The 123,890-nt window shown below is 40.7% G+C and overlaps 1 long non-coding RNA gene across 1 annotated transcript; it reads right to left on the reverse strand.

Annotated features, from left to right (window-relative positions):
- Positions 1–35,979: 35,979 nt before the first annotated feature.
- LOC111096911 lies at positions 35,980–106,014 on the reverse strand. Its single transcript, XR_005361715.1, has 4 exons — positions 105,769–106,014; positions 45,816–45,909; positions 39,628–39,744; positions 35,980–36,173 (listed from the first exon to the last, which is right to left on the reverse strand). It is a non-coding gene; the product is annotated as an uncharacterized LOC111096911 (long non-coding RNA).
- Between the last annotated feature and the right edge of the window lie 17,876 nt (positions 106,015–123,890).

Here is a 123,890-nt window from a genome sequence, read left to right on the forward strand (position 1 = left end):
ACCCCTCCAAGTCCATTTGTCTTGACCTTGATCAAAGTTTCCCTGCTGTGGATTGGGATATTGTGGTACAGTGTTTGATAGAAAGAATTTACTCTACAGAGAAAAATTCTAAGAGAGCCACCCAGAGGACACTGATTATAAAGTACTCATGTGACAGAGCCAGCAATCCGCACATCCAGATGTCAAAAGCTGGTTAATTAAGATTAAGACATATTTGCTTTAGCAAGTCCAGTCAACCCAATTGCAGTATAGTTCTTTTCCTATTGTTCATTTCTACAGAAATTTCTTTGTTTCTGTAGAGCAGCCACAGTGGCAGAAATATCCAGAATTTCACAACAGCATTTCTCAAGCAACAGGGGAGAATAGCTCATTTATTTGAAAAAAGGAAGGGGAAATTTTTAGGAAGGAATTCAATGGTTTAGCCTTCAAGCTATCATTTTTAACAGAAAGCACATCCACAACTTCAAATGGTGAAAAAGGAAAGCTAACTGTTTCAATTGACCATAGACACAATGGCAGAGGATGTGAGCTCAGGGCTGAGTCTCATTCACACTTCACCAGCTCCCTTGGGTAATATGCTCCATCTTGACTCAGAAGGAAAAGTTTCTCTACCAAGTCAGTCATAAATGCTGCTGCTGACATTTCTATTTCTCTATTTGCTTGACTATGGTACTAAGACCCTAAAACATGGCTTATACAATTTGCAAATTAAGATGATTTTTTGGCAGCCATAAACTTCAAACTGAAGAGGCTATTCAAAAAGCTGTGGTAAAGGAGGCAGTAACTGTTTTATCTTTTTCCATAAAACTCTAATGCGTTAGAGGGAAAATAAAGAAACCCCAGGTATAAACACTGCTATTGTAAGCTCAGTACACAACCTCTGTAATCCATCCACAACCAAGTTGAAGCTGTTGAATACAGTAATGATCAAATTCTAAACAGAACTCATGAGAGGAACCAAAACGATCTGAAAAAAGGAGTTTTTTAATGGGATTTATTAGCAAGGCCATCCTTGGGAATTATAGTGACATACATAGAAGAGTTTTGCAAAGGCAAATTACACTATGTTGGGCATTATTCTACCTCAATTTAAAGGTAAAAGGCAAAAAACCAAAGGTCATCAGCCCAAGAGTATATTAATTTATATCTAATGTAGGGTTTTTTCCACACATGAAGAAGTCCAAAGGGGAAAAAATTACAGCTCCCACAAGAAACTTTCGGCAATAATCTTACATAATTTACAACATAAAAGGACATCTCTGCGTCCAGGAATTGTGGCTCATCAGCATTGTAAAAATGGATCCGTGCAACTCATCTGATGCAAAAGTCATATTAAAATCTTTAGGCAGCTAGCTACTTTGCACAGCCCATTCCTCCCATTGCCCATCACACTCAAAACAGGTAATATTTATGGATGCTCTAGTGGAAAGACAAATACGTGACCTTTAGGGAAAAGAGGGCAAACTAAAAGGACATGCCCAATTCTTCAGAACCCGAAGAAGCATTGCTCAGTTGCCTGATGAGGCCCGTGCCAGCTGGATCCTCTATCTAGCCTAGCACAGGCTCAGGGAAGCCCTGAACGATTTCATTATCTCCTGTCTTCCAAAGGGAGAAAGAGCCGGCTTTCCTATTTCATGATAATTGGATGAAGAAATGTGGGTGGGAGCACAATTCATTTCAGAGTTTGATGAATTATTTACCAATTAAGAAGATGAGCAGAGGAAGGGGAGGGCTACATAACTTTGATATGAATGTTCCTTTTATTATATTATTTATACACATGAAATTGTTGCTTTTATTAACTAAGAGGTTAATCACTTGAATGGAATGCTTTGCATCCTTTACAATCCCGTACACAGGCAAATTGGCTAATTTTATGTTAGGAAAATAACCTGGCAATTTTTCTAGCACTTATCTGTGTGGTGCAGTTTAATAACATTTTATAGTATGAAAAATGAGTAAACCAGCTGGGCTGCTGGTGTTGCAAAGCCACTTTGTCTTAGTGGTGAGGGAAAGCAAAGAGTTCTTGTGATTCTAGTAGAGAACGGACTCCAAGAAAATTATCTTTCACTGCTTATCAGGTGGCAACAGGAAAGTGTATGCTACATGGAACCAAAGCTCAAACTACAGGGTCAGAAGACGTGGTCATAGACTCAGTCTCTGCCACTCACTATCCATGTACTTTGGGCAAGTCAAATGCTTTCTGAGTCTTGTCTTCACTTGTGAAATAAGGATAATCCACTCATTCATCTAAATATATTTCGAGAGCATTCTACATACCCCCATTATATAGGATACCGGGATTGAAGTGTTGAGTAAGACAAGATTCTTGTCTTGAAGCTTTCATTCTAGTGGGGAGAATAGTCCACATGTAAAAAACCAAACTAAACTTTTAAAAGTTGTGATAAGTGCTATTAAAGAAATATATAGTGATGTAATGGGACAGATGGCCCAATTTTTTTTTTTTTAGTTGACAAATTTCATTTACTTAATTTTTGTATCCACATGATTGTAAAAAAGCAAATAGTGCTAAATGGCTATTTTTTGGTAAAAACACACAGTGTTCAAACCTAAGGATTACATTCTTTGGACAGGTTTTATTCCCAAAATATCGAATGCCTTGGCCATAATAGCAGCTACTGCTTCACAAAGCAGCATACGCCACATGTTTACCTTCAACACTTGTCCAGTCTGTCGATCCTTCTCTACACAGTAGCAGCTATCATAGAATTCTGTGAAAGTAGTTGCCAGCTCATAGATATAATCACAGAGAGTGTGGAGAAGTAAGTCATCTAAAATCTTTTGGAGAATCTCAGGGAAACGTAAGGTACACCGGCCCAGTTTCCATTCCTTCTCATGGTCCAAAACGAACACAGCATGATGTATACACCTGTCACTAAGTTGTACACCTGAAACTAAGGTAACACTGTGTGTCAACTATACTCGAAAAAAAAGAAAAAGAAATACATAGGGATAATTGGAAGATAACAAAGATACCTATTCTTGCTAGGAGACTCTGAGAAGAATTCTTTAAAGAGGGATAGTTAAGTGAAAACCTAAGCAATAAGGAGCAATACACGATTTATAGAACCAACCAATGGAACAGTATTCTAGCAAAGGGAATAGCAAGAGCAAAGGCCCTGGTGCCTGAACAACTTGGTTGGTTCTGAATCAACTGAGAGATGATCAGTGTGTGAGCCATAGATGTACGAAATAAGGCTGATGAAATAAGAGAAGCCAGAACACATAGGACTTTGTAAGGAATTTGGATTTCTATTCTAAGTTTAATGGGAAGTCATTGAAGGGGATTATCATGATCTTGCATCCTTCTTTTAAAGATTTGTATATCCTGTGCAGAATCAATTGAAAGGACACAAAAGATACAGCATAGGGAATGTAGACAGTGGTGGTGTAATAGTGTTGTATGATGGCAGATGGTAGCTACACTTGTGGTGAGAATAACATAATGTGGAATCACTTTGTTGTACACCTAAAACTAATGTAACATGGTATGTCCACTATATTTCAATATAAAACACACACACACACAATAGGGAAGCCTGTGTGGCTCAGCAGTAGAGCATCTGCCTTTGGCTCAGGGCATGATCCTAGAGATCAAGTCCCACATCAGGCTCCCTACAAGGAGTCTGCTTCTCCCTCTGTCTGTGTCTCTGTCTCTCTGTGTGTATCTCTCATGAATAAATAAATAAAACCAAAAACACATACCCCCACACACACAATAGAGAGGGAGAGATTTTATATGGGGCCATTAAGGTAATTTAGATGTTAGATGTTGCTGGCCTTGACTAGAATGTTGGCCATGAGTATGGAGACAAGTGGGCAGAGACAGAGCTATTTTCTGGAGAATCATCCGGTCCTGGTGATGGGAAGATTATGTTCCATCATATTTCCGATAAGATAAAGAGAGAAGCTTCTAATGACAGTGACTTCAGTAACTGAGAACATGCTAGTGCTAAATGCTAATACAAGACTGGAGTCATCCAGGTTTGGCAAACATTTACAAGTTAAGTTTGCACATAATTTTGAGGCATCTTTTGAGACACCCAAGTGGATATGTCAGGTAGGGTAATTAGATACATATGTGCAAGCTCAGGAAAGAACCATAGGCTAGGAATATAAATTTGGGAGTCTTCAGATAAGCAATGGTATTTGAAAGCTGATCATAATATCTTCCTTACACATCTCAAAGGTTTTTTATTATCTTGCAAGCTACCTGTCTCACTTAGTTAAGCTAAATTATGTTACAGTAACAAAAACTTGAATATATCAGTGGCTAAAGACAGGAAAGGTTGATTTCTTGCTTATGCTACATGCCCGTAGCAGGTAGTCTGGGGCTTCGATCTCCGTCTTTGTTATCATCACTAGGCCCCAGGCTGTCAGAGCTGCCAAATCTAGAAAATTGTTGGTCATGGTAGCAAAGGGAATATCGAACTCTGAAGGGCCTCACACTGACATTAAGGTTGCAGCAAAGAAGTAAGTTATTTGTGCCTTCAACTCTTTGGCCAAAACTAGTCGCATGACCCCATCAACTACAAAGGAGCCAGGAAATACAATCATATCCTGTACCTGGAATGGGGAAATCATTTGGTAAATAGCACATTTGGTAACTAGCACCAATAACCACCACACTAAAGAAATTCCATCCCTTTGGGGTAGAAAGTGTCAATGGGAGCTAATGGTTCTCAGCTCTTCTAACTTCTGGGTCCCACTTTGTGTCTTCTGAAGCACTTTGCTCATGTGCTATAATATAGCAAATAAGGAAATAACACATGGAAAGTAAATGATAAGTCTTAGGGAAAAAAGTCTTTTTAAAGGTTAGTTCAAGGGCCCTACACTGAAATGTAATGGGGTAACTGTTGACACACAACACAAATCGTTAAGTATTTAGTAACCATTGGTTATCAGGGCCTTGGCTTGACATCCTCATTTTGGAGACAGTTGTACTCGCTTGTATTGATTGAGGTGGTGTGCACTAACAAAAGCTGGAACCTTCAGATTTAATGAAGGCAAAAAGCCATCCATGAGCAGAAAGCTGCTATCAAGCTGATTACAGTAGACAAGCCCAAGTTTGATTAATTCCATGGAGAATTGACCCCAAGAAGAAACTCACTATAGTTTACATGAGTCAACTCAATCAGGATCAGGGAAATCTGGTAAATTCCCAATGGCTGGTAGATAGAGTAAGTCCAGTAATAGGTATGCAATTAGACCCCAGATAATTACTAGATCAGATTGCCCCAAACCTCTCCTTGGTAGCAAGGTAAATGTTTAAGGAGGCCTACTTACTCTCTCATGTCATTTGGATAGTCTTGATACCTTCTCCTCTCTAAATCTCTTTACCTTGCCAGGTAAGGTTCTGAAAAGGCTGGTGCTCTCCTAGAGTCTATTCTGTTCTGAGTCAGATGCTACCCAAAGCTAAAGCTCAAAAACCACAGCTTTTGCTCTGAGAACTCTACAAGTTTAACATTGCAGATCACATTCTCTTTTCAATTACATATATTTAATTAGTTTGCTTATTGACCTTTTGTAAATAATCTAAGTTTTAACTTGAGTGTACAGGTAGTCTATACTACCTGCAGGTAGTACCAGGACCTGTTGTAGGTCCTAAAAAAGTAGGTCCTAAAAAAGTAAGAGTAACCTGTTCCAGGGGGCAAGGTGCACTAGCTAAGTAAGGATAGTTGACTGCTCAGCACGTAGACCCTGATTCTGGGGATACTGGTATATAGCTAAAGGACAGAGGCCCTAGGTGGAAGTAGGAGTGAGGGAAAGCAAGAGGTTCTGAATCACAGGGATGGAAGTGGTGTGAGAAAGGGAAGGTTGGAGAGGTGGGATGAGGCTGAGAGTAGAAGACTTTGAGTGCTACCATAAAGCCTGGAGACTCACTCCTCTGAGCAGAGCCAAGTCATTAAAGATATTTCTGGCTGAAGGGTGACTTGATATAAGCGGAATTTTTTTAAGAATGCAGAGAGAGGGTTGGGTTGGGTGGTAGAAAAAAATGAGATCTTCCTTGGAATGAAAGGAAGACCAATCATGAGAAGGACATCAGTTATGAAGCTATTAAAATGACCCACATAATCATCCTTTCAAACTACTGCTTCTAGCCACGTGCCCCAAATCTCCAGCGACAGATGACCTTCATCCACACACCATATCCTTCATTTTCTCCACAGATAAAGTTTCTTTTTCTGAGCACGAAGAGATTGAAAGGCCTATAATGAGTCAGCTCCTCCACACTTTTCTCCTGTTATGGACACCTCTTTCTAGAGCCAAAGGACTAGGAAACCAATCTTAGACTTTGTTATTGTTACCTGATTTTGCTCTACTCTGCCCAAGAAGAGCAGCTATTTCTTGGATTTATGCATTGAGCCCCCTTAAAATACCAGGCACTGTGCACAGAGCATACAAAGAAAATTCCTGAATCATGGCCTGTAGATGCTCAGAGGTAACTGTAGGGAAAACAAGCAGATTGTACCATCAAAGATAATAAGCAGGACTATGAAATGTGGGCTTCCTGGTCTCTTTCTCTGTCTAACACACAAAACTCCATGAAGTGAGGTGCCACACCAGGAGAAAATCATGTTCACATTGAGTCTGAGAGAAAGAAAAGAAGAAAAACTACAAAATATTCCTGGGTATTAGAAAAATTGATCTTTAAGAAAAAAGGAAGCTACTAAGTTCAAACGGCTAAATAAAGAGAAGTAAATTCAAATATGACACAGAAAGTTCTTGGGTGTGGAAAAGAGGCGAAGATTGAGGTATGTTATCAAGCAGAGGCTTTCTGGGTTAAAAGGAGCAAAGCAAAACACATTTTATAAAATTTTGCCTTCTGCCATGCACTCCACCTGTCTTATCTCATTTAATCCTTTGCAGGATACCATGAAACAGGTCCTATTATTATTATTATTCCCTTTTTTGCAGATGAAGAAACTGACACTTGTCCAAAGACACACAGCTAATAACTAGTTGGTTAAGAATTTCAACCCAGTTGAGCCCTAATGCCTATGGGCATCAACACCGCACGTATACTTATACTGCCTCCACAGTATTTAGTCTCTAAAGTCTGAGGATTAGATGCAGTAATCCATCTCTCCTTCAGAGTTACTACCTCTAAATGACATTTCCATGTACTTCATGAATATCTATGACATGGATATCCTATAAGTACTTTATTTTGAAGTGTCTAAAGAAATTTCACTCTCTTCCAGCACCCAATTTACTCCTCTTCCTGCTTCCTTTAGCTCATAAAGGTAACATCTTTCTCCCAGTTACTCAATTATCCTTGATTGAGATGATATCTCTCCAATACACAACCAGAATTAAATCTTTTTGGCCTTCTTTTGAGATATTTCACATGACTCTGAAGTCATTTCCTAACTGGCCTTTCTGTCCCCACTCTCTCCCTCCTGCCAACCACTGTCCAGCTGTCTCATCCTGCCGATGGGGCTAGTTTTTTTCAACACCAATGCTGGGAATCCTCAGTGATAAGTCAGGTAAGCCCACAGACTCAAGAATCAGATGGCCAGAGTTCAAATCCACTTTTCTTCACTTAACCAGCTATATGACTTGGGCCGTAACTGAAATTCTTTTAGTCTACGTTTTTAAATCTATTAAATTAGGATAATAATAATACCTATCTCTTAAGGTCATTGGGAAAATTAAATGAGATACCTCATCTTTGGTCACAGAGTAAGGACCCTGTGAAATATTATCAAGATCATTTACATTAATGATGGTGCCTCTTCCTTGATCAAAATCCTCTGTTGATTCCACGTTGCTTACAAAATGAAGTCTGGGCAATTTTTCGGTGTGGTATTCCAATTCCATCAGAAAATTGTCTTAACCTGCCTTTCTGGACTCCTTTCCTTTCACCCAGGCTCTCTTCTCTAGCTTGCTCTAAGCATGGAGTCCACTCATAACTCACCAGTGCTCCCGCCATTCTGCAATTCCCCCTTCTACACCTTTGCTGAACATGATCCTTGTGCCTGGACAGCTTATACTCATAGTGATCTATCAAAATCCATCCCAACTTCTCTTAACATCAACCTCCTCTCTGTGAGGTGTTCACACATCCCTTTTTTCCAGATAACCCCAGTGATCTTTTCTAGTGCTCTGTCTTACCTGGACTTATACATCCAGATTGCAGGTCACCTTAATAATGGCTCTTTCTCCCCTGTGATGATGTCATATTTTTTATGGAAAAAAAAAAACCTGTGACATCACAGGTTGAAGCACACATTCAACTCCTGTCCAACCACTCTTATTAGGGAACATCTTATTCTTTGCCCAGGAGCACACCCACAACTACAGTTTCTTCCATGAACAGGAGCACTGGGAATGACTCTTGAAATCCCTTCTCATGCCAAACATGTCAGTTACCTGATCAACAGTGACCCCTGTTTAAGAGGATGGCACAGCCAGTATGAACAAAAGATACCAATGAACTACACCAGCCCTAACCAAAACTAGGGTACCTTATAAGAGTTGATTTTCCCCCATTCACACAGTAAGTTCTTAAGAGATTAATATATGGCAGTGATTCTCAAAACTGTCTGTACACCAATATCAGTTGGGGAGCTATACTGTTTCCTGGGGCTGCCATAACAAAGACCTATAAACTCTGTGACTTCAAACAACAGAAATTTATTGTCTCACAGTTTTGAAGACCATATAGAAATTAAGGTATTGGCAAGACCACACTCCCTCGGAAACCTGTACAAGGGAATCCTTGCTTGCCTATTCCAGCTTCTGATGGTTTGCTGTCAATCTTTGGCATTCTTGGGCTTATAGATCGACAGCTTCAAGCTCATAGCATTCTCTCTGTGTGTCTCTGTCCTCACTAGCCCATTTTTTTAGACATGTTATTTATGTATTTATTTACTTATTTATTTATTTATTTATTTTTAAGCAAGAGAGCTTGCATATAATGGGGGCGGGGGGCAGCACACATAGGAGCAGAGAGGGAGGGAGAAGAAGAGGGAAAGAATCCCAAGCAGACTCTGCACTGAGCCCTGAGCCCAACAGAAGCTTGATCTCATGACCCTGAGAGCATGACCCCAGCTGAAACCAAGAGCCTCGGGATGCCCAGGTGGCTCAGCCGTTAAGCATCTGCCTTTGGCCCCGGACATGATCCCGGAGTCTCAGGATCGAGTCCTACATAGGGCTCCCTGCATGGAGCCTGCTTCTCCCTCTGCCTGTGTCTCTGCCTCTCTCATTCTCTCTCTCTGTCTCTCTCTCTCTCTGTGATGCTCATGAATAAATGAATAAAATCTTAAAAAACAAAAAAACACAAGAGCCTCACACTTAACTGACTGAGTCACCCAGGTGCCCCCAGATCTTCTTCTTAGAAGGACATCAATCATACTGGACACACCTTACTCCTATGTGGCTTCACTTTAACTTAAGTGATTACATCCCGAAATGACCCTGTGTCCAAATAAGATCACATTCCAAGGTAGCGGGGTGTAAGGCCTCAATATATCTGTTTTGGAAGATACAATTCAACTCATAAAGAGAAATAAAAGAATTTTTTAAAATACTCTCAGTAATGGCCCATACCCAGAGTCTGCAATCTAATTGATCTCGGATGTAGCCTGGGATTCTGAATTTTTAAAAAGTCCTTAAGCAATTCTAAAGTGCAAGCAAGTCTAAAATTCAAGCGTCAGGGGTTAAGATCAAGAGGCTTTGGAGTCAGGCTACCTGGGGTTGATTTATGCCTATATCAAACTGAGTGGCTTTCAGAAATTCATGTAAGGCCTCTGTGCCTCAGTTTCTCTAATTTAAGATGGAGATAACAATAGAACCTGCCCCACAGGGAGATTATAAAGATTAAATAAGGTTATCAAGGAAAGCCTCTAGAACCATGCCTCGAATCTTATTATCCTCATTATTATTATAGTTCTTTTTTAAAAAAAAAATTTATTTATTTGATAGAGAGCAAGAGAGCACAAACAGGGGGGAGCAGCAGATGGAGAAGCGGGCTCGATCAATGTGGGGCTCGATCCCAGCACCCTGGGATCATGACCTGAGCCCAAGGCAGACACCTAACCTACCGAACCACCCAGGCACACCTATTCTTATAGTTCTAATACACATGCATCCTAAGTTTTAAAGCCTTAATTGTAATGTTCAATGAAGAGTATTTAGTCTCTATTTTAGAGATGAAACAAAGGGAGTGGCATAGTTATTCAATAGTTTACTCAAAATTCAGTAGGAAAATCTAGAAAGAAATTTACATCTCCTCTGTACAGATCATAGCCCAGCACTTCAGGAAACCAGTGGCTTTTAATCTTGGTCTCAGGGGCCAATGTGATGGGGTGAAGGGATGTGAGGGAATGAAGCGGTACAGCTCATTTTTATCTGCTTCACATGTTAATTCCCCACAGGATTTTGCTTGAAAAGAAGAGGGAGTGAGGGTTTCCATGGTTGAAAAAAATTTGGAAAGCACTGTGTCAGATTATGTTACCATAAACCTCTTGACCAGCAAAAATTTACCCCAGCTTCTGCTTCCTCCCTTTTCCTCATGGAGCAGAAAAGCCCCAAAGAGTCTCAGGTGGTTGAAGACACTCTAAGGAGGGAGATGAGGGTAGTCTTCACAACTGGTAAAAAGAGATATGCAAAGTGGCCTCGCTGTAGCATTTCATAATGTCTACTCTCTGCTGGTTACTAAAATTTGTGTGAGGGAGGCTGAGAATTAAGACCTCCCAAGGCCCCAATCAGAGTCATCTCCGCTGAGAAATGCAGGGTGAAATGGACGGAGCACTCTCTTACCCTTATGCTTCTAATCACCGAGAAGCTCAGGAAATTGGAAATGCCCCAGAAACAACATGACATATCAAATACCAGAGCCTGGGCGATCCATCACCATCTTCATCACTGTGGTCATTACCATTCACTTCCACTCTGTGGACAGCCCGTAAATCAGCCTGTGGAGCTCTTTGGGATCACTGAGTGAAAGGCACTGAATAAATGTCAGCTGGGATCATTAGAGATACCTTTCACTTCAGACAGACAAATGTTAGTGAGTCCATGTTCAAGGAAGCACCAATCGGGACCCTGGATATTTCCAGGGGCCCCAAGATGCTAATAATGATTCACATAGTCAGAAAACTAAGATAGAAAAGGAGCGGGCTTTCTCATCTCACAATATTAAAAATACTCCACAAGCATAAAAATTCATTTACCACACTTGGCTTGTGCAGGGACATATTTGTGGCCCCATGTACTTTCTCCGAGATCTGAAAATAGGCAGAGAACCGAATAATTTTCAGTACTCCAAATCCTTTGGGGCAAACGTTTAGAACCCCGAAGGCACAAGCACCCAAAGACGTTTATAGGAAGATTTTGTTCCATTCTGCCACGCTGAGCCCTCTTGTATCTTTTCCCCAAATTTTGTCTTCAAAGGCAATGGCTTTCTACAGTGTGCCCACTCTTTAAAACTGGACTGGATCTCCTGCAACAGCTCTGGAAACTCAGATCAGGTCTAGAGATTATGATTGCTCTCATGAAAGATTTTTTCCAACACTTCCTAGCTTTGGGACATCGTGTTTTCCAGACCTAAGTCATCCCATCTCTCTTGCTCAGGAAGTAAAATCTTCACCTCCTGGCATATTCCCTTGTGTGTTTCGCATCTGTGGTGGTTTTCTATTGAATTGAGTACCAGGCCCAGATTCCCATGCACCAGGAGGAGGGGAGTAAGCCTTTTTAGTCGGTTTTCTATTGTTCATTGTTCGCCAAGTACTGAAAGCATTCTCAGTACAGTATTGGATGGATCCTCAAGGTCCCTTGAGGCAGAAAGTCCAAAATAAAGAGACAGAAGTAAGTGACTCATACAGAAAACTGCTCTGCTGGGAAGAAGAGCCAAGTTGTTCATGGTCTGTACATGAGCCAGGTGGGTGGGAGTATGTTTATGTTAGAACTTCCAAAGACCAACTTCCAATGAGGCCCTCTGGAGACATGAGGCTCTAGTCAACTCTGTCTTTGGGGAAAAACTTCTTCCTGCAAAATAGGAGGCAAGGCCACAGGAGGATTCTGGAATTTCCCGTTTAACAACTATGTGGATTATATTTGTCGCTGGAACACAAACACCTTTCTTCAGAGCTATATTTATTTAGTGCTTAGAAATGGGGTAGAATAAAAAGCCCAGAATGGAGAAGTCCAGAATTCAGGGGGAAAAAAATATGAGCATATTGGGTCCATTTCTGTTCTTCAGGGTTCCTCTTCAAAGGGATTGGGCTCTCAGCTTTCAGATCCTTTCTGGCTTCTAAACCACATTCTGAGAGTTCCTGTATAGCTGCCATGTAGAGCTAACTGGAACCCAAGCATCAGTGATGCAGGTGTTTATCCCCTGAAACTGGGCTGGGAAAACCTAGCAAATTATTGAAAAGTGCAGGTAATTCCATGACCTCACTATTTGCTCTTGACAGAAACATACTGCAGGCCAGCCTCCTCATGAGAGAGAGGATTGGGTCCTTCTTTTCTTATTTTTCTTCACTGTCACTCACACTATTTGCTGATAATAAGCCAGAACATGTTGGAGTATGGATAGGAAAGAAAGAATAAGAAAGCCATTACTGTACCTGAACTAGTACTGCCCTAAGATGGTGTCTTAGTCATCTTAGGCTGCTATGACATTACCGTACACTGAGTGGTTTAGAAACACAGAAATGTATTTCTCATTATTCTGGAGGCCGAGAAGTCTAAGATCAAGACACCAGCAAATCCAGTGTCGCATGAGAGCTTTCTACTTGGTCTGCAAAGGGCCTTCTTCACATGGCAGAGAGCAGAGAACAGGGACAAGTTCTCATGTCTCTTCTTATGAGGGCACTAATCCTGTCCATGAGGGTTCCATGCTCATGTCCAATTACCTGCCAAAGCCTCCACCTCCAAATACCATCACTGTGGGGGTTAAGATTCCAACATATGAATTTTGGGAGGACATAAACATTCAGTCCACAGCAGATGGCTTCTTGCTCTTTAGGCCAAGCAATCATTTGAGCGAATTCTTGGTCTCTCATGGGTATTTCTGTAGATTTACCTGAACTCCTTTGCTGGGATTCATCTAGCTGCAACTTCTATGATTCTACGTTTTTTCTTCTATTGCTCATTCCCATCCTTATCACCCTCCCTGGTTTTCTTGTATCCACTCTACACAGACCTTTTGCCATGGAAGTCACATTGTACCTTCCAAATGTACCTCAGTCATGAAAGACCAAAATCTTGGAGAGAAGGAAAATACATAAAGATAAGTACTACACTAGTTGCTACTTGTGTCCCTCTAGGCATTTGCCAATTTTCTTTACGGAACATAGCTGCTGAGCAAAGAGCATCAGCTAAGAGTTTATAAGTCTCACTGACAGGGGAATTGAAAATTAGTGTACAGGGCTACCAAGGCTGCTAGAACTTAAGAAGTCATGATCTGAGAGAAAATCAAACTGCAGAAATGTAAAGTGGATATTATATGTGCAATTTTTCCTTGTGGTATTTTTCAACTCCTAAGCTGCACATGTATGAGGCAAATTGCCAAGAAAACCAAGCAGAAAACAGCTGCTAAGAAGCTAAAAATCTAAGCAGACTTTTCAGTAGTCTCCCAGTCCTCAAAAGACAAAAATTGAAGTTCATAGCCTGCCAAGAAAGAGAATTTCTAATAATCATACCAGACTCATCCTTGAGATCCTTGAAGAGGGAAGCTCTAGAAATAAAGACAAAGCTGAAATAGAACAGATCTCACTAGCCCTCACATTGAGTCTGGACCCAAGTCCAGGGGATCATGATGATCTCCCTGTGGTCTATTTGCCTGTCAGAAGAAAATTAAGTCCTCTCTAAAGGAAGATGTCATGTACAGCATCTATAATTTTTCATACATAATGCTTGGCATTAGATCAAATTTACAAAGTAAGCCAAAATATAGGATCATATGACCAAAAACTAAGAGGAAAAGAAAACAGGCTTCATAAACAAGTTTGAAAGCAAATATTTGAATTATTGGGCCTGGAATTTTAAATAATTATAAATAACATAATCAAAATAAGAAAAAGATGGACATTTGCATCAGAGTACTAGAATCTGTTTTTTTTTTAAAAAAAATAGAAAATATAGAGGCCAGTATTACAACACTGAAATTAAAAATATAATAAATAGATTTAGTAACAGATTAGACATAACAGCAGAGAGGACAAGAGAACTGGAAGATAGATCAGAAGAAAATATTAGAATTTATATTTTCTTGGAGAAACAAAAAGAATTAAAACAGAAAAAGAGCTTACAAAACATGGGACATGATCAAAAGGACTTTTTATCAGTGTAATTGGAATCTTAAAAGGAAAGGAGAGAGATAATGCAACAGAAGAGGTACTTTTTTATTTTTTTGTTTTGCTTTCCAAAACAAGCAAAAATAGTAACACAATAAAGAAACACTACAAGTTTCAATCATGATAAATACAGATAAATATATATATCCATGAAACTACTTAAACCTAAAAATAAAGAGTATCTGATAAACATAGAAAATGGACACATGATTTTTTAGGGTAGCAACAATAGAATTATGATGAACTTTTCAACACAAACTATGATGCCAAAAGACAATAGAATAATAGTTTCAAAATGCTTAAGGAAAATTATTGCCAACCTAGAATTGCATACACAAGAAAAATAGCTTTCAAAAAAGTAAGGTTAAATGGTGGCATTTTCAAACAAACACAATGATACCATAACCAGGAGGGGCAAACTTTTAAAAACTAAGCACAAATTTTAAAAAACTAAGGTGAAAAGAGAATGATCCCAGATGGAAACATGTTACTGCAGGAAGGAACAAAGATAACCAGAAAGGTTAAGTATTCAGTAATTCCAAATGAATATTATCTCTTTGTAACAATAGTAATAATGGCTTTCACAATTTAACATGTATGTAGAGTCAAAATACCTAATAACAATACCACAAAACTAAGTAATGGATAAATGGAATTAAGGTATTATAAGACCTTGTCCATAAAGGTAAACCTACTGACTTAAGTTAGATATTCATCAGTCTAAAATGAATATTGGAGATACAAATAAAATAAATACAATAAAGAAAAAGTGTATAATTTTATGTGAATGGTGGAAAGAAGTAATTTTAAAAGTTTATATGATTAAAGCAAAAGAAGGCCAGAAATGGGGAAGAAACAGCCTATAAAACCCCAAAAAGCAAATAATAAGGTGATACATTTAAATCCAGGTATATCTCTAAGAACACTAAATAGAAAGAGAACAAGCACTTTGATTAAAAATAAATATGATTGCACTGGATAAAGCAAATAATATGTCCTTGTACATACATGTAAGAGATAGATACATACCTTAAAAGTTGAAAGCAAAGGGTTGGAAAATATATACCATGTACTACCTAGCCAAAACATGTCTGTTGTATCTATAATATCAGACAAAATTAACTTTAAGGCAATAAGTATTACTACGGATAAAGAGAGAGATTCCTAATGCTAAAATTGTCGATCTAAATAATATTTAATAACTCTAAAACTGTATGCAGCAATTTATACGGCCTCAAAATATTGAAACCAAAAGCTGGCTGAATTGAGTGGAGAGGATGATAAATCTGTGTACTTGTGAGTTTATAACTTTTCTAGCAATTAATTGAATAAGTAGACTAAGAAATTAGTAAATAAATGATAGGTGATTAGAATAACATAATCAATAAACTTAACTTATTTGACATAACAAACCACTACAACCAACAACTTCAGAATGCACATCCTTTTTAAGTGCACTTGGGAAAGCAATCACCATAGGCCATATGCATGGTCATAAAGCAAATTTCCAATAAATTTCAAAGTGATTTAAATCATACAGAATATATTCTCTGACCCCAATGAATTTAAACTAGAAATCTACAAATGCTTACAAATTAAGCAAAAACAGTTCTAAATAATCCAGGGACAAATTATATATATAACATATATAATTATATATATACACATATATATATTATACACACATATATCACAATAGAAATTAGGAAATGTTTTTAACTCAATGATAAGAACATAACATATGAAACTTGCCTGATGAAACAAAGAGTGCTCACATGAAATGTGTAGCCTTAGATGCATAAACTAGAAAGGGAAAAGATACTTAAAATCTACAGTGCAAGCATCTATATCAAGAAGTTAGTAAAAGACCTGCAAATCAAGCCAAAAGAAAACAGAAAGTACATAGGAGAAAAGATGAAGATGAATGCAGAAAACATTGAAATAGAAAACAAATATACGTTAGAGAAAATCATCGAGACAACAAAATACATCTTTAAAGATATTAATAAAATTAATAAATGCTTAGCAAGACTAATCCAGAAAAAAGAAAATAAAAACTACATCACCAATATTAAAAACATAAACAGGCTATCACTATAGATCCTATGTACATTTAAGACATTAGTAAGAGGTTACTATAAATAAAGTTGATTCTAAATTTGAAAATTTAGATGAAATGGACAAATTCCATGAAAAACAAGATTTATCAAAACTGACATAAGAGGGACACCTGGAAAAAATAAAATAAAAAGTAAAATAAAATTAAAAAAGAGGGATGCCTGGGTGGCTCAGTGGTTGAGCATCTGCCTTCGGCTCAGGGAGTGATCCTGGGGTCCTGGGATTGAGCCCTACATTGGGCTCCCCAAGGGGAGCCTGCTTCTTCCTCTGCCTATGTCTCTGCCCTTCTCTCTGTGTCTCTCACAAATAAATAAATAAAATCTTTTAAAAAATGACATAAGAATTAGAAAATCTAAACAGTCCTATATTTGCCTACAAAATTGAATCTAATTGTACCAGCTATCTCTCAGTTCCAAATCCACCCTTAATTATTTTATGTACTGGAATATTTCTCCTCTGCAGGCTGGCACAATGCTAAGCTGCCAGTTGGGGGTCCTGGATGTTTGGAGCAGGGAACACACTTTCTCCTGGTTCCAGTGTGTTCTTCCACATTTGTTCCATGTGCACATGGCCAGCAACATGCAGACACCTAGAGGAGCTTATCCACCGGCTTGCTAGCCCTGGCCTCTAGTTCCCTACCCATAAGCCTTTAGTTGGCCAGCATCCCAATAGGAGGTTCCCTCTTCAACTTTCCTATGTGCCAGTCTAGGCCAGCTAGCACTCCAGAAAGATGTTTTCAGTCTACAATTCCTGACCCATGATTCTGTGCCTGCAGCCTCAGCCCATTAGCTGTGGACCTCCCCATCCCTAGGGGAACCCAGAAAATTTCTTCTGTATCAGTAGGCTATGGTTATGACCCATTCCACAATATTTGAGTCCCAAATTGAGAGTGGACACCTTACTTCCAAGTTTGTTTCTGCCCTGGGTATCCTGCTTCAGCCCTAGCATAACTCTAGAGTTCTTTTATTCCCTTGTAATAACTAAAACACTGTAAATGGTTAATAATTTTTATATTACACTTCTGCTGTTCAAATTTCTGTGTGGTATCTATCTCCTGTCTGGACCCTGATTGACAAATAGTCAAATTTTAAAATAAATAAAAATAAAAACAAAAACAAAAGAAAACCAATCCTTCCCACAAAATAAGGACAAGGCCAGGTGATTTCACTGTGATTTATTCCAAAAATTGAAAGAATAATACTGACCTTACACAAACTCTTACAGAGAATAAAAATAGAGATAATCCTTCCCAAGTCATTGTGAGGTCATTATAATATTACCACAATTTAACAAGCAACTATACAAGAAAGAAAAATTAAAGGCAATGCCTCTCAAAAACATAGACCAAAACACCTAAATATAAACTTGGAAAATACAATCTACCAATATTTAAGAAGGATAATGCATCATGACCAAGTTGGAGTTATTCCTAAAATCCAGGATTGGCTGAACATTTAAAAAGCAATTTGCAGGGGCACCTGGGTGGCCAGTGGTTGAGCATCTGCCTTTGGCTCAGGCTGTGATCCCAGAGTCCTGGATCAAGTCCCACATCAGGCTCCTAGTAGAGAGCCTGCTTGTCTCTCTACCTATGTTTCTGCCTCTCTCTTTGTGTCTCTCATGAATAAATAAATAAATAAAATCTTTAAAAATAATAAAATGATAAAATAAAAGCAACCAGCAGAGTTTATTTTACAAAAATAAAGGACCGAATATTCATGTTCATTTTGATAAATTCAAAATATTAAGAAATATTAGAATTATTAAGTGAATTTAGCAAAGTTGTTGTAAATATATTTCTATATGTTAGTAACAAAATTATTAAAATACCACTTAAATTAACATAAAAATATCAAATATTGTGACAAATCTGACAAAAGATGTACAAAGCTATCTACACTATAAAATATTACTAATAGAGATTCAAGAAGAATAAATAAATGGAGGAATTTACATGTCATGAATTGGAAGACAACATTGTAAATATGGGTTTTCCCCCCATACTTATATTTAATTATATTTGATATTTGATTTTTAGTTTCAATGCAATTACAATAAAAATTCCAGGAATTCTTAGGGAAATTTAATTTACACAGAATGCAAAAGATTAAGAGTAGTAAAGATGATTTTGAAGAACAGTGTTGAAGGACTTAACGGGTATCAAGTTTTATTAGAAAGCTACAGTGATTAAAACAGAGTAGTATTGGTGCAAAGATTGACAAAGGGATGAAAGGGACAGAACAGAAAATCCAGAAACAGATCCACATTTACACAGTCACATGATTAATGGCAAAGGCCTTCTGCAATTCAGTGGGGAAGGGATTGTCTTTTCAATAAATGGTGCTGGGGTAATTGAATATCCATATGGGAATAAAATGAGCCCTGATCCATGCCTCAAACCAAACACAAAAATTAATTCCAGATGGATGATAGACCTAAAATGCAAAAGGAAAAGCAACATAGCTTCTAGAAAATAACACAAGAGAATAACTTCCCAATCTGGAGGTGAACAAAGGTTCCTTAATCTGGACACACAGAAGAACTCTAACCATACATGAAATAATTTCTGCATTGAACCATATAAATATGAAAACATTTTCTTATTAAAAGACACTATCTGGGATGCCTGGGTAGCTCAGTAGTTGAGTGTCTGCCTTCAGCTCAGGGCGTGGTCCCGGGGACCCAGGATCGAGTCCCACATCAGGCTCCACTGGAGGAGCCTGCTTCTCTCCCTCTGCCTATGTCTCTGCCTCTCTGTGTGTGTCTCTCATGAATAAATAAATAAAATCTTTAAAAATAAAATGAAAGACACTATGGTGTGTAAATAGGAATATTCATTTATAATACATATATCTGCCAAAGGATTCAAATAAATGACAAAGAAAAAGACAGACTCAATTTTTTAAATGGGCAAAGGACCTGAACAGGACTTCACAAAAGACAGTATCCAAATTCGCAGTGAACATATAAAAGATACTCAACTTCTCTAGCTATCAGGAACTTCAAATTAAAAATAACAGTAACACAAATCACAAATTAAAAAGACACCATAATACAGCCACCAGAATGATTAAAAAAAGAAAAGAAGAAGAACAGAAACAAGGACACTGACAGTACTGTGAATTGGCAAGGATGTGGAAGAAATGAAACTCCCATTCACTACTGATAGCAGTGCAAATGAGTACACCCAATTTGGAAAACTAGCAGTATCTACTAATTATAAGAAAAAGCATATTCTGGAGCACCTGGGTGGCTCAATCAGTTAGGCATCTGCCTTTGGCTTAGGTCATGATCTCAGGGTCCTGAGATGGAGCCTCATGTCAGGCTCCCTGGTAAGCAGGAAGCCTGCTTCTCCCTCTGCCTATTGCTCTTCCTGTTTGTGCTCTCTTTCTCTCTGTCAAATAAATAAGTCAAATATTTTTTAAAAAAAAAGAATAAGCAGATTCTATGACCTGGCAATTCCACTCCTAAGTAACCCAACAGAAAGATGTGAATATATTTACTGAGATGTATAAAAATATGTTCTATAACACTATTTCTAATGGCCCCAAAATGGAAACTACCCAAATTCTTTATTAGAACAGAACAGATATATAAATCAGGGTATGTTATTAAAATTTAATAATATTCATCCATGCAAAAAACAAACCACTGTTACACGCAATAAACAATACGAACCTCACATACATACAGGACACTTGAGATTCTTTTATATTTTCAGGGTTGGCCAGAGATTCCAGGTGAAATACCCAGGTCTGGAAAAGAGAACTTGGTATCTTAATTTGATATTTGCATCACCTATGGAATGTTGGTTTAGTAATTACCTGGAAATACATTTTAATAACTTGTGACATATTTAACACATTACCAAAAATTCAACTTGAAAAAAAATGCTCAGTTATGTTGTTTAACCTCTCATCAATTAAAAAAAAAAAAAAGCAGTGGGAGTGGGTATTCCCTCTGCAGATTTTTAACTTAATTTTATGTTTTTTGTTTCTTTTCTTTCTGTTTATTAGATAGGTACTATGTAGATTTTTTTTTTTTTTAATGCACATCACATTGCAATGTAGGAAGCTGGCACATGTGGGCCAGCTAGCACCCAGACAATTCACGAGAGTAGAATTCACCAAGATCCAGGATTTGATTGTCAGAAGTGTTGTTCAATGCCTAGAGAATGGATAAATGGTTCAGGGGCACACTCACATTAATAAGGCTTGTAGAGTCTGGATAGAAGAATGGAGAAATAGGTAGATCAGATAAGGATATTAATATACATTTATGTACATATACAATATACATATACATATATGTACATATACAATATACATATACAATATAAATGCACATTAACCAAACTCACAGAGAGATTTATTTATCACATAAGAGAAATATAACATAATATCAATTTATAAATCAGATGTTTATTGACAGTTTCCTGGACCTTCTTGAGTCATAACCAAAATAGATAGAAAACCAAGTTGTCTGGATGCAAATGGAAAGAGAATAAGAGGAATAGGTGATTTTTTTTTTAAGAAGTCTCTCCTAAATTCGGTGGTTTGCAGCACCACCCTACCAAATAGATATACACTGAAGCAAGAAAACCCTATTTAGGGGGTCTGCTTCATCAAAACATCCTCACCTCTGTGTCAGGCCATGCACAACACTTGCCTCTGTGATGCTTTTTTTAACTTTGTCCATGACTGTCCCAATACTCCTTCAGTAAGCAGAATAACGGCTCCCTAAAGATGCCCACATTCTAATCCCCGGAACCAATGAATAAATTATGTTACATGGCAAGTGGGAATTAGGTTGCAGATGGGATTAAGTTGCTAATCAGCTGACCTTAAAATAAGGAAATAAATTATTCTAGATCATTTGAGTGGTCCAATGTAATCACCATGGCCCTTAAATAGGGCTAAAGAATTAGAATCAGAGTGATGGCATCTCAAGAAAGAATAACTGGCCATCGCTGACATTGAAGATGAAAGGGAACCAGTATCCAAGAAATGTAGGTGGCCTCTAAAAACTGGAAAAGGCAAGAAAATAGATTCTCCCCTAAACTCTCCTAAAGGAATGCAATTCTGCCAACATCTTGATTTTAAGCTCTTGGGACCCATTTCAGATTAAAGACCTCCATAGCTATAAGACAGAAAATTTGCTTTATTTCAAGCTACTCCACTGTGGTAACTTGTTGCAGCAGCAATAGAAAACTAATACAACCCCATACATCCTCACTGAGCCTTGCAACTGTTCTTTAAATATGCTATATAAAAATCTTATAACAGTTCATCTTTGTTAGCCTAGAATTATTTTTCTCTTTACAAATTGACTTTGTATCACTCTTCCCAGTTCCACTGTGTATTGAATTTTTCTGGTTTCATTCACCAAGGATTTTCATATGCCCTTATTGCTAAGTTTGGAGGCAGGACCTCTATACCAATGAGAGATATATTCTCTAGAGTTTATCAAGAAGGATTAGCTCTCAGAAGAGAAATTTTTAGGAAAAGAATTCTTAACTTGATGAATAAAGAACTCTGATCATCAAATTACATTAGTTAAAATTTTGCTGCAGATACAAACTCATGGATGAAGAATGTGACATCCCAACTATTCATTCAGAAAAAGACTGAAGTTACTCTAATAGCAAATTGACTTTTAAGGGTAAAAACTGATCCCAGTAAAAACTGTTTAGACAGCAGGAGCACAACAGAGAAGAAAATGAAGCCAAAATAGGTCACCAATGTGGGTAACTAGGGCTCAATCCCACTGAGGATCTCTGGAAGCCAATATAGAACACAAACCTCAGAGTTATCCCATGTGAGGGTGTGGGAGCTGGGATATTTATACTCTTGGTCATTGATTGACAGCTGCTCCTGGAAGACATTAATTCCCCAGCATTTCCAGCTTATAGAGCAAGTGGCAAAGTAGGCTTTGGAAAGCAGAGAAAGACCTCAGGCAAAGAAATGCAGGTGCTGGCAGATGAAAGGCAAGCAAAGCTGGGACAACTGAAGTGATAAGGGATGTAGTAATGAGCAGGGCCCTTGCGGCATCTGCTACAGTCCCCATACTTTGAGGCACTGTTCACACCAAGTAAAAATGATGGCCATCAGATAGATAACATTTATAATACTGTTTTCTAGGATAATTTCATCAAAGCCTAATCTTTTAGAGTTGACATAGGAAAGCCAGCAAACATGGTATAAAATTTCTAAGTGTTGGGGCAGTCTGGATGGCTCAGCAGATAGCACCACCTTCAGCCTAGAGCGTGATCCTGGAGACCCGAGATTGAGTCCCACATCTGGCTCCCTGCATGAAGCCTGCTTCTCCTTCTGCCTGTGTCTCTGCCTCTCTCTCTCTCTCTCTCTCTCTGTCTCTCATGAATAAATAAATAAAATCTTTAAAAAATGTCTAAGTGTTCACATTGCTTGTTTTAACTGATGGTTGTCAGAGGGAAGGGGCAAGTGGGATGGGCAAATGGGTGAAGGGGAGTGGGAGATATGGGCTTCTTGTTTTTATGTCCACTATTTGCTCCTTATCCATTTATCCATTTGTGAATTCAGCAAACATTGGCCTGAGGATCCCCAATAAGGTCTGAGCTATTCTACATGCTGGAGGAATAAAACCAAATAGTATGTGGCCTGTGTCCACAAGGCCAGTCAGCAATTACAAAACAGATAGACATCTCTATAGATGCTGGAGCCACACAGACAGAAAGCAAGAAATAAGACAGGAGGGAATTTGAGAAGCTTTCCAGGAAGAGGAGTTTCTCTTTTTTTAAAGATTTACTTATTTGAGAGAAAGAGAGAACTGGGCAGGAGGGGAATGGGTGGAGGAAGAGGGAGAGAGAGAATCCTAATCAGACTCTATACTGAGTGTGGAGCCTGATACCAATGAGTCCCATGACTGAGATCATGACCCAAGTCAAAACCAAGAGAGAGGGCAGCCTGGGTGGCTTAGCTGTTTAGCACCGCCTTCGGCCCAGGGCATGATCCTGGAGACCTGGGATCGAGTCCCACATCGGGCTCCCTGCATGGAGCCTGCTTCTCCCTCTGCCTGTGTCTCTCTCTCTCTCTCTTTCTGTGTCTCTCATGAATAAATAAATAAGATCTTTAAAAAACAAACAAAACAAAACAAAAAACAAAAGAGAGATGCTTAACTGACTGAACCACACAGGTGCCCCAGGAAGAGGAGCTTCTTGAGTTTTGAAAGACAAGTAGGAGTTAGCAAAATTCATATGGAGAATAAAGCATTGCAGGTGAACAGAAGAGCATGTGCAAAAAACCAGGGACATCAGAATGTGAACTAGTTATGTTTATTTTTGGCAAAAGTACTATTTATGGCAAAGGAGATAAGGTGGCCAGATTTAAAAGAGAAAACATTTGTTGCAAGCCTTGTCTATTCTAGATGCCAGATGCAAAGATAACTTAGTTATAGTCATAGCCTTGAAGGAATCCACTGCCCTAACAGGATACACATGGTAAAGAAATAAGACAGAAAAAGAAGCTGTAATAGTGAAAGGTACAAAGTGTCATTTGAGTATGACTTCAGCATGGTTCTTCAGGCTTTGACTGATCCTTTCTCTTCCAGGTACTAGTAACTATGATTTATTATCTCTTTTTGAGCATATGGTTTCTCATGCATGTAAGTTGAGACCGGTATAGGAGTGTACTTTACTCTCTTCTTTACCTAGTTTTCACCCAGCCCCACTGACAGCACTTAAACAGAATAAAGTACCTCTGTCCCAGTAGGGGCTATTGCCAAGTGAATACAATGAGAATTTCAAGATTACTAAATTTACACCAAAAATCTTTCATATTAAAAAAAATCTTTCATATTTGTCTAAAAAGCGTGTAATTATAAAGAAAATACATACCTTGGGAATGAGTAATTGGATCATAAAATCCATCAAATGTCATTTTATTCATTTTGCCCAAGTGTCTCTTTGAAGCGACTCTAACCGGTGTGACGTCAATATCTATTGAATGCCAACATTATGCAGGGATGCATAAGCTAGCCTCCAAGAGAATTAATGGCACATAAATCTATCTCCATTAAATATGTTTCAAATTTACTTGTTATACATTCACTAAATGTATAGGCTTTTTAACGTTACAACTTTGGCCTTGTCTCTTTTAAAACCACAAGATTTTTCTTCTCTTTTGAAGATGTAGCGGAGCCCTGCACCAGGTCTGTCATATATGGTGATGATAGCAGGCAGCTCAGATTACCACAGCTACAACACCCAGACGAGCGCATAGAGAGACCAGCTTGTTCTAGGCTGCTATGAATTAAAGGCCTTGTTGTAAGTTCTCTGAGTATTTCTCTGGCAATTCTTTCATGCTGTGCTCTCTGTGGGTTGGTTCATCTGGAGTTGATGAAGGAAGAGCTATATCAGGACCAGAGTTTGCAGTTCTACACAGCCTTTCATAGATACCTGGGTGTCCAGGGCCCATGGTGGGTGGTTTTCCTCCTCAACCTGGAGAAAGCTGAGTTTAATTGCTGTCACCACATTATACCCCAGTCAGCCTTTCTCCCCTTTTGTTGTGGGGGAAACATGTTTTTCCACTTTTATTTGTTAAAATGATAATCATCATTTTTTTAAAAGAAGATTCCAAGAAGTTGTATTTTTAAAAATAATTAAGCAACTGTAAGAAGAGAAAGAAAGGAAACTGTCCTTGGTTAAGTACCTAATTCCTTCAGTCTTCACACAACACTCTGGTGAGGCAGGCATTGTTACTGGGTCTGAAGCGGAGAACAGCGCTCAAAACCATTGATACTGGAACAGACTGCATGGATTCAAGTCCCGGTTTTGGTGTTTACTAGCTGTATGATACTAGGCAAACAAAATAACATATCCATCACCCCTTTCCTCATTTATGAAATGGGGAAAAAATGTTTGTCTCTATTTTCCTAAGCTTATTGTAAAGATTAAATAAATAAAATGTTAAGAGCACTTACAATAGTACTTGGCATATAGTACACACTCAAACAGAAGTTACTGTAATTATGTCATTTTATACATGAAGAAACTGGATATTAGTCATTCCTAAAATTGCAAAAATGCAAAGAATAGAGTTAAGAGTTGAACCTAGATCCAGACTATTCACTCGTTCATTCATTAAATATGCTCTTTCTGTTGCCCAGTATTAGTTGTTATTGGAATACAATTCACCATGGGTCTCTTGTATTTCAGTTCATCTTATGAGCGGAGCACTAATTTCCCTTTGTTCTGAGCTATCTGCGTAAGGGCATCTATAAAGCAAATAGCCTTGGAAGATGGAGATAGTGTTTCCTTCTGGAGCAAATGGAAACGTGCTTTGGAAGCCTCTTCTGTAATATACCTACTGCATCCATCTAGGCCTATTGTCATGTTCCTCGTGGGACTTCGGGAACAAGGGTTCATGCCGCATGGATGCTGTGCCATGCTGTCTCCGACCCAGGAGCCTCATGTCTTCTATTCATATCCATGAAACTCTTATAAGCTAATGTCTTAGTCCATTCTGCCTGCCATGACAAATTACCACAGACCAGGTGGCTTATAAGCAACAGAAATTGCTTTCTCATGTTCTGGAGGCTGGAAAGTTTAAGATCAAGATGCCAGCATGATGACTTTTTGTGAGGGCCCACATTGGTCCATAACTGGCACCTTCTCGCTGTATCCTTACCTGGTGGAAGAGGTGAGGGATCTCTCTAGAGCCTCTTTTGGTAAGGCACTAATTCCATTCATGGTGGCTTCACCCTCAAGACCTAAGTACCTCCCAAAAGGCCCCTCCCCTCCTAATGCTATCATCTTTGGGGGTGGGATTTCAACATATGAATTTGGAACAGGGGACACGTTCAGGTAATATCAGCCAAGTTGTTAGCTTGCAGGTATAGGTATGGTAAAATCTCAGACTCTCTCAGTTCTTGGCAGTATTGGTGATGAGAAGGGGCTTTGCTTTCTAGAAGAGGAAAAGGGGACCTGCAGGGCATGTTTGAGAATGTGAGAAAACTCCCTGAGATCTAGTAGAATATTCTCTCCAAAGTGGTGGCCAGATGGGGAATAATAAATATTTCTGAACATTTAGAGGATAAGCAAAAAGAGGTAGGTTGAACAAGTACACAAATCGTGCCTTGATTTTTGAAGGGAGGGAAGAAGAAATGTTAACCACTACAGTAAAGCCCAAGGCTGCAGCCCCAGTCAAAAGGCAATATGGCTAGACTGTGGAGCAAGGAGTCTCAAAAGCTAAAATGAACGGTGTCAACAATGAGTTGACAGTAGACTGAAAACATTAGAAATTTGTTAGTTGAGCTGGGAACAAGTAGCCACTAGAAAGTGAAAGTGAATGCGAAGTCTTGTTTATTGACTTTACATGACCCCTATCCCCCACCCCCCCCTCTCTCTCTACCCTGACCACAGTTGCTTTAAAGGAAATAGATGATGAATGGTGGGGTTTATAGCCATATGTACCCATCCGAGTATACCAGGAACTTTGGGAAGGAGAAGGAACCTAACTGTATGGCACTGTTTGATATAGGTACTCATGTCACTGTCATATCTGGTCCCATGGGAGAAGAGAGGACCCAAATTCAACCAATGGGATTTAAGCAAGGTTCACAGTAAGCAACAGTAAAGTGACCATGAGTCTCTGTGGCTGATGATTTTGCCTATTGACAAAGGGAGATAGCTTCCTCTCAGATGTGCCCCTTGGGATTATGGACTTGTCACCTCCTTGGTATGAATAACAGGTACATCCTTTTGGGAAAGCAGCTATTAGCTTGCTAGAGGGCTCTTCTCAACACTAAATACCCAACCCATGGAGGCCTTACGACTCTCTGATATTCTTCTTTTAGTATAGGTCAACTAGAACTCAACAACTAACAAGGTACAAAGAATCCAACATATCCTACTTACCAAAAAAGAATGGAGCCTGCCTGGGCTCCAGAAGCATCTTGGTTTTATATGAGAAAGTGGTAACTACCCCTTGGGGAAATTTTATCCCTCATTTTACCACCTAAAGAAAAGCCATTGGCTTATGGGGGCCCTTAGTTCACAGAGACTTCCTTGATGGTGTCCATCGGGCTTTCTGGGCCTTTTCAACCTCCCTGCCAAGCTATACAGTGCTAGGATATCATTGCTTTGCTCAGTGGGCAGAACTCAAAGTCATTTTCATATCTCTGGCCAATAGTCCCTTTAATGAACTATATTATATTTTTCCTGTCTCTTGGGCTATTGCCAATGGCTTAACTATTTGGTCTGCCATTTGGAAAACTACAGACTGGCAGATTAAAGACACTCCTCTTAGGGGCTATGAAATGTGGAAACATATCATGGCTGCTAATCAAACCATCTGGGTCACTCCTGTAGATGCCCACTGTAAGAGCCTGTGCTCTGATGAGACCGCCTGGAATCAAGCTTTTGATTGGGTCTGTGATGTCCAGATTGCCACTGTTGTTGCCTGGATCCATCATCTTCCACAAATTGAAAGGGCCAACGCATTGCATATAACAACATGTCCACCATCATGGACTGGGCACAAAGAAAAGGACTCTATGTTTCTGATACATACCTCTGCACATCAGACTGTGACTCTTGCCAAAAGTTTAAGCCCTCATCTCCCAGTGAGGAAGGCCATAATGTAGCCCCTAAAGCTAAAATGTCATGTTTTTGGCTTTTGGACCAATTTCAGTCTGATGATGATGAACTTTTTACCATAAAAGCTACCCAATTATGGGCTAATGGTCAAGATATCCAATAGGACTTCCATGTTCCCTATCATCCACAAGTATGTGGAATTGTGGAGACTTGGAAAGGCCTTCATCACTTCCTCCTGGTCCATATACTTTCATAAAGCAATTTGGCCACTGAATGTGCCTGCCCCCAAAAAGGAATCATTTTCTCTTGGCTACTTCCTGGGTAATAATTAGGATGAAAATATAAGCCTATTTTGAAAATTCTGGATTCTACGTGTCCATTATTAGGAATGAAGCTCTTTTCTTTCTTCTAACAGAAACCCCAGACAGTCTAGTTGGTCCACCCTCTGGGTAGTAACACAGCCAGTAGGGAACCTAGGAATCAAATTTCTTCTAGTTCAGCCACCATGACTCTCCTGTTGAACTGACATGGTTACAGAGCATAAGGATGATGACCACTTGGTTGAGTACTATTCACTAGGTTCCCCTAGAGTGGTCCACACACACCAAGATGGGGGATGTGATAAGTTTTATTAAAATGCCTTTGTGCCTCTCACACTTGACCCCTCTGAATGAAATGTCTGGGTGTTAATAGGGGATGATCAAGAAAAAGGTGACATTATAGCTCCTAGAATGGGACACACCACTTTGGTGGCCATGGAAGGACTGTAACTCTGTTGGCTCTTGAGGATAGAATATCTCAGATTCCAGGAGAGATAGGAAATGATGGACACTAATGATATTTGTCCTTCATAAACTTGTGTGGGCATTTCTAAATGAAGGAAAACACCGTGGTGCCCACATTTCCAAACTCATGCAAGCACCTTAAATTCACTGACATCTAGGTCTGCTACCATCCACCAATGGCTCTAACAAGTCTAACAAAATAGCAGGGGATAGTGGGCCCCAGTACCTATACCTTCCATGCAAACACCTGTCAATACTTCTAAGTGTTTTCCTCACCGCTATTTCCAATCAGTAGCTGCCAGTCATTCCATGGGGGCATTCGGTGCTCCCCTCTGACAGCACAGACAACCAGGGCAGGCTGGGCTAATTGGGCTCAGGCCAGAAACAAGGAGCAGACTCATTTAAACTGAACTGTGAACTTTAAGGCTCACCGGTCAGTTGGGAGACCAAGTTGGAAGTATCGTTGGCCTCTGCCCTCCTATTGATACAGATTTCATCTGAGAGGGACAGAGGGCATCAAAATTAAATAATGCTTTCTAGGCAAGGGGACTACGGACACTCCTGGAACTGTACTCCTAGTGTGGAAGCCGGGTTCTACTTTGCACCTTAGAGGTAGTCATAGGAAACTTCAGGTCCAATATTTAAGGAAATGTCCCCAGCATATCACATAGCCCTCATATGACCATGGAACTCTCTCCAAAGTGAGGCTATCCTTGATTATTTGGGAGAACTTCCAGGAGGGATAACTGCCTCGTTATTTAAGCATGCCCCAAGGGCAGTTTTCCCTACAATAGGAATCATTAAATTAGGAAAGGGGGAAACTCTCCATGTGTCTGTAATGTTTTTGCACTTCTTGTGGGTAATATACTAAATGCCTTCTTCCCAGACTATTTTCCAGAGTGTTCGTGAAGCAGTCTTGGAAGATCGATAGGGTCTCCCTCCAGAACAAAAGGCAGATCCAAAATGTGTCTCTGACTTTAGCTGAAGGAATTAGCTATGCTTCTTTGGATCTTGAAGGCCTTGAAGTCAACCTCAACTCATTGGCCAGGATTGTTACTGATAAGGGAGTTGCCCTCAACCTGTTCTTTGTGGGCCTAGGCAAAGCCTGTCAATTACCAATATAGCTTCCCTGCCTGGATTAATTCCCCAGGCCAAGAGGAAAGTTAATTCAGAAACTTGAGGAGAAAGTCACCTGACTTTCCAAGTCAAATGCTGTAGGTTTTACAGGATTTGCTCAGCAGGTTGGATGCAAGACACTAGGGCCCTGGTTGAGGTAAATATTGCAGGCTGCTCTCATCCTGCTGCTTAAAACTGTCCTATTGATAATGGACTTAATACTGCATGGGACAAATTGATTGGAGCTGGTCCCTGCCTCTGTCAGATTAATCACAACAGCTGAAGGATTAGCATTACTCAGAGAAAGTTCACCAGAAGCTAAGATGGTGTAAAAAGGAGGGATGGATATTGTTAGAGGAAATTCTCCATAGATCTGTCATGTTTCTGCACTTTTTGTGAGCAATGCACTAAATGCCTTCCTCCCAGACTATTTTCCAGGGTGTTTGTGGAGCAAATAGCCTTGGAAGATAGAGACAGTGTCTCCCCACAGAACAAAAGGCAGATTTACTTACAGTCTTAAAAGATAAAGGTAGAATCTTCCTCTGGAGGAGAGGACGAGTATGTTTACTGTCCATTATAAAAGATTCAAGTTCCCTATGCTCAGGATCCTCTCTTGTAACATATCCCTCTGGGCCCACCCCCATCACCCTGTGGGACATGAACAGAAGGGAAACTGGTGCTTATGCTGCTTACTGTTCTGTGGATAATAAAGTCCATTGCCTCTGACCCAGAAGTCTCATGGCTTCTGCCAGAATCCATCAAACTATGACAGGCTAACTTGTTAGCTTGCAAGTAGGTAAAATCTCAGACTCCTCTTGCTCTTGACAGTCATGAAATATGATTTTGGATAAATATTCCCCCTTAAAATAAGAAAAAAAGGAGAAAAGAAAAAGATTAAAACTTGAGGAATTCTGTGAAAATCTAAATGTTTCTATGATATATCTACAAAGTCACTTTTGGTTTGTCTGAACTTTTCACTTTTCTTATTCATTCATTCATTTTCCAAATGTTTGCTGAACACTACTTGAAAGATGATAAAATAAAATACAAAACAGACCAGATTTCTACTAGCCAAAGGCTTGCAGTCTAGTGGGGAAAACAGACATTAGTTATATAGTAGGAGGATCATGGAATTTATTGTGTAATAAGTGTTAGAAAAGAAATTGGAAAGGTGCTAAGAGAAAGACTGTCAAAGGGGGAACGTCATATAGATCGGAAGGGCTATAGAAGAAATCACCGAGCAAAGGATGGTGAGCTGAGATGTGAAAGACATATAGCCTCAAAGTAACACAAGTGATGGGGTAGGAAAGGCCAACCGCCCACATGAAGACCCTGAGGAGAGAGGCTCCTGACACATCCCAGTGTGGTGGAGGCAGTGTGGGCTAGAAAGAGAGGTGCAAGAAGCTAGGGATTTGGGCAGAGGCCCAATCAGGCATCACTGTGTGATCAATCATTTTAAAGCTCATGACACTTATCCTAAGAACTGTGGGAGCCATTAAAATGTAAATCTCCTAAGGACAGAGAGTAGGGTCTTTGTCTCATTCACCATGATATTCCTATCACCTGGAACAGTGCCTGACACATAGTAGGAGGTCAGTAAGTATTTGTTCAGTTCATTGAAGTTGGAAAGATACAGTTTGCATTTTTGAAAAATCACTTTGGCTTCTATGAAGAGAATAGACTGAAGAAGGCAAAGCCAGAGCAGAAAGACAATGTAGAAGGCCATTGCTCATCCCATTGACAAATTCAGTAGCTTGGATTAGGGTAGTAGCAGGAGAGATGAAACATATGCCCCCCTGCCACTCTCTCTCTTTCTCTCTCTCTCACACACACACACACACTTTTTTTTTTTGTAATCATTTAGTAGACTTAAGGATATATTCAACTTGAAAGATCATGAAAGGCCATCAAATCCAATATGAAACAAAGATAATACGTTTAGTGATGGTTGGACTCTTTGGGGGAAATAGCTAGGTGTGTGTGGTTCCTGACCAGGGCCGGCAGAGAGGCTGAAAGAAGAAATTTGCTCATGAAGACAAAGAGAGTAATGGTAACTGAGAACATGTGCATTAAGACTCCCAGGCTCAGCAAAATAAACCCCAGAGTATTCCTTCCCTGAGACCACACCAAACCCTCTCTCCAGCCTGACTACCCCTTGCTCCCTTGCAGGATGTAGTGAGTTATTGCCTCACGTGCCATCGTGGGGAGCCCCTTCCCTCCTCTGAGGAAGATAGGCATTCGATGTGTGTGTGTTCAGTGTGTGTGCGTGTGCATCCCGGTATGGAAGCACTCCTTCCATGGGCCTGGAAGGCAGACTGTTAAGTGAGTGTGGGGGCAGGGCTGGAAGAGAGGGGGACTCCAGGTGAGAGAATAGGACGGTGCCTTTCCAGGTCACACGGTGTCCGCGCGCCCGGTGTCACATGCCGCGATGTTGGGCATGGCAATTCCTAAAGCAGAAGTTGCGGAAGAACTGGCCAAGGTTATTCTGGTGCCATGGTGGTCTCGGTCTCCCAGCCCAGATGGCCAGGAATGCTACGAGGCAGAGAACTCAGCTCCCGGTGGAGAGCTGCGCACTTGGCACTGCTTAAATCATGACCACTCACGCCCACTTGGACAGGTTGGCCTCCCCATCTGAAGGGCAGGGGGTAGGCGAGGGCCCTGGAGAGGGACTTCTCATTGAGAGACAGTGAAACGGCTGTGCTGGTTCTTTCTCAGCCCTGCTAGGAATGCCCACGGCCCAGGAGGGGGCTGAACAGGCAGGAACACCTGCAAAAAGCAAACGGGGCAAGGATTTCAAGATCTGATGCTCATGGAAATCAGCCACCAAGTGGGCATTCATTTTAAATGATTTTTATAAGAGGAGGAAAAAGCAACTGTCTATAGTTATATTTAAACAATAATCAAAAAGGAGAACTAAGCTAACAGATACTATTGTTCTTATGTTTCATGGGATAACAGCATTGTGTACATGGCGACTTCATTTCGAGGCTTTTGATGAAAAATAATTACTCTAGCTGCCATTCCCAGTCCCAGCTCATCCACAATGAATACAGACTGGGTTTACCTGTGCCCCTTAATTTCCCTTTCAGTGAAAATGGTTTCACCATTTTTAAGATATTGGACAAATATTCTGACTATAGTTCTCACTGTTTTTAAGGGCCCGAATGCTCTGCTTGGCTTCTTCTCATCCAGTCTTAAATACCTCCAACCCAAGGAGCCTTAGCCAGTATGGTTAGTGACATGTGTCCCCAAAGGGAAGCCTGTCACTTTTACCGGAATTTCCCTGGAAAAGTCCTGCGTGACGCTATTCCTGGGTTCCACTCCCAGATCCTGGGCAGACTCTCATGCCCAGTTAATTGTCCAGAGTCCCAGCAAGTAGACTATTACAGCCCTCACCGAGTGGACATCCTGATTTCACAGGTGTACATAGCCTTTCAGACCTACTCAGTAGCTCTTACGACATCAGAACTGAAGGTCCGCAGAGAACTTTGAGAAAGAAACAAACAAGTCCACTGAGTCAGTAAGTGTTTGGTTTGGTTTTTCCTGAGACCGGACCTGCCCAGCTTGAACCTTTTTCTCTCCAGCCCTCTCACTTCACACTAGATACCTGTCTGGTTGAGAGGCCTTCCTGACCAAGTGGTCTTGTCAGGGTTTTAGATAAATAAAATAGGAGATCTGCTTTCTACTCATCCAAGCTAAAAGGCTATTAGGTGTGTGTGATGGTTCAGTTTATGTGTCAACCCATGAGGTGCCCAGGTATTTGGTTAAATGTTATTTCTGAGTGAGTCTTGTGTCTGTCAGGATATTTTTGAATAAGACTAACATCTGAATCAGTAGAATGACTCCCAATGTGGGCAGGCTTCACAGACTCCACTGAAGGCCTGAATAGAATAAAAATCTATAAGCCCAAAAAAATTCTTTCTCTCTACCTGTCACCAAGCTGGGACATCAGTCTTTTCCTGTCTCTAGACTTGAACTTAGACTTAGACTTACACTCTCAGCTCTCCTGGGGCTGGAATTCTTGGCCTCTGTAGTCATGAGAACCAATTCTTTAAAATCTGTTTGTTTGATTGATGACTGATTGATTGATTGTTACACTCACATCCTGAAATACACTTTCCAAAGCTTCCTCTAGACAAGTAGTTCAAACAAATGCCTGTAGACAAACCCGGATGAGCGTAGCAACCAGAGAGGATGTCAAGTCTAGGGTTTCCACCCAATCTCCTCTCCCACTGACCTCTGCTATGTTGGATTGAGGGCACCATTGTTGCCAGATATTTCTATTTTTTAAGAGAAATAAAAAATCTGGATGTTCTTTTCAGTGTTGGCAACTACCTTGAAATATTTCAAAACCTTGCCTGAGCCAATCATCCCAATCTATGGGTGGATCCAGGCCCTGGCTGCTGGCATGCGGTCCTCAAGCAGGAGTGGGGAAATCTTTCTGAATTGAAGGAAGGGGAATGCTTAGAAATGTTTCCTCGGGCGCCTGGGTGGCTCAGTGGGTTAAGTGTCCCTCTCTTGATTTCAGCCGAGGTGATGATCTCAAGGTTGTAATATCATGCCCCATGTCAGGCTCAGTGCTGGGTGGGGAGCCTGCCTAAGATTCTCTCTCCTCTCTCCTCTCCCCGCTGCCCCCAAAAAAAAGAAAGAAAGAAAGAAAGAAAGAAAGAAAGAAAGAAAGAAAGAAAGAAAGAAAGAAAGAAAAAGAAATATTTCTCTATTTCTAAAATTGGAGCCACAGCTACAACTGCTGTAGGACCACCTTAATTCCTACATTGATTGTTTATCTCAGGCTTCTGTACAGAGCCGCTCGCCCGCATGTTGACATTATCCCACAAGACCCCTGAGAACAGGAAAGAGAACAAGCTTTATAATCTCCATTTCTATTTTTTAATGGACTTAAAGACTCCTCAGATGGAGTGCCCCATAGAAACATGATAGAAAAAGTTGCCCAATTTCAACTAAATTCCAGATCTCATACTCTCCCCCAAAATGTAAACATCACATTAATCATTCCCGATGCGTATGATTCCTTCTACTCTTCCCCCCACACCCTGACATTTGGTTTAAAATGCTATGAATGCTGGGTGAGCAACAGACATAAATATTAATTTCAGGAACACCCCCATGGATACTTAAAAACATTTTTCCCGTGACTTATTTGATCTTTTTTTTGTTTCTGTTTCTCGCTTTGGCCATTACACATTTTTCTTTTAAACTAAGTGGTGCTCTTTAAAGATATCTTCCCTATTCTTCGGCCCCCAAAGAATTTCCTCTCCCATTAAGCTGTGCCTCCTGGTGCCCCCAAGGAGCCGAGCAAGGTATAAAGGAAAACCCAGATGGCTCCAGAGATGTTTATTATAGGGCCCTCCATTGTATTCAAATTAATGGCACCACATTAGCATGGGCTGCCCTTTGGTGCTCATTTGTTCCTGCACTCCAGGGGTTAAAGGAGCCGCCTGCTCTCCAGATGTTCAGTAGCTCTTATAAATGAAAGATTAGCGATTTTTTGCTGCCGCTGCTACTTCCTCTCTTCCCTTTTAAAGCTGATATTTTCCTTAGGAACTTGCTTAGTGTCTGAGTCAGAAGAATCTCCTCCCTGAGGTATATCAATCAATAGCATGCACAAGAAGAAGGGCAAAATGTAGGGGAGGTAGACATGGTCTGTATTAATTTGTTGACTGCAACACCCTTCCAGTTACTGATGTATGCATCCTGTGGTTTTGCTCCACCCTTTGAAATGTGGATCAAAGGCATGTGACATTTTTCTCCACTAAAAATGAAAACAAAAACAAAAACAAAAAACTCTCTCTCTCCCGTCTCTCCCTCCCCCTCTGTGTTTGCGAGAACATCTTTTGTTAGTGCTATGACAGGAATATCAACTTCATTTTCAAATCTGGCCTATCTTCCCTCTAAGCAAGAGGCCTAAGTGTCTGAAATATGAGTGTATCTAACTCAAAGCTACCACCAGCAAGGTCTTCCCAGGAGAGAAATGAGAGAAGTATCCAACATGGATTCCAATAAATGAATGCCAGTTTAACATCTACCATGCTTGCCTTTTGTATCCAGAGACACTCCCAGGTTCCTGCTGTTCCAAGAGCTGTTCAAGCATTGAGTAAGTAGCGTTCCAATGAGACGAAAACTTCTGCCCGGCTGGTGTTTAACAAGCTGTTTTCTTGCTGCAACTCAGTCAGGATTTCTCCAACCTTAGCAGGATTACCGCATTTTGCATCTTCTCCTAACACGTTCCCAATGCTTCTTTCACCAAGTGGGAAAAAAAAGAGATTGTCCTGAATAGAAAGGGAAAGCCTGATGGAAAGCCACCTTTCTGACAATGGAGAAGAAAGTAACGGAGAAGCTGAGGGGGAGCGACTGGCCCTCAAGGGAAGGCATCTGTGATGGAATCATGGCCTAGAATATTCAACATGCCCCTCGTCCAAGGTGGAAAGTATGGAAGACACTTGGAGATGGCAGTAACCTCACGTCTTAGTATAAACATAGACCCATCTGCAGAATGAGAGCCTTAGTCATATACATATGAAAGACTGTTCTTGAATGGAGACTAGAGATAAAAATGATTTATAATACACACATAAGATCCACATCTTCAAAGGTGCCCGCTCGGAATGAATCTCTTGGGCCACCATAGGAAGGAAAATCTTTCTCCTTCTCCCCTCCTACTTTCAACAACTGGGACCTGAGAACCAAACTTTTAAAAGACAGATTCACAAGAGGAAATAATAGTTTAATTAGGCTAGACTCAAGGAAGCAGCCAGATGATTGAGATTTACACACCACCCCAGGCTAAACAAAGGACAAGGGAGGGGGGCCTCTGGTCCTAGCAGGTGGGTCATAAGCAGAGAAGGGGAGAAGATGTGTGGTAAATAAAGGTTGTCTGTTACAAAAATGTGAGTCCCTGGGTGGTAAGAGTTGTCTCCAAGGGGTAACTTTCTGAGATATCTTTATAAATGGAAATTTCCTTTATACCTATAAGTTTCCTTTACAAACAGGGAAATTTATACTTTATTTTTAGGTAGTTAGGGAAAGTGAAGAGTTTTTCTCTCACCAGACCTCTCAAAAACAGGATGGTTTTTAAGTGCCTTTAGCTCCAAATAATCCTCAGGCCATAGTGACATAATGTGGGGTGGCATATCCAGTACCCTTTACCCACATTGTCACTAGCGAGGTCATTACATTGCCCAGAGGGGAAGGTTTGTGCTTTCCTCTAAACACATTCCTGCCAGCCAGCAAGAGGCACAGCTGCAGTGCAGAAGTAGGTGGGAGGAAGATCAAGCCAGGGAGAGAAAGTGATGAAGGGAGGGGCAGGAGTCCAGGAGGAAGGACACCAAACCATGGGACAGGGAGCCTCTGCTTCTCCCTCACCTGAGAAGGTCCTCCAGGCAAGGTTCATCAGCAGAGGGCTCTCCCACCAGCCCCCTCTGGCATGGCTAGGCGTGGTGCATGTGCCTGGCTGGTGGGCATTCAGTTGATCGACCCAGTGAAGTGGGTCTTGGAGGTTAAGCTGACGGAGAAGACTTAAAGGAAGCCAAGAGGAAGTGATGTGATAGAAGCCAGAGAAAATGGTCCTATCAAGGACAGATAGGAAAGTCAAAAATAAAGGGCCCCCTACAAAGATCTCAGAAAGAAGATTGCCTTCAACTGAAGAAGAGTTGAAGAGTTCAACTGAAAAACAACCCATAAGAAGTTAGAACAGAGACAAATTCACTTAAAGAAACAGAATCGCATCCAGCAAGCACAGTGATTAAGTATATGAATATACCTACAGAAAGAGTGGAGAAAGCAAAAAGAGGTTGTTTGGCAAGAGAAATCTCAAAAGAAGTAACTCAGCCAAGAAAGGGATGCAAGTGTTTATAAGAGAACAAATGGGAATTCCAAGAAAGAAGAGACCCAAAACTGAGTCTGCCTGCTTCAGTAAGGAGGATGAGTGAAGGAGTCTTCACCTAGGAGATGTGAGAGGTCTGGCTCCCCTCCGGGCCCCTAGCACCCTTCACTCCCTTAACCTGCCTGCACTGGCACATGAACCCAGGGGCCCCCGGAAGTTTTTGTGGAGATGATGCCACCTTGTTCTGTGATTGCAGGTGTGGTGGCCCCTAGTCTATGTCCAAGGTGGAGAAAGTATAAAATGATGGTCAGGATTCAACGGTATCCCATTCGAACCCATTCCCTTACTGCCAGGGATGCTAGAGCATCTCATAGCAGCAGGCAAGGCCTAGTGTTCACCTCTCCATTTGACAGCCAAGCAGTTAATATTGCTAGCACCTGACAGGGTCATTTCCTTTCCAGCACTTCCAACCCTCTACCACCACCACACTCCCACACTCCAGTAGTGGGAATTAACCTGACCCTTACCACTTGCTTCCCGGGTAACCTAGTTATAAACAATTGGATAACCAGATTTTGTATTTTATTTTTGCTTTGGTCCTAGAATTCTTACAGCCTGTTCTTCCTAGCAGGAAGGAGATGCAAGTTTTATAACCAAACTTACAAGTTTGAGTGTAGATGTGCCAGTGGATTGATTTCCTTCCCTTCTCTGGTGCGAATAAAAAATAACAGATGGGGAAGGATGGAGAAATGTCATGAAATATCCAGTTCAGCCTGTAGAAGCACACTGCCTGAAGAGGCTTTGCTCTACCAGTGGTCCAGATTCCTAGCAGATACTCCAGAAAAGAGTGAATTCATTTAGTTCAAGCTACCAACACCTGCCTATATGGCTTTATCTACCTGCCAGACCCTAAATAGTCTCACTCCCAGGGTGCCCATTCTGTTCCAGGAAGAAGTACCATAGCTAAGAAACCAAGTGAAGCATATGTTTATTCCCTCCACAAAGTTACTCTGCCCACAGAAGGACTTCAGAAACGTCGGGCACAGAACTGCCCTCAATGGGACATGGAGAGTCTATGGACCCAGTTCAACTATTCAATAATACAGTGGCTGATTTTATAAAGACAATGTATACCAATCCTAATAGTACCTTCCAGACAAATGGATTCTTACACTTAATGATGAAGACAGACTGAATTTATAAAAACTGAAAAGATAGGATGAAGGAGAGCCCCTCCAACATGACAGCATGTAATCTTAGCTTCTCTGCCTTCCACATTCTCCCTCAGCCCAGGGGTAGGTCCTGTCGGCATAAAACAATTAGCACCTGTCATCCCCTATGTGTAGCAATTTAGCAATTACTTCAGGACAGGTATACAACTTAAGTTTATCTAGTTGATGCCTGGGATTTAGTTCCATGGTCTTGACATGCACACCCCCAAAATAAAAAAGAGAGAGAGAAGAAAAACCTCACTTGAGTGTACACCCATGCACAGTCTTGTCTCTTCCTAGGCCCACCGCTCTTTCTTTATGGACAGGGAGGAATATAGCCACTCCACTGGCATTGGGAGCCGTTTCTTGACCATGAGAGGAGCTGGTCTTAAAATGAAGTAGATAATTTTGTGGATGGAGCAGAAAGAAAGAAAGACGTGGGTCCTGATTTATACTACTGGGCCATTGGAGACACCTGAAGGCACCCTAACTTAGAGACTGTACAAATACAGGAGCCAAAAAGGTTCATTCGATGGTGAAACCATGAGAAATTGGAGTTTCTGTCCCTCAGGACCAAAAACATCCCTACTGATACCCAGGAGATAAGTTAGAACCCTGTATTTCAGCCTCATATGAGAGGGAAACACTTACATACCTTCTAATTTAGCTCCATATTTGGGGAGGAAGACAGGCAGCGAGAAGAGAAAATTGGCAAAGTCATAAGGGCCGTCCAGCCACCAGTTCCTCTTCAGCTTTCTTTCTTCTCATGAAACTGGGGAAACAGTAGTGTGGTGATGAGGAGGGGGAGGAGAGACTGGGAGGGAGGAGCCGGGGAAGGTGCCAACTGGATTGTGCTAGCATCATCTGTGGGCTGCCCTGGAGCTTTCCATATGGGCATAAACTGATTACATGAAGCACTTTCTGGAATCGCCTTCACTCTTCTGGGCCACATACTCAAAAGTGTAAATATTCGTGTCTAAAACTGGGTTTAACGTGCTTTCACAAATAAATTTGAAATGTAAGTAGCTTTGTTATTTGCACCATCAGAAACTTCAAGCACTTGTTTCCCAAAAGAGGTCTCTGTCCTGTCCAGGTCACGTGAGCAAGCTGGCCCATCTCAATATCTTCCCTGCCCAAGTGCAGAGGAACACGGAAGGGTAGTCAAAACCGTCGGCACTGCTGGCCCAGACTTCACACGAGCAGGATAATAAACCTCCATCCAAGCAAGAAAAACTTGGTTTGCTTTATTTCCCTGCCTCTTCGTCACCATGGTCAAATCTTCGAGCCACGACGCCTTTCAAATAAATACCCTCTAAGGGCTTCAACTTTGCTTCCCCCTCAGTGATCACGAGGGTAGTGATTTCATACTCTGTCTCAATTAGACACCGTGACATTATTTCCCCTTTATTATTATCGACACCTAAGTGAACCGATCTTCAAACAAATTGCTTTTCTTTTCCAGCCAGGACGTGGGAAATCCATCTGTCACTTAGCACAAGTAGAAACTGGAATGAAACAGGGTGGCTGCCCAAAGGCATAAAGAAATTTGTGAGAAAATTGGAAGGCGACAAGGTTTTTGAGACAAAGTGAGGAAACGGCATCTGCATGGGCCAAGAGTCACCCCCAAAGTCGGGAGATGCAAAGAAAGACAGAGGGAGAAGGAGCGAGAGGAGGAGGAGGAGAAACACAGGAAAGAGACAGAAAGTAGAGAGGTGGCAAATGAATCACTCCTGTCCCCACGATGGGCTGACGAGCTCGGACACAGATCCGAATAGCTGCGAGCCATCCTTTCATGTTCTCGGTCAAGTCACCTCTGGACTAAAACACGAGATTTTTGCCCTTTAGGAGGAAGCTTGGCCTTGCTCTTTTTTCTGCCACTAGACAGAAAGTCAGCAAAACCCTTATTGACACAGGAATTAAGTTATCATGATTTTGGAGAACTTTAAAATGGCCTAGGAGAATACTCAGTGCTGAACTCCGACTTTTTTCTAATCCTCTCCGTCTCCTTCCTGTATTGGCATTTTCTTGGCTTCCCTGTCCCTTGTTCCTTCCCTTTTGTTTCTTCTGTCCCCATCCAGAGTGTGGCAGCCACCTGCAGCCTCCCCCACATCTCACTCTACCCGGGCCAGTGCCTGCGCTGACCAGAGGACAGTGGGCAGGGAAGGCGTGTGTCACACACACACACACACACACACATATACATACACCATCACGTACACAAAGACATCTGACATGCACACACATCACGTACGCACATACCCCACACACCTATCACATACACACACGTACCACACATACACACATACCTACATACATACAAACCATACACACATGACCACATTACGCCATCATGTACACACACATCACACACACACACCACGGAGATACTCCCCACATACACATCACCATATACATACACACCACACATCATACACCACACATCACACACACACCATACCACATATGAGCAAAACATACGCACCACCCATACACATACACACACTACACACACACCACACATCATACCACATACACACACCACACACGCCACACACCACATATACATACCACACACGCCACACACACCACCACATACACATATACCACACCACATACATACATACATCAAACACACCACACACAAAAACCATACATACAAACCATACACACACTAGACCATACTACATACACACATACATATAGACCACACACACGACACATCCCACCCACCCAACTCCCCCTCATATCTCACTTTTCCCTGCCCTCAACCCAACCTGCTGCAGTAGACAAGGACAGAGATCTTCTGCCAACGTCAGAGAAGAGGGAACAGGGAGCCCTCCTACCAAGTTGCCTTCAAGCCAGAGCCCGCAGCTGTGCATGAAGCAATAAGAGTGGCAGCTCCCCTGTGTGGTGTGGATCCCAGGGCATACACACACTCTCCCCCTGCCTTGCATACTTCCCCACAACCCAGGCAGGGGATGCTTATTATTAACCCCTTCCCATGGTTGGGAAAAGCATGACTGCAAACAGTTAAGGAATTTACTCAAGGTCACAGAGCTAGTGAGTGGTGGGCTGAGATTAGAACCCAGGTCCATGTAACTCAAGAGCATAACTTCCTTTCTCAACTTCCACGCTTCCTTTGCCTTATTCCCTGAGCAGGGACCCTGGAGACACCTAGGAAAGAGCAGAGGTCAAGAGGTGTTTCAGGGGAGGCAGCCCCTTTCTGATGGATGGAAACCACAAGATGGTGGGCATCCCCATGGAGAATGAATTCCTTCAGCTCACACCCACCACCAGAGCTCTGAGGTTTCATACTTGCTGTTTGATCACACCCAAAGCCAGGTGCCAGCTGGGGTCTACCTGTATTTAACATTATGGGAGGTTACACATGCCAGACTTGGAACCACACGACTCCCAGGCCCCTGCGAGCAGAGCTATGCACTTGGCCACATACCCTGATTTCGTAAGAATGTTACAATAACTTAAGATCAGAGTTGTTTTCTTCCCCAGCCCTCTTCTCTCTTAAGTAAGGTCAAAATAAAGTTATTGCTTCCAAAACTTCAAAAAAAAAATGCAGCTAAATGTCAAGCAATTTAGACATTTTTAAGTAACAGATTATTCTGCATTAATCCTCTGGGATGTCTTATAAAGAAGCGAAGTGCTTCTCTCTCCTGTCACTATTTTCTCACTGTTCTCATGGTTATTATTATGGTTCACTCAACACTCAAATGGTAACATTTAAATTGATCAAGCATAAAAACGGACATAATTTCTGTCCCAAGAATCTCTCCCAGCTAAATCAGAGACAGCTGCGAGGTAGAGATGCCAAAAAGCCTGCGGTAGGAATCCTGCCCTTCCCTCTTTTGTGTATTGTCTGAAGAAGGAGCCAACCAAGGGCTCACCTTTCAGTGCAGACAAAATGGTCCTCTTTATCTATAAAGGAGCCACTTAGATCAACCAGACCGGCCACAGGATGTCACTGTTACTCCATACACACAATAGCGAGCGAGCCTTTCTGTCAGGGGTTGGATGTGGATGGGACCTGGGCTCCCCTTTGCCTCACCTCTCCCAGAATGGCTATCCCTTCAGGTGGCACTCTGCAAGCCAACAGCACGCTCCCTATAAAAGCCACTGCAAGCCTGTCCCATTGTCTCAGTCTTCCTATTGTTCTGTATCAAAGGAGGAAAGGAAGAGAAAGAGAAGTGAAAAGGATCAGCATGGGCTCTCACATCACAGGGTCCTTCAAGAGGTGGACTTGGAACATGTCTGACCTTGGATAAAACCAATGTCCTTATAATATATTTTGTAGTGTTTTATCAGGGTAAGAACATCTTTTGCTTACCTTTATTTTCTCAAATTTCTGGAAAGGATATGGAATATTTAAGCAATTTTTAAACCATCTTAACTCTTTGTAGGGATGCTTTGTATCCTACTAAAATGAGGCCAACCCTCACGAAACACCTTTCCTTTACCCCCACAAACCTGCCCCTACCCGCCTCCCATTCCACAAATGTCTCCTAGATCATAAGAAAGCCACAGTCCAGAGAAGGCCATGCACTTGGCAGCTGGTGAGCTACTGCCACTTTGATGTTGGCATGACAAAACTCTTACTGGGAACACACCAGTGGCTGCTGTTGGAGCAGGAGAATCACCCATTCCTGCTGAGGGCGGGTTTGCTATTCACTCCTTCTCCAGGTCTGGTTCCCCTGACACCTTCTACCCTTATCCTCAGCATATATTCCGCACAGAGGCTGGCAGGAAAAGGTTAGAAATAAAATCTTAGACTAACATAGCCTGTGGGAAGGAGTATCTTGGATAGTCAGGGAGATATTTAATAATGCAACATAAAAAGTAATCACAGAATAAAGGTATTTTAAGTCATAAAGAGAGGGGAGGACTTAAAGTGACTACTTCACAATGGAATAACCTGGAAGCAGCTTTGAATAGATGAAAGTCAGAGCAGTCAAAACCTCTCTGCCATGCATCAGACCATTCTAGCTCCACCATAGCAGCAGAAAGGATTCAAGCAAGTAAAGCAAGCAGTTTTTCATAGAGAAAGCATTTAAGAAAAGAAACTTGATATTACTCCTGCATTTACAAGGATCCATGCAGTAGCTAGGAGCCAGAACTAATAAAAACAGTAGATGGAGACTTTGTGAGTTTCCACACTGCATTAAGTATATCAATCTCAGCATAAGAGAGCCAAAACTCTGACTTGAAGTGTCTTGGACGTTGTGAGGAGTGGACTGGCATGAGACACAAGAGAAAATCAATAGGCTGAAGGGAACCAAGCAATGCACAAGAAGAATCTAGACCAAGACAACTGCCTTAGCTACAGTGCCTTAGGATTTTAACAACTCCCTAATGGTGATGGTTTAGAATTAAAGCTGGAATAAACTTGGCCTAATAATTGCAGTGTGTTGATCATTCGTGCAGTATTTTTTGAGTACCTACTTTGCGTTTACTGCAAAGAAAATGATGAACAAGGCAGCATATTCCCTGACCTCAAGAAGTTAATGAGAGAGATGGGTAAACATGCAGGCTGGAGACTGCGTGTAACAAAGAATTTGGCTGGCCTTCATCCCTGGTTCTGAGAGGTAACCTGTAAACCTTTGGGATTTCCCAGTGATTGGAATGTCTTTGCTCTTCCTATTGAGACCCTCCAACTGCACCGGATAGTTGACACAGACAGATGATTGAGAATGGGGATCACCCATGCCAGAAAGACCAGCCACATGATTAGAGGCTTGGGGCTTGAGCCACATGATATAAGCCTGACCTCTGGGGACGGATAGGGGCTGGAGCTTGAGTTCAGCCACGTGCCAGTGATCAATCAAGCATGCCTATGTAATGAAGCTTCAATGAAAACTGACACTGAAGCTTGGGAAGCTTCCCTGGTTGGCAATACTCGGCATATTGTCACACATGGATGTGCCAGGAAGATAACACATCCCTGAGGAAGACAGAACACTCCCAGACTTCTCCTTATGTGTCTCTTCTTTTGGCTGGTTAAGTATAGTGCTTTCCGTGAGATCTGCAAGTCTTTCTAATGAATTATTAAGCCCGAGGGAGCTGTGGGGATGCCCAGCCCATATTTGTACCCAGCTGGTCTAAAGTGAGGGCACCTCTGGGGACCCCCAAACTTGCAGCTGGAGTCAGAAATATCGGGCAGATTTGGCATTCTGGAGACCTGCACTCAACGTGTGAAGCCTGGCCTAACTCGGGTAGGCTGTAATGCAGGAAGAGCAGGGTGCTGTAGGCACACAGAAGAGGTACACTTGATCCAGACTGGGTGCGGGGAGTGTGCTCCGGCATCACTCTCCAGAAAAGTTATCCCTGGCACTTGAAAGCCAGTTAAGCCTTTGAGCTCAAGGCAAATCTTTAGCAAAGTAGAGTCAATTCCATAGAGGATACATAGTTCTCAGCAAACCATTGTCCTTGTTTTTTTAAAGTCCCAGGTTACAGAAGTACTCTGGTTTTGCTTAGGAAGTGTCCCTGAGCTGGATATACACAGCCAACAATTAAAACACAATTCCAGGCTTTCGGGGAGCACAGAACCAACGAATGGCCAATCACACCTCAAAGTGGTGCCATCATAGAGCAGGGGTTTGTTAGGATGGGCTATTGGTTATGGGCATAGATCAAGGTAAAGACTGGGGCTTGTCCAATCTTCCTGTGCACAATTCCTTTGATGGAACAAAGATCTCATTAAACTCCCTTTGCAGAGAGAAATACAAGGCACTGAGAATTCATAAGATTTATCTAAAGTAGAGAGTAAATTGGCTCTCAGTAGAGGAGGAGAGGCCATCAAAATATTATTTAGCATTGACTGCCCTCAATTACCTTTTGTTGAAGGCTCTTACTTAGGATGCACTTCGCAAGTATAAGATCTCTCTTCCAGGAACGCCGTCCACCAAAACATACACTTCTACAGAAACTGGTAAAAAAAAAAAAAAAAAAAAAAATCTCAGGTGAAAATGACTAAGGAGACCTAACTTGTTGACCCCAAATGGCATGTTTCAGCACTGACTTACCACTCTGTATTGAAATGATCTACTTATGGGTAAATTTCTCATAACTGTTCTACTCCACATGAGAACATGGACCATATTTGTACCCTCAGCACAGTGACATAGCAGTGACTCAATAAATATCTGTTCAATCAAGTGAAGTAAATAATAACTTGAAACAGAAAAATAAATCTCTAACAATAAAATTTCTTGCATCAGAACATAGCCCTGTTTTGAGTTCATTCCTGTCACCCAAGTGCACCACGCCCTGTGTTTTAAATGGTTCCTTGTCTGTTCAAGTCCCCGATGCTCACATGAGGGGTGACTGCTACGTCTCCTCCTGCTCCTCATCTCATTCGTTTATTCAACAAATATGTATTGAGCACTCAGGTCTCATTGCTGGGGATACAGGGGATACAGCTGGGAACAAAATCAATGAAATCCCTGCCCTAATGGAGCTTACATTCTTGAGGAGGAGACAGTAGAAGCAAGGAGCATATAGAGAATATTAAACAGTAGTAACGCTAAGGAGGTGACGGTGAGGCTGGTGTCGGTGAGGATGGAGGTAATTTTAGAAGAGCCAGAGGGGCATGAGGGTGAGTCACCCAGACTCCAGAGGGAGAGTCCCACACAGGGGACGTGGTGAGTACACACATCCTGATGTGAGGAGCTGCCTTACATGTTCAAGGAAAAGCAAAGTCACCAATGTGACAGGAACAGAACAAAATGGCCATGAGAGCAGAGAGGACAGAGGCAGAGCCAAGAGGCTGCTGGAAGGTTTTGAGCAGAGTGCCATGGACTGACCTATGTCAACAAGATCGTGCGGGCCTCTGGGCTAATAACAGACTGAAAGGGATAAGAAGAAGGCAGAAAGCCCCACAAGGTGCTGTTGCCACAGTCCAGGAAAGAGATGAGGGCAGCGGGGGTGGGGGGGGGCGGGCAGGGTTATAGCAGTGAAAGTGGGGCAAAAATGGTCAAAACATGGCTAGGATTTGAAGGTAGAGAAGACAGGATTGGCTGACAGATCAGACAAGGGATACAAGCAAGGGAGGAATCAAAGATGATTCTCAGGTTTGGCCCGGGGAATGGAAAGATGCCTACTTAGTGAGAGAGGAAAGGCCAAGGAAAGGGCTGAGAGCAGAGCAGATGTAGAAGGAGAACAGCAGGAGCTCAATCTGGGAGATGCTGACCTCAGGACACCTGCTGGGCATCCAAGCACTTCCTCCTGCTGATGAGGGGGCATGAGATTTATATAGAGATAATTGACATTTTTACTATTAAGATAGCTAGCTAGACAGACAGATAGACATGAGTCTGCACTTGGAGGAGAGGTCCTGGCTAGAGATATCAATTTTGGAATTATCAGCATGGGATGAGTTCACCAAGGAAAGAGGATAAGAAACAAAGGAGACTCATATTTATCAAGGGTCTAGAGTTGGCATTAATAGCAACATGCATCTCATCAATCGTGTTCTCCGCCAACTCTTCTCTAACCTATAAATCCACAGCAGAGCCCATCCTGACTCTCCCATGGCAGAAAGAGGTGAACTTGGAATGAAGGTATGGGGGTGTATCAGGGCCTGGACAAGCAAGTAATTATTCCAAGGGAAATGACAACTTAGATTGGTGCTAAAATGTCTTAAAACTAAGGTTCTGGGCCAAAAGCAAGGCTACAGGGATAAGACCAGGAAAGGTCATATTCCATCCCTTTGCCCAAGTCCTTTCCTTGTCTTTTAAGAGCAGAGGCAATGGTCCTGCTCTCCTCTTAGACTTCCCTCTAAGCGACTGACAGTTACTCCACCGTCCACACTGGGTCATTCTCCTCCATAAAGCCGCATTGATAAATGCATAACTAAATGTGATCCAGAGTGAGTAATGGTAGAACAAATTCACAAAACCAAGAAAATAATTTTTTAATGCATGAGTCCCAGTTTGGGGCTCAAAAGCAAAAACTCTTAACTTACTAGCTGTCCCCTGCCCACACTCCTTTATGTGTTGTATAACAACAAATAAAACAGGTTGAAGCCTTGCTCCTAAGGTGGGAAAGGGGTAAAGGGGGGTAGTTAGGCAAATATCGCTATGAATGCTGTGAAATGCTTTCAGAATGCTCTGGAAAGCAACACAGGCTTCCCCAAAAAGGGAGAGGGAAACAGACAGTGGCTCATTTCAAGTGGATGCAAGGCTTCTTCCCCGCATGGAGATGGGCATCCCCTCCTCACAGCACCTCCATATCATGGTGCCTTGACCTTGAAATCACAGAAGTTAGGATGGAGAAGCCAAAGCCAAGAGAATTGGCTTGCTCAAAGTTGCAAAGTTGGAAGACTTCAAGCCCAAAATAAAGCCTGTATCTTTTGATCACTAGTCCAGAACATTCTTAACACCAGAGTAAATTGGTTTTGAACTAAAAAAAAATAAAAATAAAAAGCCCTCATTTGACCTTGAATCATCTGAGGTTGGATTTAAAATAATCCCAATCCCATCTGCTCCATATTTAAATAGTAATGAAATACTTTCCTAAAGGTTAGGAGTTTTAGGTGCCCCAATAAAGAACACATCAAAGTCCTGAACCAAGAGAGAAGGGAAATGAAAACATCACCTATATCACTGACAAGAGTCGAGAGCAGTGGTTGCGGTTCATATCTGTGGGTGAGTCGGTTTTCCTCCTGCTGAACCCCAAGACTGAACAGACTTGCTCACCCCGTGGGTGGGCAGCACAGGAACAGGCTCAGGCCCATGAAATGCACAGAATGAGAAACAGACCAGAATTCATGCTCCCCACTGGCAGCCTGGCTCCCGTGGGGGGAAAAATAGTGGGTTTGGGGCTGCACAAGCCCCATTCTGCCTGCACCCCACCCTCAGTCAGATGAAAGCACTCCCCTCCTCTTCTGGGAGGAGTGCGAGAAAGTGGTCAGGAGTGTCCTTGCTAGTGGTAGAAACTTCCAAAGACTGGAAGCAAGAGTGGGAGAGAGTAGCCACTCCCCTCCCCTGGTTGTGCTTCCCTGAGAGCCATGGTCTCCTAAAACCCACAAAACACACACAGTCATATCTCAAAGGACAAAGCAGGTCACGGTGCCTGGAACATGGTGGGTGCTCCAAAATGATCGTGAGGATGATAGAGCAGAGGGAGTAGAACAAAGAGAGAGAAAGAGGGAGGGGAAGGCAGAGAGGAGAGGGAGGAGAAACCAATGAGGCCGGGCACACCCCAGCCAGAAAGCCTGAAGTGTAAGAGTAGAGAGTGTGCGGCCTGTGTGCCGAAGCAGGCGGTGCTTGGGCCCCACATGGGACTATGAAGATGTGATGCTATCGGGAACAATGTGCGTCTGTAATGTGCTCAAGCCGGAGTCACTAACTTAGTGCTGTGCTGAATGAAGTGGAAGAAATGCTATTAAATCTGTGACTCCATGAGGTAATAATATTCCCAGCGAGCCCACGCCTACAGAAATACACCCAGCAAGCAGGCTTTCCAGGAGCCCCCTCTAAGTTATAACAAGCTGCCTATCTCCTGCTGCCAGGATGCAGAGAAAAAATGAAAACCAGTTACCAACTACATTATAAACTTAGTGACCTGCTTCACCTCCTTTGGTTTAGTGACAGCTTGGCTGCCTTTTGGGCACGAAGAAAGAAACATAAGGCAAGGATTACGTTTCTTGGCTTTTGAAGGCCTCAAGAATCAAAAATGCTTTCAGCTGGCATTGCTCTCTGTTAGTCAGCTTTGATGGATTTATTTTCTTTGCCCTACTTCATAGGAGTTACTGCGGCCAACTACGGCGAAGGGCTGGCCAGCAAGCGGTTTTCGGCGGACACTAGGTGGCGCTGTCTCCCCAGCCGTTTCGGGTCTCTTTTCCCAAGTGTAGAGACGTTTCGTTAAAGTCCTCCTTGGAGCTTTCTAACTCGCAGCAAGAGTGAGGAATTCAGTGGTCAGAAAGGCACTGGCTTCCTTTCTCCAATCTGTGGGTCTCTGAGCCCCGAGAGAGCGGTAGAGTCCTTTATACACTTCACACTCTCACTATTTTATTTCTCTCTGTTGCAAGTGAAGCAATTAGAAAAGTAGCGCAACTCGGATATTCAAAAATCGGCATTTTTATTCATTTTGGACTCATGCATTTTGATTCATTTCACAGGTCTTTTCTTATTGCGATTACAGATGCCTCTCCATTTTTAATTTATTTTTATTCATTCATTCATTCATTCATTCATTCTATAACCCTATTCTCGATTGGAGGACATTTCTGGTTCTGTTAAAAAGTCCAGAATCCCTTACATGGACTGGAGTCTAAAATCCTGACCGGGAGGTTGTGAGCCTTGCAGCTCTGAAATAGGCTATCATTTCCCTGTGGGATTTATGGAGATAGCAGCCTGAAGGAGGTGGGGGAGGGGCTGGGTTCTTGCTAGAAGTGCAGGCGGTGCCGCAGCAAAGCTAAGCATATTTGCTGAAGTCACGCAGAATCAAAAAGCCATTGCGCTCAGGCCTCCTGACTGCCGATGCGATGCTTTTTCTTTACGATACTCCACTGTCTCCCTAAGCCTAAATATCTACACATGCCTGGATTGATAATAAATGTCACGTGATGTCTGAAAATTATTGCTGGGATATCTGTAAGTCTAAATAGAAACCCAGGCTTCTAAGCAGCATGTGCAGATTTTAGAGAAAAGCAGCATTCTAACTTCTGGCAACACATCAAGTATCAAGAATATCACTTACCAGAGCTGATTTTATAAGGATGCCCCTGGGGGACCATGAAGCTCCTTCATTCCAAACATCTGCCATGGACCCTCTTAGGGCCAGGGAGCTGGGTACCAGAGTCCCAGACTTTTCTCTTGGATCTTTTCTCTGAAGTGCTCCCAATCCTCTCTCTCTCTCTCTCTCTCTCTCTCTGAGCCTTGCCTCCTGGAGTAGAGTTATCAGAGCGTGGACTTATAATACCAGCTTCTGACCACAATATATTTAAGTATAAGTGGAGGAAAGAGTCTGCTCTTAAATTTAAAACCTGTGTTTCTGTTGATATTTACAGATCGTATAAATTTGGCTTGTAAACCTGAACTTGTGTTAGTTTTAGACTGGCTTGTATTTTCTCTGCTCCCTTGTCTTGGTTATGGAAGGATTAACCTGCTTCTCAAAGGAAGAGCCTACTCTGGTTTCTAATACCACTCTCCCCAGTTACATGTAGAAACTGTAAGGCTGCCCAATCTTCTCTATAATCATAAGCTACCTGATTCCACCAATTTGGGATTTTCTACTTTATGAGAAGTATACTGCTCAGTCCCAATTACAGGTAAAATGTCTAATATTTCCAGGGGAGAGGGGTCTTCTTTATTTTTTCATTAACAAGGTATGAATGTCTTTATTAGTACCATAGATACCATTTTTAAATCAATTAAAATTGAACTTTGAGGGTTGCTAGAAGGGGAGAGAATGAGGAAATACGTTATCTCATTTTCTAGGGAAATGAATTAAATGAATACAATTCATCCACTTGTTCATTTATTTACAGAATATGTATGGAACACTTATTTCATTACGTGTGGAAAATATTATGCTTATTATGCATCAGGAACGTCTAGTCTTGGATGGAGACATTAGTGAACCAGACCCATTCAGCCCATAAATACTCTGTGAATAAGTGAGTGAATGAATAAATGAATGACATTTATATCACTTCAATTCAGTTGTCATTTATATCATGTATATATCTTGGCTGTAAAATTCTTCTCTACCCTGGCTTCAAATGCCTTCCACCCAATCCGAGTTGTTATATGATAAATACATGCATCTTAACCCTCTACTGGTTACCATCACATCCCCCTGGTAGCAGTCTGGCCTTTGAAACCACAGTCCCAGAAGTTGTGAAATAGAATGTCTACAAGGGCAAGGAGGCCATATGAAAAGGGAATTGGGTTGGGCTAGGTCAGAAGCTTCTGTGCTTTCTGAAAGGTCTGGTACTCATTGTTGCCTTGAGGGAACAAAGCTGGGTTGTGAGATTTTCAAATTAGGAAATCTGTATTGTTACCTAAAATCTTTGATTTTTAAATTGTGACAAGGGAAGGGGTGTCTGGGTGCCTCAGTCAGTTAAGTGTCTGCCTTCAGGTCATGATCCCAGAGTCCTCGGATCGAGCCCTATATGGGGCTCCCTGCTCAACGGAAAGTCAGCTTCTCCCTCTCCCTCTCCTTCTCTGTTCATTCTCTCTCTCTCTCTCTCTCTCTCTCTCTCTCCCTAATAAATAAATAAATCTTTTACAAAATTGTGACAAGAGATACTGTTAAAACACTGTTTAGGCCAAATAAAATACATTTGTGGGCTGATCCAGACTGTCAATCTGAGACTTCTAATGGGTAGTTTCAGGTTAAATGAACAGTCTAAAAAGAATATAAGTCCCAAATAGTTCAGAAATACCTGGCTCAAGATGGCTTTCTTGAGAGCTAGAGTTTTTAAATCCCTAAGTGGAAACACTTGATAATTAAACACAGCACCATCCTTTGACACATTCTCTGAATATCACCTGACCTTCTAACAACCTTGTGCAAAAACCTGAACTAGAAGGGGGTGGATGCCACGACAGGGAATCTACACTGTAGTCATTCTGCTTGCTTTTTAAAATATTACTTAGTTGAAAAACAAGTCTTTTTGAACCCCTGAAAAAGGCTTCTTAAGATGCAGATAAGAAAGGGATTTTTATTATCTTAGGAGAATCTAATACAATGGCTCAAGTAAATCAATACATTTATTATCAAAACAAAGCTTCAGAGGAATTTTTAGGTTAGTATTGTCCAATTTCTCTCTCTTATAGAAGCAAAGAGAAACCTGAAACCTGGCCGGTGCTTTACAACATCTTTTCATTCAACAAACATTTATGGACCTCCCCAAATAACCTGACATTCTGAGATACAGAGTTTATCACTTTCTGAAGTGATAAACAGATCCTGCCTTTCAATAAACCATGCTCCTCACATATTTATTGAATGTTACTCTCTAAGTAACTCTCTAAAAAAGATTTGATCTTCTAGTAATAACTACTTGAAGAGATCAGGTGATTCCTTCTCACAGAAAACAAGCAAAAACTGGACAAAATTGTCCTGAAAAATTATTTCAACATGTAGAAACCTACCAAAGGCAGAAAGTAAATTTAGAAAAATTTACGAGACACAAAAACTAATAGAGTTTTGGGTAGGAATGGTGAGAGTCTGTGACTTCCTGCCTGGGGCTGTTCCTATACTCCTCTTCCCCAAGCTCAGTTGGCAAGAATTATAGCCATACCAACCTAAGCTAGCTGCAATCAAAAAGCAACTTTGCTGCCAAAGAAGGCTGACTTGTATTGGAGCAGAGGTAAAGGAGGGGGACAGGCGAACACCTATGACATTCACAGCTAAAAATGCAGATTTAATTTGAGATAGACTATAACAATCTGTGGCTTTTCTGGACCAACACTGTGTTTCCCAGTTTAAGGTAAGCAGCCAACCAGTCAGAAATTTAATGAGGAGGTGCCAGAATTCAGAAGATCATAAAAGAACTATGATAAAATCTCCTCCTCCCTCATATCCCTGGCTGACTGCAAAACTACATATGTGGTAAGGGTGGTCCTAGGATCCATGAGGATGTGAAAACCAAGATAGGCCTGAGAACTGGCTGTGACTTTGAATGTGCTCCACAATCACACACAACTCAGTTGGCACAGGTGAAAGCTTAATGGAGTCAAAGTGTTTGAACAACACTTGAGTCCTGATCATTGTTTGTTCGCTGAACTATATGGATGGAGGAATGACCTCCCCTAGTGAGCCAGGTTAAAACATAAAGACAGGAAAAACAAATAGGCAGAGACATCAGCAGTTGTGCACTATAAGAAAAAAAATTCCACAGTGTAATTCAGGCAAGTTATTAACTAATCTGTAGAAAAATGCTCCAGAAAATAAAACTGAATCTAGAGTTACTACAATATCTGAAGCAAAATGTCTAACATTCAGCTAAGAATAACTAGACATGTAAAGAAACAGGAAAGTGTGACCTATAGTCTAGGGGTGAGGGTGGGGGAAAACCAGTCATTAGAAACTGACTCTGAGTGAATCTAGATGCTGGAGTTAGCAGACAGGACTTCACATAGCCATGTTAAATATGTCCAAAGAATCAAAGACAACCATGCTGAAAGAGTTAAAGAAAATATGCTGACAGTCAACTATTAAGGAGTCTCTACAAAGAAACAAAAATTATATAAAAGAACCAAATGAAAATTCTAGAAGACCCTAACTGAAATAAAAAATTGACTAGATAGGATCAACAGCAGATTTGAGATGGCAAAAGAAAGAGAAAGAAATGGATTAATAGAAGTTATTGAAACTGAAAATCAAAGAATGAAAAAATCGAAGAAAAATTAACAGATCCTCAGACTTGTCAGGTAATGTCATGATTCCAACATGTGTGCAATTGAAGTCCCAATAGAGGAGGAGAGAGAGGGAAAGGAACAAAAATATTGGAAGAAACTGTAATCTCCTGAAACCTGACCCAAAAAATTGAATTTACCAGCTCCAAGAAGTTCAAGGCATCAAATAAAATAGGCATAGATGGGATCACATATAGATACATTATTGTCAAATTGCTGAAAGCCATTATAAGGAGACAACCTTGAATGTGGCAAAAAAAAAAAAAAATTCACAAAGCAATAATAATACAGTAAATGGCTGACTTTACATCAGAAACAACAGAAGCCAGAGGCAGTGGAATTACAAATTCAAAGTGCTAAAAGAAAAATGTGACAATCCACTCTATATTCAAGACAAATGATTCTTCAAAAATACTGTGAAATAAAGACAATTTCAGATAAAAACTGAGACAATTCTTTGATAGCAGACCTGTGCTACATTAAATTCTAAGGCATAAGGCCTTCAAGCTAAAAGGAAATGATACCAGATGGTAACTGGGATCCATGGGTACAAATTAAGAGCTTTGGAAATAGTAAATATATAAGAAAATATAAAAAATTGAAGATTGTGTAGATATTTAGTCTTTTTCTTGAAATATCCTTATAAAACATAAGATTGTTAAAGGCAATAATTGTAATACTGTAGTTATACCTATATTATAATACAATTATGCCTATCTTATAATATAGGTTTATAACATAACATATATTATGATAGCACTAAGAAGGGACAGGGATATGAAGCTATACTAGTACAAAGTTGCTATATTTTATTCAAATTAAGTCAGTATTAACATGAGATATAAATTAAAGGTTCCTAGAAAGACACAAATTACTAAAATAGACTCGAGAATAAATAAAAAATAATCAACAGATGCAGAAAAAATTTTTGATAAGACACAGCACGTATTCATAAAAATTCTCACACAATTAGAAACAAAAGAGAACTTGATAAAGAGCAACTACAAAAAACTTACAACTAATATCATACTTAATGGTAAAAAACGGAATGCTACCCTCCTAAGATCAGGAGCAAGCAAGGCTGTCTGCTTGTACCATATGTATTCAACGCTGTGGAGTAAGGCAAGAGAAATAAATAAAAGGTATGTAAATTGCAAAGGAAGAAGTAAAACTGTCTTTTAAGCAGACGTTACCTTGTATGTAGAAACTCCTAAAGAATCTTCAAAAAAGCTACCAGAATTAGTAATCAAGTTTAGTGGTTTCACAGGTTATAAGATCAGTGTACAAGAACCAATATATGGCATTTTTGTATACTAGCATCAATGAATTTAAAAAAATAAATTAAGAAAACAATTCCATTCACAAATACATCAACAATAATAAAATACTTAGGAAAACATTTAACAAAGGAAATGCAAAACTTAAAGGAGTCCCAACTAAACGGAGAGATACATCACATTCATGTTTGAAAAACCCATTTGTTAAACTAACATTATACCCAAATTCATTTTTAGATTCAACACAATTTCTGTCAAAAGCCCAGTAAATTGTTCTTGTACAAATTGACAAATTGATATAAATTTACGTGGAAATAACATAGGACCTAAAATATCCAAAACGATTTTGAAAAATAAATGAAGAACAAACCTGTTAGGATTTACATGATTTCAAAACTTACTACAGAGCTACAGTAGTCACGAAAATGTGTTTATAAGTGTACGGATAGACATACAGATAGACAGAAGAAAATAAGGAGTTCCAAAATACACCAAAACATATATGGCAATTGATTTTCAACAGAAATGCCAAAGAAATTCAATGGAAAAAGACAAGCCTTTTCTAAAAATTGTACTGGATATTCATGTATTTTATTGACATTGAATCAATATCAATTGGACATCTGTATATTTCAGAAACTCAACCTGACCCTTATCTCTCACCATACACTAAATTAACTCAAAATGGATATTAGTCCCCCCGCCCCTTCAAATGTAAGCTCAAGCTGAAACTACAACATTCCTAGGAGAAAATCATTGCATGCCTTAGGTTAAGCAAATATTTTTTAGATATGACAACAAAACACCATTTTTAAAAGGATTCTGTAGAGCAGTTGTTCTCAACTACTGTGAGAACCACTGTGAGGCCATTGTGCCCCTCAAGGGATGGTTGGGAATGTCTGGAGACATTTTTGATGTTCATGACTTGGGGATAGTGCTACCAGCAACTAGTGCACAGAGGCCAGAGATGCCACCAAACATTCTACAATACACAGAACAGTTCCTATCCTGTCCCCCAACAACAAGGAGTGATCTGGTCCAAAATGTCCACAGTGTCAAGATTAAGAAACTGCTTTAGACTAGCATAATGTTTCTTTCCTATAGTGCTTGCTCCTACATATCTATTATCTACCTATTAATCTACATATCATATTTCAGTTGTTGCCTTTCTGTTCTCTCCTACAGACTGGGACTCTGCAAAGACCAATTCATGTCTATCGTGTGTTTCTTTCTTTTGTGTGCTTGGCATAATGCCTAAAACAGGTAGGTGCTCTCTAAGTACTTGATAGAAGAATAGGTAAAGAAATGAAAAAATGAGTGATTAAATATAATTGCTATTTTGAGGATAATTGTGCTATTTTCATCATTAAACACCTACCATGGTTTTATGTTTATAACACTAGCACCAAAAACTAATTTTTAAAATAAGCATTATTCTATACCTCTTTCTAAAGATGAAAAGAAATCTTACAAGAAGCTTATGTCACATCTCTAAAAGAAATGTGAAAAAAAAAATAGGCTAATTTCTGAATTCACTTTCCACAGCCAAAAGTATCTATCTTTGGCTTTTACACAGGAAAAACATCCTTTGTAAATCTCCCTTCCCAATAGTGTACTAGCAAGTTAATATTATTGTCATCAATAATAGTCATTATCATTAACTAGAGTGTGCTGTTCTCATCTTTAAAGCTCTTTGCACAATCTACTAGTTACCATTAGGATTAAAGTTATAACATTTAAATATAGGCATTTCATCTTAAAGTTTGCATTTCCCATTCTCATATTATAATAAAAGAAATGAAAGCAACTAATATTGTTACAACTCTTCTTCAATACTCTGCCTCCCACCCTACCCCAATCCTGGATAAGTCAGGGGATTCAAAAGAAGACATAGATGGAGTTATAATTACAGTCATAGACATAGACAGATGGTTAGACAGAAAGCTAAGAAGGTAAGTAGGTAAGTAGATAGATAAGTGATATAGATGATTAGATAGATGTTAGGTAGGTAGATAGATGATTGATAGATAGATAGATAGATAGATAGATAGATAGATAGATAGATAGATAAGGCAGGCATGGAGATAGAAGATACACTCGTACATAGATACACAATTATACTAAGTACGTGTACTTTGTCTCTATCTATCTACCTATCCTTTTCTTCATCTTGTTTCTCCACTTACGTATATACATTAGTAGCTGTCTAATGTCTATGACTTAGCCTCACCTCTTGTCACTGGTGTTTAAGACCTTCTCCAGTTTGGCCAATATCTGGTTCCAACGGAATATATCTACATTTCAAAAATTCTCTGCTTAAGACATGTTGACCTACTCATGTCTCTCAGAGAGGAGAGCTTCTGAGAGGATTTGCCTGCATACCTCATGTCCTCAAGCCACTTTAGGAACAAGAAACTATGCTGGGTAAAACTGGAGTGGCGATTGCCTCTCTCTTCGAATTCATTTTCTAAAGGAAGTAGCTGTTAATATGCTATCATAGAAGAAAATAGAGAAAACAGATGGGGAAAATTCTTTTCCTTCAGTAATTTTCTCCCACTTCTTCAATAGGATCTTATGATACCCTTCTACTTTGCTTCTAGTATTCCTGATTTGTCTACTCATTCATCATATAGTGTTAAAGACACACAAAATAATATAAAGAATGTTAAAACAATTATCATTATACTGTATTTCTTTAATACTTTTACTAAATTTGTACTTCCCTTTGAATAATTTCAAGTATTATTTTACATGTTTTTATGACTTCCATAAATTATATCATAATGCATAGACCATTTCACAATTTACTTTATAAAAGCAACATTATGCTTATAAAATGCATTCATTGTAAGTACCATGTAGCTATAGTTTATTTAGCTTCACTATTATTTAGTACTCCTTTATAAGAACTTAACCACTTGAGGTTATTTCCAATTTTTGCTACTACAAATATTGCTACCATAAAAATACTTACCCATGTCTCCTTGGATATGCTAGTGTTATTCTAAGAAATATGTCTAAGTATGGATTTTTTTAATTATAAGGTATGCATATCTTCAGCTTTCTTTAGAGGAGGAATTGTTCACCACAATGGCTTTACATTCCTACTACCAAGTGTAGAGATTTCCTGACGTTCTTATTCATTGCTTGATATTGTCAAACACATTCCCATATGATAAGGTGAAATCATGAATCATTTGGGTTGTCTCTGTCCTACTCTGTGTTTTATAAATATATTAGTCACATCCTATCATTTTGTGTATAAATTTTTCATAATTTGAAGCTATCCTGGATCACAAGTTGATCTCTTATTTTTACATACACTTAATATCTATGGATAGGGCCTTAGCAGAAATGTAGACTGTTCCTTTGTATTTAGGATGTGGCTACAAAGCTGTCTGTATATACCTTGTAGAATCTCCATCATTATTTTTGCTTTTTCTGAGGATGATCAAGCTGGTGATGATAAGGTGATACAGTCACGACTAAATCTGCCAAACTAGAACATGCTGAAGTGTAGCTATTTTAATCATTGATTGATAGGCAATCATCTCTGCTCCACTGTCTGTGGGTTACAGCCAAGCCATTCAAACCATGTCAGCCTATTCTAGTATGGAAAAAAAAAAAAAAAAAACACAGGGTGGTGGGGTGACAGTTCCACAGTGCAACCCTTTACAAACTATTCTCTAGCTAGAGTCCAAGATGACTCCATACCTAAGCATACCTCACATTGTACTTCTATTTTCCTTTCCTCTTTAATACTCATTATAAATAATTGAAAAACAGCTCATGTCTGGGTTATTAAAAGCACTCAACTGCCAGGAAGAGGTTTTGTTTTGTTTTGTTTTGTTGTTTTGTTTGTTTGTTTGGTTGGTTGGTTGGTTGGTTAAGTCTTTAGTTGCCAACCCAGTGATGATAATGACTATGATGACAATGAAGAATGTTTACGCAAGAACCAAAGGGTACAAGACATAATCCAGAACCCATGTGTGGGGTGGTATGTTCATGAGTGTGTATCTGAGAGAATGGCCTTGCCCTTTGTGTTTGGAAACTGTAGTGCCCCTCTTCCCACAGATATCTCTTTGGATAAAACTAAAATTCAGATAAGTGTAGGTCATCATTCCTACAGTGTATTCATAGGAAGCTGACCCTGTACTTTGTGACTGTAAACTGAAGCACAATAGTCACATTCAACAGTCTTAGCTATTGGACAATCTTGGCGCAAAGTCACTGGAGACATGACTCATCAATTCCTGCGTGCAGACTTCTCCTCTTCTAAACCTCCATCTCCTTTGGTTTTGAAGCCATGCCATTCAAGATCTAGGAAAAGAATAACTAGATTTTGAAGAATGTTAAATACCAGCATTGTCAGTAACCACAAAATAATTCCCAAAGGGTGTCATATAACAGAAACCCACTGCATATCCATTAGACTCCAAACTCCTTGAAGTCAGTCAGCCTGTCTTCATCCCTGCTTTATCACATAGCTCCTAGCCAAGTATACTACGCATAGCAGAGCAGTCAATAAATATTTGAAAAGGTTGTATGCTGCTTATAGGGACTGTTGCTATTTATAGGCTTGGTATGGGTCTGGATTCCTGTCCCTCCCAGAGCCACGCAGGGCTTTTTGCTATAAATGAGCTGCCTCTCCCTACTTGCTGTGAGCCAGGTTTTTGTCCATCTGCTGCCATTGTTTCCCCACGTTTCACAGCTATGTTGTATTGCATGTGGTTATTCTTTAGTGGGTCATTACGGCATCTGTCTGCCCACCTTGTGAATGCCCCGTCTCACTTCACCAGACAGCAGCTGCCGGAACATCCTGCTCCCCTCCATCATCCACACAGATCCAGCCCCGTCAAGCCTCCCCTGCAGAAATCATCGTTTCATTGTTTGGGGGTTGGCTGCACTCCAGGACCTGGTTACTGGGATCCTTGCTTGCCACTTAATACTTCTATAGGTAATTTTTTTAACCAGATGTGCTACCCACAAGAAATTTCACTTTCATGGATATGTACAAGAATATATACAACCATTACTATATAGATCTTTATAAGTTCTAATTTTTTTTAGGAAGTGACCCTGGAAGCCACATTAATAATGATAGAGGAAAGCTCTCATTTTATAAAGACCTGGACTTCCAGAAACCCGTAATTCTCATCCAGAACGAATTTTAAAAGAGGAGCAATAACACTGTCACAAAAATCATGCACTTTATTCGGTCACCTTAAGTGGAGGCTTCCTGATGGTTCATAGCCATTAAGATGAAGCTTGGCTACAAGCAGTATCCAGCTTACAATAGGAAAAACCAAAAGTTTCTATATTAAGTTGATTGTTTGGAACTCAGGCTTCTGTTCCCTTTGGTAATTTTACTTGTCATCAAATTGAAGGGCAGTAAAACTCAGGTTGTATTGATACTGATATAGTGCATCCAAAAACTGAAAGTATCCATATCTTTTCTAGAACATAAAGTTCATGGCCTTTATCACAGCTACTTTCCTAACCTTTCTTGCTTGCTTTTATATACACTGCATGATAAAAAGACTCAACATCAGAGTCACTGACAAAAGCACATTTAATATACAGTGGGCCCCAATTGTATTACTTTACAGAAACTCAACAGGAATGATGCTGTATTCAGTGAAACTCTTTCTAAGTGCAATGTCAAAGAGGCAAGAATAGCATTTTTTTTAATTTTTATTTATTTATGATAGTCACAGAGAGAGAGAGAGAGGCAGAGACTCAGGCAGAGGAGAGAAGCAGGCTCCATGCACCGGGAGCCCGATGTGGGATTCGATCCCGGGTCTCCAGGATCGTGCACCCTGGGCCAAAGGCAGGCGCCAAACCGCTGCGCCACCCAGGGATCCCAAGAATAGCATTTCTTATCACTTATCTTCCCTCCCTCGTCCCCACCCACACACCCTCCCACCCCATCACTGCAAAAGTTCACTGGGAGTAGGACAAGACAAGCAACTGGTTGGGCAGCCTTTGTGGTGGAGAGAAAGAGTAGCACGTCCTGACAGAGGTACAAACAGGATCTCCCCACTTCCTGAAAGCTACTTGGGCCAGATATTACGCCAAACCATTTTGTATATGGTATCTGTCAAAAAGTAACAAAGGTGGAGTTAATGTGGTAAGGACAGACTTGAATCAGTAATATACTGTTGCAATAGGAAAAAGAGTCCAGGGTGAAACAAATTCAACTCAACTGAACTGATTTGGACAGAGATGATGGGATATTTTAAAGGAAGAATGAGGGAATGGAAAGAGGAGTGAGTGGGGGTTCGCTAGAGTCAAGGAAGTGGAAATTACAAAAACAGAAGAGGGATTTGGTTTGAACCCGCCTGGGTTTATTAACTGTTCCTCATCAAAATAAGTTCCTACCCTCCCAGAGAGGCTGGGACATAGGGGCCCCATCTTCAGGTGTTGGCTGGAACACACTAAATTCTTTGGGAAGCCTTGAGTTTTCTCAGGCAGGCGCTTTAATGGTATGATCCTAGGGATGTAGCCTTGAGCTCTTAGGAATTATGTTAGTGTTTGTTCAAGTCATTATAGGGCAAAGTTGAGGCCTACTTGGAAGGAGTGCTCCAGGAGCCTGACTAGAGGCTGGTCAAGGAGAAAATCTTTGTCATGTCTCAATAGTCACTCAATACCCCATGAAAGCAATTTTGCAGATGAAAAACCTGAGGACCCGGAGGATAACAGGCCCAAGATCTAAGGAGATGTGGTTGGTAGAGGTGGAATTGGAGAGTAGATCTGTTCAGTCTCTGCCAGGTGATAATATTGGTTGGCTCCTTGGAGCACTGCCCTCCAGAAGCCAGCAGCATGGGTCATGCACATCACCTGCATCTAAATTATAGTCCAGTGAGAATGATGGAGAGACCTGACTCAAGGCAAAGCAAACAACGGAAGGAATTCCTTTCTTTATAAAGTTTAAATAGTTAAATAAATCCTCACTAATGTGAATAAGAAGTAGGGAGTGACCAGGCTGTGTATGAACCGGAGTTTGAAGCATTCTATGACCTATTTAAATAAGGTGATGGAATAAATTAGCTTTAAAATCAAACACAGGAAGAAAAAGGGCTTTCTCATATGCCATTTTTAAACAGTTCCAAAAAAATATGCTTTTCAACTCTACATTTGGTTTCTCTACAAATATTATGACAACTGGTATTACACTTTGGAGCTGAGAAACTCCCCCCCTTCCTCACTACTTTCCAAAATTTACGTGCCTTTTCTACTTCTGCTGCTGCCACTCTTGAGTCATTTCTGCCAAGCCAGTCCTTTTCATTCCTCTACATAATGTGCTATTCCTCAGTTTGAACATAGTCATTTCAGTCCAAGAGGAAAAAAAAAGTGCTATATAAATAAATCTTTATTACTGTCACAGCATTGTTAAAGAATTTCCTAGTTGGAGCTGCTCTTCGTTTGAAATCACCACCTTACCAGGGCAGAGAGGATCCTGCTAGGCATTTTAAATTAGGAAAGACAGTTTTATTGTCAAGGCAGGTCAATCAAATTATAATTGGCTCTAATTTGCACTCCCACCAGCTGTTAAATTCTTCACCTGCAGCACTCAAAATGGTGTGAAATTCTTGCCGGCTTTGTGAAAGCTTCAAAGAGAATCACTCTCCATCTGATCCCTAAAACCAAAAGTCCTTGTTACTCTTCATCAGAAGCAAGGAAAATGCACCATTGGCTCTGACTATGGGAAGCAGGACCTGGTCCAAAGTGGGCTGAGCCTGACAAGGATGGACAAACACATCTTCCATGTACAGTCATCCTTGACAAGCCAATATTTCTATCACAGACCAGCCAGGGGGGCTTTCCTTTGTTATAGCCATAACACCGTGGAGTTGTATATTCTATTTCATTGCAAATTAAACTTGCAACTCTCAGGGAAATCACAATTTAGCACTTAGAATGGGACAGCAGACAAGGAGAGAATTCTGGGATAGGGCGTGTCCATGCTGGTTTTGTAGTGAGGACCCACAGTGCTTTCAGACATCTAGCATTGCAGATTGTCTGGTCCTGTCTTGAGATAGGTTGGGACTCTGGATAACTAAAACACTTATAGGGAACTTCTTTCTACCAGTGCCCAGAAACACACATGCACGTAGAACACATCATGTGCATGCATGCACACACACTCACCAACAGACACAGCTCTAGTAAAGAATGGAAAGCAACAACCAGTTAGCACATTATGATGAAGTACCATCTTACTATTACATTGAAGATGCCAGCTTCCTACTCCTTTACAATTTTGCTGAAGGTATTTTGAGTAAAATAGTTGATCCTTTAATGGTAGCAAGAGTTGGGCAGCTCGGGTGGCTCAGCGGTTTAGCGTTGCCTTCAGCCCAAGGAGGGATCCTGGAGACCCAGGATCGAGTCCCATGTCGGGCTCCCTGCATGGAGCCTGCTTCTCCCCCTGCCTGTGTCTCTGCCCTCCCCCTTCCTCTGTCTCTGTCTCTGTGTCTCATGAATAAATAAATAAAATATTTTTTTAAAAAATGGTAGCAAGAGTTTTGCATGACCAGATGTGGAAACAACATCAATACCAAATAATCAAGATAATTTTAATTTTGAATGAATTTGAGGAAGTGTTGGTTTGGCTGTGCTAAGGAAACTTTTTAATTTAAATGACTGAATGGAAGTTTTCCTAATTTGCTAATTTGCCATTTGGACAGTCCCCAACCATCTCAAAATGAGGGTATTTGGGGATGATGAGTGAGGAAAAAAAACATTATGAAGAAAATAAGGTGCTTTGAAGAAATATTTTTGGATTCCAATGGGTTTAAGAAAATACAAGATGAACTTTTTTAAGAATAAAATGAAATATTGCACTAGAAATAAGAGAAAGAGAGCATAGCTTCTAAGTAAACTTTCTAGGAAATGAGTCAAGAACACAAATAATCACTATAACAGTATTTACTAGAGCCAAAAAACTAAAAAAATCTAACTTTCCAATAATAAAGAATAAGTTAAATCATCTAAAACACCTCTATAAACCAGTGATCATGCAGTATTTAAATGCTCTTCATGAAGAATTTTACATTACATGAGAAAATGCCTAGAACAGTGTTAAATGAAAAATAGAATAAAGATTATTCATAGTATAATGTCACTTCTATAACTATATATGTACTATATATACATATAGTACAAACTCAGAAAAATATTGTATAAGAGTGGTTAGTCCCAAGTGGTAAGTGTACAGGCAATATTAATTTATTTTTCTTCATGTTTTTCTCTACTTTTCTAATTTTACAAACTGCATTTTTGAAATTTTTATAAACAAAGGAAATAAAATCAATAAATACTTGCAAGTGGTATGAGTTCAGGATGCAATTCTCAGGTGCAAAAACTGTCACCTATTTTTATTTCTCTAGATCAGATCAACTCTTTGAGGCCCAGTGACCTTGGGAAGGCAAAATCCTTAAGAGTGTTCATTATTGGGGCTCTATTGCCTATCAGTGCAAACAGAGAATTGAAGGCAGAACCAGACCTTCAGTGATTAGTTTCCCATCTTTCCCTTCTTACTCTGAATATCCAGATGTGACCATGTAGCAGGTGCTGGCACTAAGGTGGGGTTCTTCATCCCCTCCATGACTATTCCACATAGGATCTCCTCACTTAATGGCTCTGATCCTTCCTGCCCCAAGGAAGGGCATGGCTTATGAACAGAGCACAGTTCTCCAAAACTCATTGATGCCCCCACCAAAAATATACATCTCTTAGTCTCCAGGAAGCTGCCCACACTCTAAAGAGCACACTTCATCCACCCAAGTGCTCACCATTATTTTCTCCTAATTTCAGGCCTTTCAAACAAGTTATGCATTAGTCAATATGGACCTCAAAAGCAATACCAAGATTGGAAGATAAAGATACGGATATGGATATAGATAGATATAGAGAGATATAAATATATCTCATAGACCTTTCCAGGCATTACCTTATTTTGTACTCCCAGCAAGCCAATGAGATAGCACCATAATTATCCCCATTTTCCAGACAAGAAAACCTGAGGCTTAGAGAGTTTAAGGAATTCCCCAATATCACACAACTTTAATATATAACTTCTCTTTGTGGTCCAGACTGAAAGCCTTTAACAACTCCCTAAGGCTTGGAGCTAAAAATATAGAAGAAAAATTGACTTTCTTCTTGGGGTGGAGGCAAGAGATAAGCCAATAATTCCATCAAGTCTCCTACAGCACTAAAAGTAAGGTATAAATTAGTATCTCAACACATTAGACTGCCATCCATGCTTAGACCAAGAACAAAAAAAGGATAAAAGAAAAGAATGCAAAGCCCATAACCTGTTGGTTGATAGTATCTGCTTTACTTGGCAGAAGTAAACAAGAGACTGAACATCTTCCAGCCAGGAAGAAACTGGCAGAGACTATGGGGAGAATTTTGGTGAAATTGGGAAAAGATTCTGCTTCTCTAGGGACTTGGGGCCTAAGAAGTTCATCCAGGCCCTATTATCTTTCTGCCCAGATGTGACCCATATCTGTTTGCTTGGGCTGCCATGACAAAGTACTACAGAATGGGTGGCATTAATAGCAGAAGTTTATTTCCCAACGCGTCAGCAAGACTGGTTTCTCCTGAGGGTTTGTTCGTCTCCTTGGCTTGTAGATGGCCATCTTCTCCTTGTATCTGCACATGGTCTTTCCTCTGGGTATGTCTGTGTCCTAGTCTGCTCTTCTTATAAAGACATCACCCCTAGGTCCCACCTTGACCTCACTTAACCTTAACTGCCTCTTAAAAGACCCTACCTCTAAGTATAGCTATATTCCATTGTACAGGGGGTTAGAACTTCAACAAATGAGTTTTGGAGGGACACAACTTAGCCCATAACAGTATTTAATGTTAAAGTCTAGGTTCCCTTTTGATATACTCTGATGCCTTGATATGCCACTTAGAATGGGCTATTTCTCTCTGCTTTTACAAGTAGGCACCTGGTTATTTCTGTTTCATGTAGGAAAAGTCAACTCTATTCACTAAACACAATCTATTTGTTTGGAACTGCTCTGTGCTATGAGAGCTACGTGGAAGGTGGAAGACTTGAGTCCTGGACCAAGCATCTTGCAATCTGAGATAAGCAATCAGATATATATAGCACATATGTAGAAATCTGTGGTCATGGTGATTCATGTGTTTTGGTCAGAAAGGCAACACAAAATACCAGGGATGTAATAACAGTGGATCGTAATCTACTGTGGCCTTATTTTTTTTTTTTTAATTTTATTTATTTATGATAGTCACAGAGAGAGAGAGAGGCAGAGACACAGGCAGAGGGAGAAGCAGGCTCCATGCACCGGGAGCCTGACGTGGGATTCGATCCCGGGTCTCCAGGATCGCGCCCTGGGCCAAAGGCAGGCGCCAAACCGCTGCGCCACCCAGGGATCCCCTCTACTGTGGCCTTATTATAGCTGTATAGTCTTGTAAAAATCTCTGGGTCTCACTGTGACTTTCTTTTCTCATCTGTGAAATGGCATTAATAGGTACAAAAAGGGATTTACATGAGAATTAAATAAAATAATACATATAGGCCATTGGAACAGTACCTGGCACATTGTAGTCACTCAGTCAATGTTATCATTTGTATTGTTGTCACTATGCTATTAGGGGCACCCAAGCTGGTTGATAGAAGCCAGACAAACTGTGTTCAATTTCAAGGACCCAGGAGTTTCCAACTCCAGGTCAATTCTATCAACAGAGAGAGAACCAGTCCCAGAGCATGTCTTCAAGACAAATTAGTTTGCTGGGAAGAAACTGCCACTTAAGGCCATGCTGATGATGGACCAAAAGGAAATATAACTAAGGAAGGTAGGGGTGTAGACAGTAGTAAGTGCTGACTTTGGAAAACTGGGTTTTAGGCCATGAGTGATTTGACAAATACAAGTGAGGGAAACTCTGCTTCCTCTGCCCAAGACCCTGGTTTGTGTCCCTCACATCCTTACTCTTCCAGCTCTCAGGGAAATAACATGGACTTGGAAGCCATAATGAGGGATTGAATCTTGCTTCAATTTATTTTGTGCTTTTAGGCACTTACTGAGCTTTTCTAAATGTCAGTTTCTTCTCTGGACAATGGAGAAATCATGTCAGTAATACAGATAGTGCCTATTACATATCTGGTGCAGAGCATGTCCTGACACTTGGTTTAAGTACAATTAGCAGAGATTATTATGAAGAATTTCTATCCCCCACACACATATCCTGAGTACCAGGTACTTCCCCATGCATTTCTTTCCAGGTAGCACAACCATCAGATACAGTAGAATAAATTAAAATTCTATAATTCCAAAAGGAAGTTTTCAAGAAGTTCCATTGTTATTTCCAACACTGCCAAACATCAAGACATCACAGAGTCCATCGGTATCTCTCTGTCAATGTGGTAAGTAGTTAGATGAAGCTTGCCTCTGAAGTAATGGATGACAGCTGATCAATACACTAATAAAAAAGATCAAAGCAACAAAATTTTAAAAGGGAAATATATCAATACGACTCAGTGTGTATCTTAGGTATGTCTTTGAGGAAGAAGAGAATGAAAGAGGTAGAAAAAAATTAACTACATACTTATGATGCTTAATAACTTGCAAAATATTTTCACACAGTCTTCCATTGATTCTTATAACAACCCGGTGAAATATTTAAATTACTTCAGAATGAGAATTGTTACTAGATCAAGTATTGTTAAAACAAAAGGCACATGCTTGTACACCTTTAAAAGAGTGGATGGGGCAGCCCAGGTGGCTCAGGGGTTTAGCGCCGCCTTCGGCCCAGGGCCTGATCCTGAAGACCCGGGATCGAGTCCCTGTCGGGCTCCCTGCATGGAGCCTGCTCCTCCCTCTGCCTGTGTCTCTGCCTCTCTCTCTCTCTTTCTTTCTTTGTGTCTCTCATGAATAAATAAATAAAAATCTTTTTTTAAAATGTTAAAAAATAAAAGAGTGGTTCTCAAGCTAGATCTGCAGATCTTGGGGACCAAGTGGTATAATCTTTCCTTTCCTGATTTCTGTAAATTTTTTTTGATTTTTTTGTTAATTTGTGATTTTCATGTTGATGATTATCTAAAAAAACATTAACCCATGTTAATTCTGGATCATACCAATAAACAGGTTGTAATTGAGTACATTTGGGACATTCCAGAATCTCACTGGCATTGAGGAATTCTTCTCGATATTTGGGAGCTTAATGTGAAAAGAATTGAGGCTCCTCTGATAAGTTCATGCCATATAAAGACCAACAGACACACAAATAGCATTTGTTCAGGAGTGTGACTAGAGAAACAGAAATGGTGAGGGAAAGGAGTCATTCACACAGCACTCAGGAGTAAATGCTTGCCAGATGCAAATACCTAAGCTGTAGCACACAAAAAGGGATTTCCTTCCAGAAAAGAACATCACCGGCCCCATTCATGTAAAGATGATTTTTGAATTTTGTTTTCAGAAGGATTTTTTGAAGGCCATATAGTTTGAAATTTTCTATTTGTTTTGTGTTTCCTTACAAGTTATATGCACCAAAAAACACAAATTTTAATTTTTAATATTTGTAAATTATTTTATTATACATTTTTATATTGATTATATTATTATTTTATAGTTGTAACTGTTATATGAGACAACCACACAGCTAAAAATTGGGGGTAAAAATTTTGAAAACACTGCTTTTTGAGATAGAAATGTTTCTCAGACTGGTCTGTAAAATTTCTTTGAATTAGTTAAATTGTTTGTGGTGACCTGGAAGAGCTAACTTTAGTTACGAACTAAGTGAGAAATCTTTTTTGCACATGAACCACCATTAAGTGATTTCATTCTCTTCCTACATGCAGACTGTCATATAACCACGTTTTCTTGAAGTGGTGCACGTGACATAGTGCAATCCATCAGTGAAAGAGGGTGAACCAAACCTGTAGCAATGTGTCCATGACGCACTGCAAAAGCTGAATATGCACTCAGCCTGTAAGTTAAGTAACCACAATTGAAATTTTGTGAAACTGAAATTGGATAACTGAAATCCAATATCAAGGCATGCAAAAGGGGAAAAACAGAAAAATGTTCCCCGGGGGACTGGCTCTGAATCTGGCATTCCTCATATTTCCTCTGAAAAATGTTATTATAGCCCTGCCCTGGTCTGGTTGATTTTTTTTCTTGGGGAGGGAGGCACAGTTGTCATTGTATTTGTTTTGTTTTGTTGCCAATTACAAAACAGGGGCCAAGAATATGCTTTGTAAAGAGCTTTGTGAATCACAGATGCCCAGCATTGTCAAGCATGAAAATCTTCAAAATGCAATGTAAGGTCTTCATGTAGCATGTCTTGCCATCTTCTTTCTTCATAGCTCATCTCCAATCATTTTCCTGTGCTTATTTGAAAACAGATGGAATAGAATAAATAATACTCTAGTTAAAGGGTGGTTTGATTTCCTATTAAAAGGACTAGTATTAATGTCTTCTCCTTTTGCCCCAAAAGGAGAATGGAAGGGCATGTCAGTTTCTAACTTCAGTCAGAAAGAACACATTTGAAAAGGAAAAACTTGATAGGAAAAGAGAAGTGAATTCAAGTGACTTTCATAAGCCAAGAACTTCAAAGGTTTTATTTTGGTTTAATAAAAATTGTGCACACTATTACAATTGCTCTGTGGACTGGGTCCTCTTTGCTTTTTGTTTAGAAACAAATAAAAATAGCTGAATTATTAATGTGAAGTAAATTGGTTACTGTGCATTTAGAGTTACTTTTTAATTCACACATATATCTGTATTAACATCTTAATGGTGCTTTACTACAGATTATGCCATACTTGTAATGGCATCCAAGGAACCATTTAAAAGATAATGTTTCTAGGAGAGACATATTTGAAGACATTGTGTTGAGTATAGGAAAAAATGGTCTGAATCAAGTCAAAAAATCCATCTGTGAAGTTAGGGGGTGCAGTCCACAAGACCACCTCACTGACACCACTACTGGGCTCAAGGGTTCCCTAGACTACCGTTAGTGTCCATGAATCACTAGAGGAACTCACTAAAAGCTGTAATAATCATGGTTATGGTTTATTACAGTGAAAGAATAAAGGATACAGATTGAAACCAGCCAAAGTCAGAGTCCCAGAAGGTTCCAAACATGGAGCTTTCAGTTGTCCTCTCACCATGGAGTCATGGACAATTTTAACATTCCCAACAATAATAGGTGACAATATGCATGGACTATTGCTAGCCAGGGAAGCTCAACCAAGCTCGGTGTCCAGAGTTTTTATTATGGAGACATAGTTGACTGCAGATATGGCTGACCTTGGTCTCCAACCTCTCTGGAGCCCTTCTAGAGGTAGAACAGATATCAGGAGGTCCAAAGTCTTCATCATAAATCACATTGTTAGTTGCCTCTTGTAGCCCAAAGCCCCCAGGTAAACACACCCTTCTCCTAGAAAACACCTCCAGCAAAGGTCAGACCTCACCCTGTGTAAGTTTAAATTCCGTATTACACAAGCAACTCCCTGGCCTCTGGCCAAGGATCTCCTATAGAGAAATGATCCCATTCATCTGAACATCTACCTTTAACAGCATTTATATGACGGAGGCAGCAATAGTATCAGTATGAATATGCCTGTCCATTTGTGGGATATGGCTAAATTTAAAGAAATTAATGCATCCTGTGCAGTCATTATAATCACTTTAACATTTTGCACTAATCTGATTATTTCATTTATTGCTATTTGTACCTTGTGATAACTTTGTGCAGAACTATTTAGCATAGCAATTCTCTGATGATTGATCAATCCAGCTCTTCAGACCAGTCATTTTCTATTGGTATTATATCCTGAGGAGGATTTAACTTAATCTCCCAGTGTATTTGATTACTAATATGAGTATAATCATAAGATTTATTTATATAAGGAAGTCAAATCTTACCAATGATGCAAATGTTACACTGTATCACAGCATGGTCATGGTACATGAAACAAACAATTCTGTTTCATTGCAGAACAAAATCACTAAGAATTACAGAGGTATTTGGTATGCCTTCCAACACAACCAACCCCTGCCGATATACCAGATATTACTATGGACAGGCACCATGATAATTGGCCATGATTGGTTATTTCCAGGGTCAAAGTCAGTTGGGGACAAAAATCATACAATCTGTCTCAATTCTAGGCTTGTGCTAAAACCATTTTCCATTATGTGCTATTATGTAGCAAGCCCTACCTCCCTTCTACGAGGAAGATGCAGGTGGTATTCAGAATAGTTCCTATCCCTGCTAACTGTATTTCCGTCTGTGTCTTATTTTGATCTGTCCTAATGGCGAGGCCAGTCATGGTACATTGATGTAAATTGCAAGTGCCTGAAGAGAATTTCCATAGGGTTGGAAGGCTGTAAAATTACCATACCTGTGCCCTTGAATTTCAGCAGCTGGGATGGAGAGCCAGTGGCTACTTTGGCCTCCATCTGTATTAAAGTAGTCAAGAGGCCCTGTTGGGTCAGGGTACGAGCCTTTTGCCAACGCTCCTAGCACTATTCCATATTATTTGCTGAGTCAGCTTGATCTACTTCACTACATCTTTGTCATCCTTCCAGGCTGATGCCCATCCTTTGCCTTTCTCTGGGAAGAGAATCCTTCTAATCTGCTCATTCTAGTTAATAAATCTTCTTCCTCCAAATGCTACTACTCCTAACTATAAGTGGATTCATTTGATACTAAAAAGAAATTTTTTTTGAGTGAATTCTGTCTGTCCCAAGATGAATGAGCCAGAGCCTGCCGCCCCCACCTCTCCCACCCCACCACTGCCCAAAGGCTGTGTTTTGACTGGAGTGCCAGTGCTGTTTCATCCACCAACCTTGGTATTGCCATTATGGGCTAATGGCCTGAATGCAGTTAGAATACATGTTTTGTACTCAAAAATGTTTGTCCTTCATTCTAGAGTTAGATGAAAGGTAGTCACAGCCAGATGTATGTTAGTTCAAGTATGCCATAAGGCCTCCCATAGCCTTCCTCATCTCAAGGTGGTGCTGTTCCCAAGGAAAATTCGGATCTGATATTTGGTGCCTCCTGCTCTAATCATATGGGGACCCATTGTTTTTTTCATATTGTGTTTAATAACTTCCCATCCACAAAAACAAGGGTGATATGTATTTGTGTGTAGTACACTATGGCATATCAGGCATGCCATGGCTGTATTTTGTCTAATATATCCAGGAAGCTTTTTTTTTTTTTTTAATTTTTATTTACTTACTTATGATAGTCACAGAGAGAGAGAGAGGCAGAGACACAGGCAGAGGGAGAAGCAGGCTCCATGCACCGGGAGCCCGACGTGGGATTCGATTCTGGGTCTCCAGGATCGCGCCCTGGGCCAAAGGCAGGCGCTAAACCGCTGCGCCACCCAGGGATCCCTCCAGGAAGCTTTCTAAACATTCAGTTACCTAGGTTTATAGTTGCACAGTGATCAGTCAGCTGAAAGTTGTCTACCACATGGTCCAAAGACCCAGGTAGGGAGAAGTTCCCAAAAATTCTTTCCCAAATGATGCCTTTTGTGGTAGATATAACCTGAGAAAGAAGAGTCTGATACTGGCACATTAATAAAGTTCTACTCATTCATTAACTTTCAGTCTGGTTCATCATATTATATAACCAAAAGATCTCCCAAAGCAATGCCACTCATAAGGTTCCAAAAGTAGAGGTGCCTTGGCAAACAAAATTTTACCCCTCTGGGCATCTGAAACAATTGAGATAAGAAGTATTATTATTCTTCTACTCTGAACCTCTCTCAAGTCACCAGTGTTATATTGGATTTCTCTCATTGCCTCACCTATTTATTTACTCCTGTTTACCCTCAGCTACTATTTCTCCTTTTCTTCATTTGTCATTTATTTCTACCCAAACTTTCCACCTCTGGAAGGGATATTTAGGTAAAGTAAATCCAATCACTTCACATAAAATATCATTTGCAAAAAAAAAAAAAAATATCATATTGCAGTTTTAATCCAAACTTTTGCTTTATCCCATCAACCATTTGACCCCCGTATCCTCCCAATCTAACTGTACATCTCGTTAGGACTTCATCAACAGGCTTTAAAATCACAGTGAATTGGGATCTCATATCGAGAAGCCCCAGAAAATTCTCTTCTCCCTCAACCCCGCTAGCCATTTAACCCACATATGTGCACATGGCCTTGGGTCCCAGCTGAGGGCTGAGCAAGAAGATCCTGGCTCCTCTGTCAACTTCCATCTTGACTGAATGTCAGACCATTGCCCCCAGCAATTCCAAGTCAGGCTTTTCATTAACATCTTTACCTTCCAGAATTTCAAATTATTCCACACTGGGTTCAATAGAGATTTGTTTAAACGCCCTTTTATGTAGGTAAACAAGACGGGCTCCCATTGGTCTACCTGACCTCCAAGAGTGCTGCATTTAGACCTTTATTTCAACTCATCAATGTCTACTTTATTCCTCCCATTTCTTGAAAACCATTGAAAGATTTCCATCCCATTGTGTAGACTTTGTCTTTTGAATCATTCTAATTTTTTTTTAATTCTGTAAAAACACATAGAGGAAAATTAGGTAACACAACTGACAAGACATCTCAGACTGCTACTAATATTGTAGCAGCAATGCAACATGTAGTGTCCATGCAAAAGGGGCTCCTTCAATCACAGCTTTTACTATGCCTTGGGTAAGGGGCCTAGTCAGTGTAAGAATATCCTGATTATTCCAGCATGGCTTGTATTCAAAGCATATCAGCTGTATCATCAGGGGTGTCCCACTTGGCATTTATGGGGAGAGTTGCACAGTTCCCCTTCTCAGGGTAAATTTAGTTTGCAGTGGCTTTTATCCAGTCCACCAAGTTATCTGTCCTTTTGGGAAAAATCTGCTCCGTGTCTGGATCATCCACAGCCATCTGTGATTGTTCAATAGTTAGCTGGGTCCTGTGTTAACGCAAACATGCTCTTTTATTCTGCAGCTTCCAAAACCAAAGATAACACCCCTAAGTTAGTTACTCACAACTTATTATAGGTTCTTCAGCAATGTGATAATACCAATACACAAAATGAGACAACTCCTTCACAGTCTACCCTCTGGTTTAACTGGTTTCTTAGTTTTGCCCTTCCCCTTCTTCCACCTGGACTATACCTTTTTGGTGACCAGACATCCTACAAGTGCTATCTCCAGCATAGTTGTCCCTTTGGTAGCAGCTCTGAGGCTACTGTAGCTGAGACTGGCTGAAACTTGAGCTTGGCTCATAGTCAGGATCTGCTCCAACACTCTCCACCTTCATTTATAGCTTGGCTATTATAGTTAATGATAGCCAAGGGATTAGATATATAGCTTATTTCTTATCATTTTACATTTCCCTGTGTATCCAGTGAGCTAACTCTTTGAGATTTGGATTCATCTCTAAATTCCACTGGTAACTTTTACCTCTAGTAACTGACCCCAGCATAACTGCAGTTCCATACTATGGGTGACCAGGGAGCCATTCTGGAATCAAAGAGTCATCAACCCTAAGCTTCTCATCCTTTCTCTTTCCAAACCATATTTAAGTGAGTCACAAGCATCTAAGGAATCCCACTTCTGATGCCAACTGCAAATTTAAGGGATTCAGCCTTCAAGACCACTCATTTCTGACCTCAACTGCAAGTTCAGAGCTCCCAAGATTACCCTCAATCTTGATTAAAAAAAAAAAAAAAAACTCTTCCGTTCATTGAATAAGGTTAAATTATTAATTACATACTACCTAAAAGATACCCAAACTTTGCAGGGGCTGACAGCCAGATCCATAGCCTCATTTAGTTTGTGCTACATCTATACGTAGCCATATGACCAACACTCTCATATACATAGACATTGCCCTATATCACAAACCCTTGGGTCTACTTAAGTTATTGTACATAAAGTTCTAGTAAATTGCAATGGTCTGAGCACTGGGGGGAAAGAATCTGATTATAATTCTTGCTTTCCTGGAATTAGGCTTGAGTTTATTTGACAGGATAATGACATCACTGACATTATGTCACTTGGACAAGTCTATCTATGGAGAGAAATTTCCTGATGAGAACTTTGCTTAAGCCTTAACATATTTTCTATGGTAAATGCTTCAACCCAACACAAATAGCTCCCAACTTTTGTCTCCAGCTAAGACTAACTGGTTGGGTGGCAAGCATGTGGTCTTTGTCAGAATAAAAGAGCAATATTGTGAAAGCTGTGGGCACAGCAATAGCAAGGTTAGCAACGAGTTCACTACTGCTAACTATGGGCAGCTCTTATAAATTTGATGTGTTTTGTCTTAATTAACAAACCATTCTTTCTGTCCCAGAGAGAGCAACCCTATCCTCAATATCACCTTATACTCGACTCTCCTGGTGTTCTAATTTGCTATATTTAGTCCCTATTTCCTTTATCCCCCTCCAAGTCTAGCTGGACAGTAGGGTTAAATTTATGACTAAACCTAAAACCCAAACTAAAAACCATCTTAAAAGGGTTTTTCTGTGCTGTAGATTTTCCAACCATTTCATAGAGATGTTCATTTCAACCTTTCTTGGTGATTCCTACAGACAAAAGCCACGTTAAATGTATTACAACTAATAAATAATAATATGTCTTAGAAATCTCTAAAATAGTTTTATGACCTTCCAACCATATTCAACATTAACAAAAAATGAGTATTTTCTGACTCAAAGAAGTTTCCAAAATCAGATGAGGAAGTGTACAAATGATGTTTCTCATATTTCATATTTATGTAAGATATGACCTTTGTTAAACTCAATTTTAAAACTTATCTCCTTTGCCTCTACAAAAGACATTCTTTGGTTGTCCCCCCAGCATCCACATTCTCCTCTTTTTCTTCCCTGATTTCCAAGTGATTCTGGGGAATTTCTGCCATCAGCTCCACAAGGAGAGTTTTTGGCCTGGGTTAAGCCAATCAGTTTATTTCATCTGTACAATCAGAATAAATCTTCAGACTTTTGCTGGCAATATTGGGAAAACAGTCTTCTGCTGGCCACAACCAAAGATGTATGAACCAAAGCCCCAGGAACTGCAGGCAGTTATCTTCATACTATGAGGAGAACCAGTCTCAAGGTAAAGCACACATTACAGAACACAGGAAAAAGTAAAAGAAAACTAGTACTTTCACAATTTTATTGGACAACTGGAACAAGCCTTAACTAAGGCTAATATTTATTCCTAGACATTGTAGTTAAATCAACTAAAATCTTCTTTACTGTGGAAGATTTTACCGCTTGAAATATGATCTGTATGTAAATCCACAGCAATAACATCACTTGGGAGGTTCCCAGAAATGCAGAACCAGGACCACCCTACGGATCTTCCTGAACCAGAATCTGCATTTGAACAAAATCTCCAGGTGATTCTACACATATTGATGTTTGAGAAGAACTCCTCAGTTTTTGAATCAGCTTCGCCTGTAATCCACATCTTGAATCAGACCACCACCATATCCTTATGCAATAGGCCACATAGATGTTATTATTCCACTTTAGAGGTAAAGAAACTGGGGTCAAGGAATTTCCATGCCAGCTAAAGCTCACATACATTTAAAAGAGGTAGGAGAAGCAGGAGCATCCTGGTCCAAACACCACCGTAATTCCCTCCTCTGATGTGCTATAGGAACCTACCAAAGCTTCCAGGCAGGCTGCAGCCAGTATCTAGGGTTACCTGTTCAGCAACCTTGCATTAGTATTTATTTTAAGAGACCATAGGTTTTAAAGACATCCTTCCTCCCTGTGTTTGTAATCATGGAAAAACTCCTTAATCTAGGTAATTTATTTAATGAGTAGCTCCAAATATTGGTTCCCAACTACCAGTTGTTTCATACAAAAATTAGAGGCTAGTTTAATTGCACTTAACCAAGTAAGCCCTGTGAACAATTTTCTCTCATTTCTCACTGAGGCATACCCCCTTGACACAGTTCTCTTTTTATTCATAAAAGCAAGGAATGGCCATGGCATTCAAAAATTTTTATGCTCCTTGATGTTTTCTAAAATCCAGCCAATAAGGAAATATTACTACGTAAAACAGAATTATTTCAGGAAAAGCTTTCCCATCAAAATTTTCCAGCTGGTAGGCTAAAATGGGAGAAGACATTTAAAGACATACCTGGTAATTTGCTATGGATCCTAAATATAGTTAATGTGCACAATAATCTCTCAACAAATGTTTGTTGCATACATAACTTTCATTTTCAAGTTACTTTTGAAGTAGAGTCTGTCTTACTTCCTTTGTTCCTTTTAATCTCATTGACTTATACCTTTGCAACAATCCTGATAGGCATTGCTATTTCCATTCTGGAGATGTTGAAACTAAACCTCAGAAAGATTAAAAACACTATTTATTGTATTTATTTGTGATAGAAGTGGGATTCAAATCCCTATCCTAGGACTATAATTCTAGGTCCTTCTACTGCCTTCTGCTGAATCCTTCTTCTAGAAAATCATTCCAATGGGCCTTATACTCCAATTGCTGCTTGTAAATAGAGCCCCTAGATCATCCTTGAGTGCACACATACCCCCAACCATTTCATGAAAGCTGCTCTAGATGCCAAATGAAAGCATCTCAAACCTTGACTTACTACTTGGAATAATTTGCATTACAATGGGTAAGTGATTGTAAACCAAATAACCTTCCATCATTTCCATCTCTCAAAACCTATACCGTAAGATTGTTTCTTATAGGCTAGGGAGATATCCTGACCCTCAAGCATCCCACTGAGATGCAAACACGGATGTTTCTTCCAGCTTTGGACAGTATCTATTGTTAGACTTCAGGTTCTACTCTGATGAGGGCAAGGTAATGTGGATAGAGGCCCTGGCAACCCTGAACCCTTCACTTCTTGCTTTTGTGCTCAGTCAAAGCCACAAGCTACCCAGAGAGTGGCCCAGATGCAGGCCATCGGGTGTGGTGATGGAAGATAGAGCATAGGTAAAACTTGTCTACTGGTAAGTTACACACCAATGCACTTCCCAGAGAATATATCCCTATTGTCTTTGACAACTTTCTGCTAATGTTTTGGTAGATAGACTCATGGGACAAGAAGCTGGACAACATTATGACTATTACACCCCTTATCCTACCTAGAAACAGATGTGTTCTTAATATGCTTTTCCCTTGTGAGTCCCACATCATTTGCAAATATGTGTGCAAAGTGGTGTCTTAAAGTGTGACCCCATCTCCCCAACACTCATCATACTAGTGAAATTAAACATGATCTTAGGAAGGATAAGGACATGATTGAGAAAACACAGAAGTTGACTCCCATCTCATTACCAAAGGCTTTAGCCACAGCTGAGGACATCAGTTTTATAAACTAATGTACCTGGAATGCTCAGCTCTAGCACAGAGGGCCCTCAAGACAGTGTTTGATGGAGATAGTAGAATAGCTCTCTGCCCATTGCCTGTCAAGAAGAGGAAGAGAAAGTGCTTGCTGTTTCAGGAAGAGAGAATAAATAAAATTGACAATCCTGTAGTTAACTCATTAAAGAAAATAAAAGATATTACGACAGATGAAATCAAGAGTGAGATAGGGGGATACAGAAGAAGTCACTGATAAAGAATACTTGTTGAAATAGCTGACTTTCAAGAAAATACAAACTCAAAATTCCCTTGGGAAAAAGCAGAAAACTAAATAGACAAATAACCAGAGAAGAAACGGCAGAGGAGGGGGGCAGGTTTTAGGGGGGTAAAAGAAGGATGTTGTCAACAAACTATCTCCAGGAAGGCTATCAGACCCATAATATGTTCCCACCAGCTATGCACACACCACTAAAAAACAGATAATTCCTAGGTTTAGATAAAATATTCCATGGCATTAAAAAAAAGCTTCCCAAATCATTTCACAGAGCTAGACTAATTCTCATATGGAAACTCCAAAATAAATAACAAAAGAACAAACATACAGACTTAGCTCTTGAAGAAGTGAACAGATAAAGATCATTACTGCTGTGCCTCAACATCTGCCACAGTGTTCTCCCCTCCTGCACTACTTGCCCCTCAAGACCAAGGAAGAGCAGTACTCGTTCCTTGCTTTACCCCCCTCCCTGCCCAGGGGTTCTGGAGTTCAACAGGTCAGTGACGGAACCCAGATTTTCAACTCATTTTCTGGGTCTTAGCACTACTCACACAAAATAGCATAAGGATATCAACCCATTTGTCAATATTCATACCGCAAAAATCTACATAAGTGCAGCTTATGAGACATTAGAGAATTCTCTGGAGAAAAACTCAAGAAAAAGGGGACACTTGCCAAGAAGTAATACTTAATTTATGACTGGGAGAATATGTAATTATTCTTGGCACACACCATGATTGAGAGAAACTGCCACTTCCCTGCACCCAACAAAGACCTTTCTGGGTGCTTCGGGAATTATCCCTGCTTTGATCTCTGGGACCAGCAAAAACATCTTCCTGAAGTTACATTTTCAAGTTTTCTGTACATGCTACACTTCCTAAGAGCCAGGCAGTCTTTGGGGGTTTTTCTTTGAAGATTTATTTATTTGTGAGAGAGAGAGAGAGCACACTTGCAAGCACTGAGTGGGAAGAGGGGCAGAGGGAGAGGGAGAGAGAATCTAAAGCAGATTCCACGCTGAGCACAGAGCCTGAGGCCCAGGGCTCCACCTCATGACTGAAATCATGACCTGAGCCAAAATCAAGAGTCAGAAGTTTAACCTCCTGAGCCATCCAAGAATCCCCAGCCTTTTTTCCTTAAAACAATCACACAAAAGTATTTGAGTATCTTTTCCTGTTTTTAAGCAGTAGAGTGACAAGCTACTTCTCAGATGACCAAGCAGTCTTCTTATAAGGCCATGCGTTCAGTTACTCATCCTTTTTCTTCCCCATGGTGTTTATCATCAGTTCATGAATGAAGGGTTCCAGAATGTGGGATGGGAGGAGAAAGAAGACCCATGACCAAAGGTGTGTGGACACTGATGTGACCACTTATGACCACATCTCCCTCTCAGCTTTCCACAGCTCACCAATTTTTAAAAGGACAAATGTTGAACTCATTTTCTAGGCAGTGTCCGGAGTTCTGCACAATAAGACCCCAGGTTACCTTTCTGATCTCATCCGTCCTAATTCTTGCTACATCCCAGCCTCACCAGACACCTCAAAGGCTGCCAAGCTCATCAGAAACTCTCTCATACTCCCTCTGGCTGGAATGACTGATAAACTTCTCCCTCCTGCCACGCTCCTACCCACTATCCCAGATCAAATGTCAATCTCTTTTGAAATCTTCCACCAAGCCAGAAAACACAGAACACATAATACTCTTGTGTTCTCAGGCAGGCATCCAAGATGGAATTGTATTATAATTATTTGAATATGACTTTGCTCCCCCTAAAAAATTATAAGCTTGGTGAAGACAGGGACTGTATCATCATTGCATATTTGTGTGTGTTCCCCAGTGGGCAGCTCAGTACCTCACATGGTCCAGAGACTCATTACATTTTTGATGAATGGCTCTGTTGAGTGTCCACTTGAGGCCCACTGCCGACACAAACCGGTTGTAATTTGATTACATAGAGTGATCAGAAGAATTGACAATAGCATCTTATAACAATGGGAAAATGGTCTCCATCAAGAGACAAATTGAGGGCAATGGTTTCTCAGACAGGCATAGGGAAGTGATAACCAAATCAAATGAAAAATGCCCAGGAAATGTAGGCCTAGCTATCCTTGAAAACATTTTCTCTGTCCTTACTCTCTGATTCATCAGGCAACTTTGTTTCCTAAGTAAATTTTCCTTCAGGGAAAATGGTGGGTAGTATGAGTCAATCTTTTTTATTACCAATTCCTGTGTAACAAGCTATCCCAAGACATAGGGACTTAAAAATAGCTCTTTGTTTCTTGCTTACAATTCTACAGGTCAAGAATTCAGATAAAAGTAAGCTGAGTATTTCTTCCAGTCCATGTAGTATTGGCTGGGTTTAGTTGTTCAGTGGCATTAGTGGGCAGACCAACTGGGCTAGTTCTGGAAGCCTCCATATACATTTTTGGCACTGCAGTGCCACATGACTAGCTTGGGCTTCCTGGCAGCATGCTTGTCTTAGCATATTCAAGCTTCTTAGATCTATGCTGGCTTCCAAGAAAGTGTGTCTCAGGCAGTAGAAATGGAAGCTGCAGAACTATTGGGCCCCCCTCAGAAGTACAGAGTCAGTCACTCCTGCCACATTCTATTGGTCAAAACTGGTCAGAGGGCCATCTTGGATTCCAGAAAAGAAATAGTCTCCATCTTCCAATGGGATAGAAAGCAAGGAATTTGTACTCATTTTTAATACACCACCTCTCTTCTTTCTGGGGCCTAACCAACTTTGAATAAACCAAATGTCAAAAAAAAAAACAAACAAACAAACAAATGTCAAAGTTCTAGGCCTAGTGGAATGGGAGCATACACAATCAGATCATTCATTTGTCTGAATAAATTCCTAATCATTATAACACATAATAGGTATGTTTTACTTGACACTTAGTATACATTTCTGAAACATGTCTATAATATTTTGGAAAATGAATCACATTTTAAAATGCATCAAAGGAGTTGACTAATCAAAAGAAATCTATTCTTTTACAAGGATTTCTTTGTTTGCTTGTTTCCTAGACAGTTCCAACTCTCTTTATCTTCATTCATTTCAATAAAGACTATTCCATGAATATTATAAGGAAGATATTCATAAATATATTATTAACTAAAACCTTATTTTATAAATTATAAGCATTTTTACATAAATAAGTTCACAAAGAAGAAAGAGCTAGTGTCAGGATTGCCATAGGTTTACTAACATTTTTACTAAAACACTATCAGTTTGGAATTTTTACAATTGCTGCTGGAAAAATATGATAAATTAGTGACTTATAAGTGGCCAAAACATCTTCTGAATCAAAGCCTGAAGTATTTGTTCAGCAGAATCTTGGGTGGTGGTTTTGATAGAGGTTACTTTGGGAATGATGGATAAGAATGGTCATTTAATCTTTACTTTCTGGCTACATTTACAGTTAAATGCCCAATCTGAAACTGCTAAGGCTTGAGAGCTGTAGAACACATAGTTAATTAACCTAGATTATATGAAAAAAAGCTAGAGTTTCCAGGTCAATTTTAATTTTCTCAAAAGAACCAACACAATTTTTCCGCAGTAAGAGGGAGACCTATATGTCTCAATAAATTTTTGTAGAGTGAATTAGTGAAGGAGTACATAAGTAAATGCATCACTTGCCCTTTTCCTCAATGTGTTCTCACGACACCTATAAACACACTGGAAAGCCCATTTAAATACACAGGGGAGTGGCAGCATGAGTGGGAAAAAGGGAACAGATTTCAAAAAATATTCTAGGGGTTCAAATCAAGATGTGGTGATCCAATGGTCTCACTCACATGTGGAATATAAGAAATAGTGAAAGGGACCATTAGGGAAAGAAGGGAAACTGAATGGGGAAAAATCAGAGAGGAAGACAAACCATGAGAGACTCCTAACCCTGGGAAACAAAGGGTTGCAGAAGGAGAGGTATAGGTAAGGAGATGGGGTAACTGAGTGACAGGCATTAAGAAGGGCGCATGATGTAATGAGTACTGAGTGTTATACTATATGTTGGCAAATTGAATTTAAATAAATAAATAAATAAATAAATAAATAAATAAATAAATAAGATGTGGTGATCCAATTAAATGTGACAAGGAAGGAAGAGGAAAGAAGTTCACAAGTTTCAAGCTTGGGTGACGAGGTCAATGGTGCTGATGCCATTGACACCAGCTAAGAATAATAGTGAAGCTTCCAGTGCCAGATAGAAAGGAAAATAGCCCACTGGGAAAGTCTAATACTTGTAGACATCAGGAAAGATGTCCCCCAGGCCATTGGTATATTCAGTCGTGCTGCTTGGAGGAGAAGTCAGAGTTTGAAGATGTAGATTTCAAAATTGTTACCTTATGTGGTAGTGATGCCATGAAACTTATGTAATTATCTACAGAGTATGGAGGGAGAGAGCAGGGCAGGGACAAACTCCAGGGAAACACCGGCCCTTACTTGGAAGGAAGGAAGGCTCTTTGACGACAGGGAAAGAATAATCAGCAATATACAAGATATGTGCAAAGTGATATACTGAAGGATCCAAAGGATAGGTCTTCAAAAGGAGGAAAAAACCAGGCCAATATACCGATTAAACCCACCTGTGAAATGAGACTAAGAAGCACCTTGCAGTGTGATATAGACTAAGAAAACTCATGGTCCAAGCAGTTAGAAAGATCTAGATACATATCTTGTGATCTGCCAGTTAATTAGCTCTATGACCTGGGGAAAGTCCTTAGTTTTTCTGTGCCTCAGAGCTCTCATCTGAAAACAGATAATAGTAATTAAGTCCATTCTAACCACCTCATAGGATTATTGGAGTTCAATGAGAAAATGAACATATGAATGTCAGCCCATTGTGAAGTAAAAAGCACATATTGATATAAAGTTATTTTTTAATTTTGGTCAGATTAGTGATTGTTAATAAATGCTTGAAAGTAACAGTATATGGGAAGAGTATAAATAACTCTGCTTTGATGAAGCTAAAGAGGTAAAGAGGTTCTTGAATCACTGAAGTGTTATTTTTTCTCAAGAACTTATAAGTCCCGGATCCCTGGGTGGCACAGCGGTTTAGCGCCTGCCTTTGGCCCAGGGCGCGATCCTGGAGACCCGGGATCGAATCCCACGTCGGGCTCCCGGTGCATGGAGCCTGCTTCTCCCTCTGCCTGTGTCTCTGCCTCTCTCTCTGTGTGTGACTATCATAATTAATTAATTAATTAATTAATTAAAAAAAGAAAAGAAAAAGAAAATAAGAACTTATAAGTCCTTCCCTATATGGGGCAAGGAATGCCACTCTCACAGCAACAGCGCTGAGCTGGGATTCAGGGTCCTTATCCCAGGCCTTACCCACCATCTATGTCTTTCTCCTTTGGCAATGTGCCACAATCAATTATGATTATTTGATACAGGTTGGCCCCGCTTCTAGACTGTGAGATCCTTACAGACAGACCATGCCTTGTCCATTGCCTTTCTGTTTTTATTATAGTAAGTACCAAGCACAAATGCTTGAAACATAGAAGGGGCTCCATAAATATTCACTGAAATAAAGAATAAGTGGGCAATGACTTGAGACCATTACTTAATTTTAACATCATTATAAGAGAAAAAAATTAGATAATAAGTTTTCTCTAAAACATTTTTTTATTTTCTCTAAATCTTTAGAGCATTAATATTTTCTTCAGCCACACTAAGCAATACCAAGAAAAGCTTGACATGTTATCTGGAATAGAAAAATAATTATAAGTATATATAGAGATGAAAGGTTATAAGTACTCATAATCATCCAGTCTTAATGAGATCACACTCTTTCAAAGATGGCATTCAATAATGTGATTTCAAGCATCTGTCATCATAGAGTACTTGCCTCATGAACAACCAAAACTGATAACAGGTTGAACAGCATGAAGTTCCAGTCTAGCAAAGACACTTGCCCTTATGTCTCCCGCTATTTTACTCATTGCCAGCATGTGTCAACATTGCTCATTCCACTATCAAGTGAAAGATACTTGTTGGGTTTTGCCCCAGAAAAGAAAATGCTAGGAACTTAAAACAGGAGTGATCAGAGTAAAGATACCTCTGGCAGCTCGGGATGGTACGTCTTTGACCTGGAGCAGCTGCAGCCTGTGCCTGACAATGGAGCTGCTGGAGGCGGTGTTGAAAGTCACAGTAAAGCAAGTATATCCATTGTTTTGTTCAATTGGTTGAGCAGCAGAAGCTACAATTATTATTCATAGGGGCTTGCAAAATATAATTGCATTCCTTGATTTCTATGAGCCTATATGCATTGCATAGAAGTTCACCTTTGAGGTGTTTTTCCCCAGTACTATCTATACCCTTGGAATCTTGACAGTAAGTGGCCCAAACTCAAGTCAAATGTCATGTAACATCAGGGAGTAATAAGTATGACTTCCAAGTAAGCAGTCATGCGTGGTTTGGTGGCCAAAGCCTGGTGTTCCTCCCTTTATTTTTTTAAAATCCTATTCTCATGAGTTAGACATAAGACATGCCCCTAGACATCAAGAAACATTCCTCCTCTGAGAGGCATCTGGAATGCTAGAAAGTTCACATTTCTGTGCATCCATTTCACAAAGATTGTGATAGACTCAACCAGTGTTCTCTGCAGGTTGTGGCAATTCTCCATCAATCTCCTCTGGCAGCAGACTGACTGAGAGTCTTACTGGTGTCTCAGATGTGTTTTCAACCCTCAGTCCAAAGTAATTTCCTGCATTTCACATCTTGGATTGATCTTGTTAATAATCAACACTTGGTTATTGTCATCCTTGTTCCAGTGATATCATTCAAGTGCCAATAGTGTCATTTTCAACTCTCCAGTTCTGAGAGATCTGGAGAGAAAAACAGCCCCACAGACAAATTTAGTGATTCACTTAAAGTATTGTGTTTTCCTAAAACAATTCAGTGTCACAAACAAAGAAAAAACAGAACAACTAGATAATGCATGAACTTTATTAGTGCCACGGAAATAATCATAATCATACAGAGAAACACAATTCCATGGAGCTGCCTTAAACTGAAGAGAAAATCGCAGAAGGGGTACAAGATCGGCCTAGTTTCTGTTGCTGCTTATAACAAACTGAGCAGACCTGCCTGGAAAGGCTTCCAACCTACCACCTATATATGCTTCTCATGTAAAAGATTTTAATGTAAGATTCTTCATCATCAAGCCCAAGACACACAAAGGAAAAGGACACTCTTCAATAATGTTGCTACTGAATCACGAATGGGGCTTCAAAATGACATCGTCTTAGGTGCTTAATCAATGAAACTTCCTAACTCAGTGCACATCATAGAGGTAAAAGCTTCATCTCTTAGTGTGGCAGTCAGATCTTTGGGTTTGCTATGACTTGTAATTTCTTTTATTATCCAACAGATTTCAGGTTGCATTGTATCAGAACACAGAACATCAAAGGCTGGCGGAGCCCAAGTCCCAGATGGGGAGGGACCAGCAGGAAGGCCAAGCTTGCTCTTACAACCTTTTCCCAAAAGGTGAAGGTGAAGGTGAAGGATAGTATTACTGAGCTGAATGTAGTGGAGCATTTCTAGTGCCCCCCGGGAGCAGGTGACCACTGCTGGGATAGGGGGAAGCCCAGGGAGAAGGTCCCTCTGGGTTGTAGATCCACAGCCCCTGCTCGGTTCCTCTCCATCTACCTCTACCTTCTCTCTGACCACCACCCCCCACCCACACACACACCCCTTATGTACTTGCTGGAGGGTAGAGTTCATGCACACTGGATCCTCTGACAGACTACATTTCCCAAGCTAAAAAATCAATTCCTCTTGTTCTTATAATGGGATAGAATATTTGAAATTGAAATAGACTTGGTAAATCTGGGAATAAATTCATCCTAAAACTTACAGTCATTTTCTGTGAACTGCTTGTCATTTGTGACCTATATGCCTATAATTCAGTATATCACTGATTAACCTTTCCTAAATTTTATCTTGTTACAGTAGCAAACTCTATTCATATATATTCAGACATTATCATTTGTTCTCCCTTACAAGGCTGTCAATGTTAAAGTAAAGTAAAGAAGACATTATCTGTTAAGTATGTTATAAAGTACACACCTACATTACAAAGTATAGCCTAAGTCTGTCCAGAAAACCCTACATAGTTATTTAAGATCATTAGTCATAAAATTCACACGTGAGGAATCCCTGGGTGGTGCAGCGGTTTGGCACCTGCCTTTGGCCCAGGGCGTGATCCTGGAGACCTGGGATCGAATCCCACGTCGGGCTCCCGGTGCATGGAGCCTGCTTCTCCCTCTGCCTGTGTCTCTGCCTCTCTCTCTCTCTCTCTGTGACTACCATAAATTAAAAAAAATAAAAAAAAAAAGAAAAATTCACACATGATTCCACCTTTATGGCAGATGGTATACACTCGTAGCTTGGTTCAAATGACATTTGGATGAATATTTTTAAATAGGATGTGATAATTCAAAATACACCATCAGAAACAATTTGTCGATTGTAATGATTGGTTTGCTTAAACAGACTTCTCAATATATCTCATTCCTTGTTTTGTAAAGTAAGATTCCAATGTCTGAGTTTCGCAAATGTCTATCTTACAAACAAAGAATATTTCACTCATAATGTCCAAGGTTTGATCGATACTTTAGCCCAAAAGTTCTCATAAACTTTTATCTTTTCGTAAACACTAATTTTTCCCATGACAGAAAGATCTAAGGATGAGAGCATGACATGTCAGGACCAATTGGGAGCTTAAAGACTGTGTCATCCACTCTCCTCATTTTACTTAATTGCATTATTGGAACTGTTTTCTGATTGTGTTGATTATTCAAAGCCAACACTCTTATTATGCACTCTTATTATTGTTCCAAACAGTAGTTGTATCAGTGGAGATGCCTTCAGTTGCAAGTAACAGAAAATCCAGTGAAAAGCGGCTTAAAACCACAAGAAAAATGTGATACCTTATGTGGCAAGAAGTCTGAAGGTGGTCAGTTCCCAGGAGCAAGTGCTCTGCATCTTTCCACTCTGCTGTGCTCAGCAGGTTAACAAAGCCCTCCTTTATATTTGCAAGTTGGCTGTAGCAATTCCAGATGGTACATGCAGACATGACATCCAGCAAAGAAGAAGGCGTTCCTCTCATGCTTCTCTTTATGTATTTCAAGGGAGACATTTCCCAAAGGCTTCTTATACACTACCCACAATTGTCTTACAGTAATCACATTTGTCTCTGGGGCTGGAGAGGGGTCTTTGGAATGCCTGTAAACCCAATTGCTAAACAAATGCAGTGCTCTTCTAGGAAGGAAGAAAAGGGGTCCATTTGGGATAAGTAATCAATAGTTTCTGCCACAGGGGTCTTCCAAGATAGTTGGTCTTGCTCTACTCACCATGATATTGGTATGAATTTGTCCATTTATACCTATTCAACCCCCTTAAAATACTCACCTCTACAACTTGCTAATGCTGCAAGATTTCTAGGAAGTCTAACCAAAGTTTTCAACATACTTCCACTTTCTATCCTGAGCCATTTTTCTCCTAGGGATTCTGAAGAATAACGAGGTACAAAATCATATATTATTTGTAGGCCTGCCTGGGGATTGCACCTCTACAATCGTACAATGCTGGGAAAAAAATCTACCTGATTTTGACTCTTCAGCAAGGAAACCACATATATGCACTGTTACAAACAAAATTCAACTAAGAAATCTTTAAAGATCTTAGTGTCTTTACTCAACAATTCATGAATCAGGTAGCATCCAGCCCAGCAGATAGAAAAGTGTTCCAAGGTGCTATCAGAATGAAAGACTTTTATAGGCAGAAGAAAACAGGAATTAGGAAGTTATACTAGGCAGGAAAAAAAGAGAGAGAGAGATTGGTTATTGCAAGGCTACTTTTCTTTGGGAGATGTCTGGAGTATTACCAGGCAGATTACCTCACCAGCACTGATCAGGCAATTCCTGAGTGACAGGTTTGAGATTCCATTTCTGAGAGTACAGAAACTGTAATTAAATTAAGTCCTGGTTTGATGGCATGGGGTTTAGCATAAGTGACTCCATTTTGGGCCTGCTGTCTCGTTTTTAACAGCACCCACATACCGCCCATTCAGAAACAATAGAGCAGTCACTCCAACCAAACTTTTCTGGCCACAGTTTTTTTGTTTTTTGTTTTTTTCAGAATGGGCATACTCATAAAGTTAGGAAGATGACTTTCTTGCTCTTCACATCATTTCTGTGCTCACAGATTCCCACCAAAGTGGTGCCCCTGATTCAGGTGTGTCTTCCTCTATATCTGACTTGTGTCACTGAGCCCCTTGGGTCAACAATTCTTCTCCTGAATAAGATGTGAGTCTGCTCTAGGATTTTCAGCTACTTGTTTTTCTGTAATCTTGATCATAGGTAGAAATGTAGGATTTGGCTGGTGCGACCATTATTGATAGCCACGTGGTCATCAAAGGAAAAAATCCAATAGCATGGAGTGTGGTCACAATCTATCATTTATAAACCCTGTCACCATGTTAATCGCCTTCAGAAATCCATTACTGTCCTCACCAGCAACATCCGCTGGTGAGAGAGAGGTCAGAGCTCTCTCCAGCTGCTGAGAGAGTGGAACGTGCTAAAGCCGCAGGGTCAGGAGGTGCTCCCAGGTGCAAGGGCTTGAACTTCATTAGCCCTTTCCCTGTGGCTAGTTACACATGTGTGTGTGCCAGGACTGCATAAGCCTCAGGAAATTTCCATCTAAACCTAAACTGAGAGCCTCACAAAAAAGAATGGTGATGACCAGTACAATGAGATTACACAGAGAGCCACATTCTGGAGGAGCCATTCCAAACAGACTATCTGTACCCAGTTTCTTTCATGTGGACCCCATACATTGGAGCCCTATCAAATGTACAGAACGTGATGGTGGCTCTACTGGCAGGCATCTGCCTCTTCAAAGCTTCTTTTCTATTTTCCTATTAATCTCAGCCACAGCTACACTAGAGGGCACTTGAACACCACATTCATTGCAGACCGAGTCATTGGCACAGGTACTATTGGTACTTTGGTGGGGGGGTGGGTGGGTACAAGGGTGGGGAAGCACAAGAGGGGGGATGGGAGGGATATATTTATTTTAACATGTCTTCAATAAACCCATCAGTATTTGAGGAAGCTTCCGAGTCAGACTTTGGGGACAAAAGCCTTAATTATACAATATAATTGTTGTTAATGGAACGTGTACATTTCAACCCAGCAAGACTGGTGGTGTTTAATGCCAGCATGACATATTTCCCAAATCGTTCACTTTATTTGTATAAATAGGAAAGAAGCAAAAATTGCATCAGCTCTCTGCATAATGAAGAGGGAGGGAATGTGCAGCCTGTACTATGATGGCCAGATGCTCTTTTATCTCTTTGCAAATCAACATGCAGAGCTGGTGGTCCTCAAATAGAAAGCATTTTTCCTAAGGGATGGCAGCACTGTACGTTTAGAATGATAACATTCTATAAATAAATAAAAAAGATTATTAAGAACGCTCTGTAAATCTCCTAGTCAAACACCCCTTCAAGCAACCATCATCAGTAATTCAGTTTCGTCCCTTAATCCCACTGTATACAAATACACAGCATAAATACAGTATTTAACAAGCACCAGAGAAAAAGCAGCACTCTTGCATAAAGACTCATTTAGGAAGAACGAATATCCCTTGCCTCGAGTCTTGTTGGCCTCCCCCAGATTTCAGTTCTTCATTTGATTCTCCTGCCTGAACAAGATGTCCACCTCACATGAATGAATCCCAGGCATAACCATCTATTTAATAAAACCTAAACATATTAACTTGGTTCCCACATTCTTTTTGTTCCACTTCAACGAATCCACAGGGTATCCATTAGGAACCACATCACAAATGCAAACACCCACAGGCTTCCGTAAGCCACGACACTCCACTAGGGTTTCAACCAGGTCAGAGGTGGAGAAGAGAACAGATCTGACGTGGAATTCATGGGGATCTCACAGGATCTGAGGTCGAGTGCTGGTGGCTTGCTTTCCCCATGACTGCCTACTTCTCTCTGCTTGTTTTTTGTCTTTGTGTGTTTTCTCTGGGTCTCTTGTTATGTCTCCCTGAGTCTCTATCTCTGTCCCTCTCTTCATAACCCTCCTCAATTTCCTTCTTCTTTGGTTTTCTCTGTTCAGATCTAGGATCTTGGTCAACATGAGGACTGGGGTAACAGGGAGGGTAACACACTCTGATGGTGAATACAGCCTAACCATGAAGTCCTGGTTTTCTTGTTGGCTTCCCATGAATCGTGACAGCAGCAACCACATGGCAGGAGGCTGCAACCAGGCCAGTGCCCCTCAGCCCAGTTACTGCCCAAATACAAGCACTTCTAGTATCTAGTTAAATGAATATGCAGCTTTTTTTCCTTTCTCCCTCAGCCTGAATTATAGAAATAATATTGCCCATGTGCCACCAGAAGGCTCTGCCAATTAAAGATCTTCTCAGTGAGGGGCTGTTTCTCAGGCTATCCATGGCAGCATTCCAACACCCCCAAATTGTACTTCTCTCCATGCTGATTGGTGTCTGAAACAACAGGACTGGCCCCTGAATTCATTTCCATCAGGGACACCCACCACCAGCAAACACCCTCAATCGACTTTTCCCTTCTCCTTTAAGACCTTCAGTTTAGTCTCTACCATGCTGGGAGTTTCCAGGCATTCCCACCCCCCTCTGCCAGGCCCAGAGATATGGCAGTTTCCAGTTGAGGACCAGCCTGAGGGCAACTCCAGGGACAGTCTAAGGCTCCAAGTTCCCACCCTGAAGCCAAGCCAGGCCAACGCAACACCTTAGATCTTCAGCTCATAGGTAATAAAGCCAAAGTGGTTTCATGTGTGATTCATTCAGCAATTGTGATCTAATACTTGACTTTTCAACTATTGGTTAGCAAAAGTTAACTTAGAGAAGTGTCTGATTCTTAGTTTTTCTATGCTCTTTATTACATTCAGATTTTAAATCAAGTAGGGTAGAAAGATCTAGGAGCTGCATTAGTTTGCTAAAGATACCCTAAGAAAATAACACTGACTTGGTGGCTTAAACAACAGATATTTATTCCCTCACAGTTCTGGAGGCCAGAAGCCCAAGGTCAAGGTGTCAGCAGGTTTCATTCTCCTGAGGCATCTCTCCTTGGCTTGCAGATGGCTGCCCTCTCACTGTGTGCATGCACCTCTTGTGTCTTTGTTTATCCAAATTCCCTCTTCTTAGGACACTGGTCAGATCAAACCAGGGCCCACCCAAATGACCTTATTTAATCTTAATTACCTCTTTTCTAGGTCCTACCTCCAAAGACAGTGTATTCGGAGATGGGAAGTGTACTAGATAGATATGTACTAGAATATTCGAGTGCATTCTACAGTACTAGAAGTTACAGCTCCGACACATGAAATTGGAGCGAGATATAATTCTCCCCTTATGTTTCATATGTTTCAGGTAGCAACCAAAGGCTTACCAAGCTTTGCCTAGAAAGAAATAAATGTGCATCTAACCCCTGTTTTTTTAATTCTCTGTTGATGCATTATATTTTTCACAACGTACCAATGACGTTGGTATGTTAATGCATATTGTGGAGATTAAAAAAAGAAAAAAATTGCAGGTGCAAATCAATTCCTAATAAGCCTCTTAAGAGTCTTTGAAATTCAGCCACTCAAAGTAAAGTTTCCTCCTCTGGTTTAAAACAAAACAAACAAAAGAAAATAGAGTGGGTTTTATTTCTAAGGTTTTTTTGGGTGGAGTAGATTTTTATTATGATTGCTTTGTTCTTACACTGTTTTCTGCATGGCACTTTCTTGATTGTTAAATCTTGACTGTTTTTTGTTTTATATTCATTACATTCTTATAACGAGCAGTGCTCCTGTCCAGGTCTCTACAGGATACCTGTACAGTGTGGTATATAGAAATAAGTACCAGTCTTCTGTTTCACTGGTAGCAGTCTGCTCGCAAGTCAAGGAAGTCAGATAAGAAGAAAAAGCATATGTAATGCTTTCTTGTTTGACAACCTTCCCATGAAACATAACCTCAGGTTTGTTTCTTTGTTTATTTCTCCCTTTAATAAATGTGATGGGAAGTTTGGAGCATGAACATTATGAATACATAGGAAAATTACTGCCCCAGACGTTAATTAATTACACAAAAGCCATCCTAGGAGTCTGTCTCCCATGCTCGTATCCCTGATATTCCAGCAGCTGCTCACAGGGAGACAATTCCCAGAGGTGTCTCTGGCCCTGGCCACATTCAAGCCAGGCACAGTGAAGGATTCCAGAGACCAACAGACCCAAAGGCCAGGCAGGCTGCCACCTGGCAGGGCTGCTCCCTGTGGGGGCCCTCTGAGACACAAATAAGTTTTTGTTTACTATAAATCAGACATGAACTACAATCTCTGGTGCCCTCTGTGCCTAAAATCTGCTATTTGTGATCTAAAATTAGGTAAACAGAAGGGTATTTTGGTCAAATATTGTAAGTAAAGTACACATACTTGTCTCTTCTCCCACCCAAAATCTGGACAAAATGACAATGAAAGAATTAAAAAGATGTAAACCTACAAGTCAATGAGAAATGGAGAGGGAAGAGCAGTGAATGAGAACTGTCAACATACTTTGTGGGGAATACAAAGTAATGGAGAAATGGCAATTAGCTCAGCAGAGTGGAAGAAGCTATAAGCTAGCAAGGACCAGGTACGCTCACCAAACTTGGAGACGTTGGGCACATGGACTCTGCGGTTTCCTCCATAATTGGGGGTAAGGCATGGGCCTGGAAAAGAGATGCTAACTGAAAGTCTGCATGTGCAGTATGTCTATGTCTCTTCCCCCACCAAGCACCAGCCCTGCTCACTTGCCCCACCATCCCATTTCTGTTCCATCCCTTACAGGAAGACAAGAATATATTTTTTAGAGAACTGGAACCAGAGAATATCCAGACTCAGGTAACAACAGGCAGAGCAGATGGGGAGCCAGGTGCTAGGCTGAAGGCAAAAGTCTGTTTTCCAAGTACTCCTCATGCCTTTGCTCATGGAACATGCATATCTGGATGTATACATTCCAAACAGAAACATAAAGGAAAATTCTCCAAAGAAACTCACTGGTCCTGGAGAAAATCTCCACAGAGACTCCATCTGAACTGTTCTTCATCAACTAAGCCAGCTCACCTCCTAACAATACAATACAGGGGATAAGCCACCCCCTGCATGCAAAGTTTCCTATTGGCTTCTTATTACAACAGTTCTTAACCAGAAATGAATATTCAAAGATCATCAGACATTTGAAGAAGTTCTCAAATATGCAAAAAGAGAACTAAACAAAGAAACATATTTTTAAGGGGCTAAGAAGACATAGAAGCAGGAGAGGGAACAAAGGTAAAACCAACAGAAAAAAACCTAAAATCATTATCATTAGAGAGTTTTGAGAAAATATCTCCTTCATAAAACAAGACAGGATATAACAAAAAGGATCATCAGAGTGCAAAAGAAGAATTTGAAGAATTAAAGATATAATAATCAAAATAGAAAATATTCAGTAGAACACTTGGAAGATAAGATTGAGTAACTCTCCTCAGAAAGTAAAAAACAAAGGACTAGGAGGAGAAAGGAAAATTAGAGGACCAATCTAATGTGTCCAATATCTGGAATTCCAGAATGAGAAAATTGAAAAAATAAAGGGGTGGAAATGGTCAAATAATTGTTTTAATTTCTCAGAACTGGAAGACATGTTTCAAGACAGTGTCCAACACAGTGCATTGAGAAACAAAAACAAAAATCCACCAAGACATAGGAAAAATCTTAAATTTGCAGAGAGAAAGCCTATCACAAAGGACAGGAAATGAAAATGCCATTGTGCCTCCTAAAAGCTACACCGAGGCCAAATAGCAATATAGCAATGCCTTTGATATTCTGAGGCTCCAAGCTCTTAATAAAGCATGAGAGTAGAAGAAAAACATTTTCGGAAAAACAAAGACTAAAAAAAAATATACACCTCCCACACACCCTTTCTCATGGTATCAGTGCTTAACTGGTATTAACTGGAATCAATGTTTCACCAAAATTTTTTTTTTAGTTACCAAGGAAAAACAAAATTAGAATACAGGAAAGGAGAGAGAAGAAAATCAATCCCAGGAAAATATAGAAAAGAAATCCTAAGACAAATGTGTAATGAGCCTGAAAATTAACCAATGCAGTGTGCAGGGGGAGTTGAAGAACTTTAGAAGAGTCTCCAAGTTGGGGGTAGGGGCAAGTGGGAGAATTCTAGATTATTCAATAAACATAACTTGTGGAAAACTGCATGAGAAGCATTTTATACCACTGTTAGAGGACTTGAAAAAAATTATTGATAGATTCATAGAAAACTAAGCAAATGGAGGAAATAGACAATGATTAATTTCTAGGGGAAGAGATATACAGTAAACTAAAGGTAACTACAGTAAGTAAATAATCTCTTTATCCATGGTTTCACTTTGCACAGTTTCAATTCCCCATGGTCAACCACAGTCCAGAGCAGGTGATCCTCCTTCTGACATATGGTCAGAAGGCCAGTAGTAGCCTAACACTATGTCACAATGTATGTTTTTCCCCTCACTTTACTTCATCAGGTAGGCATTTTATCAGCTCACAGCATCATGAGAAGTAGGGTGAATGCAGTACAATAAGATATTTTGAGAGAGAAACCACATTCACATAACTTTTATCACAGTGTATTGTTATAATTGTCCTACTTTATTATTAATTATTGCTGTTAATCTCCTCCTTTGCCTAATTTATAAGTTAAACTTTATCATAAGTATATATGTACAGGAAAATACATAGTAAACATAGAGTAAGGTATTATCTGTGGTTTCGGGAATCCACTAGAGGTCTTGGAGCATATTCCCCTTGGGTTGGTGGGGGGGGGGGCTACTGTATAATACTTATTTGCTCAGTAGTAAACAATATTTACATAGGTACAACACGATAAACCCTGAACAGAAACCAAATGGACTTCGTATAAATAAGTTGAAAGGAAAGGGGGTGGGGTGGTTAGAGAAAAGCTCCACTACCATCATAAATAGTTAATATATCAAGAACTAACAACATTATCAAATTGTTTACAAATATGAGTGTACATAAGAAAGGGCCTAAAAGACCTAGAAGTGGTTGCCAATGGATACAGAGAAGAAGAGGGGCTGGGGAGAATTCAAGATGGATGCTACTGGATTGGATTCTATAACTTTTGGTTGCATTGATTTTTTTTTTTAATTATGTTCATGTAGAATACTTTAAAAAATACAAAAAATAATACTAAGTAGATGAATATATAGGGATAAATAGGAGAGGGGAATAAATAGGGAGGCAAGACAATTTGAATAAATATTTGGGAAGACTTCTATCGAAGCTAGCAACCATGAGAGGAGACCTAGGCTGAGCCAGCATGGTGCCCTTTTGCTAGAAATGGAAAAGCAGCATTGGGCAATCAAGTAGAAAGAAATTGCTTTCTAGATTATGTAGGAAAGATTCTGGCCTGGACTGGGAGAAAAATAACATTGGAACTAAGGAAAATGTCCTGACTTCTGGAGAGTCTGCAACCAAAAGAACCTGAGGGGCACCTGGTGGCTCAGTCAGTTGAGCAACTGACTCTTGATTATGGTTCAGGTCAGGATCCCAGGGTCCTGGGATAGAGCCCTGCATCAGGTTCCAAGCTCAACAGGAATTCTGCTTGAGATTATCTCTCTCCCTCTGCCCCTCTTCTCTCTTCTCTCTTCTCTCTCTCTTTCTCTCTCTTTCTCTCAAATAAGTAAATAAATCTTTAAAGAAAGAATAACTTGAGATGGCCATGAGCCCACTCCACATGGCGCAAGGGGACACAACCACATCAAACCCTAAGTATTGATGCTCCCTTCAGTTACGCAGGGCTATATACCAGCCTTATTGGTTGACACAGAATATAGGAACTAAGTTTTATATCTTCAACTGTACTTTAGTTGAAGACAACCCTTTTCAATTATATTTGGTCCTTGTAATTATCTACCTGAGCATAACTGTATCTGATAACTCTTCAGACTGTCAACAGTCACAATATGATATTGGTGCCATAATCTTGAGAAGGTTTGCCTCTTTGAGAGATCATAGACTGCAAGCCCTCAAGAAGAAATTCCTAGGTCTTCAAGTAGTAGCAGAAGTGTCTGCAAAGCAGATACTCAGACTCGGTATTACACCTCACAGCCATCCCCTAATCAGTGTGAGAGATCTCAGGCAGATCAATTAACCTGCTAGGCATCAAGACCTTTCCTGAGATGAGAAATTGGACTAAATACACAGTATGGCCCACTCTGGCTCTGAAAACTTAGCTTTATCTAAATTAGACTCTGCTGGAGTTGCTGCCCCTGCCTCATGGACAGAAATCTTCTTATATGGTCACCCAGTTTGGTTCCTCCATAGGTTAGGTGCCATTTTACAGTTTCTACTCAAAAGGCTGCCTCTTCATGCTACAGGGGGTCCACTACTAAATTTTCAACATGTATCTTGAATCAGACCCAATCAATCTTCCTCTTTTCATGTCTTTTCTTCTGATTTTAATAAATCCATATTGAAGCGCTAATTATGAACTTCTACTAGTGACTTCTGGAATAAATATTCCCATGGTGAAGGCTGTCACATGGCATCCTTAAAACATACCTCCTTGTTCTGTTTGAGTTGGACAGTAGCTAAAGTATCAGTATATAAGACAATATTCCATGCAGTTGCTAAACGTTCTAGGTTGTGAAAAACAAACCACATAGATCTTTTAAGTTGCCCTTGAATTCTGGATCTAATCCTTTCAGTGCCCCATATTCTTGGCTGAGTTCGTACAAGTCCACTTATTAAAAACAGTGGCCCAGCTGACAAGCAGTGTTGCCATTTCCATTTTTCTGGTCAAGGATAACCAAGACTTTCTGTAATCTACTTCCGGGTTTACTTTGCAGCTCTTTCTGCCTTACGCTCTACAAAAGATGGCTGCTCTCCAAACACAACATCATGTCTCATCTTCACCCTTTTCTCCAAATTCCAAACCTCTGGAATGCTTCTCCTTTATATTTGGAGGTTTTTGCACCTTTCTCAAACTGATTCGGATCCCTCTTCCTTTTCCCTGTACACTTTCCCCAAACCCTACTGGCTGAGATGTTGACTCTGCCCACTAGTTCAGAAAACTTACCCCTTTAGTGTTCCACGTTGTATATAAACCTCCAGAGCTTTTTTGGCATGATCTCGAACATTTCTTAAGCTTTCCTCTATCTTTGCTAATCTTCTCAGCAGATCATAAATGCCTCAAAGGCAGGACATCCATCTTAGACTACTTTGTCCCTCCTATAGCAGTTGGTACACCTCAATAGATGCTCCTTTTTCTTATTATTACTGAATATGAAGCATTTCAGTAAGAGATGCCCACCATGGGTCACAATGGATGTGAACAACACCTCAACTTTTCTTCAGATCTAAGACCAATTTTGATCAACATAACTGGTCACTCACAGTTGATGACCTTCACTGCCAGAAGCCCAGTGCTGTGGGGTTAGCCTCATCCTGCAAGGCTCTGGCACAGCTCTGCACAGTACGAGAGAAAGCATGATAAGAGACAGGTGGAGTGTGGTGCTGAGCCTGTGTGGGACCCAGTGTTGAACTGATTTCACTTCGTTGAGCTTCTATTTCCTTCTGTGCAAGATTGGACAACATTAGTACCCACCTCCCTAAGGTTTTCATGAGCATTAAATGACTTACTTAATAATCGTAAACATCGTAAACTGTGAACATTGCCTGGCTCATAGTAAGCACTCAGTAAATATTAGTTACTATTACTGTACTTTTTTTGAAAAAGCCTTGGTCCAGCTCTGCATTTATTTGACATTCTCCTTTAGTTTTCTCTCCCCAAACACCTCTTTGGTGGTGTTCATCCACTTCTGTGGCTCTATTATATTTTACGGCTCTCCCCCGGTGGCAGTGTACTGCACACACTCTGAATGACAGCCAGAGATGGATCCAAACCTCAGGTGGGTGGACAAGACAAACTGCTTGGCCTCCCCGTGTGCAAGCCCCATGTGAAAGGCTTGCCCCTTTGGCGTAATAAAAATATTTCTAATAATAAATATGAGGCTTCTACAAGAAGATAACTGTAAAGGCACAGTGGTTAGGTAGGATGAAGCATTTTTGTGGATGTGAGTGACTTCAAAGACTGGAAGATACTTTCCACAGTTCTTTAGAAATTCCAAGTCTTAAGCCATTATTTGTTTCTCAAGGTGCTTGTTGACATTGACTCTAACCAGGAGTCTCCATGTTTTAGCAAATACGTCTGGTCAGCTTCCCCTCACTCCATGACCTGGGGTGGGCAGCCTGTTTCTGAAAGAAACCTGTCCCTTGACCATTGTAAGGGTTGAGATTTATACAGTGAGTAACCTTTTTCTCCTGGGGTTGAGATTTACACATTGAACGATTTTCTCCCTGGGGCCTGTGAGCTGCCCTGCGCACTTTGTACTCCATTAGGAAGGGGGTTAGAGGCTGCTGGATGCTCTGATTGGTCTGTCTGAGGGCTGGAGCCCTGTCACCATAAGCCAATCTCCTTTGACTTTCACAGTAACTGTCAGTGTAAGACAAAATAAATGATAGGAGAAAACAGCCAGGTACTCAAAAGTCCCAGTATTCATCCAAGAGTCTTGAGAACCATTTGCTACCATAATGATCATCCGGTTATTTGTTCAGCTGCCCAGGAAAGAAACTTCTATTTGGGAGGTTGGGGGAGGAGAGGAGAGGAAGATAGAGACAGGGAGAGAAGCACAGAGAGACAGACAGATAGACAGACACACATACACACAGAGACAGGATTTAAAGAACTCGAGGAGAAATAAAACAGTAGGAACCCTCAGAAGCCTCGTACATCGGTGACAAGCCACACTGCCACCGTTGTGTGGAGGGTTTTGATGGCTTCATTCTCGAGCCCACAGCAGGCCGAGGGTGTGGGCGCACAGCAGCTGCGCTCTGCCTCTACCTGCCGTAACGGAGAAGATCTATCCTTAAGGTGCCCGTGAGGCCACATTTTCATGAACTGCCTGGGCAATTGATAAGGGGTCAGTTGGGAAGCAGAGACATTCACAGGTTCAGACCTGAAGCCTGGTCCTTAAAATGAATTGGAAGCATCTGGCTGTTTTGCTGTTGGTAGGTAATGATGCAGCCGCGTCACACACCCAGATGTGATTCTACATTTCTGCAGCTGTTCTGGTGGGAGTTTCAACACCCAAAACATCTGCTGCTGGGACTCTGTGGTGCAATTCTCACTCCATCTCTCTGGGTTCTTATTCTTTTCCTAGAAAATGTACTTTCTTTCTACCCGGTATTTTCCTGTTTTCCAAAGGTGTTATTCCCAGCAAGGGGATACCCACCAAATTCTATGTAATGTGGAAGAGAAATCCATCTCATCTTCAAAATTCACAGCCAAACTGAGGGGGTGTGACGCTAATTCATTTTATGAGGTTTGATGAGATAGAGCATTACAGCCAGAAAAAGAATTTCATACTTTATGGCACACGTAGAAGGAATGGCTATAACGAAGTTACTTCTGTATGTTAAGCACAACTGGCAGGGGAACACCTTTAAAGTCCGAAATGTTTATCTCTGGGATATTTGTCAGCATCATCAAACTGCACACATAAAGCGCTCTCGGTACTGCCTGTTTAGTAGGAAAAAAGACCCTTTTAAAGCATGATTTCTCAAACATTTTAGGCAATGTTACAAACTGACATGATAGTTTTGAAGAGCAACAGGAAATATCCAGTCATAAAATCTTCATGCACTTTGACCCCGTAATTTCTGGGAATTTATCCTAAAGAAATTATCTTCTGTATGGAAATGTCTTATTACAAAGATGCTTACCGTGGGATTTACCAGAGGGAAAAACAGGTTTGATCTATTGCCCCAAAATATGGAAATAGTTAAATAAATGCAGTGTCTCTATTTCTACAGGATACATGGAAAAATCAATGTGAGGAACTTAAAATTTCCAGCTGCTCAGGCAGCAATTAAAAAGATATTCACTCAAGTAATAATACTGAAATGCCTCTAACATACATTAAGCAGAAAAGGAAAATACAAAGTTGTTTGTATGTTATGCTTAGAATCATATCAAAACTTGGCATTTGAAAATGACCCTAAGTAATTGCTCCAAAACAGTAATAGCTATGGTGATTAAGTGGGAGAATTAAGGGCAATTTTCTTCTTCTATTTTCCAAAGTATTTATGAAAGGGTTATATAAAAAGACCAAGAAAAATGCATCCTTACACTACAACCAAGACATGAAACCTGCCAAGGCGAGTGAGTCTGAAGAAAAGCAACACCAAAGGAGCCTGAGGCATATCTTGGAAAGAGATCTGGACCAGTGGACTCCAGATAGAGACCAGTTTGTTGCAGTCTCGGCTTTTGGCCAAATTTCCTCCAGAGTTTTAAGGAATCCAAAGTGAAACTAACCCAAGATTATGACTCTCACCTGACGAGAGTTGGAAATGCAGTGACAGACCAGGAGAAAGCCAATCCTGCATCATATGAAAAAGTTTGTGAATAAGCCCAAATGGAGAGACTTATGTTCCTTCATTTCAGTGATTGAAAAAAACTTTGGAACAAGATTCCCCTCTTTGGTCCCACCAGGTAACTTTTCCAAGCCTGTGAAACTTGGGCAGAGTGAATCTCGCACGTCTGTCTCTCCACGCCCACGTCTTTGCCAACCTCATATTAAGCCTGAAGGAGAAAACAGATTCAACTAACATTACGTGGGGCCTGCTCTTTTCTTTTCTTTTTTTTTAATGCTCCACTCAAATTTTAAAATAGTACATTGATTTTTTAATATCCCAAAATAAATTGCTATTTCTTAGCCTTTAGGGGGACAGCTTTAATTTAGGAGTGAAAGGGGATGATTGAGTGATAATAAACTGATTAGACTCAGGATTTCTCAAGGAAATGCTGACCCAGCATCATGGCCCTGACGTCCGCCATTATAATTCTTTGATTTCCTGTCACGGCAGACAGTTCAAAAACGGAAAGTAAATAGGAGACATGGAAAATCAATGTGAGGTGCTGAATTGTTCCAGCTGCCGAGGTCTGTTAATTACATCATATTTTTATGGAGACATGCGGCTCAGACTTGCCAAGTGCCCACATCTGGAGGCCGTCGTCTGCCATCCTGTTGGGGCAGCTCTTCTCCCCGGCATCTTGGTTAACTGCAAAAGGACAAGCTACCCCAGGAAAGCCTGCTTGTACAGACCAACTCTCGGAGGCAAAATCCGGACGATCGTCATGTCTTCCGTTACCATAGAGATAAGAGGTGCTGGGAGCTGGAGAGGGGCCACTGGAGTGGCGGGAAGCGGGTTAGTCAGTATGCACAGTGTGAACCTGAGGAAAATGAAAGTCTGTTCTACTCGGATAGACAGGCCTTGGTGGGCTAAGTGGGAGAGAGTTGAGAAGAGAGGAGAGACCACAGGGAGCAGGCAGAGAGAAACAAGGCTGGGGAGCGAAGGGCAGGGCTTAAAGCAATGTGAAGAGCTGAGCCACTGGGGAGCCACAGTGGGTTTCCAAGACAAAGTCCTTTGAGCACCTCCTCTCTTGCCAGGGCAATAAAAGCAAGTGCACAGCCTGAGCACAAACTTCCTGGATTGCTTCAATAAAGGTCTTTCCATGTTTTCTTACGATTTGGACCCTTCTGAAGTCCTTTCTGGTTTCCCTTCCTCCTCTCCATCCTATATCCTTTCTATTTTCTTCTCTCACACCCTTCCAGAAGATTCTGAGCCCTCCCCCCACCTCCTTTTTTGTTTTCATCTTTATGCATGATGGAACTGGTTTTGTCATCCAGACATCTCTAACTCACCACAACCCATTTGCCTTAACTCTATTTTTCTCTCTACACCTTCCTTCTTTTACTTCTTGCTATTTTTCCTAATGATAGCTTCATACACAAATAGCTGGATGAAAGAAAAATCCAGTGCTTGTCAAAGATGCTTCAAAATGTTTCCTAATGTCCAGTCCCTGCTGTTCATCCCTCACCCCCGCCTTGGTGTCAGACTCTGTCACAAGCCAAGTCTTGGCCCGGGCCTCTGCTCCTTAGAGAGGCTCCAAGGGTCCTACACATATTTTATTTATATTCCATTATTTAAATATGTATTTCAAATGTGTGACACCTAATACTCTCTCTCTCTCTCCATCCCTCAAAAAGGGGCACATTTTAATGTAAGTTAAATGTGCATTACATTTAAATGCATATGCGTTACATGTATGTAAGTGTAATATATGTAAATGTGTATTGCATTACATTTTTATGTAAATTCAGTATAAGTTTAAAAACTTACAGACTTTAGCACATTGTGGATCTGTCCCAGCCAAGTAAATTGTGCAGATTTGAAATAGAGATTCTCCTGTTGTTTCTAGTAACCATGTCACTGAGTCAAACATTGTAGGGCCACACTGTATTTTTATCAGTTCAGGCCCAGGCATGACTGTTTGTGTAAATGGTGTAAGTCCACCCTTAAAGCACATGAGTGAAGGGCCCTGTTAAATGCCAAGCAGGTCTCTGTATCAACTTGAGGCATCCTCTTCTTGCAGGACAATTGCACTGGTGCAATAGTAAGCCAACTTTTCCTATGTCAGAGATGGTTCTAGCTCTTGACTTAATGTCCTAGTTAGGGGATCCCTGGATGGCTCAGTGGTTTAGTGCTTGCCTTTGGCCCAGGGTGTGATCCTGGAGACATGGGATTGAGTCCCACATCGGGCTCCCTGCATGGAGCCTGCTTCTGCTTCTCCCTCTCTCAATCTCTCTCTCTCTCTCTCTCTTTCTCTGTGTGTGTGTGTGTCTCATGGATAAATAAGTAAAATCTTAAAAAAAAAATGTCCTGGTTATTTTTTGAGTGGCTTTTCTGTGAGAGGAATTTGAGCACATGCTAAGCATCATTAGTGATCCAACTTGAAAATATAAATTTCCTGCTATTCCACGTGTAAGAATCCAGATCAGTTTGATTAAGCTCTCCTAAAATTGCAAAGCCAGCTGTCAACAAGCTTATAATTTGCAAGTATTTATCTGAATCTGAAAGCTGATCTAACACTGGAACTGTTGTCTATAATTCCCCAATTTCTAATGCTTGTTGTGTTCATTCAAATGCTTTCATTTTTGTAATTTACTGAAATTTGAACTAAAACAAATGTATATTAATAAATCATCATTTAATTGGCTTTCTGTATTGAGACTTCCATTTACATTTCGTTTGATAAGAAACGCTTTGCTACAAGGAAAAAAAGGTAAGAACCCTGTCCTCACCCACTCTCTCCTCATGCCCTCCTCCTCCTGGTATCCCAAGCAACCCTTGCTTTTCCAGGTTATTCTCTGTTCCCTAGTCTCTTCCTTTCAGACTTGATCTTATGACTCTGTCTTGCTCTAACCTGATAAATAGACTCACACTGAGGTGGTCTCATCTAGTATAAGGGGCTACTACTGTGTGGGAGGAGAGGGACAGGAAGGAGATTTGCATTTTACTCTGAACTGTTCAAGTCCTAGTGAACCAATGTAAGGGAGCAGATCATCCACGGTGAAATTCTACGCACTTTTGAGAAGAGTCTCTCAGAGCAACTCTTACTTGGTTTCATACCTTTCAGTATCTCTCAGACCACCACCTGAGGATGGCTTGCCTCAGAACCCCTTGTGAAGTGCTTGGGGGAAAGACAGACTCTGGGGACCTACCCCCAACTGTTTTGAGGTTAGGACCTGAAGGCACTTTTTAGCCACCTCCTCACATGAAGTTGAGGGTCCCCACGGTCAATCTTCTGCACGTTGGTGCGGAAGGCGAGTGGGGGTGCTACCTGGCTTCCCTTTGCCTGCACTGAAAGATAGCAGACTGAGAGGCAGCCCAGGGATGCATCTGAACAGAGAAGTATGCAAGCAAGACAAAGGCAGAGAAAGAGAGAGAGAGAAAGCCCAGGGAGCAATTTCGAACAGGACAAGAAAAATAATTCCAATTTCCTTTTCTCCTGCTCCAAGTTCACCGGTCAGCAGCGGCACAACAAAAGTAGACTGGGGACAGTCTGAACAATGGGGAGCCCCACTCCTGGCACATCCTGGAGGAAATGGTAGCATGGAAGTATAGCACTGCGCAGGGCAGTAAATACAGGCACAGCCCCGGGGACAGTTCCATCTGCCCCTGCAGGAAGGGTTTCTGGGATGCTCTTCCCCTTCAACCCTTCTCCCGGGGTTGGCCCAGAATTCCTGAAAGCCCCGGAGGTGGGATGCACTTGAGCGGAACAAGCCCGCTCCCTGCCCTGGCACCTCCTCGGGCTGTCATTCTTACCTCTGTTCTTCCTTCATAAAAATCCACCATGCACTCCAAAAGAGTAACTAGGACACTTCGTTTTTATTCCACATGCATCTCATTTGTCTTCAGTAGGTTCTTCCATAATCTCATCATTATTGCTATGGCCCTCGGAGGACAGCTGACTTGCATTAATCAGCCGAGCCCCTCATCGCTCACCAGATTCTTTACACTTTTACCATGCCCTGGGGCATCCTAACTTACTTGAAAAATTAATAAACCTCCCCCTCTTATCTTACCTTATTAATGTCTGTCTTTGTAACCCATTATCCCCGCATATCATCAGAGATCACTGGAGGGCGCAGTGGTCACCGGCTTGCTCCCCTAAATCTATCCTAAAGCCAGAACATCCCCCTCCTTGAATGGCTAGCAAGCAAATGGCCTTCATGGGCCAGCAGGGTATTTGTTTACCAGCTCGATGGCACAGTGGACGGAAAGCAGAAGAATTCTTCGGCTGCAGCTCAAGGCCATTAAAGTCCATTAAGTTGTTCTCTCCTCCCCCACCCCTTCTCCCCCTCTTTTGTGCACCCTAGTAAATCTGACTCATTAGCTTTAGATGTTTTGAAATACTGGTACATTAATCACTTGTGTTTGCACACTGTTTATGTGGGTTGTTGGTCATGGTCTGTAGTTATACTGGCTGTCTCCCTTGCTTACTTAAAGGTACAATCCAATTGAAAATAAAGATTTTTGCAGGTTTGCTCATTACACACAGTGTCGGCAGCTGGTGAGTGTCTTTTGCAATTCATCAGAGGCCTCCCAGACCACCTGCTCTCGGCATCCTGCAAACAGCTGGCTCTGAGTAAGTACCATAAGCTATTACCTTATACAACAAATAAATAAATAAATGGATGGATGGGTAGACAAATAAATAAATACATTGAATTGTCAGCCTGGAAGCATTGCTTCTTGAAAGGAAAACTCCATACTGGAAAGGGAAAACACTTCTAGCCCACACCTTCTTGGTGCCATTTAAATTTAAAAAGGGGGAGGGCCGGTGACACCCCCAAAACTTCAAGTGGAAATATCTTGTCATTTGAGTACCAATGCAGTCAAGAAAGGGACTCTAACCACATGCTGGCTGTGTGGTTTGGTTTGGTACAAAGAATGAGAAATGGGGGTGGGGGGAGCGATTGAATTGAATTAACTGTTGGGTTTTTCTTTTTTCTTTCCTGAAAAAGTCAGAAGGAGGCTTTGCACAGCCTGAGCTAAGGCCACCAGACGTCCCAGGATTAAGAAATCCATCCCTGTTTCCAAGATTGTTACCACTTGAAATTTTTGTGAGCTTTCCCCCAGTTTTTGACCCTGAGAGCAACCTGGGTGTCTGTGCCCTGCTCTTGTCCTGACCCTGCCCGAGGAAAGCCTAGAGGATAGGTGCAGGAGCCCCATGGCCAGGCACCTGCAAGAGGGAAGGACAGGATGTGAGAGTAGGCAAATCCTTGGCTCCATGGAGCAGAAACTAGAACGTGGTTGGGGGGCTGGGGGCTGGGCATTCAGCAGGGTGTCATTTTGAGAGATTTCTAAGGTTTATCAAAGATAGCCTGAGACTTCCCTCAAGTCTAATTGGAAGCTTTTTATAATTTGGGCTGGTTTTTGCAAACATCACCCTGTACAGCTATGATCCTCCAAGTCATTTACTCTGGTTTCCATGGGTCAGTCAGAATCTAGTTATGTCCTTTGCTTTGTCCTTGCAAAACTGCAAAGGCATACTGGCGTAAGACATGTCTGACTCACTGTTTATGAGCTTTGCCCATCAAATGCCTGAATGAAGCTGTTAGAAATCATTATTTTTATCCAATAGCAGTTAAATTCTAATAATTGAACTTTATTAGCTTTATTAGATTTATTAGCAGCCTTATTTTTTGTTACATTTTTTTCAGCAAAAATACTTATGGGTTGAATTAATATGAAATGTTTCCCGTTTTACCGAATTGAAAATGAAGCTCCATCTGTATTCCTAAGTTTTTCTGACTTGAATCCCCCCAGAACTATTAAGAAAGTAGCTGCTCTGGGTGGTAGAAAACCATGAGTATTAGTAGCAACCAGGGGGCTTGTCAGAAACCCAGACTCCTTGGATCAGAATGTAGAGTTTAACATTTAAGATCCCCAAGTGACTTGTTTGCACATGAAAGTTGACAAGCCCTGGTCTCATATGGCCTTAATTCTTTCAGGTCAGAAGTATCTGATAGAGATCGCCACAAGCCACATCAATACTAAGGTGATCATAAGAATTTGAATAAGAAAATGCAAACCAAACAATTTCTTTACCTACTACAGGAACAAAAAGGTTCCATTCTTTGGCAAGGCAGTGCGACGTGATAGGAAAGAGGACTTTGAGTCAGAAAAATCTGAGTTTGCTTTCTGACTCTGCCTCTTAGTAGAATCCCAACTTTGGGCCACTCTTCTGAGGCTCCATTTCCTCACCAAGACTGAAGATAATAGCAACTCCACTGCCCCCTGCATGACAGTTTCCAAATTAAAGGAGATCCTCTATGTGCAAATCACATGGTAAGCTCCAAAAGTCTTACTATCCATGTATAATTAAATCACAGTCATCACAGCACTAAGTGGTAGGAATGTTGGAGATGGAATAGCTGGATCGACCAAGGAATTGAGAATGAGCACCCTATCCCATTGGCGGGCAGGTGGGTAGAGAGAGAGCCTGCGATTGCTAACGTTTTCCCTGGGGAAAGTGAGTGCATGGGCTACCACAGCATCTATGGCCCTTGAGGAGTATGAGGCACATGTGAAATACAGGGGATCAAGTAGTCATGGCTGAGGGCCTTTGATATACTGAGGAAAGATTATGCCAAGCTCAGGATGATGATTCAATAATTCAAGCAAACTTGTGGAAGCCTGTGGGCCTTCTAAGCAATGTTTAAGAAAATGCTGATCTCTTCTAGCCAGTAGGCAGGCAGACAGTATGATCAGCACTTAATCACAAGACAGAGTTTCAGAGAAAGTTAAGATCCCCTCCTGGAAGGTTTCCTCTGCCAAGATCAGGGCCCTCCTAGGGAAAGTGTCAGATTCTAGGATGTGGAATGGGATCTCTGAGTAATGAACTGAGAATTTTTAGCTCTCAGAATCCCGCCCACCCATGGGCCTACAGACAAGGCCCACACTCCTTTGGTAGAAATGGCACCCCCACTTGCTGGAACATCCTTCAGAGGTTTCAAATGAAGCAGATGTCTCTACTAGTGTGTCAGGGGTCCCCAAGGCCACCCCAAGCTTGAAGATTTGTGAGGAGGACTCACAGACTCAGCATATCACTGTACCGTTACTGTTTATTATAGCAAAATGATGCAAAGCACAATCAACAAGGGAAAAGCACATGAGGTAAAGTCCTAAGGAAACCAGGTGCATGCCTGCAAGGGTCCTCTCCCGGAGGGGTCACACAGGATGCACTTGATTTTCCCAGTAAAATGTTGTGACAACACACGTGAAATGTTACCGACCCAGGAAGCTCATCAGAGACTCAATACCCAGAGCTCTTATGGGGGGCTGGTCATATAAGCAGCCTCTGCCTGGCATGTACCCAAATTCTACAGTCCCAAAAGGAAAGCAGGTGTTCAGCATAAACCATGTGTACAAATAGTCTACACACAGTGAGCCACTCTTATCAGTTCTAGGAATGATGAGAAGCTTTCCAGAATCCAAGTTCCCAGATGTCAACCAAGCGCCAAACTTGTAAGCTAGGCTTTCAAAGGTTAGCAGGCACACATTGTGAGCCTAGAGCTCGACCTTTCGATCCACTTTTCCCTTCTCCGAAGGCGCAGTATCTTTGTCAATAGAGGGGACCGTTCCAGAGTGACGCTGCCATAGCCACTGGAAGGGACTTCTCTTTCTGGTCCCTCTGTGCCATTTTTCTTTGGCCTGGCTGCCAACAGACCAGCATGTGGGAAGCCATGTGGTACTTATTTGCCAGTCCCCAAAGACAACCTCCAGCCTCCTCCCTGCACTTGTCTGCAATCTCCTCTCCCACCCAGAGGGCTATTCCTGCAGACCAGCTCCAGCTGTGCCACCTCGTAAGTGTCTCCACCAGGAGTTTGCTGTGGCAGCCATGCCCTCTCCACGGAGATCCAGGTCTCAGCCTTGTGGGAAGAGAACAGAAGACATGTTTCTTCTAAATTCTCAGTACCTCAGTACTTCCTTATTCATGCTTCCTCTGCTCAGTAAGTATAGTCACTTTCCACATGTGCTATTTCTCTATTCTTTGGAGTCCTCTTTTATTCCTTTTTGTAGTTAAATATCTTTCACTGATTAATAATTCTTTAGATTAAATTTTCTGTTTAAATTACTTGTGTGGTTTCCATCTCCTGACTGGACTCTTACTGATGCTGTGCCTTAAAAGACAATGCTTGTCCCCACACCCCTCCTGAGAACCAGACAGATAATGAAGTTAGATCTCAGCACTCCCTAACTAGGATGTGCTGGGTCAGCTAAGAGAGAATAGGGCCTATACATCAAAGGAGCTGTAAGATCCAGCCAAAATGTGCCAACAGGAGTGGGAAAGATAAGCGTGGGAATGGATGCTGGCAGGTGGGGGCATGGAGCATAAGGTTGAATAAAGGCAAGTGTATCAGCATGGACCATTCACCTATGAGATTCAAGTCTAGGCAAATACCCCTTCTAGGATGCGAGGATGGCTCTCAGAAGCTTGGAAATGTGATGACTCATGTGAATGCCCCAGTGATATGTCAAATATGCCAGCAAGGCATCTCAAAACTCAGAGACATGGATATGCTAAAGGGGATATACTAGGTAAATGTGGAAACTCCCCATCAGCCAGCAATGTGCCATAGCAGGTCCCAGAGGACACCCTTTTACCAAAGAGTGAAGGAATGTGCTCCGTGAGAGGGGCACCAGCATTGTTCAGAAGCTCAGTGGTGGCTATCCTCCCTAGCCAAGGCTAAGAGTAGGAAACATAATTACAGAACTGAACTCATTGAAAACAATGGGAATCTTGAAATGAGAGAGGACTAATGGTAGCACCTCACCATTCAAAGCAATTGTCACAATAAAAGCAAGGTCAGAGTGGCCATCAGGGAACTGCAGAGAGCTATAGATATGGTAGAGAGAACATGGTGTTCCTATGGGTAGCCAGCAAGGGTATGGCACAAATTATCCAACTAAAAGAAATCAAGAATGAGTGATCAAGAATCTACAAGCAGCTGCCTAAATAAACGGTGATGATTGCTTACCATATTTCTGTACCTAGCCAGTTTTTGTTTCTGGAACAACTGTAAGAGAACTCAGGACCCCATGAAAAAAAGACACCAGAATACCACAGCAAGTATATTCAGTAGTTCTCCCAGTTGTTCCCCAAAGTGATCTCTAGCCATTTACTCACATAACCAGCCAGAGGGAAAATGAGATCTTATAAGGATTGTTGGATCTGGAGTCTGAGTTGACTTTGATTCCCAGGGATTCCAAGCACCCTTGTACCTTCCGTTATGATTGAGGAAAATAGGACCCAGTTATGAATCAGGTGCAGCTTACTGTGGGTCTGTGGGTTCATAGACCCATCCAGTGATCTTTTCACTGCACCCAAATATAGAACCAGAATGAGAATACATAAGAAATGGGAGAACTCTTACATCAGATTCTTGATTTGTGGGATAAGACCTATTGCAGTGGGGAGAGCCAAGTGGAAACCTCTGAAATGTCCCCACAGCCTCCCAGGATAGCAAATGTGAAAAAAATATCATTGTCTAAGGGTAATAGCAAAAACTAGTGCCACCGTTGTAATTTTAAAGAATTCAGGCATGGTGGTCACCATGCTATCCCCATTAATTCGCCCCTACAAAAACTGTACTAATCATGGCAGATGACAGTGGACTACCACCAGTGGTGTGGTGGTCAATGTTCAGCAACTGTCTCTCCAGGGTTTGGGGGAGGCTTATAGCCTTTGCCAAGTTCCACAGCAATTAACAATCCCTCACAAGGCTCCTGAAAATGAAACAGTCAGTGCTCACAGGCCAGTACAGGGCTGCTTAAGCATCCAGATTACCACAGACTTAACTAACTACAAGTCTCAACTGCAGCCTCTGTGCCACATGTTGTATCTTTAACATGATCTTCAGCATATCCATAGCTATTATATTTTTAAAGATTTTATTTATTTGAGAGAGAGAGAGAGAGCAAGCATGAGCAGGGGAAGGGGCAGAGAGAGAGGGCAAAGCAGACTCCCTGCTGAGCAGGGGGCCTGGTGCGATGCAAGATTCAATCCCAGGACCCTGGGTTCATGACCTGAGCCAAAGGCAGACGCTTAACCGACTGAGCCACCCAGGTGCCCCAACATATGCATAGCTATTAAATTGGCTAGCTTTTTTTTCCTATCCCTCTGGGAAAGAAAGATCAGAAGCAGTTATATTCCCAAAGGGATGGATGAGAGTCTATAGTTATCGTCTTCCCCCAGGGCCTTGTTATAACACCTCAGGGCCTCTGTCATAAATACAGTCCAAAGGGAGGAGGACATTCTGGAGATTTCACAGAAGATCACATTGATCTGCAATATCCATGATGTCATGTTAATCAACTGGATTGGTCTACAGTGTTTTGGAGTATCTTCCTAGGAAATATGAGCTCCAAATATAGAAAATAAGCTCTAAGAAGATTCAGGAAGCCACTATCTCGATGAGGAGTTTTTAGGAGTCAGGCAGACTAGGGCATGTTGGGGAATAGCCCTTTCAAACTAAAAACCAAATTATTGTACCTTTGGCTTTTTAAAATTATCATTATAGAGGCGCAGTCAGCAGCGCTACATGGCCAGATGATCCAGCAGAGTATATGAGGCAGGATACATAACACCATGCACTAAGTTTGTACATGATATCCTGCGTTGTCCGAGGTTGCCCTTCCCTCCACTGGGTTCAGCCCATAGTTGATGACTAGCTGATGGAGGGATGTAAAGTCTTAGCCCTTGCTTCAATTTGGGACAATTCTGAAGAGTTCTATACCACCCAAATTCCCCAGAGGGCTCCCTGGAGAATCAACTGAGGTCTCAGATGTAAATGGCTCAGAGCGCCAGCCTTTCCCCCTGCCTCCTTCTGCCATTCTTCTTTGCAGATGCATTTCTCAAGAACCTTGGGAAAGTACACATCTCTCCATCTCAGAGTCTGTTTCCAGGGAACCCAGTCTAAAAAATCTTCCAGTGGAATTCTGAATCCTTCTCTTTATCTAGACATGTTCTGCTTATTCATCGTTACTTATTGTTTATTGTTACTGTTCCATGCTTCCTGGTAAGATTCCCTCTGAAGGAAAAAAAATGGCAAAAGTAGAATCAGTCAAAGGCTCATACTTGAAGGGACACCTTGAGTTTATTGCCTTTTCCAACAAACCATTGCCTTCTGAAGTTTGATCTGGAGTTTGGACTTTGATACCAAGTCCAGGATGGAAAATATATTGTGTTTCCACATGCCACTAGCAGAGCCTTCCAGCAGAATTTCAAGAAGTGTTCTGAGGTCGTATTCACAGAAAAAATGGACATAATCAATCAATCCTAATTAATTGACTTCATTAATCAGTTTAGTTAATTAAACTTAATTAATGATGTTAATCTTGGGTCAGAATTAAGGAGTAGTGGCAGCATTCGTGACATATATTTGTAGAACTGTTCTAGAAATTGTGTTGGTCTAAGTACTGGGAACTGACATGAGCAGAGAGAAACACCAGAGTAAAATCCAGAACTGCTATAGAATCAGATTCTCCAGGAGAAGCTTGGGCTGCTTTACTAAAGCAGAACTGGACTGGAAGCAGGCAGAACAGGTCTTCCCATGAAAGAGCTGCAAGTATCAAACCAAGTGGCCATCAGAATGGAGGCAGCATGGACTCCCTTGACCTGGAGGGCACAAACAGGTGACTCTACAATCCAGACACAGCTAGGGCACCAAATGTACACTTCCTTCTCAGGCTGTGCTGACCTAAGACTTCCCAGGTCCAGGAAAGCTCACAGGACTGGCCACAGGAATCACCATGAGACAAAAATCAGTTCCCCTTCTGACCCAAAGGAGTCAACTAAAAAACTGAAAGGTTTTAGGACTACATGAGAATCCAAAATGGTGATTCTTACAAAATAAATAAGTGTTTAAAAATAACATTCCCAAAGCTACTACAAAATATTGTTAATAAATATTATTAAGAAAGCAGACTTCACACTATGTGTGCATGTGCGGGTATGTAGCTATTTAGTTTGGGATATAAATTAGCAAATATATATATGCACACAGAACCTCTATGGCACAAAACCTGTATCAATCCTGTCCCTCTGCCCTCATGTTTTTACTTCCCCTGCTCTAGTCCTTATTACAAAGTGGCTGACAGCTCTGGGTTACATCATCCAGGTACCTGTGTCAGCACGTTCTAGCAGGATTTGGCCAATGGGAGGCACCGCTGGGAGATTTAAAAGATAGGACAAGAAAGAATTTGGGGTCATTCACCCCCTCCTTCTGGGCCTCAGGAGATAGCTCGGTAGTGAGGGTGCTTCTGCACTGCTCCAGCTCCCACTGGACACCACCTTCAAACAACTAAACTTCTGCCCCTCTGGCCTGGGGGTGGGTATCCCACTGTTGCCAACTTCCAAGTTGCCTTGCTATCTTGTCTGCCTTCTGAGCTCTTTCACCATCCATATAACTAACTCCCAGCATTCAAGTTCCTGGGTTTAAATACTCAAATGGTTTTTGGTGCCCTACTTAGACACTAACTATTCAGAAAACTTCAAAATTTACTGAGAGTAAAAAGAAGATTTAATTATTAGAAAGATAGTTTTCTGGCTGTGGGTTCTCATGTCACAATTTCATCTATGCCCTCCTCAGGCAGCTCAGTGGCTAAACGGAATATGTAAACACTGACCATCAAGGCTCCAGATCAGGGTGGACAGGGAGGATCCAAACAATTACTAAGTAAAGACTACGGTGAAACTCTACAGAAACTGTTTAGAATAAATAGCCATTCAGGAAAGAAATGTCCCAATCAGAAAGAACCAACATAGTACCTGAGCAATAATTCTCCCAGCAACAGTAAAAAAGAGGGACTGGATACTAGTATGTAATGAATAAAGAACAGTTTAGGTGATTATTTAATCTGGGAAATCAAAGAAGTTTTTAGACAGCAACTACTTTGCATTCCCAAGGTAATCAAAGAAATGGAATGAAAGATAATAGAACAAGATAAACTCGGATAGAAAGGCAATTAGAAGAGTTAAGTGAAAAAAAAAAAGAAGAAGAGTTAAGTGAATATGTCTGAGACCAATAGTAGCACAGAATTCTAAAATGCTATTAAAAGCAAAATTAAATCTATAGAATGATGATGATAGCATAGAGCATAGGTTTGTGAAAATTACCCAGGATGGATGGGAAAGGAGTTAAAAAGATTCAAGCACTTGACTGGAACATGGTTTATACGGCAGAGCAATAATGGAGATCTAATATATAACTAATTTCTATACCTGGAGGAAATAACAACAACAAAAGCAACAATATTAAAATTCACAATAGAAGAAAATCTTTGTGAAATAAAAGAAGATTTGTATAGAGAGCTCAGAAGTCTCACTCTACTCCAGCTAAAATAATAATAATAATAAATTCACAGCAAACCAAATCTCGCAAGTTGTTGAATTTCAAATATGAAGAAAGTATCCAATAGCATTCAGACAGAAGCAGTAAGTTATTGGCATAAGAAAGAAATTAGATAACTCTCAAACTTCCCTTGAGAAATATGAATGGCAATAAGTAGTGGAGTGTAGAATATGCAAGGGAAAGGTGGACCTGACATGAACAAAGTTATCCATATATATTATAACTATATATATAATATGTATAACTTTGTATATATAATATGAATTCATAATGTATATATATTTATATGCATATACATATATGTACATATACATATATACAAATATATATATATATTATGTCCATGTGTGTCTATAAATATATAAATATACATATATATGCTTATATAATATACATATTATACTTATAAACATATATTGTATATGTATATGTACACATTTTATATGTGTATACAAAAAGTAAATAATCTATGTGTTTAAAAGGAAGAAAGAGCTTTAAAGGAAGATGTAATAAATTAAGAAATATAAGTTTAAATACATTATTTACAAAATGAAGCAACAACTTAGAGTATATACACGTTTGAAGTTACTAAGGAGAATAAAAATCAAGGAAGCTAAAAATGTAGACAAGCTAAAACTAAGTAGATATTTAATTAGTCACCTTTTTCAAAATTTATTTTAATGAGGTTCTAAATTACAGAAAAGTTGAAAGAATAACATAGGGAATTCCTATATACCCTTCTCCCAGACGTCCACTGAAGCTTCACAATTGTCCCAATACTGCTCTTTATAGCAAAGAATCAAATCCAGGACCACATGTTCTACCCAGACATGCTGAGTCTCTAGTTCCTTTTAATCTGGAACAATTCCTATGTGTTCTTAACTTTTATGAACTTGACATTCTTGAAGATTATAAGCCAGCCATCTTGTAAAATGTCTCTCAATTTGGATCTGTCCCATGTTTCCTCATGATTAGAGCCAGACTTTGTTTGCATTTTGCCTGGAATTTTACAGATAAAGTGCTCTTTTTTACTGCACCCTGCTCAGTAGCACACAATATCCATTTGTACTCTTTTTTTTTTTTCCATTTGTACTCTTACTACTGGTGTTGGCTTTGACAACTTTGCTAAGGTGGTATCTGCCTGTTATCTTCTGCAAAGATACTTTTTCCCCTTTTGTAACTGATAAGTATTCTCGTGGAAGATTCTTTGGAATTATGTAAACTTTTCTTCCTTGGTATACTATCACACACTAATTTTAACATCCAATGATATTTCTGGTGTGCATTGTTAGGATGAAACTGCCATAGAGTGATTTCTCCATTACCATCATTCTTTCTTTCTACCATAAAGAAGAATTTTCTCTTTACCCAGTTTATTTATTCATCTATATATTTAGTTAGTATGAACTTAAGAATTTCTATTTTATTCAATGGTTTATAATCTGTTACTATTTTATTTATTATGATGCTTTTACATCCTCAAGTTGGCCACTGGGAGTTATGTCAAGCAGCTTCTGTGTTCCCCAACATTCACTGAGCACTTCTCTACAGTCTGGCACAATAGAGTGCTCTGTCCTTTTCCACTTTGTCCTTTCCCTGCCTCAGCCTTCAAATAAGCCACTTATCTCAGAAGCCCTGGTAAAGGAACTAGTATTCCTGGGAATATTTGGAAACCAAGATCTAGACACTAAGTATGCTCATGGCCACTATGGTGTCATTGTCCCCAAACCCTTTGAGTGGACAGAGTTAAAAAATATATGTATGAATACATCACACATGCATGCATACCATATTTACATCTATATTTTTTCTATATTTATCTCTCTATATTAAAAACCATGAGTTCACACTGCCACCTCTATACTACAATCCAACACTACAGTGTTTATTCTAGGTAGGGTTGCCAGATAAAATTAAGGATGCCTAGCTCAATTTGAATTTCAGATAAATAAAATTTTAGAATAGAAATGTCCCAAATGGGACTCCGTATTTTTATTTGCTAAATATTGCAACCCTAATTCTATCTGTCTCTATTTCCATATATATATGCTCTCCTTTTCCAATAGTAAGATATCTGACTCTCCTTATCCTGAGTATATTTCTCAATCCTCCTCTATATGGCTAATCTCATAGCCCCACACACCCCTGTCCACACCTTGCACACAGGCCCTGATTCGTACTTGGAATGTTGACTTCATTCTAGTCTACTAATGGTTTTTTGATGATGAATGGATAGAAGGGAAGGAAGGAAGAAAATGGTTTTCAGGGAGGGATGGGGAGGGAAAGGAAATGCAGTAATAAACAACCCAAAACCTCCAGGGGTTATCACAATTAAGTGTATACCTCTTGCTTGCATTTCTTCCCAGGTAGGCAGTCCTCCTGGGCCCAACTGGATTTTGTTGGACCCCATGTGTCTTTTCATTCATTCCCAAGATGAAGAGGCAACCACTCTTTGGGGTTTCTTATACAAGGGAACAGAGCTTAAGGGACAAGCCACACTCAAGGTGCTTCTTAAAATCCCTGCTCAAAACTGGCTACCATCACTTCCATCTACATCACATTGGCCAGAGCAAGCCCATGGCAAAGCCCAAAGTCAAAAAGGCAGGAAGGAGAATATAGTACACTCTGCCCACTGGGAAGCATGGCTAAGTACAGGGGTGGATAAATGACTACGACCAAGTAATATCATCCACCACCAATGCCAATTAAGTGAGAAAAACACAACCAAAAGAATAATTATACATAAAGGATAAAACCATCAAGGGGGAAAAAATACCTCTTACACTAAAGCAAAACACTAAACTCAACTGCATTCTGAACCTAAAAGATAGACCTAAAATAAAATAACTCAGGATGCCTGGGTGGCTCAGTGGTTGAGCATCTGTCTTCCGTTCAGGTTGTGATCCTGCAGTCTCAGAATCGAATCCCACATCAGGCTCCTGCAAGGAGTCTGCTTCTCCCTCTGCCTGTGTCTCTGCCTCTCTCTATGTGTCTCTCATGAATAAATAAATAAAACCTTAAAAAATAAAATAACTCAGAATGGTTAAAAAGAAAAGAATAATTCTTTCTGGAAAGGCAAAGTAGCATGTTATAATTATCTGAAAATTTGGTCCCCAAACCTTGTGCAAAACTCTCAAATATGATAGTGGTGATGACTATAGTTAACACTGCTGTAAGGTACATTTGAAAGTAGCTGAGCAAGTAGATTCTAAAAGTTATTACAAGAAAAAATATTTTATAACTATATGAGGTGATAGATGTTTACTAAATGTATTGCAGTGATCATCTCACAATATATGCCTGTGTCAAGACATTTTGCTGTACATCTTAACTCTAAAATGTCAAATGTCAATTATATCTCAATAAAACTGGAAAAACATGAGCTCTCAGCAAATCAAATGATTACTTAATCTGCAAGTCAGAGTCTCCTTCCCCAATAAACCAACTTCCAAAACTCAAACCCTTCTTTTCAAAAAGCATAAGTACACACTTAACAGTGACAGAAATTAGAGATGTGAGAGAGAGGAGAGACAATGGTATATGCTATATATAAAGATTGTGTCTTCTTGTCAACATTTACAAAATAGGAAATGTACCAAAGTAGAATCACATTACGTTACAGGATAATCCCAACCAGTTAAAATCATACTCACTAACTACAGCAAAGTAAGACCAGATATAAATAGATGAATATCATAGGAAAAAAACAACAAATGAAGCCCACTCCTCAGAGACTTGCCATTTTCAATTTCACTGGTTATGGAAAAAAATCAAAACTGCAATTGTAGAATATTTTGGAGAATAACAATAATGAGAACACTACATATATATGTTAAAGCTGGCATTTCTTATTAAAGGGAAAAAGATGTTGGAAAATTAGCTAGCCTTCTAGGGGGAAAAAATAAATTTGGATCCTTACTGCATAATTCCTCATGCCAGATGAATTCCAGATGGATTAAAAACTAAAATTTATACTCAGCCATAGATTTGTTTTATCATTTAGAGGTGGCCAATGCCTTTGTTACCTTAAGCAAAAGGCAGAAACTAGAAAGATAATATTGGTATATTACAGTCCATTAAAATGCAAAGTTCTAAAGAAAAAAAATGGCTAAAAGAAATTAAATTCTGAAGGAGATATTGCTAAAATTTTTAAATAAAATATTTAATATTCCTAAATATGGTAAGAGCATCATAAATCCATGTGAAAAATTGAAACCCAACCAGAAAAAAATACAAATTGCATGAACAAGTCCTTCAGAAATAAACATTTCAAATGTCTAGAAAGCATGTAAAGAGATGTTCAGCCTTCCTGGGAACATGTGTTTGTGTACACATGAGCCTGTGTGTCTGTACACAGGAAAACGTCTGAAAAGACAGACATCAAAATGTTAGCAATGATTATCCCTGGGCAGTGGGATCTCTTCTCTCTTTTTCAGAATTGCCTTGATTGTTCTAAATCTGCGTATGTTAATTTTACATGTTTTATGGTGAAATTACTTAGCATCCTAAAAAATACAAATAAAAACTGGTAGTTTCTCTTTTTTTTTTTTTACAAAAATTCTTAAAATCTGTTTTTAATTACGTGGTAGAAGAATGCTACTTACAAGTGCTATAGACAATGTTCGTGTTCCCCCAAAATTCATATGTTGAAACCCCATGCTCAATATGGTGATATTAGGAGGTGGGGAGGCTTTAGAAGGTGGTTAGGTCATGAGGGTGGAGCCCGCAGGATGGGATTAGTGCCCTGCTGAAAGGGAGCCCAGAATGCTCTCTTGCCCATTCTGTCAGGTGGGAGAACAGCAGGCTAGGGACCAGCAAGTGGACTCTCACCAGACCAGAATCTTCCAACACCTTGATCCTGAACATCCCAGCCTCCAGACCCCTGATCATGCCCTGAGAAATAAATGTTTGTTGTTTAAGCCACTCTAGTCTATGGTATCTTGTCATGGCAGCCGAATGCTCTACAATACATGGGAAAACAGTCACTTTGCATTAGAAGATAAGGAAACAGGCTACAAAATCATGATTTAATTTTTGTTTTATACAGGAGATTTTCTATACAACAGCGATCTTCTCCAAGGATGGATTTAGGGGTCATTGTATGTTCTTCTTGTTTTCCAGCTATCTACAACAAACTATTTAGAAAAAAATTCAACAGTTTTTAAATACGAAAAGTTTGACTGCTACCAGTAGGGATTCCAGGGGGAGCCCAATGCAGGACTCCATCCCAGGACCCCGGGATCACGCCCTGAGCCAAAGGCAAATGCTCAACCACTGAGCCACCCAGAAGCCCCATCTATTTCCAAAGAAGAGGCAAATTCAGTGATGATAAAAGCTCTCCTTCTCAAGTCATTTCTCACCACAGCATACCTAACATACTCAATACTTACCAGAATTGGGTGGGCACTGACATTTCCTTACCTATCTCTCTGTGTGACCCGGCCCCCTTGAGAGCAGAAAGGAGAACACCTCCCCTCACCCCTGACTGCAGGGAAGCAGCAGGTGTGGCCTGTGGCCCTACCACTCCTCGCTGGCCCTTCTCCCTCAGGCATCTGCATCTCCAGGGAGGAGGTAAGGAGCTGGCCAGAACTTTTGCCCTCCTTCCCTGGTCCCCTTCCTTTGCTGTGATGTATTTCAAAAGCTCTAGTATACCCCACCAGGAGTCAAGCAAAGATTTGCTCAGACTCTGTTGAAGAACAGACGTCCAGAGCAATTTGTGCTGAAGCATACTTAGGGGCTTCTCTAAAATAAATAGGTGGCTCCCACTTGGTCTCAAAGAGCTTCCTAAAACCCCGGCCGTCAGCAAGCCACTGAATGCACCCTATCATCTCTGAGCCTCCACGAAATACACCCTGGCCCCCAACTTTGCAAAAGGGGTTCTGTGAAATACTAGTCCCTTGAGATCCCCTCCATCAAATAGGGATTCTGGGGCCGCATAAGGTCAGGTAAGCACTGCACGCGGAGCCCACCTTCTGGAAGCCCTGGGAGACCTCCTATGGTCCTGAGATCTGAAGGTCTTCCTTCTCTCATGGGTGGTAGGCAGCAAGAGCAAACTGTAACTGCTCTTGAATATGTTCACATGAAGTACAGCAAGGACCTCTATACCTTTCCAGAAAATATGCCGTGTACCAGCCCGGGGCTACCAAGAAATAAAACCCAACTCAGGTGGTTCGAGGGTCTTTAAAAACTGGCAGGGACTATTTTCAGAGCTGTAGGCAGAGGGAAAGGAAGGAGTGTGCTCCTTGAGGGTAGTCGGGGCTGGAGCCATGGGGTGGGGCTGCCTGTGGGAGATGGGGTGCAGGAGGGGACCAGCCTCTTCCAGACACAGGACACAAAGAAGGAAGAGCAGGAGACAAGTGCCCCAATCTGTCTCCTCCAAATGGGAAGGGAAGCAAGAGGAGAAGGGCGTAGTAGTGGAGGTATCTGTAGGGGGAGCCTCCTGGGGCACAGAGCAAGATGGGACAGGAGTGGGGTGTGCTGGAACATGGAGCTTATAGATCAAAAACAAGGCAACAAAACATGAGAAGTTTGTGATTTCCCTGTGAAAATCCCTCATTGTTTAAAAGTTAGGTTTGCATTTCGAACTGTTTTACTAAGATTAAGGGGGAAGGGGCTTACCTCTGTGTGTCCTAAATGTGGTAAGAGGGTTGAATTTCACTATTTTGACCTGCCATTTCTGTCCTGAGGAAAGCACTAGGAAGGATTAAGACCACATTTCCTTTTTCAGAATAACTGCCCTTTTGTGCTGGCAGGGACTTGGCTGCAGGAAGGAGGAGCTTCCTCTGTCATCCTCCCCCAAGGACACAGTGACCTGAGCCACTTCTAGGCCCTGAACACTTTGGAAACCTGAAGGCTTTCACCTGCAGGCAGAGAATAAGAAATACCCAGGTGGTATTTAGCGCTGCGTGGTGTGGGAAATAAAAAGACAATCAGATCTCTTTTGATCAGTCTCTATCTCTTGATGTCCTGAAATTTACATTTCATTGCAATAAAAAAGAATCAAAGGAGGGCTGACCCAGAGAGGAGAGCTATTCCTAATTCTGATGGATCATATAACACCCCTTCTTGGAGATCTATAATGTACACTGTTAAAATATCTAAGTCGTCCTCCAGAAAAAGAAACCCATTTGACCTTGCTTAATCCAGGATTTCACTCATGTGAAAATCGAACCTTTTCTTTTTTTTAATCCAAGAACCCTTTGGAAAGTTCTGTGGTGTCCTGAAGCCCTGTTTCTAGGATCTATGTGTTGAAGCATGGTCAACATGCAGCTTACTCCTACTTAATTAATAACCGTGTAGTAATTACCTCACACAGCAAAAAAGTAGAGTTTTTTTAAAAAGACTCATGAGTAAAAAGCCAGGAGAAGTACAGGAAAGAATGTGCCCTCCCAATCAAATGGAATAAAAGGGATGAGGTTTGTTTTACAGCCTGCTAAGAAGAAAGTCTATGGTAGCATTTCAAAGGATGAAAGTATATGCCACTCATGCTAAGAAGTAGCTTGCCTGGGGCACCTGGGTGGTTCGGTGGTTGAGTATCTGCCTTTGGCTCAGGCGTGATCCCTGGGTCCTGGGATCAAGTCCCACATCAGGCTTTCCTTCGTGAGCCTGCTTCTCCCTCTGCCTGTGTCTCTGCCTCTCCCTCTGTGTCTCTCATGAATAAATAAATAAAATCGTTTTTAAAGAGAGAGAGAGAAGTAGCTTGCCTGATCCTAACCAGAAAGACCTCCAAAAAAAAAAAAAGAAAGAAAGAAAGAAAGAAAGAAAGAAAGAAAGAAAGAAAGAAAGAAAGAAAAGAAAGAAAGAAATCTGAGGCATATACGGAAGAGAGGGAGAGAAATGACATTTCAGGCAGAAGCAGTGGTGCCTGCTACTTCTCTAATGCAGCTGTAAGTTGTGTGTGGTGTGCAGTAAAGCTATTTGCCAACAAGAGCAAAAGTGAATAGGCCTGCAGCCAGCGATGAGGACTGGGGGGCATCTGAGGAGGTTGATGACCAGCAGAGAGCCTCCCAGTCCAGGATTAGCATTTTCAATCTGATTCTAGGAGCAACTGGGAGCCATATAGACTTTGGAGAATCTTCAAAATGAAAATAATGTGCAGTGCAATACACAGGATAGCTTGTAAGAGAAGATAGTTCAGAGAGCCAGGTAGAAGGTTATACTCATCCTTGTTAAAGAAGCCAGGAACACTGGGACTGGGACTCGAAGCTACAGAGGTAGGGACAGATCTGAGAGATAACAAACATTGTGTTTTCTGGACAGGATTGTTCCAAGAGGCTAAGGAGGCAGGGGAGTTGAAAATGGACAAAGTTTAGGAGTCCATACTGGGCTCATATGGAATTTGAGCTTTCAGACTATGATCTACCCCAGCTCAAATTTCTTAATAATTCTTCATCTCCATTGTAGTGGTTCTGGTTCACTGTACTCTGGGCAAGTCAGCTGATGTCCATGCTTCAACACTTTCTGTGCCCATCAGCTCTGATGTCAGAAGCAAAGGCAACTGGATAAGGAAAATACAGCCAGAAATAACAGAAACCCAATGAAAAAGGAAGGCTGGAATACATTGTTTGGGACTAAAGGACAATTAAAAGGAGGCCTGAAGATAATCTAATAAAATCCAAATTACAGATCAGTTATATCCCTTGATCTTGGGTCCAGAATCCTTTCAGGATGTTGGGATTGAGCTTAACCCAACCACCTCCACCTCAGAGACAGAAAGCTCAGCTGTCATCCTAAATGATCCTGAAATACATTGACATCCAAATAGATAATGCCTAAATCATCTTGTG

The sequence above is a fragment of the Canis lupus genome, chromosome 7, assembly GCF_011100685.1.
Source record: "Canis lupus familiaris isolate Mischka breed German Shepherd chromosome 7, alternate assembly UU_Cfam_GSD_1.0, whole genome shotgun sequence".
Classification (NCBI taxonomy): Eukaryota; Metazoa; Chordata; class Mammalia; order Carnivora; family Canidae; genus Canis; species Canis lupus.